General features: G+C 42.6%; 3 protein-coding genes across 6 annotated transcripts; 2 read left to right on the top strand and 1 right to left on the bottom strand.

Moving 5' to 3' along the window:
- Positions 1-19,366: 19,366 nt before the first annotated feature.
- FBXL3 (F-box and leucine rich repeat protein 3) lies at positions 19,367-45,920 on the top strand. 4 transcript variants are annotated; one of them, XM_089680392.1, is made up of 7 exons: positions 19,367-19,704; positions 25,296-25,369; positions 36,884-36,997; positions 38,152-38,518; positions 40,286-40,408; positions 42,667-42,838; positions 44,816-45,920. In XM_089680392.1, exons 3-7 carry the CDS (start codon positions 36,993-36,995, stop codon positions 45,457-45,459), a joined length of 1,311 nt encoding a protein of 436 aa, XP_089536518.1. In that variant the 5' UTR covers positions 19,367-19,704; positions 25,296-25,369; positions 36,884-36,992; the 3' UTR covers positions 45,460-45,920. The 4 variants fall into 4 exon arrangements, with proteins under 4 accessions (XP_089536518.1, XP_089536517.1, XP_089536516.1 ...); XM_089680391.1 differs by having other exon boundaries at positions 25,293-25,369; XM_089680390.1 differs by lacking the exon at positions 25,296-25,369.
- A 29,728-nt stretch (positions 45,921-75,648) lies between these two features.
- Positions 75,649-91,151, top strand: LHFPL5 (LHFPL tetraspan subfamily member 5). The gene is made up of 4 exons (XM_089680388.1): positions 75,649-75,855; positions 81,519-81,963; positions 86,229-86,465; positions 90,867-91,151. Exons 2-4 carry the CDS (start codon positions 81,552-81,554, stop codon positions 90,881-90,883), a joined length of 666 nt encoding a protein of 221 aa, XP_089536514.1. The 5' UTR covers positions 75,649-75,855; positions 81,519-81,551; the 3' UTR covers positions 90,884-91,151.
- Positions 91,152-96,403: 5,252 nt separating this feature from the next.
- CLN5 (CLN5 lysosomal BMP synthase) lies at positions 96,404-105,409 on the bottom strand. The gene is made up of 4 exons (XM_089680387.1): positions 105,075-105,409; positions 102,961-103,135; positions 101,180-101,405; positions 96,404-99,242 (listed from the first exon to the last, which is right to left on the bottom strand). Exons 1-4 carry the CDS (start codon positions 105,161-105,163, stop codon positions 98,749-98,751), a joined length of 984 nt encoding a protein of 327 aa, XP_089536513.1. The 5' UTR covers positions 105,164-105,409; the 3' UTR covers positions 96,404-98,748.
- Positions 105,410-118,137: the final 12,728 nt, after the last annotated feature.

Here is a 118,137-nt window from a genome sequence, read left to right as displayed (position 1 = left end):
GAGCTCAGTGATGCCCTGGTCCAGATCTGGGAGGAAATACCCCAGAACACCATCAGTCGTCTCATTAGGAACATGCCCCAACATTGTCAGGCATGCATACAAGCGCGTGGGGGCCATACAAACTACTGAGTACCATTCTGAGTTGTTGCAATGAAATTTCAGCAAAATGGACTAGCCTGCTGCTTATTTTTTTTCACTTTGATTTTCGGGGTGTCTTTGAATTCAGTCCTCTGTAGGTTGATAATTTTCATTTCCATCAAACGATGGAGCATCCTTACGTTCCTAACACATTACCCAGTCCATATCAGTATAGATATCCAGCATGATATTTTTCCCCATTAAGATCTGATATGTTTTCAAAGTGTTCATTTAAATTTTTTTTGAGCAGGAGAAGAGTACAGATAGTATGACAGAAGGCAGTATGTGCAGAAGAGCGTGCAAAAGGTATATGGTAGCCAGTATGTGCAGGGGAGGTGTGCAGAGGGTATAATAGAGGGTAGTATGTGCAGGAGAGGAGTGTGAATGATGTGACAGTGGGCATTATGTGCAGGACAGTAGTGTGGAGGCCATGACGGTAGCAGGGGTGGACTGACAACTCATGGAGCCCCCGGGCAATAGGGGATCATGGGGCCCCGTGTCCTTGCCCAAACTCAAAAAAGCCTATGAAAAAGGTACCAGGGGCATCTCCTGGGGCCCCCTACTGACCCTGGGCCATCGGGCAGTGCCTGAGTTTCCAAATGGTCAGTCCGCCCCTGGTGGGCAGTATGTTCAGGATTGGGAAGATGTTCCCTCTGTCAGGAATGGACTCAGCACTGGTGGTGGGACTCACCTGCCGTGTGGGCTGCAGTACCAGAGCTGACCAGCGGGTGCTCTCAGCAGCCAGAAGCTCACACGAGCAATCAGCTAAACCTGGGGCTGATTGCAAAAAGGTGTATTTAAGGCATGACCAGGCCTGTGCTCTGGGCCTTGGTGTATGTTTTCCCATGAGCCTCTGTACCTGGTATCCTGTGTTCCTGCTTTGTTGCTGACCCGGCTTGATTCTGACCTCTGCTGACCGTCTCCTGTTGAACCCCTGGCTTGCCTGACCATCCTTCTGCCTGATCCCCTGTACCGCGCTGTCCGTGAGTTACTGAACCCGGCTTGTGACCTTGACCATTCTCTGCCTGCTCCTTTTGGTACCTTGCTGCCCGCACGTTGCTGACTTGGCCCGTCTGACCACGCTAACTACTCTGCCATCCATCCATCCTGCACGGATCCAGCCGTACCTGCACATACCTCTGGCGGATCCCTCTACCACTAGCAGGTGTACTCAGGGGCCGCGACCTGGTTCCTGTCTGCTCCAAGTCCATCCCCACCATCAGGGGCCCTGGTGAATAAGCAGATTGGGACTTAGACTCTGCGTCCTGGGGAATCCTGCCCTGGGGACCACTAGAGGTACCACCAAACGGTCATTACAGAACCCTACGGCCGGCCTGACCGTTCCACCTCTCCAGCCCTGACTACGCCTGTGTTCCTGCACCTACTAAGATTAGTGGAAGGTTGGTTTGTTCACTGTGCGTTTATTTATATATATATATATATATATATATATATATATATATATATATATATATATCTGGGTGGCTAATAATAACCTGTATTATTATACTATACCTGAAACCTGCGTTTCCCTGTGTCAGTCCACACCTTTCTGGTCATTCCTAGATTCCTGACACCCTCACTTCCTTTTCTGTGTAAGCAAGAAGTACTTTATATGGTTACACAGCATTTAAATGTTTACAAATGTGTCTCTTATAGGCCTGTGAGATGGGGAAACAGCTCTCATTGTTTGAATACTGCTTGTGTGGAGTAAATTAAATGTTTTGACTGACATTCTGCAGTTTAGCCACAAGATGTCACTGTTTTTCTAACACAGACTCAGACTGCATAAAGATTTCTATATTCATGAAGAGGTGGAGTTTTCACAGAGAGGAGAGAGAGCAACCATGTTCTGGAGAATGGTGAATGAGGGGGGCTGTGTGAGCTGAGAATCTGATGACATCCAGGTGTGAGAGCACCCCTCAGTAACCAGAGATTGCTGCCAGGAAGCTGATGAGATTGCTGCCAGGAAGCTGATGAGATTGCTGCCAGGAAGGCTGAAGAAAGCAGAGGAACTAAGCAACATATACGGAAAGACTGCATGCTTGTTGGAGAGACATTTGTTCTGTTCAGAGTCACCAGCGGATGAAAAGCAGACCCGGGTCGGTAAGATCGTGCACACACCTCATTTCAGTGTTGGCGCCTTGAGACTGAGTCCAGGCCTATAGTTAGTTAGGGTCTCTGTGTCAGGCCACAAGTATTGTTACTGATTATTGGAAGGACTCCACAACTTAAAGTGACATTTCACATTGGAGAGCTGATAAAATCCTACAAACTCAAGCCAGTCTGGCGTTTTGCTCAGAAGGAATACTCAGGCACGTGCTACAGGACCAGTTATGGGAGGGGGAATACTGTAGATTTGTGTAAGATTGTAAGCTGTTGTGCTGCACCACAGGCTAGCCCATACCATACACCCATACACTGATTCCTGCTCTTTTAGGGTAATAACGGGTAAGGTGTGGCAGCTTAGTTGTGCCCGCCAGTAGGTAAATTACTTCACTTTCTACCTTCATCCATCAGAAGGCGCCGTGCTGTGCAGCACAAGGGTCTCAGCCTTTGGGCTGGGTGTATGTAAATTTATTGTATGTTTCCAGAATTTGTGGTTGTGCTTATTTGCCACATCTAAGTAAAATTCTGTTGTGGCAAAAGCTGGTGTTGGGGTTGCTTTCCTCGTTCGTGATTTCACTGTATCCTGGGGAGCCCACCCCGATACATGGCTTACAGGCCCATATCTCTACTTAATGTAGATGCTAAGGTCTTAGCCAAAATTCTTGCCAACTGGCTGTCTAAAGTCCTAGAGAGTGTAATTCAGGTGGATCAAACTGGCTTCATGCTTGGCAAGGGTACTGACATTAATCTTAGCCAACTTTTCCTTAATCTATTGACTACTCACTCCAATGGCAGTCGCAGGATTATTGTCTCTTTGGATACTGAGAAGGCATTCGATTCTGTAGAGTGGGGCTGCCGCTGGGAGGTACTGAAGAGATTTGGTTTTGGGCCTCGGTTTCTTAGGTGGCTGTGTTTGCTGTACCAGGCTTCGGTGGCCTGTATTCGGACCAACAGCTGGCTCTCTGAGCTTTTTTCTCTACAACAGTTCACTAGACAAGGGTGTCCCCTGTTCCCCTCCATCTTTGCCCTGCCGTTAGAACCCCTGGCCATAATAATAATAATAATAATAATAATACTCTAGCTGAGTTGAGGGCCTTAAAGTGGGCTCTCTCTCGAGATATCACTCTATGCCGACGATGTGCTTCTTTACCTTCATCATGCGGGATCCTCCTTGCAGGCAGCCCTGGCTATTTTTTGATGAGTTTAAACGTTACTCTGGTGTCCGTATAAACTGGATCTATTCCCTTTAGATGCCAGAGCACAGACATTGGCAGAGGCTACCCCACTGCAGTGGGTGGACCAGTTTAAATATTTGGGGATTCAAGTGAAATGGGATTCCCGGGACTTTTTTGAGCTTAACCTTCATCCTCTACTGACACAGCTGAGGGATAGGTGTGCCTCATGGAGAACGCTACCGCCGAACCTCCTGGGCCATATCAATATTCTCAAGATGAATCTATTACACAAGCTCACCTGTTTTTTGTAATTGCCCCACCTGGACACCTGGCTCCTTTTTTAAGGACGTAGACTCCTGTGTAGGCACCTTCCTATGGGGGGGGGGGGCATGTCACCTTGAATGGCTTGGTCCACACTCCAGCTCCTGGAGCACTGTGGTAGCTTGGCGTTGCAAAGTTTTCAGACTTACTACTGGGCAGCCGTGCTGGTGACTGTCCTGTGGTGGTTTGTCCACTCCCAGACTAATGCTGTGTTTTTTTCTTAAGGCAGTTCTCCTAGGCTCACTTCAGGAGCTGGGCAACCTGGTGTATCGGGGTCCTAAGGCTTATGACAACCTGCCACACCTTACCAAGATGACTCTTAGGGCTTGGACTGCCACTAGGAAACGTTTACTACAGCCAGGACACTGGTCCCCATACCATCCACTCTGGGGGAATGCCATACTTTCTCAATTTAGACTGTTGCCCGACCCCCAGCTTTGGGCCCGATTCACACACAAAAACACAGACCTAACAAACTTAGCATCTCCCAAAAAAATCAATAAATAATAAATATATATATATAACAATATATATAAAATAGGCAATATATATATATAAAGGTGGATCCCATAAGAGAAAAATACATAAAATATATATGGTTCTATTTTATGTATTTTTCTCTTATGGGATCCACCTTTATATATATATTGCCTATTTTATATATATATATATATATTGTTTTTATATATATTGCCTATTTATTGATTTTTGGGGGGGATGCTAAGTTTATGTTAGGTCTGTGTTTTTTATTCTATGTTCTCTTAATATGCCCCTTTTTATGAAATATATTTGGTTGATATCCCTTTAAAGATACTGTCCAGTATTATAGGATATTAGCATGTGCTATGTATTTTAGTATTAATGTATTATATGAATGTGCTAATTGCAGAAGCATAGGTTTACATTTAGGGATCGATCAGTACACAGTGTAGAGATTTATGATATCTTTTTCCTCCACAAGATGTCAGTAGTGGGTGTGGAAGATCGCCAATCCTGTTTAGCTGGTTTGGTCATCTTAAGGGAGGAGTAGATCTATCCACATGTAGAGAGGTGAGAAGGGCGTTATTCCCTTCCCTAAGATGGCGATGACTACCCAGGATGGGAGGAGCTGAAGGGTATATATGGCCAGCCGCAGTCTGCCGGACGCATCCTTTGATAAAATCGTGGTGACGAAACACATCAGACGCTACTGGAAGTATCACGGCGGCCATCTTGGATGAGGTCTGGACTGCCATAAGGAGATAGTGAGCTATTAGGCTGTTTTTAAAGCTGCATATACTCTGCAAATGATGTAAGAACTTTTAATAAAGATTCACAACACTTTTAAGAAGGTTTTCCACACTGATATTATACTTTCTTTCTGGGCATTCTCATCGCAGATTCGGAGTGCTGGTAGCAAGAACCTGGAGCTTGTATTTGGTCTGAGTCAAACCTGCATTACCTGCCTATCTGGTAAGGTATATGGGTTGACAGGTGCTTCATTATTCAGACCACGGAGGAAATTGACCACTTATTCAAACTTGGCGTGGCATGGGTTCACAATATAGGAAGGATATCTGACCTTATAGTGGCAGCAGAATCCTGGAGCACTTTATTTGTTGGTTTTCTTAGCCTGCACCACCTGTTGATTTGGTAAGGTGTATAGATTAACAGGTGGCACACTTAATTGATTGCACTGTATGACCACTGTTTGCAGTGTGCCGTGGCACATATTTACAGTGTTTAGAGGAGTGTGGAACATAAAGCAATTGTTCACGAATTCGGGCAAGGGGAGGAATCTTATCACTGGATATATAGGTGATCACAGCAGGGGCAGACTGACCATTCGGGCACTGCCCGAGGGCCTGGGGTCACTAGAGGGCCCCATTAGAGGCTCAGTCCATCCCCTGATAATCCGCTGCTGAAAGGAGGAAAAAAGGAAGTGTTGCAACGGGGCAGCGCTTCAGACACCTTTCCTCAGAGGGTCGGGTCCCACATCCCTGCTACAGGAAGGGCAGCCAGAGAAGAGAGCGGAGTCATCGTTGTGCTGACCTGCCCTGTATCCTGCAGCAGGTCAGTGTGTAATCCCCCGACCCCGGTGACACTGACAGCACTGCAGCTTAACCGCCTCCCACCCACCATATAAGGAAATGACAGGCGGGCGGCGGTTCTCTTGCTCTGGGAGGACATCATATGATGTCCTCCCACTCCAACGATCGGTGGTGTACTGTGTCCCTGGGACACAGCGGATCACTGATCAGCGGAAAGAGCCGAAGGCGTCGGCTCGGTCATGTGATCAGCTGTGTCCAATCACAGCTGATCGCATGTAAATAAGGAAATGTCGGTTATCGGCATTCCTCTCCTCACCAGCTGTCACGATGAGAGCTGGTGAGGAGAGGAGAGTTGGCAATCGGCACTGCTCAGAGGGGACATCTACACTGATCATCAGGGCACTGATCAGTGCCCTGATGATCAGTGCAGCCCCATCAGTGCCACCTGTCAGTGTCCGTCAATGCCATCTGTCAGTGCCAATCAATGCCACATATCATTGCTAATCAATGCCACATATCAGTGTCTGCCAATGCACATTAATGCCACATATCAGTGCCCATCTGAGCTGCCTATCAGTGCTAGTCAGTGCCACCTATGAGTGCTGCCAATCGGTGCCACCTAACAGTGCCAGTCAGTGCTGCCTATAAGTGCTATATATGTGTACTGCCTTTCAGTGCCCATCAGTGATGTCTGTCAATGCCCATCAGTGCCACCTACCAGTGCGTCCTCATCAGTGCCCATCAGTGCCGCCTATCAATGCCCATCAGTGCCCATCACTGCAGCCTCATTAGTGCACATCAGTGAAGGAGAAAAATTACTCATTTACAAAATTTTATAACAGAAACTAAGAAAAAAACTTTTTTTTTCAAAATGTTCAGTGGTTTTTTGGTTAGTTTAGCAAAAAATAAAAACCCTGAGGGGATTAATTACCACCAAAAAAAGCTCTACTGTCTCAAAAAAAATGCTAAAAATTTCATACGGGGACAGTGTTGCATGACCGCGCAATTGTCATTCAAAGTGTGACAGCGCTGAAAGCTGAAAATTGGCCTGGGCAGGAAGGGGGTATAAGTGCCCAGTAGGCAAGGGGTTAATAGCAGTGTTCTATTCTATATTCCCTATATAAAACAGTGATATCTGTACACTGAGTGTCACCCAGTGTATAGATATCAGTGTTATATATAAGGAATAGCATTCAGTGTACAGATATCAGTGATATATACAGTGGCTTGAAAGTCTTCCTCACGACTGAAATGTCCCCCATGTTGTCATGTTACAATGTATCCCCCCCCCCCCCGAAATGTCCCCCATGTTGTCATGTTACAATGTATTCCCCCCTCCCTGAAATGTCCCCCATGTTGCCATGTTACAATGTATTCCCCCCTGAAATGTCCTCCATGTATCTTTAGTATTAGGGGAAGGAATAGCATCCCACTGTTGGTGTCAATGGGAGGAATAATGCCCCATCATTGGTATCAGTGGGATGAATAGTGCCTTATCATTCATGTCAGTGAAAGGAATAATTTCCTATCATTGGTGTCAGTGGGAAGAATAGTGCCACATCATTGGTGTCAGTGGGAGGAATAGTGCCCCATCATTGGTGTCAGTGGGAGGAATAGTGCCCTATCGTTGGTGTCAGTGGGAGGAATAGTGCCCCATCATTGGTGTCAGTGGGAGGAATAGTGCCCTATCATTGGTGTCAGTGGGAGGAATAGTGCCCTATCATTGGTATCAGTGGAAGGAATAGTGCCCCATCATTGGTGTCAGTGGGAGGAATAGTGCCCTATCATTGGTGTCAGTGGGAGGAATAGTGCCCTATCATTGGTATCAGTGGAAGGAATAGTGCCCCATCATTGGTGTCAGTGGGAGGAATAGTGCCCTATCATTGGTATCAGTGGAAGGAATAGTGCCCCATCATTGGTGTCAGTGGAAGGAATAGTGCCCCATCATTGGTGTCAGTGGGAGGAATAGTGCCCCATCATTGGTGTCAGTGGGAGGAATAGTGCCCCATCATTGGTGTCAGTGGGAGGAATAGTGCCCCATCATTGGTGTCAGTGGGAGGAATAGTGCCCCATCATTGGTGTCAGTGGGAGGAATAGTGCCCCATCATTGGTGTCAGTGGGAGGAATAGTGCCCCATCATTGGTATCAGTGGGAGGAATAGTGCCACATCATTGGTGTCAGTGGGAGGAATAGTGCCCTATCATTGGTGTCAGTGGGAGGAATAGTGCCCTGTCATTGGTGTCAGTGGAAGGATAAGGAAAAATTCATTAAAACCTTCATTTTGAAATGTACCATTGTTGTGCTCTCTTTAATGTAAGTTTTTTTCTTTATTTTGTGTAATAACATTTATTTTGAGCATACTGTAGAGAAATTCTGTGACAAACGCATGTATTGCGGGCAGTGTAATATGTAGGTGGGGATTTGAGTGGATGCAGCTTGAGTGGGCAGGGACACAGAGGGCCCCATGATCTCCTATTGCCCGGGGGCTCCATGAGTTGTCAGTCCGCCCCTGGATCACAGTGATACTGATGGTGATACACATGCACCAATATAATTTGCATCTAAGGATAATGCACTATCTTTAGTTTATTTGCTTAGAGGTACTATGAATAGAAGAGGACATATTGGTTTGATGAACACAAAGAATTGATGGAGCACTAAGTACTGGTGGACTATATGAAGATTTATTAGGGTGCATGGATTGATATTGAAAAAGCAACATTTTATTGAACATTGGGGTATTTGGTTTATATTCAGGGTGACCGGAGACTATTTATATTTGTCTACTTCCAGGGTGGAAGGATATACTGTACGATCAAAGAGACTTTATCTTTTGTAGGTGGGTGTGGCTTATTCTATATAATTATGGAATATTGATCACAGCAGATTTTCTAGCATGCTGAAAAATCTAGTTGCATGATCCAGCACCCAGGATCGTCTGCGCAGTAGCCATTGCATGTAATTGTTACAGGCAAGTTAAAACTGGTCTCACAGCTTGCAAATATTAAATAATGTATGACCTGCCTTAATGAACATGCATGCACTTAGTAACTGTTTCATAAATTAAGATCTTGTAGCTCTTTAATTAGTACAATAAAATGAAGAAGGATGTGTTTCATATTAGCAGTTGTATAAAATATACTGACATCAGAAAGAAGCTTGTGAAATCTCTACTCAATAATGTACTGTATACTCAGTTTTATCTTGTTAGAGGTTGCAGAAGAGACACAGGCATGGGTGGTGCTTTAATAACTGTTGTGTTCATCGTCCCTTGAATACAAGAAACTATTTTACTTACATTTAAATCTATTAGTCGTCATTCCATACCTATATTTGCAGGGGTGTGGAAATTTAAAAAAAAATTACTTGTCCAGGGATTAAATCTTGGTCCCAATCTACTTGTCCCGCATGACAATCTACTTGTTCAGATTAAAAGAGAAAAAAAATGTTTTAACCAAAACCGTTTTTAAATCTGAGGTGGTGTTAGGAATGTCTGGGACTTTTAAGATCAAAATGAGCACCGATTGGCTGCTCCTCAGGAAAGGGGAGTGTCCAGCTTATCTTTTATCCATTTCGTTGCCAGTGCCATTTTTGCATTTTTTTTGCACCAGTTTAAAAAATCATTTTAGGCTTGATTAGACAAACCCCCAAACATTATATATTGTCTGAAGGCAAAGACCCTAGAGAATAAAATGTTTTGTCGCACAATATTACCACGAAGGTCTAGGAAACGCAAAATTTCAGTAAAACATAAATTTAAATTAGTTTTAGGGTACAAAAAAAGCAATAAATTACCCTATTTTTTTGTAAAATATAAAAGATGAGGTTCCACCGGGTAAATAGATATCCAACATGTCAAACCTTAAATTTGCATGCACTCATGAAATGGTGACAAACTTAGCACCCTGTATTCTATAGGCGACTCTTTTAAAGCCCCTTATAGGTCATCAGTATAGTGTTACGGATGAGATCTGGTGCTAGAATTATTGCTCTCGTTCTGGCATGCGCGACAATATGTACCGTGTATCACAATTAACATTTTCATGCGCAGGCCCTGGTGCATACTTTTAGTTTTGTACGTGCGTATATGTGGGGGTGGGGGGTCCTCAAATTTAGTTTTTTTGTGAGGGGATGTTATGTGCTTGGGTGCAACTTTGATTTTTTTACTATTAAAAAAATTTTTGTTTTACTTTTTTTTTCATCACATAGTGGACAAAAAGTTCCCTGTGTGATGATTTTTTAGTGAGACATCCAGTGTTTAAAAGATCCCCAATGTCTCCCCTGTGCTCCCCTGAATGTAATGCAGTGTACAACACATTGCATTACATTCTTTCCCGGCCTCAATGGTCAGGAAATCTGTGAATGGAGACCTGGAAGTGATGACATAACTTCACTTCCAGGTCAGAACAAGAAGGGGAGGGGAGCAGACATGTTCGCTCTCCTCCCTCCCATCTATCTGCTGGCGCAAAATGAGCCAGTCCTGGGCCCACAGATGGGCAAGCGGAACCTGGGAGACATAGCGGGCGGGGGGGAGGTTTATACATTAGGGGGGGCGGAGGCTGGCACCATGGTGGACTGTGCGAAAGCAATCGGGCTGTCTGAATGCTGTCACCTGAAAGGTGAGCCCGCTGCTTGCCCGCTGCAGGGCTAAAGGTTATAAAAAGCTACTTGCCTGGCCCCCAAAACATGTCCAGGGCATCAGGTGATACATAGCTGCTTCCAAGTTCCCCCCATTGAAAGGGTCTTTTCCTCCTTTGGAACCAAGTCCCTCAGTTTTAATTCCTTTCAGATGTCCCTCTTTTTGAGCCTATATATAGATCTGTATACTAAAAGTGTTATAGTAAACTGAACCTGTCATCAATGCTCTAAATTATGACATTTAATATTTTAAAGAATGTTTAGCTATATTTCAATGCCCTATGGTCAATGTAACTAGATGAATTGCAGGCAATTTTTACTTTGCCCAAATACTTTGAGCTAAAAGGTGCCCCTCTTTCTCATTTCATATTTTTGCCACAATTTTGTTTGGTTCATTTGGCAACATTTGTTTTTCATTAGGAGAGGGTGGTTACAGTAACATTTGCTTTACTTACAACCAGTGGTGACTCTAGGAACAATATATGGGGGGCACTAATAATTTTCACCACTAAATCATACCACTGGAAAAGAAAACTAAATAGGTATATATAAATAAGATTACAAAACATGAGAGTAGTGCAGTATGCAACGGTACATTTTTATTGCATCAACCTAACACTTAAAAGACAATTTCAGCAAACACCAGGGCTTTGTAAACAATCCCCTATGGTAAATTTGTCACTAATGAAGAACAATGAACAGAACCTGAGTGTTTGTGTGTGTTTAACTATCTAATACTAAAGCCCTGTACAGAGTTGTCTTTAAGGAGAAGCAAAAAAGGGCAGCTGCAGTGGGCCCAGTCATTGTTGTGGGGCCCAAAGCAGCTGCCCCATACTTGCCAACTGTCCCAGTTTACATTCCCTTGTCCCTTGAAGTTTTGTTGGGATATCTCATTGTGAAGTGGTGTTACTTATGCTGCCCAACTCATATGCAGTGTCATCAATCACATGGAAATAATTGCCATTCATATGTAAATAGTGACAGGCCAGTAACATTGATATGTAAATAGATGGGGCATTCATGTGTAAAAGTATGCTGCATTCATATGTATATTATGCCTCCATGAGGTTCCAGCCACCACCATAACCTCTTCTGAATGCTACCCACTGGGGAGGTAGGGTCATGCTTGAAAGTCCTGCCTGCAAGTGTGTGTTGTGTGTGTGTAATAATATGCAGTAACCTCGAGCAATTAGTGAGCGTTAATGATGTGCAGTAACCTCTAGCAACCAATCAGTTAACAGTAGTGATCTGCTGTAACCTCTAGCAACCAATCAGTGAGTGGTAAGGATGTGCCATAACCTCTAGCAACCAATCAGAAAACAGTAATAATGAGCAGTAACCTCTAGGAACCAATGGGTGAGCAGTAATCATGTGTAGTAACCTCTAACAGCCAATCAGTGACCAGTAATGATGTGCAGTAACCTCTAGCAACCCATCAGCAAGAAGAAATCATATGCTGTAACATCTAGCAACTAATCAGTGAGACATAATGTGTGCTATAACCTCTACCAAACAGTCAGTGAGCCTTAATGATATGCTGTAACATCCAGCAGCCAACTGCAGCTAAACTGATTTTGAGTCTAGCTGCTATTTATTGTATGTCTCAGACCAGGTGGAGAGTGAAATTGCATGGGGGGCCTAAGAAAATGTATGCACATGGTCAAATTAATATTAAAGACAGCCCTAGCCCTGTACACAAGATGACAATATTGGTCGAACGATCGGTCATTTTTTTTGCTCTGTGAGGTCCCTCAGTGAGGTCCCTTCACCCTGGCTTCTTCCAGATGCTGGTCTTCAGCCATTTTGATGACATAACTTTGTGGCACACATGCACTATGCCGGAATGTATCCTGAGCTTTGCAGCTCAGTGTACATTTTTAAAAAGACTGTACAAAGGCAGATAGGTTTATTTATTTCAGAAGAGACCTTGCATGTCTCTTCTGAAATAAATCTGTAAATGGGTACAGTCTGGTGCGGCAGCAATAACACACACAGTCCAGGTGCGATGTAAGCAAATTGTATTGAAGTGAGCAAAGACAGTACATAACAGACCCAGTGGGAAGACAGCCCAACTGGGAACACTCACAGATTCCAACAGCATGTAGAGAAGCAGGCTGCAGCCGAACTGACAGTGCCGAACTGACATTGACACGTATTTACTGTCATTTCAAAAAACGTGCCATCAGTACCACCTGCCCCCAACTCAATGGGATCGGTACCTGACACCAGGGCTACGAGGCCCTTGATGCGTTTGTTGAAATTCCAGAGGAGCAGGATGAATGACGATTATGAAGCTTTAAAAGATGCCATCATCCGAAAGAACCAGATGACCCCGGTAGTGTACTGCAAGCGGTTCAGGTCCATGCAAAAGGGACCATGGGACTCTTACACGGATGTGGCGAGTTGCTTACGTACCACATTCCGACAGTGGACTAAAGGACTGAAAGCTGACTCCTACGAGTCTTTAGAAGATCTCATGATACGAGATCAACTCCTGCATATCTGCCCGGCAGACGTCAGAAAGTTTGTCTTAGAAAGAAAACCAGCCTCTGCTAAAGCTGCAGCCCATTTGGCAGATACCTTTGTCCACACGCAGGTGTCTGACCCTCGCAAGGCTCCTCCAAATGGCTGGAAAGGAGGGAAATCGCCCATAGCAACCCCTCCTACGCCGGTGAGTCAAGATCCCCCTCAACCAGCACCTGGGGCCAAGCCATTCCTGACTTACAACCGCAGATGTTTCACCTGTGGGAATGCCGGACATCTCAGGACGCAGTGTCCTGAGCAGAAGCAGATGACATCATCTGGCCAGCCGGCCAGCAACTCTTCTTCCATGCTGTTTGTCCGCAGAAAGATGCGGGGAACCCCCGCCAACTTGCAGTCACTGTGGGCAACCGGTCTGTAACTGGTTTCCGGGACACCGGAGCAGAAGTCACCTTGATCTGGCTAGAGGTCATTAAGCCAAGGAACCTCATCCCAGGAAAGTTCCTTACCCTCACAGGAGTTGGGGGGACCCGTTCACGCATACCTTGTGCAAAGGTATTCGATTGGGGTGCGGGAAGGGGGATGAGGTAGATGGGGGTCTTGGATGAAATTCCCACACCTGTTTTGTTGGGTGCCGATTTGGGTACTCTTGTGTCCTATTATGCCCCTGCCGAGAATACCCGGAAGGCCCCCCCTGGAACTCTCTGGACATGCCAAGGTACTGTGTGCAGATGTTGGGGTAATGTCTGGGCAACCTGTGGATGGACAGAGGGAGGGGGCTGGGAATGGAGTGGGGTGGCAAGATTCTTAATTACCTGGAGAACGAGAAGAAATCCCCTTGCATGGGGAGATATCGAACTCATGTGTCATTGATATTATAAACGTAACTGTTGATAATGATAATGACGACAATGGTGCTGATATTGGTAATGTCGGTGATAATGTTGATATTGTCAATGATAATGATGCTAATGATGATGGTCATGATGATAAAAATGATGCATTTTCATTGTTGGGGGTCACCCACAGTGCTGTGAAGGGGGCAGAGGTACAATCTCTGGGGCTGAGCAAAGGGATGGTCTGGATGGCCTGTTCCTTGCCTAGGCCCCAAGGATTCTCCCTTGATAAGCGCTCAGCCATTGTCCGGGCATGGTACTGGACAGCCGGCTGGGACTTGTAGTTCCACGTGTAAGGCAACACTGGAAAGAAATTCACACATGGACCTCAGCAGCCAGATAGCTGTGAGCTTCCCTGCTGAGAAGGGTAAACAAAGGCCTGACAGGGAGACTGAAAGCATGTCATATGATCTGACCTATCCTGGTGTGTCACCAGGCAGGAAAACTTGTCCTAGGCAGTGACAGCACACCTGGATTGGAAGTGCGAGGGGCCTCATTGGAGATGATCAGCGGATCTCCGAGAGGGGGCTGCGGCCTTCAGCTCCAATCACTTCTCCTTTCCATTCAGGTACAGAAACTGCTGGCAAGGCCTATGAGAGATGGTGTCAGAGTTCAGGAAAACCCGGGGAGAGCTCACTGTGCTGTTCATGAGTTGGACGGTAGGGTGTATCTTTCCCCCATGCCTTCAGCCAACCTCATCTCACAGGAAGTGCAGACTGAACGGGCCAAAGAGACAGAGGGAATGGCGCCGTCAGGAATCCAGGGGTCAGCTAGAGTCTGGGCATCCCCAGTAGTCTCGGTCCCCAAACAGGATCAGATGACCAAACTTTGTGAGGACCTTGGAAAACTGAGCGCCAGCCCTGTGGTTGTGGCCTACCCCATGCCCAGGAGCCATGAAGTAATGAAGCATCCGAAAGGGGCCCGCTGTCTAACCATAATGGACCTGAGCAGAGGGTCTGGGCCACCATCTCTAACGCAGGAGGCTCAGGACGAGTCAGCCTTCACCACCCCATGTGGCTTGCCTGAATTCCCGGGAAAGCTATTTGGGGTTGAGAATGCACCAACCACCTCCCCAGGGGTCAGGAATGGCCTACAATGTGGAATGGGACTGGGTGCAGTTGCCCACTTTAGGGGCCTTGCGGTGTTCGGCCCTGTCTGGGAAGAGCAACTCGGGCCCCTGTCACTAGTCAGGAGCGAACTGCCCGTGCCTAGTCTGACAGTTGAGAATGGTTACTGTCAGAGGGGCATGTCAGTGGTTCAGTTTTGGGAACCACCGGTAGGAAGAGACCCCCAGAGGTTTGGGAATGGGGAGACTGAGGCAGTTATGGCCTGGCCTACTCCCCAAGCCAAGAAGCAGGATTCGTCAGTCTTGGATGCAGCTGGCTACGGTAAGACGCCTGGGTGCAACTATCATGGCTCAGCTGGACCTGTGACTGACCTAGCAGACAGGAAACTGACGGAACTGGTGTCCTGGGTGCTAGCAGGTAAAGAGGACAGTTCATCTTGGACGAAGGTACCTGTCGACCCATCCGGGCAGCGAGTTCCAGAATTCGCCTTTCCGGTTCCGTTGTACACAGGCGCCACTACCTTTGGGTCAGATGTAGTCCTAGGCCTGAGGAAGAAGATGGGAGAGGGAAATCTCCTTCTCTACCTCAACAAGAAGCTACATATTAATATGTTACAGGGGCGGACTGACCATTTGGAAACACGGTAATGCCCGTGGGCCCGGGGGTCAGTAGGGGCCCCATGAGATGCCCCTGGTACCTTTTTCATAGGCTTTTTTGAGTTTGGGCAAGGACACAGGGGCCCCATGATCCCCTATTTCCCGGGGGCCCCATAAGTTGTCAGTCCGCCCCTGATATGTTAGCAGGTGACACCCTTGAGCCGAAGTGTTTTGTGAACAGGTGGGCACCCCGGCAGTCGCCACGATATCCGGATAGTCACAGCCGACTGGTGCTCACCCGTGACCACTCATTTGGTCGGCACAACAGAAGGAACCTGGTTCTCCCGCAGTGCAATGTCACCATGTCAACCCAAGATGAACAGCTGGGCAGAGGTCGGTTGCGTCAGGAGGGAAATTGTAGTTCCCTCCCATGCAACCACCTGAGGGGGGAGGTGTCACAATCATGCACACGGAGAGGTGCGGTTCTCCATTTTGCTCCAAACTTCTGCATTTTGGTATTTCTTTTAAACTCCTATGCTATCACTTGAGGGGGGGAGGTGTAGCAGTCGTGGACACAAGAGCCAGGCACGGCTCTCACTGTGTGAAGAAGTCTTCATGTTATCCCCTCATTTCCCCCTCCCTCAGGAATGCAATCAGTGTATGATGCTGAGCCCCTGCCTAACAATTCTTTGCCAAATAAGGCAACTGGGCTCTGTTATAAGAGACACCCCGTTGATTTTGAGTAGAAAAAGAAGCTGTTATGCTTTGTGTGTAGACAGAGAAATGAGGACCGTCTGCGTTTTATCATCTAGCAGACAGAGAGAAAGCAAAGTCTTCTGTGATGAACCAACGAAACTAGCAGTCGAGACCAGAAATCCCTTTTAAGCTCATCAGACTTGAAACTGCTTAACCCCAGGCATCTTTGTGGGCAAGTACTTAATTACCTAAACTTCTTTCTGTTATCGGTTTGCTGTGTTGTGCTCTGTATGTCTATATATACAGTATATATATATATTGGTTACATCTTTTTTCTGTAAATATTTCTACTGCACCCTTTTGACCTTTTAGTAATAAATCTTACTTTCTGAAAGTGTAGAACTGTTTCTATAGTTCTTGAATGTAATTTATGAATCCCTGCCACTGAAAAGCGCTACTATGAGTGTTTAACCCTCTGTATAACCTGTCTGTGGAGATAGAGGGATACCGACAATTAACCAATCATCCTAGTGTATTGCTGGAGTTTCCTCTTTCTCTGTACAAAAAGGAGGTGGTGGCAGTGTGAAGGGTTAATTGCGTAATTAATCTGACCCAGTAACAAATGCTCCCAGGCTGCAGGTGCATCGATTGTGGTCCAATTAGCTGGAAAATCGGTGTTTAGGGTGCAGCTGGGTGTGGCATTGTTACGCACGTGACATCGCTGTGTTAGATTGGCTAGTCCTTCGGTCACGAGTTTGGTGAGAAGGTCAGGGGTCTGACGCCGCGTTCTTCACAGACATGTGTATCTGCAATCATCCACCCATAATCCCCATTTAGAAAGATAACTATTCTCATAAAATTATCAGAAAAAGGTCAAATATGGTCCTTGACATGTGTATCTGCAATCATCCAGCCATAATCCCCATGTAGAAAAATAATTATACCCATAATTTTTTCAGAAATAGATGAAAAAAGATCTTCGGCATGTGTATCCACAAAAATCCCCATGTAGAAAAATAATTATGTGCATTTCCTTATCTAAAATAGGTTAAGAGTTACCATGATATTGACCCCATAATCCTCATATATAAAAGTAATTGTACCCATAGTTTTATCCAAAAAGGTGAAATGTAATTGTATTGGATGTGTAACCATTATATTCCAGCCATTATCCCCATGCAGATCAATAATAACCACATTGTTATCAGAAATGCATTAATTTTTCCCTTGGCGTCTGTAATTTTTAATCTTCATTTTTTTACGGCTTAATTTTTTAAACATCATTTTCCAGGTTCCTAATAAAACAGTTCAAAATGTAGTGCTTTACACATACATGTACTGTATGAAATCAGTAAATCTATTCCTATTAATATATTGAGTAATGTTTCCATGATTTCTGTATCATTTACTATGATGCTATTTTACAGCTGCACATATATCAGTAAGTAAAGAGTTAAACATTGGCCACTACTACTTGCAACATAGTATCAAGCAGTACAGAAAAGAAAAACATATTTTGAGTAACAAGATCATTACCATTTGTGTGTAAACTATACTGCCACCTAATGAGAGTGGTGAGCATTGCAGCCAGTAATCCAATCATGCCATCATCCCAGTATGCAGTTTAGTAGGTCCCGGAGAAAAAGGACATACATTTCATTTATGTACAGCGTTGCATGGCCGCGCAATTGTCAAAGTAACGTAGCCCCGTATCGCAAAAAAAAAAAAAATATGGCCCGGTCAGGAAGGGGGGTGAATCCTCTGGAGGGATATCAATTATCTCAGTTTCTAATAACAGCTTCTGTCACATTTCAGATTGTCAGTATAACAATGTGCTGTCAGCATATATTCCATGTTTGGTCAAAGAAAAGTTGTGGTTATTTGGGGGATGGGGAGCTAACAACCCTGGGCCCACATTGCCTAAATTAAGGCTTGTTCACACTTGACTTCTTCCCAAACACCCCTATAGTGTCTGACAGGCATTTGGGGAGCATTTTTAATACTCCCCAAACACCCTATGAGCAGTTTTGAGGCATTTTATAAGCGTTAAAACCGCTCCACAAATGCCTATAATGAAGTTAATGGTATTAACGCCTCGCAAACGCCAAGCAGGTGTTTGAGGAGTGTCACCATAGACTGGAATGGGAGGCGTTGAAAGGCTTCAACTCCTCCTGACTTGACATGAGGCATCAATTTTGCTGTGACGCTAATGCTTTAATGTGAACAGCACTGGGTGCTGCCATGTGTAGAATTTTCATAGGCGTTTGAGCGTTAAAAACGCCCCCGCAAATGCCTGCTTACAGAGATAGTGTGAACCAAGTCTTAAGTCTTCTATAACTCCCCTCCAGGGGTGGACTGACAACTCATGGGGCCCCTGGGCAATAGGGGATCATGGGGCCCCGGTCTCCTTGTCCAAACTCAAAAAAGCCTATGAAAAAGGTACCAGGGCCATCTCATGGGGCCCCCTACTGACCCCGGGCCCTCAGGCAGTGCCTGGGTTTCCAAATAGTTTGCCCCTGCTCCCCTCCCTCTTAGATTGTAAGCTCCAAGGAGCAGGGCCCTCCTAACCAGGGGCGGACTGATAACTCCTGGGGCCCCCGGGCAACAGGGGATCATGGGGCCCCTGTGTCCTTGTCCAAACTCAAAAAAGCCTATGAAAAAGGTACCAGGGGCATCTCATGGGGCCCCCTACTGACCCCGGGCCCTCAGGCAGTGCCTGGGTTTCCAAGTAGTCTGCCCCTGCTCCCCTCCCTCTTAGATTGTAAGCTCCAAGGAGCAGGGTCCTCCTAACCAGGGGTGGACTGACAACTCATGGGGCCCCCAGGCAATAGGGGATCATGGGGCCCCTGTGTCCTTGCTCAAGCTCAAAAAAGCCTATGAGAAAGGTACCAGGGGCATCTCATGGGGCCCCCTACTGACCCCGGGCCCTCGGGCAGTGCCCGAGTTTCCAATTGGTCAGTCTGCCCCTGCTCCTACCCCTCTTGTATTGAACTATATTGTCTCCCTTCATATTGTAAAGCGCTGAGCAAACTGTTGGCACTATATAAATCCTGTATAATAAGCACCACAGCTCCCCTAACTACACAGGCAGCCTGAGAGGAGCTGTTCCCAGCACTGAATATTCCACACACACGGTGTAGCGAGGTTTCCAGTCACCTGGCACTCTCTTCCCTGTGCGCGCTCCCGCCTGCAAGGCTGGCACGAGCGCCCGCCTCCTCACTCGCAGCCATCTCGTGAGGGGAACGCGCACCAGCACCGCCATCTTAACAGACGGGACGACAACATCAATAAGACGAGACCGAGCACTACAGGAACTGGAGACACCGGAGGACGGCGCCCACAGGCTCGCGGCTACACTGAGCGCCGGGCACCCTCCGCTGTTGCCTGGTGGTCGTGTTGAGCGGCCAGGGCCTGGTTGTCTAATGAGTGCCGGGGGAAGGCTGCGCTGTGACGGGGAGCTGAGCTACAAGAGTGCGGTCCCGGGCTAATGCGACCAGGAGACGAGGGCATTGAACGACCACTCTTGTGCGAACCACCTCATCGTACCCACCATCCAGGTACTCTATACACACTAATACTGGGGCCGCCGTCACGTGATGCTTCTGACAGGCCAGCGGCGGTTGTATAGAGCGCAGTCACGTGACACCCCCTCCTGTGTGTATGGACAGACGGGCACGCGCCTTGGGCTGTACAGGAGTCTGGTCACGTCTGTTTGTATGTAAACACAGCTCACCCCAACTTTGCTGCCCACATGTTGTTGGCCTTCTGTAAACGAATATTTGTTTTTTTTGTTCAAGGATTAGGTCGGATCTGTTGAAATAACATTTGGTCTTTGAGGGTTTTTTTCACCAGTATCTGTTGTGTGTACTCACCATTGAACTTTGTATTCCTGGTGCATCAAAACAAAAGGTATCCAATATCTTAGTTTACTTTCTTTGTAAAGAAGCCACAGCCAAAGTAGAAGAAACTGTTTCCTGCATCTCTTCCTCTCCATGGGAACAGTGGTCTCTCTGCAGAGATCCCGCACATCCCTTTTGAGCCCAGGTTCACACTGATGTGGTGCAGAATTCGCACCAGATTCTCTGTGATTTCCGCATCGCATCATAATCGCATTCCGTTAACGACACCTCGAAATCAGTTTGCAATGTGAACACCGATGTGATCCAGTTCTGGTGCTGAAAAAAAAGGTTCTGCATTTTTTCCTTGCAGATGTGTTGCAATTTGAGCCATACAGAATGTATGGATCAAATTGCTCCGCACAGATATCGCATGTGATTTGCACAGGAATGCGGTGCGGTTCCCATGTGAATTGCACGCAATGTGCCACACCGCATCAATGTGAACGTGGGCTTAATCAAGCTAATATCTCCCCCCAGCCGTGCCCCCTTCCCTGATTCCTCCACAATCAATAATACAACTATCAGTCCCTCCCCGCAGGGTTGCAATCCTGGACTCTGACCTGTCCTTTCAACCACAAATCAAATCACTTCAAATTGTCAAGGCTTCACCTCCGTAACGTCTCCAAAATGTGTCCCTTTTTTTACCAGTGAAACCCCTAAGGTTCTCATTCACTCTCTTGTTATAATTCACCTTCCCTCTTACAATACCCTACTCGTTGGCCTGCCTCTACACAGGCAGTTCCCCTTTCAGCTAATCATTAAAGGGGTAGTTAAACCACGTCCAAAAAAAACCCCTGCAAGGTAAATACATAATGTGCTTTTATGCATCGCATACTAGCACAATATGTAAAACTTACCTTAAAAAGAAGCCCTCCAGAGGCGCGCTGTCATTGCTGTAGAGGCTTCCATCTTCACCCGGCCTTCCTTTTGGGTTCGCAAGCTCCGGCCATTTGGCTGGCTGAGCCACGATGATGTCACTCCCGCGCATGCGCACAGAATCTCAGGACAGGGCACAGTGCTCTGAAGGAGCGTCATCGGTATGCCATTCCTTCAGAGCACAAGCAGCAGTTGTAAAAGAAAAAACACAAAAAAACAAATATCTCCTAAGTGTTGCACATTTTAGGAGATATTCATTTTTCTTACAGGTAAGCTTTATTATAAGTTTATCTGTAGGTAAACATGAACAAAGTGGCTTTACTAGCACTTTAAAGCTGCTGCCAGACTCCACCCCCTTGCCAACCGATCGGTGCCTGCCACCCCGCTTCCTTCCACTGTCCTTCCTTCCACTGGCTACCAATTGCCCAGTGAATAAAATTCAAAATACTAACAACATTATACACCATCACATGAATCTCACCTCAAGGAACCTTTAGCAAACTCTGGAAGAACTCTAAGGTTGATAAAACCTGGATCATACAGTTGGAGTGTAACTTTTGTAGTGAACTTTAGACCTTTGCTCAAAAGAACCTTTGTTCAATTTGGTAATAAAACCTGGAAGCTGATTGGTTTCTGTGCAGAAGTGAGTCTGATTTTGCACTAGTCAGCTTTAGTAAATAAACCCCACTGTCTCTTAGGCATAACAGGAAGGCTAGTGCAGTCAACAGCAACCCAATATGTTGGATTGTTGAACCCACACAAATGCTATAAAATGTGCAAACTTGACAGTAAGAGTAACCTTTTTGGGAATTGAAAACAGATTATTTTAGTGTCCATCCTATATGACAAATAACCAGATGGTTTTTAAACTACTGACTTGATCTCTTCATGGACAGCAGAAATATTCTACATGTAGAGTAGGGTATTGCTAAAACACCCACAAAAGTCTGTGTCAACCAGCTTTTGTTCACTTCAGATGGGTTTTGCTTTCCCTTATTCCCTATGTGAATGAAGAACCTACCTGAAGAGGGTCAAATACAGGTTGCAAGGATGTCAACTGCAGGTCAGATGTACCTGTCAGTGAATTCTGAATTATATCAGAAGCTTCTCATACTGATGCTGTTGACACTAGACTCAGCAAATCAAGAGCACCCTCCCTCCTGTGATTATGTTGTTTTTTTTTTTTTTTGTGTTTTTTAAAGCCAATAATCTAAATTCTATTCTTACTTGCCTAAAGCGAAATCCTCTAAATGATCACTAGCATTAAAACAAGAAATATAAATGCCCCTTTTGCTTGCCTACAGCTACAGTAATGCAGTGTTCTGGTCCTGAGTCCTTTCTCCATTTCTGTCCTTTGGGTGTCTGTCGCTCCGGCATGATGTGGACACTTCCAGTTGAGGTCCTCTTTCATTGGCTTCAGAATCATAAGGACTACACAGGGTGGAGAGGAAACCAGTCCCCAAGAGGATAATGAGTGTGTAAAATGCCTGATCCTCAAGACCAGGTTTTCAGAGCAAGCAAGTTTAGATTGCAGTATGTGTTAGGAAGATGTGTTGGTGGAAACCACTGATGAGAGAGAGAATTTGTATAGAATGCCTAGCTAAAATGTGATATATGACCAAAGTTGAACTTTAATTCTCTCTTTTTTTTTTTTTTATCTCTGGAGTTATATCCCTTAATTTCCTTTCTTGGAGAAACAACAGGAAATTTAGCAAAGTAGGTGTTGGAGCAGACATCCCCATTGGGAGATTTCCCCTCTGCCACTCTCTTGCTGACAGCTGTATATTTATTTATACTATACTAAAAATATATTTATTTAGGCTTATATGTATTTTGTATTTTGCTGTATATTTTGGATTTCATATCCCTTTATGTCCTGTAGTCAGTAAACATTAGAATAACTAGAGAATAAATATCCCCAGTTGGGCTCACAGACAGCAATAAATACCTAAGAGGTTCTGACACTTCTACAGCGCATCCAGAAAGTATTCACAGCGCTTAACTTTTGTCACATTTTGTTATGTTACAGCCTTATTCCAAAATGGATTAAATTAATTTTATTCCTCAACATTCTACAAACAATACCCCATAATGACAACGTGAAAGAAGTTCATTTTGAAATCTTTGCAATTTATTAAAAAAAAAAAATGAAAAAAAAAAAACATGTACGTACATTGAGGAACTGAAGTATTTGAACACCCTGCAATTTTACAAGTTCTCCCACTTAGAAATCATGGAGGGGTCTGAAATTCACATTGTAGGTGCATTCCCACTCTGAGAGACAAAATTTAAAAAAAAAAAAAAATCAGGAAATCACATTTGTATGATTTTTAAAGAATGTATTTGTCTTGTACTGCTGAACATAAGTATTTGAACACCTGAGAAAATCAGTGCTAATATTTGGTACAGATGCATTTGTTTGCAATTACAGAGGTCAAACGTTTCCTGTAGTTCTTGACCAGGTTTGCACACACTGCAACAGGGATTTTGGCCCACTCCTCCACACAGATCTCCTCTAGATCTGTCAGGTTTGGGGGCTGTCACTGAGCAACACGGAGTTTCAGCTCCCTCCAAAGATGTTCTATTGGATTTAGGTCTGGAGACTGGCTAGGCCACTCCAGAACCTTGATATGCTTCTTACGGAGCCACTCCTTGGTTATCCTGGCTGTGTGCTTCGGGTCGTTGTCATGTTTGAAGACCCAGCCATGACCCATCTTCAATGCTCTGACTGAGGGAAGGAGGTTGTTGCTCAAAATCTCACAATAAATGGCCCCATTCATCCTCTCCTTAATACAGTGCAGTCGTGATTTCTAAGTGTTAGAACTTGCAAAATCGCAGGGTGTTCAAATACTTCTGTTCCTCACTGTAAGTATTCACAGCCTTTGCTCAATACTTTGTTGAAGCACCTTTAGCACCAATTACAGCCTCAAGTAGTTTTGAGTATGATGCTGCAAGCTTGGCACACCTATTTTTGGGTAATTTCTCCCATTCTTTGCCGTACCTCTCAAGCTCCATCAGGTTGGATGGGGAGCGTCACTGCACAGCCATTTTTAGATCTCTCCAGAGATGTTCAATCGGTTTCAAGTCTGGACTCTGGCTGGGCCACTCCAGGACATTCACAGAGTTGGCCTGTACTCCTTTGTTATATGGGCTGTGTGCATAGGGTTGTTGTCCTGATGAAAGATGAACCTTCGCCCCAGTCTAAGGTCCAGAGCGTTCTGGAACAGGTTTTCATCAAGGATGTCTCTGTACATTGCTGCATTCATCTTTCCTTCAATCCTGACTAGTCTCCCAGTTCCTGCCTCTGAAAAACATCCCCACAGCATGATGCTGCCACCACTATGCTTCACTGTAGGGATGGTATTGGCCAGGTGGTGAACGGTGCCTGCTTTCCTCCAGACATGATGCTTGGCTTTCAGGCCAAAGAGTTCAATCTTTGTTTCATCAGGCCAGAGAGTTTTGTTTCTCATCGTCTGAGAGTCCCTCAGGTGCCTTTTGGCAAATGCCAGGCGGGCGGGCTGCAGAGATGGTTGTTCTTCTGGAAGGTTCTCCTCTCTCCACAGAGAAATGCTGGAGCTCTTTCAGAGTGACCATTGAGTGCTTGGTCACCTCCCTGGCTAAGGCCCTTCTCCCTCAAAGGCTCATTTTGGCCGGGTGACCCGCTCTAGGAAGATTCCTGGTGGTTCCAAACTTCTTCCATTTACGGATGATGGATGCCACTGTGCTCATTGGGACCTTCAATGCTACAGAAATTGTTCTGTACCCTTCTCCAGATCTGTACCTTGATACAATCCTGTCTCAGAGGTCTATGGACAATTTCTTGCACTTCATGGCTTGGTTTGTGCTCTAACATGCACTGTTAACTGTGGGACCTTATCTAGATAGGTTTATGCCTTTCCTAATCATGTCCAATCAACTGAATTTCCCACAGGTAGACTCCAATCAAGTTGTGGAAACATCTCAAGGATGATCATTGGGAACAGGATGCACCAGAGCTCAATTTTGAGTGTCATAACAAAGGCTGTGAATACTTATGTACATGTGTTTTTTATTTTTTCGTTTTTTATTTTTAATAAATTGAAAAGATTTCAAAACTAACATCTTTTACGTTATCATTAGGGGTATTGTTTGTAGAATGTTGAGGGGAAAAAAATGGATTTAATCCATTTTGGAATAAGGCTGCAACATATCAAAATGTGATGAGCGTTAAGCGCTGTGAATACTTTCTGGATGCGCTGTACACTCTTTAAAACAAAAATGAAAAAAAAATAAATTTAATGGTAAATAGATACACTTTAGGATGCCCCTAAACATGAAACAGGCTGTAAGATCCAACCACTAATCAAAGCATAAACCTTGTTTTGTATCAGCAGGAGGAACCAGTGAGATCTTGGGGGAGCCAGGAGATCGACACTCCCAGAATTGTTGGTTTCCTAGTGGACTTCAGGTGACCATTTCTCAGGATGGGAGCAGCGTTGAGCTTTACAGACAGTAGGAAAGGGGAGTATGTACACTTTTCTTTTACAGGTATACTTTTACCTGGAAAAGTGTTCTATAATGTCAGGAGTCTCTTTAGGATCCCGATTTATTGCTTTCACATATAGGGATCTGTGTCCATGGACACACCCCTAAACAGCTTTCAGCTTGCATTCTTGATGCATACATTATTAAGCACAAGCAATACATGTAATTTATACATCCAGACTATCTTAATGGCTGACTTATCCAATAGCTTTTTTTGTGCTACACAAATGTCCTGTGACATTGCAGCTACTGTCTTTTTAATCTAAAAGTACATTTTTCTCGTAAAGGAAAAAAACGTGCATGAAAAATTAAAAATTGGTGCAGCATCAAAAGGGTCAAAGATACTCTGTCATGGGGAAACCATAGGCAGGCTGCACTTATTTTTTCCACAATCTCATGCGGATAAAGCCCCAAGACAAATCTGTCCCTCACTGGTTTGTAGGGACATTTTAACATTTGTTTTGGGGAGCTGTAAGTATGGTCTCTCTGTGCATTGCCCCCATATATTTTCTTTAAAAGCTGGTCTCCAGGACAAGCAAATGTTGTCTAAATCCAAGAGGCCTGTGTATTCTTAGCTTGGTGTGACTTCTTCAGGATCCATGACAGTAATCCAGCATGAAACTTTGCCTCTGTACCTGAACTTGCTGTAATAAAACTGTAGAAGAAGATGAAAGAAAGAGTGCACAAACCTTGCGCATTACCTTAATAAATAGTGACTAATTTATTATTACGGAAATATACTCACAAAGTGATGGTATAACAGGCATAATTAACCATAATCCAAATAGGGTTACAGGTAAGTCCAAAAGGGGGGGGGGGGGGAATGAAGGCTAACGTGTTTCGAAGGGTGCTCCCTTCTTCATCAGAGCTGATCAAAAAAAACCAAACAAATACATATACAAATTCCCCTCAAACTATTTACATGAATCATGAAGGTATAACAGGTGGTGATACTGTAGATGAGCATAGCAATACATTTTATAAATAATCATAGAAATGGCAATACGTATAATAATAATGTCAAATCTCTTGCTGTAATAAAGACAGAACAGTACTTCTCTCAGTCATTATGTAGGGTGACAGGTCTGCTATGAGGCCCCTCCTCTAGTTCTCTGCAGGCAGCCTGTACCTCTGTTTTTTACAGACTATGTGCAGCCCAGCAGGGATACTTTTACAAGGTAATATCTGGGTTTGGTGCACACATATTGGATTATCTTCCCTGTGGCGATTGAGGAATACATTTTAAATAAGTTTTTACGCTTGCAGTTGAGATAAAAAACTGACAATATGTCTTTCTTACCCTGAAAAGAAATTAGATTAATGGTTCTGGGGCCCATTCACACGTGTGTGTGTGTATTTTAACGCGCATTCTGTTGAGCCTGCCAGTTAATTTCCTGTGGACCCATGCCAAAGTTCAATGCACATAAGCACCTGACCCATTTTTGTCTAGCATAGCACGTGAAAATGCATGTAACTTTGTCTCTGTGTAGTGCTGCATTGTCAGGTTATAGGCATTGTTTACTGCAGGCCTCAAAATTTCCACTCGCCTGCGCGTATTTGGCGAGTGGAAATAATGAGGGGGTGAGTTTGTCCCAGAGAGCAGGGTCAGAATGTCAGTAGAGCTTGGTCCCGCCCCATCCTGGGTACATCAGAGGCAGTGCTGTATTTCCCAGTCAGCAGGAAGAGGGCGGGGTCAAAGCATCAGTGGAACTCCCAGTCTCTGACCATCTCCTCTAGTACGTCTGCAGTCTCTGATCATCTGTAGTACATCCCCAGTCTCTGACCACCTCCTGTAGTACATCCCCAGTCTGTGACCATCTTCTGTAGTATATCCGCAGTTACTGATCATCTCCTGTAGTATATCCGCAGTCACTGATCATCTCCTGTAGTATATCCGCAGTCACTGATCATCTCCTGTAGTATATCCGCAGTCACTGATCATCTCCTGTAGTATATCCGCAGTTACTGATCATCTCCTGTAGTATATCCGCAGTCACTGATCATCTCCTGTAGTATATCCGCAGTCACTGATCATCTCCTGTAGTACATCCGCAGTCTCTGATCATCTCCTGTAGTACATTTGCAGTCTCTGATCAGATGGGAATGGAGAAGGAGGAGGACATAGAATGGGAGAGATGGGACTGGAGAAGGAGGAGCACATGGGATGGAGGAGAGGTTTACATTGCTTTATGTTAATATTGTTAAAGTTGTTGATATTTATTTCTGTAACTTTACTCTGCATAAAACATTTAATAGTGTTATTTTATGAGATAATTTTTGTGGGCATGAATTAGGGGCAGGACTCGGTAGGTCAACTGGAGGTGAGTAACTCTTAAGGCCTGGCTAGTAGCTCAGGACTTGAAATTTTGAGCCCTGGTTTACTGCACTGACATGCATTGGGGACAACGAAAAATTAGTTTGCTGCACACCCCCCAGAACGCATGTATAATATGTGTGGCCAACACACACTACATTATTAAGTTATGTGTTGAATTAATTTGTTAGCATGGTTTATAGAAAAATGGGGTTCATCATAATTTTTTCACTAAAATTGCTTTAGAATCCCATTCTGCAAGTGTTTGGTGTTCAGGATCTTCAGTTGTGAAGATCCATTTAAATATACATTTTTAAATATGATTTCTGTTGTACATTTTTAGTTGTTTTTCTTGTTGGATATTGCTAATTTCAAAGTACTGTCCAAAAAAATCCACTTGTATAGCTTAACGCTTAACACCACATTTAATGTCTCTATAAATAGTTTGTTTAGGCCAAGTTGGCCCAAACAAACGATTTACTGCACTAACAAGTGCGCTTGCTGGGCATGCTGTATTATCGGATGTAGCCTCAGCTACATACAGTATACAGTGATTTGTTCTGGTAGTGGGACAGGGACTGTTCCTGGAACAAAATAGTCGGGCTTAGCGCTTCTCATGCATTCAAGTTTTGTATTCTATGAATGAATATAAAGCTTCCTCTGGCTGATGTTGAAATCATGACATCATCCACCCACCTCTTTGCCTCAGCCAATCAGAGGAAACTTTGTATTCATACATAGAATACAAAGCTTTCCATGAATGGCTAAACAGCACTCAGCCTGACTGGAAGTTCCCATCTCACTGTCGGAACACATCGTTGTATACTGTAAGTAGTTGAGGCTAAATACAAGAAGTACAGTGTGCCAAGCAAGCACACTAGTTAGTGCAGTAGATGGTTTGTTTGAGCCAGCTTGGCAATTCATTTTCCTAGTTGATTCTGTGATGTTAGTCAAGAGGATACGAAATAGTGGTGAAAATTGTGGATATTTGCTTATTCCAATAGAAAAATTGAACCACATGGTTCACTGAATGATTAAATGCTTGGCGGCACATGTTGCAAAGGAGATAGTAAGTTAAAGTGATACTAAAGGCTTAAATATGAAAAAGACAAACAAAAAAACAAATGTTATACTTGCCTGCTTTGTGCAGTGGTTTTGCACAGAGCAGTCTGGATCCTGCTCTTCTCCGGTCCCACACCGGCGCTCCTGACCCTTCCCTCCTTTCGGGTGCCCTCACAGCAAGCAGCTTGCTATGGGTGCACCTGAGTAGGCATGTTCCCACGCCGCTGCTCTATGTGTCCATTCACACATGGAGCCATGGCTTGGCCCCGCCCTCTCTCTTCTCAATGGCTGTGATTGACAATAGTGGGAGCCAATGGCTCCGACTGCTGTCTCAGCCAATGAAGAAAGGGAGTCCCAGGATAGCCGACCGAGACTCCAGTGCACATTGCTGGATTGAGAGGGGTATTGGGGGGATGCTGCACAGAAAAGGTTTTTTACCTTCATGCATAGAATGCATGAAGTTAAACCTTCTGCCTTTACAACCACTTTTAAGGTTGCAATTTTTGAATTAAGATGTTTTAGGCCCCTTGCACATGGAGCTGCAGTGCTTTCTTGGCGGCACATTAGTGCTCCCGGTAGGGACAGGTGTAGCTTTTAGACTTTGACATGCTGCCTGCAGTGGGGCTGGACGCTGCACTGTTTTCTCCAGAGCACACTGCAGCTGAATGGGCCTATGTGCAAGGAGTCTTAAAACAATTTAATACTTTTTCCAGCCTTTTTCAAATTGTAAATGCAGTTAGAGACCTAAGATGCTCCACAGTGGTTTTACACCCCGGTCACATCAAGCCCGACTTTGAAATCGTTAGACTTGCAGTGAAGTCGCACAATTTCAAAGTTGGAGGACATGCCTATTTCAGGTGAGATTTGCAAGACATCTGACACAGATGGCTAGGCAAATCACACCAGAAGTAGTGCATGCACTACTTTAGAAATCATATATCATCAGACATGACCGCTGTAATTGCGGACAATAGGTTGCGACTTGGCATGCAATTTGTAAGTCGCATGGCATGCAAATTGCATGCCAAGTTGCACCCAGTGCAACCGGGGTCTTACGGTAATAATACTGCAACCTACTGAGGACAAGGCAGTATTTACCTCTGATGGCATTCCTCTCATTATGTATTTATTAGACTCGGTAATAGAGACTAATGGCTGTCCTGCTAGCGGGCACAAAACAGGAGATGGACTCAGCTCTATCCTCTATGATCACAGCTGAAGCATGTGTGAGGTGTCAAAAGACACAAGTTCTGCAAGATGTAAACACTGTCTGGCCCTTGGGCAGACTGCTGCATTGGGAAGGTACATTGGTTTTGTTATTTCAGCCATTAAAGTGGGAAGTTGGAATTTTCAGCATTAGGAGCTATTTTGCCACTGAGTTGAAAAAGAGATGGATCTTAGTTGCTGAGCGACAAAGTCTCTGTTGGCTTTCCAGTGGAAAATCATTATGATTTTCTTTGTGATAAGTCACTGTAATAAAACGGGGATGATCACTGTGAGAAAACTCAGGAACTCTCCTGCTCCTTTTGTATTTGTTTACTACATGAATACAGGTACTCTGTAACAATATACCAAGATAGTTATTAGAGAGTCTTGGGTGTGGACCAAGAAAGGAAATTGCTTCCTTGCACAATTGTAAAATAAATTGTTGGGTGCTGATTTTTTTCTTTTGTGTCACGTTCCGAGTAAGTGTTGTGAAATGTTATGCATTTTCAGAAGAGCAGGTAAATGTAATTAAGGAAAATATATTGTTTTTCAGACTTCAAATGCAAATTTTGGACAGTATATTTTGTATTAGTTTGAGCAGAAATAGAAGTACATCTATGTTTTGTCAATGTCTGATTTTTGTTAGCATTGTTCTTTCAAAGTCAATTTGTTTGTTAGTGGTGGAGCCTGTATTCAATCCCCCATAAGGTCTTTACTGATTCCTATTATATGAAGCTGAGCTTGCCTTAAGATACGTGATGAATATATGAGAACTTGATTGGCCAGTGACAGCGGTAGTATAGATGAGATATTCAAAAAGTGTCTTTTGGTTTCTGGATTGATCTGCCTTCTCTGTGTCCTCCTCCAGTTCTCTGGATTTTGCATTTGAAATGGATCATGGATTGTATATTACAAACTCTGCTCATTTCTTTTTTTCAGCAAAATGTTAAAAAACAATAGCTTTACCCTCCAGGTTTTGCACATTTTCTGCCAACAAGTAACACAATTCTCAGATCCTTTTTTGGATGTAGTAAATTTGGCACAGTCTGTTGGCTTCGTGTGTTTTTTTTGCTTTGTTTAATATTTTATTTGTAGTGTCACTATTTTTTACCTTCTGATAGAATTAGGTGACTTTAATTTTTATGTGCTGTGTTTTTATTTTGGTTTAATTTGTGTTTGCATAGCGTTTTGTATTCTAATGAGAGATTGTCCTTTTTTGTTCTGTTTTTATAAAGTCTGAACTACACAGATTTTCTTGTTCTCTCACTAGCATGAGGTTAACCCTTTGCCAAAGGTTAGCCTCAAGCTCTGAAACAATGACAACGTGAAACATCTACTAACCTACATAGCAATAAGATGACAGCATAAACTCATCAGAGTTAATTTGCTTGAATGATCTGTTAATGCAGAGGTTCTGTGTCCTCCTGCACTGTATTGAAGCAGAACTACACTGCATCTGAGCACCACAAATCAAAAATGCTATTTTCAAATAATTTTTAATATTCAAACTCATCCATCCATGTCTTCATGCTTTATTTAACTGAGAAATCACTTTGAAAACCACCCCCAGCATTTCTGGCTGTGGCCATCTTAAAATGCTACTAAACCCACAACTGTAAAATCAGTCTGTATATGAAGTGAAGCGTGCTTGTTTTACTCCCTGATGAACCTAAGGGGTTAATCTTCTGCATTGTGTTAAAAGGCTGTTTGATCCTGTCTTCTCCTCCCTTTCTTCTACTGTCCCCAATCTATCTGCTGATAGCATGGCCAGCTTGCCCCAAAGGCTTTGTTCTAAGTTTGATGTGTACTGATAGAGAGTTTTTTTTTTCTTGGGACAGTGTATGTGATCAGCACAGGGCCAATCAGCGCTGTGCAGACAGAGGGTCAGGGGTTATGCAGCCTCATAGGACAATCAGGGGAGGAAGAAAACCCCTCCTACAAGCTGAAACCAGCGCTCTGCTGGACACTGATAGAAATCACAAGACTGCTCTAACTGCTGGTGAGAAAAGGTATTTAGCAGTTTATATTTACTAAAATAATTGTATTTCCATGTTCTGTGTATTGAGAGACCAGATATAGTAAATGCAGAGTCCTGGGTTTAGTAACACTTTAAGTAAGGGAAGATGATTCATGTAGCATTTACTTCCTGGAATCAATCTGCCCTTAGCTCAGGCATGCAGGCAGTAAGGTGTGCATAGTTGAGAAAAACCCTCCTGAAGACTCCTGGAATGTATGAGATCATTTGCCTAGGCATTGAAACCAGGAAGTAACTGAAGAAATGAAGAAAAAAAAAATTAAAAACAAGTAAATATGATATACTTTCCTATCTATTAACAATAGCCAATGTTGATTGAGAGAGTGAAGTTCCACTTGAACTTCCTGATTTTGGAAAATAGGGATTCCCTCTGCCCACATCCCACTGTGCAGACGTTTGCACTTGTGGGTGTGCAACTAGCCACCATGGGAACATACTTAGCGGGGCATACAAGATTATGCTGTCAGCTCTTGTATGTTTTATTTCATATAGTTTTCCTTTGCCACAGGTTCACTGTATTCTTCTTCTAGTGGGTAATTCAAATCTTTTGCAGTGTAGGACTAATATCCCTTATTTTTTTTGTTCAAAGATCTTTATTAGAAATAAACAAGTCAGTGATACATCCAGAATCATTCTGGAACGTAGACTGGTTTAAAACAATGTTTCCAAACAGAGAAATATAAGCGGGTAGCAGTAGAAGCAGAACTCCAGTACTAATGGGAACTAACAGTACCCAATTATTTGCTGATGGAGTCTAAAGGTAACAGTAATGGCAATGATGTTAATCGGGGGTGTAGTAGGTAGAGCAGAAGGAAGGAGGGTGGGGGAGGAGATACCACTAAAGAAAAAAAGAGGGACAGGATAGGCAAAAAAGAGGGGGGGGCTTGGTGTTGATATATCAGGCACAGGGCAAATAGGTATTCATGACAGGACTAAGGCAGCTGACCAGGGCATGCTCAGATAAAGTACAATTTAACTAAAACGCCATCTGGTAAAAGTTTGGAATGAATATCCATTGTTTTTAGGCTGGATCTTTATCCTCAAAAGTACAAGTCAGTGTTGCATGCAACTCTGCAAGGTGACATAATGGCATTAGGCATTTACTTACATTTCAGTAGATTGGGGCAGCACAGTGGCTAAATGGTTAGCACTTCCGCCTGGCAGTACTAGGGTCCTTGGTTTGAATCCCAGCCACCTGCCTGGAGTTTGCATGTTCTTCCTGTGCCTGCATGGGTTTCCTCCGGGTACTCCGGGTTCCTCCCACACTCCAAAGACATGCTGGTAGATTAATTGGATCCTGTCTAAATTGGTCCTAGTATGTGTATGTATGAATGTAAGTTAGGAACCTTAGATTGTACACCCCTTGAGGGTTAGGGACTGATGTGAATGTACAATATATATGTAAAGCGCTGCGTAAATTGACGGCGCTATATAAGTACCTGAAATAAATAAATTTCACTTCCTGGTCTTTATAGGCACTGGTGATGTAGCTGGGGCCTCGCAGCTGCCCCCGGGAGGGCTATGTCAACAGTGCCTTCCAAGGAAGTCTCCAGTATACATTGTAAGACCTTGCATGATTTCCTGAACAGCTCACAAGTTCTTCTATCACAGATTCATCTTTTCCCAGATGATATCTAGTGTCACGAGGGCAAGGAGGAAGCTACAGAACTTTACATACATCAATACAATCCTATGAGATTTCATTAATTTATTCATAAATTCTTCCAACTCATTATACACACTCCTGGAAATAAAGTCAAATAGAATCATCTGCTGTTTTTAAAAATAGCTGCATGAAAAGCTTTGGAGCACATAAAAGATAAAAAGGAGGCAGAGCACACCCTTTAATGTAGAGTAACTATGTACTTTTGTTTGGAATGTTGAAGGGGGAGGTCCACTTTACTTACCTTGGTTAAATAGGGGATGTATAAATCCTGTATCGACAAATCAGTAGATTTCAGGAGTCAAAAAACCCAGTCAAGGGACTTTTTTATGTCGGTTGACATGCATTTTAGCGTGTGTTAAATAAAGCGTACTGCATCTTCACAGGATATCTTGTGCATTGTGTTGACATCTGCTTACACCCATTTCATTATGTTAAAATGCATACATGTTGCTTTTTAGTGCAACACAGTGTTATGGTGTGACTAGGACATATTGGAAATTTTGTTTTTCAGATGCCCTTCTGTTGATCTGTGTTTTTACAGCTGCGCTAAAACGCAGATCAATGCATGGGGGGGTGGATTGGCCCTTAAGCTGGCCATACATTATACAAATTTCATCTGGTTCTTCATGGTTCTTAGTGGGTGGCCCTGTTGGCCCCCTTCTAACCGATGATCTTCAATTGAAAAATCAAAGGGGGCCTGGTGGAAAATTCTCAGAGGAGAATGGGCAGACCGATTACTGCAACATTCAGATGGTAGGGTCAGAATTTGGCGTAAAGAACATGAAAGCATGGATCCATCCTGCCTTGTATCAATGGTTCAGGCTGGTGGTGTAATGGTGTGGGGGATGTTTTCTTGGCAATAGCAAGGTGTACCTAATGAAGTGGCCGGTGAGTAGATATGGTAACTTGTCCTAAAAAAGGTAGTATTTGGATACTAAAACCAGTTTAGAAAATTGATGTGGTATGGGGATACAGATGTAAGTGTAACAAGTCTGTCTGTCCCTTAGTAACAGGTTTTTTTAAGTAGCCAAGGAACGTGCTCTTGCATTGAGAACAGAACAACATAAAGGCTAAAAATAAGTATGCTATTACAGGGGTGTGGAAATTTTTTAAAAAACTACTTGTCCAGGGACTAAATCAGGGTCCCAGTCTACTTGTCCCGCATGACAATCTACTTGTCCAGATAAAAGAGAAAAAAAAAATGTTTTTAACCAAAATTGTATTTAAATCTGAGGTGCTGTTAGGAATGTCTGGGACTTGTAAAATCAGAAGGGGCTCTGTGGTGACTTGAACGTTTAATTTTTTTTAACATTGCGCTGTATATCTCCTCCTCCCCTCCCTGCCCATCTCCAGCACTGCACTGGGACTAGTAGGGAGCAGAGAGACTTTGCAGTGCAATGAGCACCGATTGGGTGCTCGTCAGGAGAGGGGAGTGTCAGGCTTATCCTTTATCCCTTTTGCTGCCAGAGCCATTTTTGTGGGGTAGCCTGAAATTTCATACATTATCCATGAGCCCTATGAAGACCTTTTACACCTCTGAAGAGTAATCGAGGTTGAAGATAGCTCAAATCTCACTATGCAAATTGTAATCACCTCAAATATACATAAAGGTTAGTAAAAGTGTCAAAACAAGAAAAATGAAAAGTTCATATAGCTATAAGCCATAATCCATAAATATGAAAAGAAATTTCCACAATCGATGGTATTATTGTAGACCATGCTGTAGCTGCAAATGTGGATAGACTTGCTTCAACTGGTCACCAAGGTGCACACCACCACCGAAGTATCGAATGAAGGCTTACCAGAAATGGAGACCCCTTAATTACAGGGGGTCCCAACCAGCTTTATAGTGTAGAGCACCGGAAGGCTTTCCGTATCACGCCCCAAAGCATGGAACTTCCCAGGCTCCAATTCGAGTGTAAACTCAAAGTGTAGTGCTAGAGAAGGTCATGAAAGAAAAAACATGCCTCCTATAGTGCAATACGTATTAAAAAACATATTTATTTGTGCAAATAGGATCCTACTTACAAGCTGTAGAACAATTAAAAGCATTCACGTGAACCATATCCAAGATGGCCGACAGCGCGATGATGTCAGAGGGAGGCTCTGCCCCCTGACAAACTTCAGTTCCCTATATATTCTATAGGCGATGCTTTTAAAGCCCCTTTATAGGTCATCAGTATAGTGTTACAGAAGAGGCCTTAGTAGGTGCTATAATTATTGCTCTCAATCTGGCCTGATTGGCGATATGTAATGTGAATTGCAGTGAACATTTTCATGCGTAGGCACCCCAGCGCGTACTTTTACTTTTGTATGTTGGGGTGGGCGGGCCTCATATTTTTTTTTTTTTTTGGAGGGGATGTTGTATGCTTAGGTGCAACTTTGATTTTTTTTTTTTTTTACTTTTTTTAAATTGAATTTTTTTTTTTAATTTTTTTTTTTCATCACATAGGGGACAAAAAGTCCCCTATGCAATGATTTTTTGTTGACAGGTTCTCTTTAATGAGACATCCAAGGTCTAAAAGACCCTGCATGTCTCCCCGGAATGTAATGCAGTGTACATCACACTGCATTACATTCTTTCCCGGAGTCAGGAGCTGGGAAATTGAGAACGGGGACCCGGAAGTGACATCATAACTTCACTTCCGGGTCAGGACAAGAAGGGGCGGGGAGCGGACACATTCGCTCTCCTCCCTCCCCTCTAGCTGCCGGCGCATGCTGAGCCAGTCCTGGGCCTGCAGATGGGCAAGCGGAGCCTGGGAGACTTGGGAGAGTGGGGGGAGGTTCACATGTGGGGGAGCGGAGGCTGGCACCATGGTGGATTGTGTGAAAGCAATTGGGCGGCAGCGCTGCTGTCCGAATGCTTTCACTTGACAGGTGAGCACTGCTGCTTGCCTGCAGCAGGGCTAAAAGTTTAAAAAAGCTACCTGCCCAACACCCAGAACTACATGTCCCAGGCATCAGGCGGTACACATTCAACATCCCTGTATTCTGAAGGATTTTGGCTATGCCTTTTCTACAAAAATATTTATAGCAAATAACAGACATAATGCTCTGTCACACAGAGCAGGGTCCACTCCGATTTTGTCGATTTTACAATAAGGTTGCTGCTTGATTAATTCCAAAAGTGACATACTGATGCCTATTTTTTTAGGTGTACTTGTGTTTAAAGAAACCTCGTCGGGAGACAGATATGAAGCCTGAGATGTTCATAGGGGTCTATGAACTTATGCATTCAGTGACAACAGAAAAGACTCTACAAAATGAGGTGCAAACTGCAAAAATGCCTTCCAGATATTTGCAATTAGAGTAATGGCTGATTTAGAGTTTAGAAATTCTGCTTTGATCACTAAGATTCCCTGTTGATACTACTTGTCTCTTCTTTGCATTTCTTGCTTGTCTCTCAAATTGTATGCTGCATGCTTTTGAGAATTGCTTCCCTATGTAGGAGGGCCAAAGGTTTACTAAGTACTGCCACCTAAACCTCTTCTGCTTCACATTTCCAGGGTTAAGAGACACTTCTTTCTTACCTTTAACACAGAGTTTGGGGATTAAGGCGATAACATGCTCTAATTTTGCACAGGGGCCTTGGAATTTTTGGACAACCTTAGGGTGCCCTGCTATACCCCAGTTGTTTTATCCTTTTACACTGTTCTGTGAGTTTGTATCGAGGAAAATTCTGCAACTGCAAAATGAAAAGTGATGTACCTTTTTGATTAGAACAAGGATATAGGGACGGGTCCCTTCTAGTCCTGAAGTGTGCAAAAACCAGCATGTTATCACACTAATTGCCCCCCCTTAACAGTCCTGATGACAAGATTTGCAGCTCCTAGTTTAGAAAAAACAAAAGGCCTAGTAGCTGTGCCTTACTGTTGTTTTGCAAGTTAACAGCATGAAGAGCGATACCATGGGTTTCAGCTTGTACAGTATAAGAGCAGTGTGAACAGCAAGGTTTTATGAAACTTTCCACCAGCTTTTGCAAGTTTCAAGCAGCTTTTTGTAAAAAAGCTCTAGTCAGCTATTGTTTAAAAATGTTATCCACAGATCTTAATGGGAGTGCTGATTGCCACTTTACACAAGTTTCTAACTGGCTTCAGCAGCCTTTCAACAAGCTTCAAGAAGTGCTGAAGTTAGCAGCTTGTTTAAAGTGGCAATCAGCACTCCCATTAGGATCTGTGCTCAACATTTACAAACTGGAGTTTAATGGCACTTTAAAAGTTTCAACAAAGTGTTCTGAAAGGGCTGCAAATGCATTGTAAAAGCTTGCTGTTCACACTGCTGTTATAAAGGCTAAAGTCCATGTGGCAAATGCCTAATTATTTTCAAGCTCTGTTTTGTTTGTTGATCATGCTACAATTTTTCTTGTGATTCTAGATGTGTGACATATATATATGTGTATCTATATTATCTTTTTACATTCAGGATGAAGAGAGGAAGAATGGCCAGTGATACCAGCATTGGTTTATCAGTAGGAGAACTGGGAGAATTGTCAAAGAGACCCAAAAATTCAGGAGATGAAACCACAGAGATGTCAAAGTCACATGACTGGGGAAATCTGCTTCCAGATATAATACTACAGATTTTTCAGTATTTACCACTTTTGGATCGCGCACATGCTTCACAAGTGTGCAGGAACTGGAATTATGTTTTTCACATGCCTGATTTGTGGCGTTGCTTTGAATTTGAGCTTAATCAACCAGCTACTTCTTACCTAAAGGCAACACATCCCGATCTGATCAAACAGATTATAAAAAGACATTCAAATCACCTGCAGTATGTCAGCTTTAAGGTAGCTTACTGAAATATTGTCATTTTTAAGAATTACTAGGGTGTGCTTTTGCCTCTTCTATTTAGGAACTAACAAAAGTGTTAAAATTTGGAGGGGGTTGGGGAAAGAATTGTCAAAGAAGAGGTAGGTGGGTAGGCATGGTAGAGTAGCGAGGGGGCAGCAAGCAAGGGCAGCAGGTGCAGCACTGTAGTTTGAGTGAAATTATTATGTGTGTGAAAGTGGTTTTGACACTCGCACTCCTGAAAGGATCCCCATGTGCAATAAAATTGGGAGCGTGAGAGTTGCTTTTGCTCCAGAAAGGCTGCCATCAATATGGTGCATGCATAGTAGTGGTTGCTGTTAGGGATGCACCTAAATTTTGTTTTGGCCGAACACACCCCTTTCGGCCAAAATGAAAAAAGCACCGATACAGGTGCTGGAAAAACCCTGCCGCCGGCCGCTGCCACCACCGGCCACCGCTCGGTAGTTCAGCCTTACCTGAGAAACCATCGATCCCAGTGCTGGGCATAGAGATGAGTGAAGTAAAGATGGCTGTCACACATCTCTATGCCCTTTTGAGGATTGGAGCAATTTCTCTTCCAATTCCGGCCATTTTTTTTTTTTTTAAAGCATTAGATCAATGCTTTTTTTTTTTTTATCCAATGCTTTAAATTGCAGAGGAGAGATATGCGGTCTTATTGACCCCATATCTCTCCATAAAGAGGACCTGTCACTATTTCTATCAAAGGATGCATGCATTTCTTGTGATAAGAATAACAGTGCAAAAAAACAAAAAACATTAAATACATTTTTTTTTAAAAAGTTTAAAGTGCCCGCGTCACCCCGTGCTCGCACGTAGTGATGAACACATATGTAGGCCATGCCCACTTATGTAAATGGTGTTCAAACCACACATGTGAGGTATCGCCACGAACATCGGAGCAAGAGCAATAATTCTCGCACTAGACCTCCTGTAATTTTACACTGCTAACCTGTAGAAATTTTGAAAGCATCACCCATGGAGATTTTTAACTATCGCAGTTTCACGCCATTCCATGAGCGTGCGCAATTTTGAAGCGTGACATGTTGGGTATCTATTTACTCACCATAACATCCTCTTTCATATTTTACAAAAAAATTGGGGTATAGTTTTTTTATAATCAGTGTATTTTTTTCCAAAAAATATACATTTATTTTTAAAAAACTGCGCATTTTGGTTTTCGGCCAAGTGTGCATTTTGAATTTTTGGTTTTGGCATCAGAATTTTCATTTTGGTGCACCACTAGTTGCTGTGCACTGCTACTATCACACGTGCATGAGAACATGTTGTGATGGGCAGATGGATTCTCCAGCCATAGCCAGCAGAGAGGGTCAAACCTGTTACCAGTTCAGGATCGCAGGGATTGCCACTTGCTCGATCTGCAGAGCGCCTGTGTGCAGTGTTTCCAGGCAGAGGGGTGTATCAGCAGGTTTTGGAGGTGCAGATACATGCTCCTGCCATACAGATCTGTACCTCCGAGTCAGTGAAAGATGAAGTAGGTCCTTTTCTTTTTTAAGATTTTTTTCCTTTTATTACTTTACTTACTTTTATTTATTTACTTTTAGTGTAGTGGTGCAATAGCTATCTTCAGCCAGAACTTTGTTTACAAGCTGATAATCTGCTGAGTTTATCCCTTAAATCCAGATTTTTGGGAAAAGTGTTGAACCTAAACTGAATGATAAGCCTAGTTGTTCATTTTATTCTTTGCATTTTACTGTAGATACACTAGTATGCATCATTTATTTCAGGTGGATAGCAGCAAGGAATCTGCAGAAGCTGCATGTGATATTCTTTCGCAACTAGTAAATTGTTCCCTAAAAACTCTTGGACTTATTTCAACTGCAAGACCAAGCTTTATGGATTTACCAAAGGTAAATATTGGTGTTTGTTTTGTAAACTGGTGATTTTAATTTCCTTTTGCTAAACATTAAACAGATGCAGCCATCACTTCCTTTACAGGAAAAGAACCTTAGCCTAAACCAAAAACAAACCTTTAATATATAGTTTACCAGTGTTTGGATTAGGTTTCTTTTTTTAGGCTATTAACATTTTTAGCAGAAAAAGATCTTGATCTTGCCAGAAAAGAGATGTTTCGTAACTTCCTGTGCACTGAACTTTAATGTAGATAAAGAGAGGGGGATGTGTTTGTAGTCCAAATCAAAAGGGTAACTTGGGGTGAAAATGCTGCTTCCTTCATAGATATGGTGGAGTGGGTCATTGTGTGTTGTCACCATAGGATAGTGCTTTATTTGTAGGATTACTAAGTAAAAAAAAAAAGAACAAAACAAAACAAATGCTTCCACCACATCTAAGGACTGGTAAACTGCAATATCTTACATTTGTTTTTGGTTTCAGATTTGCTTTAATGTGGTGGTAAAATCTAATGTGTTTTTTTTTTTTTACCTTATGCATTCTCTGCATTAAAGGTAAAAAGCCTTCCAATACTAGTTTCACCCACCCCCCTTTCTAGCACTTACCTGAATCCTCTATCGATCCAGCGCTGTGCATGGCTGCAGGTCTTCTCTCCCTACTTCCTGCTCTCACAGGCTTGACTGAGAGCCATGGCAGCCATTGGCTTCCGCTGCCGTCAGTCAAATTCTGTGAGGAGAGAGCAGGGGGTGGGATAGAGCCGCACTGTGTGTGTTTATGGACACACACAGCCCGTACTGGGCCCGCACTTGTGCCCTCATAGCAAGCAGCTTGCTGTGCGGGCACACACAGAAGAGGAGGAGCGGAGAGTGCTCACGGGGGGCTGCAGAAGGACGCAAAAGACCGCTCTGTGCAATACCATTGCACACAGCAGGTAAGTATAAATCTCTTTGTAAACTCTTATTACTTTTTAAATAAAATAATCACTTTAACACTCCTTTCTGCACATTGTTTAGATTTTAAACAATTGACATAATATACTAATTGTATTGGTTGCCACCCATGTGTTAGATCTTTTAATGGGTTAGCGGCTTCCATTGTAATGACTGTAGAATAATGCAGACATTAACCACATGCCCTCCAGATGATTTACCCCCCTTTCCTGACCAGGCCATTTTTTGCGATATGGCGCTGCGTTACTTTGACAATTACGTGGTCATGCAACGCTGCACCCAAATTAAATTATGTCCTTTTTTCCCACAAATAGAGCTTTCTTTTGGTGGTATTTGATCGCCTGTGCAGGTTTTTTTTTTTAATTTTTTGCGCTATAAACAAAAACAACCTGACCCTTTTGTGAAAAAAAAATATATATATTTTTGACTTTTTGCTATAAAACTTATCCAGTAACGAAAACTTTAAAAAGTAAAATTTTGTCATAAATTTAAGCCAAAATGTGTTCTGCTACATGTCTCTGCTAAAAATAAAATCCCAATACATGTAAATTAATTGGTTTACGTGAAAGTTATAGTGTCTACAAATGGCGGTATATATACTGGGATTTTTTTTCTTTATACTAGTAATGGCGGCAATCAGCGACTTATAGCGGGTCTGTGGCAGGCATTCTGACATTGGGGGAGCAACTGATTAACTGCCACTGATATCCCAATAAAACTAACACAGTGATCAGTGCTAATAAAAAGCACTGATACTGTACTAATGACACTGGATAGACGGGGTTAACATCTGGTGCGATCAAAGGGTTAACTGTGTGCTGTGTGTGTGATTGACTAGGGAAACCTACTGCTATGCAGAGCAATACAAAGAAGCATGTCGGTGCTGACGGGAGAGTTCCTTGTTGTTTACACACAGACCTCTCACCTTTCCTCAGCAATCGCCGGGTGCCGGCAGGAAATCTCCAGTCGGGACCTGGCGATCGACATCTGTAGCCACCAATATATATGTGATTTTGCGCAGCCCTGTAGCAGTAGTTCTGCTTCAGGGTGCCCATACTGACCCTTGTCCACAGTGAAAAGTGCCTACAATGGGTGTGGGAGCATCAGAACTGGAACAAGGTGCAATGGAAGAAGGTGGCTGGTGTGATGAATCAAGTTTTCTTTTACATCATGATACCTTTCCTGTATAATGGGGTCGTGTTTACACAGTTGTGAGTTCTTGTCAGTAGGACCTTCTGCATGTTACTTGGTTAAAGGCACTGATATTTTACTGTAATAAACACTCTTGTTTTCTTTCTCTCTTATAGTCACACTTCATATCTGCACTTACGGTTGTGTTTGTCAATTCAAAATCACTCTCCTCACTTAAAATCGATGACACTCCAGTTGATGATCCATCTCTGAAAGTGCTAGTGGCAAATAACAGCGACACACTGAAGCTTCTGAAAATGAGCAGTTGCCCTCATGTCTCACCTGCAGGTATGTATGCAGATAATATTTAGCTTAAAGCTGATCTCTGTTTCATTTAACTTTAAATAGTTAGTTTGGACTAAGCTGGTTTAAACAAAGTATTTACTTCACTAACAGCTGAAGCTACTGTATGTGCTGTATAAACTGCATGTAGCCTCAGCTACATGTTCCCACTGCTGAAACAAATCAAGCCTGTTCAGAAGAAACTTTGTATTCTATGAATAAATACAAAGCTTCTTCTGATTGGCTAAGAGAGAGCTTTGTATTTAGATTTCACAGCTTCATTTGAATGGTTGAGCAGCACTCAGCCCAACTTGATTTTGTGCAAAAATGAGACAGGAACTTCTCACACAGCACTGTAAGTAGTATTTAGCTGAGGATACATACAGTTTATACAGTATGCCCACCAGACACATCTGTTCATGAAGGAAGCAGTTCATTTGGTCCAGCTTGGCCCAAACAAACTCTTGAAAGCACAGGAAGCTTGGAACTATCTTTTAAGATGATTTCAAGTGTTTGGAAACCCCCCAAAAAAAGAAATGTCACTTCCTGGTAGGTTACCCTCCTTGGTAGCTTACCCTCCTTTGCATGCAGGGGATTACTTTCCTGTGCAAGCTCTTTCTTTTTTTTTTTTTCATTTACCTGTTGATCCTGCCTGTAAGGAACTTTCTGTCTTAGGGTCCTTTCACGTGGGCATTCTGTTTTTTTGTTTTTTTTTTTTTTCTTCAGTTCAGTCACGTTTTTTTCAAAGAAAAAACGGATGAGTTTACATCTGTTTTTTATTTCATCCGTTTACATCTGTTTTTACATGTTTTTTCATCCATTTACAACCGTTCAGATCCATTTATATCCGTTTTGGTCCGTTTCTATCCGTTAACATCCATTTTTCATCCGTTCCAGTTTTTCTTTGTGGAAGAAAAATAGGGGTTTCTTTTGCTCAAAAAACGGATGTTAATGGATGCGGGCATTAACAGATGTAAAAAGATGTTCATCCGTTTACATCCTCAAGTCCATAGGATACATGAGGGCCTGTTTTTCATCCGTAAACAGACAGATGAAATACAGACATATGGATCGCCCGTGTGAAAGGGGCCTTAGGGTGACTATGCTGCTGTACATCAACAATTCTGAATTCTAAACTTTTTCACAGGACTCCACAAATTTTTGTATGAATTTTAGTTTCAGAATTTTTCTTTGACTGAAATTACATTTTCAAGTGGACCCGTTTTACAAGTCACATTTGTTTTTAAAGGTAAATATTATATATACAGTATATATAATATTTACCTTTTAAAAACAAATGTGACTTGTAAAACGGGTCCACTTGAAAATGTAATTTCAGTCAAAGAAAAATTCTGAAACTAAATTCATACAAAAATTTGTGGAGTCCTGTGAAAATCAACAGGGGATAATTATATATATGTATATGTGTGTGTGTATATGTGTGTATGTATGTGTATATATATATATATATATATATATATATATATATATATACATTTTTTTTTTTTTAGAGGTATAAAACAAATGTACAGCATGCACATATAATATAAGAAACAATAAACATCCAACACTAAACACTGGTCCAATTAATACAGCAGTGCAGTATAGTAGTAAAGTGTAAGCCAAACATATCCATATATCATGCAGTGCCAGTTTTTCATAGAATCCCAACTACCTTAGAGAATTCAATTAGTTCTTCTCTTTCACTGTTTTGGGAAATTATCATGTTGCATAGAAGGCAGTTCTTTAACTGCTACAAAACCTGAAAGACACCCACATAATTGTGGCAGTCTGACCAGATATGTTGAGAGGCAGCCTTTGAAGAATGTTGCAGTGTAGGAGGGAATTGCCTTAGATATCAAAGAGAGGTAGACGTACCATTTCTGTAGAATGTATGGTTCATACAGTCTTCTACTAAATTCTGTTTTTTATACCTGTAATAACCTATACAAATTGGCTAAAATATTCTAAATCTGATTACAGGAATCTTGTGCGTAGCTGACCAGTGTCATGGATTGCGAGAGTTGGCATTGAACTATTATTTACTGAGTGACGAGCTCCTCCTGGCACTGTCTTCAGAAAAGCATGTTCGTCTGGAGCACTTGCGTATTGATGTTGTCAGTGAAAACCCAGGACAAACACACTTTCATACCATTCAGAAAAGCAGCTGGGATGCTTTAATAAAGCACTCTCCTAAGGTGAACTTGGTCATGTACTTTTTCCTTTATGAAGAAGAGTTTGATCCCTTTTTCCGTTACGAAACACCAGTTACACATCTGTACTTTGGAAGATCGGTAAGCAAGGAGGTGCTTGGCCGTGTTGGCATGACATGTCCTCGATTGGTGGAGCTTGTCGTGTGCGCCAATGGACTTCGTCCGCTCGATGAAGAACTGATCCGCATTGCAGAGGGGTGCAAGAACCTGACAGCCATCGGACTTGGAGAGTGTGAAGTTTCTTGCTCTGCTTTTGTAGAGTTTGTAAAGATGTGTGGTGGGCGTTTGTCCCAACTTTCCATAATGGAGGAAGTATTAATCCCTGACCAGAAGTATAATCTGGAGCAAATTCATTGGGAAGTGTCCAAGCATCTTGGCAGAGTCTGGTTTCCAGACATGATGCCTACTTGGTAGGATGTGAACATGCTTCGCTTCCAGTGGGTTTATGGAAGAGCACCTTAAATCTTCAATATGTTGCATGGCAAGCTAATAATTCTTCTACCAGTTTTCTTTAATTTTTGCTTTATTTAAAAGAAGTGTGCAGGAATTAATTTATTCAGTTCACACTATTAATTTTGAATCTCTAGGGACCATTGCACAGCTTTTGTTTTTCTGTAAATTCTGTAGATTAAGTTAAAATATACTTGTGTAAAAGCTGGGCTGGAGACCTGTACTTTACTCAGCGTCCTTTTCAATGATTTTGTTTTAAAGTATTCAGCTTTGTGCAAAACCTAAAGCGTCCAAAAATGTGTACAATTAATTTATAGACCTCTTTTCTGGATGTGTATTTTGCCAAAGGCAAGGGGTATCTTTTGCACTTACATGATGCATCTGTCATTTGTATGTACTTAATAAATAGGCCCTACTTTCTTGTCTCACAGTTCCCATTTTCATAATAATCCCTGGTGGAATGAAAATCTCTTTGTTTCAGAGCATTGTATGCACACTTTTCATTTTGTTTACATAAGGATTAGTAGGTTTGAATGTGTAGGAATGCAGGAAGGTTTAGGAATGCTTTTATATGGTGTTGATATAAAAGTATATGTCTCTCTGAAGTGGGCATGTCATATCTCTAATTGAATTTTGTATCATATAGGCACAGTTCTCCTAGGCTTTTTCACTTTCTGCTATTTTTTAACATTTCTTTTACCTGACTTAGTGCAAGATCGTTCCCAAACGGCATCTTTGTCCATATATTTGTATTGTACTACATACAAATTGATGAAATTTGATTTTCCTACCTTACAACATCAGTTTCTGACTGACTGAAAGATTAAACTTAAGATCACAGAGAGACACAGGCTATCTTGTGATTGGGCCATAATATGAGTACCATCTGCCAAACATTGTGAGCGTCTGTATTGGTGGACCTCAACAGACTGAAATTGGTATTGCAAGGTAGCTGGCAAGTTAGAGTATTTTCAATCATTTTCTAGTCACCTTTTTGATAAGAGACATGGATATAGACTACATTAATCAAGTATCTCAAAGAGGGGCCAATTCTGACATCCCTCTCCTCCATGTAAAAAAAAAACATTTATTTTTGCTAGACAACTACTTAGAACCCCCCAAACATTATATATATATTTTAAGCAGAGGCGCTAGAGAATAAAATGGTGGGTGTTGCATATTTTATGTCATCCAATATTTGCGCAGAGGTTTTTCAAACCCAGTTTTTTTGGGGGAAAAATACACTTTAATGCATTTTAAAAGAGAATGTGGCTCCTCCTCCCTTTATACTTGCCTAGATGGATGCAGCATCGGTTCCCCGCCAGCTCTAAGGGTAAGAACTCGGCGATCACATGACCGCTGAGTTCTCTCTGCTCTGCACAGAGAGTGGGACTGTCAGTCATCGCTGTCTGTTCTGCACCCCCAGTCCTCACTGGAGCGCCAGGCTGTGGAGGAGGGAGCGGCTGGCTCAAGCTCTCAATGCTTAGATGAGAGGCTGAGCCAGGTGTCGCTTCAAACTCTGGAGTAGATCCCAACTTTGAAGTTGGGATCTTTCCTCAGCCTGCATCGGCTGAGTGATGTCAGCCAACAGTGGACTTCAGTCCTCTGTCAGCTGAAAACGGGTCACAGGAGTGCAGAATGAACTGCACTCCTGTGATCCAAAAAAAAGCTTTGGCTGTAATTCTCAATTGCACAAAAACATAATATAATACCCAATTTGTGGTAAAATATAAAAGATGATATGCTGAATAAGTACATACCAAACATGTCACACTTTAAAATTGCATCTGCCTGTAAAATGGGGTCAAGCTATGGTATCTAAAAAATCCCCATAGGTGACACTTTAAAAGCCTTTACAGGCTACTGGTTTAGGGTTACACTGGAGGTCTGGAGCTAGAATTATTGCTCTCGTTCTGACATTCATGGTGATACCTCACATGTGTGGAACAATCCCTGTTTATATGGCGGGCGGGGCGCTTTAAAAATATTTTTATTTATTTTATTTAAAAAAAAATAAATAAAATTTTAATCAGCTTCATTGCTATCACAGTAGATGAACAACATCTCTCATCTGGCTTCCAATGCAGCTGATCAGGCAGATAGTCTGATCGGCTGCTTCACTGGCTAGTAATGGCCAGGTAAAGAAGGAACTGGAAGTGATGAAATTCTTGTTGCTTCTGGTTTGTGATGTCACACAGTGGGAGGAACAACATAAATTCCTCTTACTATGTGCCTGGAGCCAGATGCCACCGGTCACATCTTTTAGTCTTTGTCATTAGGTAATGTAATGCTTTTAAGGGTGCACACATATACAAAAAAAAAGAAATGAGCACTTACCAATGCTACCCTTGCTATACTAGTTTGTTATACCATTTGTCAAGCAAACATCCCTGTAGTTTTCTTCACCCTCTGATACTTTTTAGGAGTGTCAAATGCCTTCTCTATTAATCCCTGATGTCACCAAGGAGTCTGGCTGCTGTCTGTGAGTGAGATCAGGGATTTCCAATGCTTATTACAGTTAGAGAAAACGCAGCCTGGTACATGCTGTCATTCAAAGAATACTACATCATTGTTAGGGCACATGCACAAATGCGGTCTGGGAGCAGTAAAAATAGACAGTTGAGCCACAGTTTTATCTGCCATAAAGCTTGCCCCTTAACACAGCAGCTGGAGGGGGATGTATACATGCTGTGGGTGCAGCAAAATTTCTAGCCCTGTTTAATTTTGTGGACAGTACCAGCAACGAGTGGAATCCATTAAAATTAATAGGACTATGCTGCAACCACATGCAGTGCACACAGTGGTGGTGTGGGCTTTTCATGGTTAAAACAGACAGTGAGGAGGCAGAATATCACTTTTCAGCTGCCTGTCAACCATCTCCTGAAAAAGGATCCAATGTGGATCACTTTACACAGGGGCAGCAAGGGCTGACACCAGTGTAAACAAGCCCCTATTAACATATAGGTTAACTGTAGGACTGTTTTAGGGAATACAAAATACAGAGCTATGGCAACTGTAATATTTTGTTGCATCTGTCAAAAATGTCCTGCTCAGTTATCTTGTCACAGTGATACATTTTTGTAAGTAGAGTTCGCGGATATTACCTTGTGCTTTCTGGAGTATGTGTGATATTAAAAAGAGTCTGCTGGTATTAATATGTGGATGAATCAGTCCACTACTTGAGACAACTAGAACTAAAACAAGGTTGTGTCTACAAATCAATAAAGGATGTCCCCATAGGGTTGACATTTTAACCTGTGATATTGCTTCCTTATCACACTGGAAAAGAATACAAGAAAAAAATCAGGTTGAAGTATGATGACCAAACTTGGTATACCCAGGGTATTACTAGGTCCAACCAGGGAGCTGTGAGAACACTGAGATTTAAAGGATTTTACAGAGTTTATTAAGGATCAGTGGAACGTATGTACTGACACCATATGATAATCATTTTTTGTGTACTAAGCATTGATCAGGGCTATTCAGTTCCAAAAACACACAATAGGCAGTAGTTCTGAAAAACATACTTGGTCAGCCTAAGGGCCTATTCCTGTCTGGTTTTGATACGCAAAAGTCATTTTGGTGCATGAAATCACGTCAAATATAAATCTAATGCTTTCCTATGTGGCTCATTCATATCTATGTGCTGCAGTGTAGTGTAAAAGAGAAAAGGAAACTCTATGGGCCCAGTCACACCTACATGTATGCGATACTATGCATGCTGCATGCACATAGAACAATGTAACTGCAGCCAAAGCGTTTAAGGGACAATTCACACTACATGCGTTTCAGTTGCTTTTTTTCTGCATCCAAAATGCACAGAAAGTAGGTTGTATGGTTGTTAATGTCATAGTCCACATCAGTGCTTGCATTCCAGTGCATTCCGGTTGCAAATAAAAAAAAAAGTAGAACAGGCTGCATTTTTCCTGCACAGAACTGTACTGGAACATGGAAAAACGCACTAGAATGGATGTCCCTATTTAAATTGAAGAAAAAGAGAAGGCAAAAAATTAACCGGAAAGCATAAAAAACACACTTGTGGAAACGCATCTGTACTGCGTTTTTATAGTGTGAACCGGCCCTAAAGTGTTACTAAACCCACAACAGTAAAACCAGTCTGTATATGCAGTAAAGCATGCTTGTTTATACTCACTTTGGTGCCTAAGGGGTTAATGCCCTGCATTGTGTAAAAATGCTGTTTGATCCCGACTTCTCTGATCCTCCTCTTCTTCTAGTGACCTCCTCTTAATCTCCCGATAAGACATATCGTGTGGAGTCACTCTGCACATGCTCAGTTTGGTGTGTATTGCTATAAAGAATTTCGTTTTTAACGTGGGAGTGCAAATAATCAGCACTGTCCAGACAAGAGGGCAGGAGTTCTGCATCCTCCTACAGCTGAATGAAAACTCCTCCTACAAGCTTTAACCACTGCTCTGCTGAACACTGATAGAAGTCACAAGACTGCTCTAGCTGCTGATGAGAAAAGGTATTTAGCAGTTTATATTTACTAAAATAATTGCATTTCCATGTTCTGTGTACTGGGGGAGACCAGACAGAGTGAATGCAGGGTCCAGGGTTTAGTAACACTTTAAGCACACCATAAAGCATACTTTGATAGGATCCAGTTTATTTGAGATGAATGGTGTCTTGGGACATCTTCCCTTGTAGATTTTTTTCCCCAACTCTCTTCAATGCTGTATATAAACAGAAATCTTTTTTTTCTTCTTTTTTTTTGGGGGGGGGGGGGTGAGGTAAACATAAGTGTGAGCACCATCTTTTAACTAGGGATGTAGCTGTGTTCAGAATTAAGCACCCACATTCAAAATCATGTTAAATAGGAGTCAGTACACACCTGACATAATTTAAAGTTCCTCTAAATAACCCCAAATAAAGTTTAGCTGTTTTAGTAGGTCTTTCCTGACATTTTCCTACAGCAAAAGCTAGGGTCCGCAGAGAACTTCCAAAGCATCAGAGTGATCTCATTGTTAAAAGGTATCAGGAGAAGGGTACAAAAGAATTTCCAAGACATTAGATATACCATGAAACACAGTGAAGACAATCATCATTAAGTGGATAAAATATGGCGGAACCGTGACATTATCAGGAACTGGACGTCCCTCCAAAATTGATGAAAAGATGAGAAGAAAACTGGTCTGGGAGGCTGCCAAGAGGCCTTACAGCAACATTAGAGGAGCTGTAGGAATATCTGGCAAGTACTGGCTGTGTGTTACATGTGACAATAATCTCCCGTATTCTTCATATGTCTGGGCTATGGGGTAGAGTGGCAAGATTGAAGCCTTTTCTTATTAAGAAAAACATCCAAGTCTGGCTAAATTTTGCAAAAATACATCTGAAGTCTCCCAAACGTATGTGGGAAAATGTGTTATGGTCTGATGAAACCAAGGTTGAACTTTTTGGCCACAATTCCAAAAGATATTTGGTGCGAAGACAACACTGCACATTACCAAAAGAACACCATACCCACAGTGAAGCATGGTGGTGGCAGCATTATGCTTTAGGGCTGCTTTTCTTCAGCTGGAACTGGGGCCTTAGTCAAGGTAGAGGGAATTATGAACAGTTCCAAATACCAGTCAATATTGGCACAAAACATTCAGGCTTCTGCTACAAAGCTGAACATGAAGAGGAACTTAATCTTTCAGCATGACAATGATCCAAAGCATACATCCACTGCACATCACCAAAAAAATACCATACCCACAGTGAAGCATGGTAGTGGCAGCATCATGCTTTGGGGCTGTTTTTCATCAACTGGAACTGGGGCCTTAGTCAAGGTAGAGGGAATTATGAACAGTTCCAAATACAAGTCAATAATGGCACAAACCTTCAGGCTTCATCTTTCAGCATCACAACGACCCAAAGCTGACAACCAAATCAACAAAGGAATGGCTTCACCAGAAGAAGATTAAAGTTTTGGAAGGGCCCAGACCTCACTCCGATGGAAAATCTGTGGGGTGATCTGAAGAGGGCTGTGCACAGGAGATATCCTCACAATCTGACAGATTTGGAGTGTTTTTGCAAGGAAGAGTGGGCAAATATTGTCAAGTCAAGATGTGCCATGCTGATAGACTCATACCCAAAAAGACTGAGTGCTGGAATAACATGAAAAGGTGCTTCAACAAAGTATTAGTTTAAGGGTGTGCACACTTATGCAACCATATTATTTTAGTTTTTTATTTTTACTTTCCTCCACCTAAAAGATTTCAGTTTGTTATTATTATTATAGAGTATATAGCGCCAAAGGGTTTGCTCAGCGCTGTACATTAGAATGGGGGACAAGACATGAGACAATACAGTAGCAAAACAATACACAAGGGTTAGAGGGCCCTGCCCTTTCGAGCTTACAGTCTAGGAGGGAGGGAATGGTGATACAGGAGGAGATGGCTGTGGGGGATGGAATGGAGTGAGGAGTGGAGGGGATCGGCTGTTAGGTGAGGGTGGGGTAGGCTTCCCTGAAGAGATGGGTTTTCAGGGTGCACCTAAAGGTGAGGAGGGTAGGGGAGAATCTGATGGATTGGGAAAGTGAGTTCTAGAGGATGGGGGAAGCTCTCGAGAAGTCCTGCAGTCGGGCTTGGGAGGTGGAGACCAGGGAGCTAGAGAGTAGGAGGTCTTGCGAGGAGCGAAGATTAGGGGTAGGGTGGTATTTGGGTATCAGGTCGGTGAGGTAGTTTGGGGCAGCGTTATGAATGGCTTTGTATGTCAGTGTTAGTAGTTTGAATTTGATGCGTTGGGCAATCGGGAGCCAGTGGAGGGAATGACAGAGGGGGGTGGCAGAAGTGGATCGGTTGGTAAGGTGGATGAGTCTGGCCGCTGAGTTCAGGATAGACTGGAGCGGGGATAGCTTGTTTTGGGGTAGGCCGGTGAGAAGGGAGTTGCAGTAGGCCAGGCGTGAGATAATAAGGGAGTGAACGAGTTGTTTAGTAGTGTCTGGGGTTAGGAACGAGCATATTTTGGAGATGTTGCGGAGGTGGAACCTGCATGCGGTAGTCATCGATTGGGCATGGGTTTGGAAGGACAGGTTAGAGTCTAGGATGACACCTAGGACCTTGGCTTGCGTGGTGGGACTGATGGTAGCGTTGTTGGTCGTGATGGAGAGGGTGGGGGGATGGTGCGGGCAGGGGGGAAAATTAGGAGCTCGGTTTTGGAAAGGTTCAGTTTGAGGAAGTGGAGCGACATCCAGTCCGATATGTCGTTCAGTAGGTGGGTGATACGGGCGGAGAATGAAGGGGTGAGGTGAGGGGTGGAGAGGTAAATTTGCGTGTCATCTGCGTAGAGGTGATAGTTGAAGCCATGGGAGTGTAACAGTTTGCCGAGGTAGGAGGTGTAGATGGAGAAGAGAAGGGGCCCGAGGACAGAGCTTTGGGGGACCCCAACAGAGAGGGGGAGGTGGCATTGTTATAGGTAACGCTGAAGGAGCGTTGGGATAGATAGGAGGAGAGCGCGGAGTCTCTGATGCTAAGGGAGTGTAATTTGTTAAGTAGGAGGGGGTAGTCAACTGTGTCAAAGGCCGCGGAGAGGTAAAGGAGTAAGAGGACAGAGTAGTGTCCATTAGCTTTGGCGGATAGCAGCTCGTTAGTGATTTTGAGTAGGGCGGTTTCGGTGGAATGTTGGGGGCGGAAGCCGGATTGTAGAGGATCGAGGAGGTTGTTGTCCGTGAGGTGGGCGCTTAGGCGATTGTAAACTAAGCGCTCGAGGAGCTTGGAAGGGAATGGCAGCAGTGAGATGGGTCTGAGTTTGTTCAAGTCAGTGGGGTCCAGGTAGGGTTTTTTGAGTATGGGGGTGATGTGGGCGAGCTTTAGGGGGGAGGGGAATGTGCCAGTAGAGATGGAGACATTGAAGATGTGGGTGAGGGAGCGCAGGATGGAGGAGGAGGGTGAGCGGAGGAGTTGCGAGGGGACGGGGTCAAAGGGGCAAGTGGTGAGACAGGCTTTTGAGAAGACCTTAGTGACCTCAAAGGTAGCAGGGCTGAAGGAGTGGAGTGTAGGGGAGGTGAAGCTGTGCGGGATGTTCGGTGTGGTGGGTGGGAGGGCGGTAGCGAGGTCAGAGGAAGGGAGAGTTGATGGGGCTATGGTGGGGGGGGAGGCCAGGTGGGGAGGTGGGTTGAGCATTGGTGATGTCCTTACGGATTGCATCGATTTTATTCTGGAAGTGTTCGGCAATCTCGTGGGCGGTGAGTGAGGTACTGGGTGGGGGTGGGGGGGGGGGAGAGTAGGGAGTTGAAGGTGGAGAAGAGCTGGGATTAGAGGAGAGGGTGTTAATGAGGGTTATGAAGTAGGCTTGTTTGGCTGCGTGGAGGGAGGAGGTGTAGGTGAGAAAAGCGGATTTGTAGGAGGAGAAAGCTTGGGGGATCTAGTTTTGCGCGATAGGCGTTCCAGCGCGCGACTGCGTTAAGATTTTTTGTGTGGTCATTCTGCCAGGGTTGGAGTGGTCGGGGTCTGGTGCTGCGTGTGGTTGGGGGTGCCAACGAGTCTAAGGCAGCTGATAGCAGGTTGTTGTACGCAGTAGTGGCCAGGTCAGGGCATGACAGTGGAAGGATGCTGTCGTAGAGACAATCAGCTGCAGAGTGGAGAGGGGCAGGGTCCAGGTTGTGGAGGTTGTGGCTGGTGATTTTTTGATGTGTGGGGGGGAGGTGTTAGAGGACCAGGAGATGGAGAACGTAATGAGGTTGTGGTCAGAGAGGGGGAAATGGGTGTTTGAGAGGTTACAGGGGGTGCAGCGATGGGAGAAGACGAGGTCTAGGGTGTTACCGTCAGTGTGGGTGGAGGACTGTGTGAGCTCAAAGGAGGAGGTTAAGCGGATGAGTTGGGAGGTGGTCGGATTGTTGACATTGAAGGGGATATTGAAGTCTCCAAGGATGAGGGTGGGTAGCTCAGAGGAGAGGAAGAAGGGTAGCCAGGCGGTGACTGAGTTGTACAATTTATAGGTCACATTAAAGGTGAAAAAACGTGACATTTTAACAGGAGTGTGTACACTTTGTATATCCACTGTATGTGAGAACATGTTCCATTTGAGTGCATTGTTTTGTGCATTATTCTTCAAATGCAGTGCAATGAGACCAGTGTCAACATGCCCTAGTGGATTTTCATATCTAATGGCTTTATTTCCCCCAAAATCAGTCTTGTGCCCAACTAATGTTATAAAACTCTTTTTGATATTTTGTTTTCTTGTTTAACAAGCAAAGGCTGTGTTTAACTTGCTTTGCCTGCAGTTGAAATGTAGGAAAACAATGCCCACCAATGTGCCCTTAAGCTGGGTGCACACTAGTTTTTTTTTTTTTTGTTTCTGTGCAACCCAGCAGGCTGAACGAAAAAAACTGACCGATCGTTGTACTAACACAGGCGATGCTAGTGTGGCAATCCCTCCCGCTGTGCCTCTGTGTTCCGACTATCCCCACCAGAACATGCTGCCTTTGCTGATCAGATGCTTTTCCAGCATGCCTCATTCGTCAGACTGCCTTCTGTCAAACAGACAGCTGTACACACGGGCAGAAGGTTGGCTGGTTCCTGCGGAACCGACTGATTTCGGCCTGTGTGTACAAGGCTTTATTCCCTTGTCTGAAATAAACAGAAACTTGATTGGCTACTGTTAGTTACTGAAGTTTGCCTACTATAGTTTGTTCTTTTGTCATATTTTTTAATAAACTGGTCTGTTAAAAAGGCAAAGTTAATTAGGATAAAAGACCTTCACTCATTACGTTCAGCCACTTCCAGATCCTGCAGCAACTAGCAGTAGATGTTGGAGAGCTGAAGCCTTTAAAGATTTCTTGGATCTTCTGGGGGGGATCTTTGTAGTTAAGGGATGTAATAATCGTGTAATTTTAACCAACCTGAATTTGACCTGGTATCAGCCTTTTGCAGTGCCTGCACATCACAGTTCAGCCTGGGAGAGGAAGAATCAGCACAAGGAGCCAATCAGTTGTGATGCAGTGCAAGGGGCAATGCTGATAGAAGAGAGAGCAGAGAGATGGGCTAATTAGTCTGCTTCTTCTCCCCTTACTGTCCAATCACATGAAGAGGGTGGAGAGGAGACCTGTAAGTTTTAATGAACTGCTGCATTGAAAAATTGTGTAAATCTCAAAACTGAATGGCCAGAAATGCCAACCATTTTTCAGGTAAAACTGCTTCCTAATGCTCTCCATCTTTGTGTGCTGTTTTTTGCCTGGAATTCACCTTTAACTAAGTCAAAGCATGCACATTTCAAAGACAGAGACAATGATTTGTAATAAAGTTGGAGGTGATGGATCTTTAAACTTTGACAAGACACACTTGTCTTGTTAAAACAAATAAATAAAACTTGACCCATACGTTTTCAAACAATTTTTGTTCTGACTGAAGATTTTCTTAAAGGAAATTTGTCATTAAAGTGGGACTTTAGTCAGAAAATTAAGTCCTGCCAGATCACTACTGGTCACGCCAGTCCTATTTGCAGGTATAGCTGTGTAAAACATTAAAAATAATAAAACTACTTTTTAAAATCCAGTAATACACTGTCTCACCCTGTTGTGCACATGCTCAGTTGCTCTCTAATTTTAGGCACTGTGCCGAATTTGTAGCAGTCGATCTGCTGCCCGTCTAAACATTTACTGCTGCTGAGGGGCTTTGGGCTTCAGCCTCCAGCAAGAAGAAAGAGGAGCAATGCTGGAGAAAATTTACAGCACACACTAGTTTTGGTAGCAGAATTATTAATGTGGAATGTATGTTCCTTACTAAAGAACATCATTTTTTATCAAGTTGTTATGGGTAAAGTTCCGCTTTAAAGAAATGTAGGATTTGATTTACTACAACTGGAGAGTGCAAAATCTGGTGCAGCTGTGCATGGTACTGTAGCCACTCAGCTTCTAACTTCAGCTTGTTCAATTACCGTATTTTTCGCTCCATCAGACGCACTTTTTTTTCCCCCAAAAAATGGGGGAAAATGTCTGTGCGTCTTATGGAGTGAATATGGAGCAGCCGGCCCGGAATTCCTGCCGCCGCCATGTTAGAATACTGGGATGGCTGATCGGCTCTTCTGTGCTCCTCGGTTCTACCTGTTCCTCGGTCCAGCGCTGTCCTCACCGTCTTCTCTCCCAGGGCCGGGATCTTTAGTGTGGGCACCCGGCTGTGACAGCTTGCAGGTTCACAGCCGGGTGCCCACTGCGCATGCGCGAGAAGTGCTGCGCTTTGTGAATGGTCCGGCAGTCTTCTGGGACCTGTCATGTGTCCCAGTAGACGGGGAGGGAGGACAATTCCGTGGGAGTGGGTACCTGTCAAATTTGGGTACCCGCTCCACCCCCATCCTCTGCTCCCCAAAGGTCTGCAGTGTTTGGTCATCTCCTGTAGTATGGCCGCAGTCTCTGGTCATCTCCTGTACTGTGTCCGCAGTCTCTGGTCATCTCCTGTACTATGTCCACAGTCTCTGGTCATCTCCTGTAGTATGGTCGCAGTCTCTGGTCATCTCCTGTACTGTGTCTGCGGTCTCTGGTCATCTCCTGTACTGTGTCCGCAGTCTCTGGTCATCTCCTGTAGTATGGCTGCAGTCTCTGGTCATCTCCTGTACTGTGTCCGCAGTCTCTGGTCATCTCCTGTAGTATGGCCGCAGTCTCTGGTCATCTCCTGTACTGTGTCCGCAGTCTCTGGTCATCTCCTGTACTGTGTCTGCAGTCTCTGGTCATCTCCTGTAGTATGGCTGCAGTCTCTGGTCATCTCCTGTACTGTGTCCGCAGTCTCTGGTCATCTCCTGTAGTATGGCTGCAGTCTCTGGTCATCTCCTGTACTGTGTCAGCAGTCTCTGGTCATCTCCTGTACTGTGTCTGCAGTCTCTGGTCATCTCCTGTAGTATGGCCGCAGTCTCTGGTCATCTCCTGTAATATGGCCGCAGTCTCTGGTCATCTCCTGTAGTATGGCCGCAGTCTCTGGTCATCTCCTGTACTATGTCCACAGTCTCTGGTCATCTCCTGTAGTATGGTCGCAGTCTCTGGTCATCTCCTGTACTGTGTCCGCAGTCTCTGGTCATCTCCTGTAGTATGGCTGCAATCTCTGGTCATCTCCTGTACTGTGTCCGCAGTCTCTGGTCATCTCCTGTACTGTGTCTGCAGTCTCTGGTCATCTCCTGTAGTATGGCCGCAGTCTCTGGTCATCTCCTGTAGTATGGCCGCAGTCTCTGGTCATCTCCTGTAGTATGGCCGCAGTCTCTGGTCATCTCCTGTAGTATGGCCGCAGTCTCTGGTCATCTCCTGTACTATGTCCACAGTCTCTGGTCATCTCCTGTAGTATGGTCGCAGTCTCTGGTCATCTCCTGTACTGTGTCTGCGGTCTCTGGTCATCTCCTGTACTGTGTCTGCGGTCTCTAGTCATCTCCTGTACTGTGTCCACAGTCTCTGGCCATCTCCTGTAGTATATCCGCAGTCTCTGGCCATCTCATGTGCTATGTCCACAGTCTCTGGTCATTTCCTGTAGTATGGCTGCAGTCTCTGGTCATCTCCTGTACTGTGTCCGCAGTCTCTGGTCATCTCCTGTACTGTGTCCGCAGTCTCTGGTCATCTCCTGTACTGTGTCCGCAGCCTCTGGTCATCTCCTGTACTGTGTCCGCAGCCTCTGGTCATCTCCTGTACTGTGTCCGCAGCCTCTGGTCATCTCCTGTACTGTGTCCGCAGCCTCTGGTCATCTCCTGTACTGTGTCCGCAGCCTCTGGTCATCTCCTGTACTGTGTCCACAGTCTCTGGTCATCTCCTGTAGTATATCCGCAGTCTCTGGCCATCTCATGTGCTATGTCCACAGTCTCTGGTCATTTCCTGTAGTATGGCTGCAGTCTCTGGTCATCTCCTGTACTGTGTCCGCAGTCTCTGGTCATCTCCTGTACTGTGTCCGCAGTCTCTGGTCATCTCCTGTACTGTGTCCGCAGTCTCTGGTCATCTCCTGTACTGTGTCCGCAGCCTCTGGTCATCTCCTGTACTGTGTCCGCAGCCTCTGGTCAGCTCCTGTACCGTGTCCGCAGTCTCTGGTCATCTCCTGTACCGTGTCCGCAGTCTCTGGTCATCTCCTGTACCGTGTCCGCAGTCTCTGGTCATCTCCTGTACCGTGTCCGCAGTCTCTGGTCATCTCCTGTACCGTGTCCGCAGTCTCCGGTCATCTCCTGTACCGTGTCCGCAGTCTCCGGTCATCTCCTGTACCGTGTCCGCAGTCTCCGGTCATCTCCTGTACCGTGTCCGCAGTCTCCGGTCATCTCATGTACCGTGTCCGCAGTCTCCGGTCATCTCCTGTACCGTGTCCGCAGCCTCCGGTCATCTCCTGTACCGTGTCCGCAGCCTCCGGTCATCTCCTGTACCGTGTCCGCAGCCTCCGGTCATCTCCTGTACCGTGTCCGCAGCCTCCGGTCATCTCCTGTACCATGTCCGCAGTCTCCGGTCATTTCCTGTATTATGTCTGCAGTCCATTGGTTCAGAATATTTTTTTCTTGTTTTCCTCATCCAAAACCTAGGTTCATCTTAAGGAGCAAAAAATACGGTAAGCTTTGACAAAAAAAAACAAAAAAACAAAAACAGGAAGCTGATTGGTTTCTATGCAGAGCTGGACCAGATTTTGCACTCTCCAGTTTTAGTAAAGCATCCCTATAGAGTCTACCATTACCAAGCTTTCTTTATGAAGATGCTAGTTGCCTGACTGCACCCTTGTGGGTTTCTGATCTGGTACAAGTATGCAGATAAGGACTTCTGACTTGATCTGTGCTAGTGACACAAGAAATAATGAAGCCGGTAGATCAAGATAACATCTAGGCAGCCAGCATTTTGAGACGTCAACAATGGTAACCACTATATTTCTGTAAGCGCTTTTTTCCAGGTTTGTATAACTGCAATAGTCTTTAGAGCAGCTTTCCTCAACCTCTGTTTTTTCAACGCAAAGGAACCCTTGAAATAGCTTTCCCGTTTCAGGGAACCCCTGACAATAATTACTATGTCTACAGCTTACTGTATATTAGTGTAATGATCAGTTGGAGGAATATCTTACATTTGTGGTCTGTGGCAAAACCCCTGCTCCCCTTTACAGATAGCTAAAAAGATTATTGGATCTCTTATCTAACAGGTAGACATTGCTTTTTGCCCAAGGAACCCTTAACAACCTCTGGAGACCCATGGAACCCTGGTTGAGAAAGGATGCTTTAGAGGCTGTCCCAGCCTCTTCACAGGACTTTAATTCTTAGAATGGGGATGCAACAAGAGATGCATGACAGCCAAAGACGGGCAAGAACAGAATTGAGAATTATAGTAGGGGTTTCTGAGATATCTACACAGCTAAGTATTCTTTTTGGATGGACTGTCTCTTTACGTCAAATTATGTCAGTTGTTGACACAGTTCAGACATTCTGCTACCACCATATTCAGTAGAGTACTGGGAATACTCTCCCAGAGCCCTGGTGTGAAGCAGAGCTTTTATAGAAACAGTGAATACAACAAAAAAAGTGACAGCTAGCTGTATGACATTTCCTTGCTGTGTATGGCAAAACAAAAGGAAGGGAAAATGTGAGGGATGCTGCTGTGCACAAGCCAGAATATTAAATTGCAGAACTCCAAAAATTGAAAACTCCATGCAACCCCAGCATCTTGTAATACATATTCAATATCAATCAATATTATTTACCAGTGTCTGTTTTTGATTTGGGGTACAATCACTTTGAAGCAAATATTTCAGATATTTTATTTCAGGCAGAAAACAAAATTGGTCTTGGACAACATCCTACAGCTATGAAAGTCTTAAATCAGCTTACATGCAAAATACAGTTAAATCCAACAGTGAATGCTATCCAGCAAACTTTTTAAAGTTATGCTTCTGTGCAAGAAGTGTATTTTTAAATTATAAAATATTATATCACAATAATACAGAATATGGGCAACACCTGCTATAAGGAATGTATGCTTCTTATAAGAACATAATAGCATTAAATTGGCACGCTCAGTGTTTAAATTGGGTTTAGGCACATGGTGTGAATCTAGGAATATGATGTGCATTTAAAAGTGAATACCCACCTAATATGTACGGTATATACACACACATTATCCCTTATTTGGATCAGTTTCTCAGTCATCTTTAATACCTGTATCTCTGTGTTCATGATGCATTTATTTAGTAGGGAGTAGGGAGACCCCCCTGTACAAGGATCATTGACCCACATGCTATCTCATTACCTCTGGATGTAAGTGCCAGTTCTCTTTTTTCCATTTTGTACCTGCTTACAATTGTAACTCTATTCTGTTATAATAAATACTACACTATTGGAGTTTTCTTTCTCTCTGGGCTCATTCCTTGAAAATCGTGAGCCCCCCTCCCTTAAGGTGCTCCATGGTAGGAGACTTACACAAAAGTACATGATCCCCCCGGTGGCTGAAATCCATACTGCAGGATGTATCCAATGTGATGATCATACATTATACTGGAATGAGGAAACCTGCGCTGGTCTGATGATATCTGGTGACTCAACCCCACCTGACGACTTCACCTGTTTGCAGAGTTCCGGTTCCCAGAGTACCGTTGGAGTAGGTCTTATTTACTCCAACGCACATAACCATGTACTATCTGGTTAGTACATTGTATACTCACTTCTCACGAACCACGGAAGTCACGATAATTTAACAGCCATCTAAGGAACCACGATTGCCACGTTGCACTTTTTAAGACTTTTACTCATCCTTTCGCCTATGTCATTTCTATTCGCAATATCAAGCGCTGCATTTTTATTGAGTATTGTACTTTAGTATTCTTCTCTGTGTATATTTTGCTTTCTTTTGGATCTTCATTTCTTACTGTGCATGTAATGACATGGTTTATATTAATTTTTGTAATATTTACCACTAGAACACCCACATCATCTTCACACTTACAAGTATGAGCATGGCTTTATGGGTTATTTTTGACAGTTTTACACTCCATGACTGTAAAGTAATTTGAGTAAAATATAGTGGCACAGTTGATGTTGGTTTAAAGTAGTATTAATCCCATTTTTTTAAAAGCATTTTTTACTTAACACATTGAGCACAATAATATAAACATTTCCCAGTAACTGTTACAATTCTTACCCAGCTTTTGCAGTTTACAATGCAAAATGCTGCTGACTCCTGCTCTCTCAGTGCTAATTTCCTGAAATTCCAGGAGTTACCAGTGGACAGTGCAGTCCAGAGCCAGTCTGCTTGGAGAAGGGAGGAGGAAGAAGCAGTGGAGTGCTTTGCTATCCTAGGCTAAGGACTGTGTTTTTCTATTGATGCACACAGCGCAGTGAAACATAATTCTAGTGCCTGCATGCAGGAGTGGATCAATAGGATGGTGCAAGAGAAAGGAGCCACCTTGAAACAGCAAACCTGGGGCAGCATTTATGGCACCAGCTTAAATTGAAACATAGGTGAGGTTTAATATACACTCACCGGTCACTTTATTGGGAACACCTGTTCAATTGCTTGGTAATACAAATTGATTATCAACCAATCATATGGCAGCAACTCAATGCATTTAGGCACGTAGACGTGGTGAAGACGACTTGCTGAAGTTCAAATTGAGCATCAGAATGGGGAAGAAAAGGAATTTAAGTGACTTTGAATGTGGCATGGTTGTTGGTGTCAGATGGGCTGTTCTGAGTATTTCAAAAACTGCTGATTTACTGGAATTTTCACGCACAACCATCTCTAGGGTTTACAGAGAATGGTCCGAAAAAGAGAAAATATCCAGTGAGTGGCAGCTGTGTGGATGAAAATGCCTTGTGGATGCCGGAGGAGAATGGGCAGATTGGTTGCTGTGACATTCACATGGTAGGGTCAGAATTTGGCATAAACAACAAGAAAGCACAGATCCATCCTGCCTTGTATCAACGGTTCAGACTGGTGGTGGTGGTGTAATGGTGTGGAGGACGTTTTCTTGGCACTAGCAAGGTGTACCTAATTAAGTGGCTGGTGAATGTATAAAGAAGCTGCATACTCAGTAAGCGATCAAATCAGGTGCTGAAAGTGCCTAAGAAAACAGAATTTAATATCACTTTGGTTTAATGAAAGTGCTGACTACCCTTTATGTCACATTTTCCATATACGTGCCTTACAGAAAGATGACCATAAAACACTTCTTATTTGTCATTGAGTATATTTATCCGCAACAGTGATCTTGTATATTGCCTGTTATTTTTCAGATTTCAACCTGCAGTTTTTCAGGTAACAGATCAGTGCAGTACAGGGGCTAGCTAAAAATGGTAACAATGTCAGTATACCTGACTAAAATGTAATTGATACATTTAATATTTGATAAAGCTCTTGCTGGAAAGATCTTTTTGCTAGGAAGAAGTTTGTAATGTTTGGGAAACACTAGAAATTGCCCTCTTAAATAGTTAGTGTTGATCTGCCCATTATTAGGGAGTTTTTAGGTTAACAGCCAACTATTCAACATTCCCCCCTCCCCCCCATTTCTAGAATGTAGAGTAGCCTTTCTCAATCGTTTTACCGCAGAGGAACCATTGCGATAAATTTCAGGTCTCAATGAACTTCTGCTAAAACCAATTTACTGGGTGGGGTAGTGGAAAAAAGTGCCCTTATATGGGTGGCCAGTGGGAAGAATGCCAACCTTACAGACAGCTAAAAAGATCAACGGGTTCATGCAGATGGCTCTGCCAAGTGGTGATGGCCCTGGAACTATGCAGGCACCCACAGATTGGAGGCCAATCAGCCACAGCTAAAGGATCCCCTAGCAAACTATAGAGGAAACCCAGTTGAGAATAGCTGCTTTACAGTGTAATGTTGTATATATATTACTTATGCTTAAAGCGGAGCTCCACCCAAAAGGGGACGTTCCGCTTTAAGGACTGCTCCCCAATAAGGATTGGCACCTTTGGGGGGCGGGGGGAGTGGGTACCCGAATTTGACAGGTACCCACTCCCACTTCCGGTCCGATCGACTAGGCAATAGGAAACAGAAGGTGTTCTCCCTCCCTCCCTTCCTATAGTCTTTTGGGACATGTGACAGGTGCCAGAAGACTACAGGACCATTCATGAAGTGCAGCACTACTCACGCATGCGCAGTGGGTACCTGGCTATGAAGTCGCAAGCTATCACAGCCGGGCACCCACACTGAAGATGCCGGCCTCCTGGAATACAGGACGGCCAGTGAAACGAGCTGCGGGGGACACACCATGGGACCAAGGGACAGGTAAGTGGCTGTTTTTTAAAAGTCAGCAGCTACAGGTTTTTTTTTGATAGTGTGAGTGGAACTCCGCATTTAAGGGGAACTTCACTCTCTCAATCAACATTGACTATTTTGAATCCTTATGCTGCTAGTATTAGTAAATAGATTGGAAGGTATATCATATTTACTTGTTTTAAACTGTTTTTTACATTTATTTAGTTACTTCCTAGTTTCTATGCCTAGGCAAATTATGTCATATATCTCAAGAGTCTTCAGGAGGGGGAGGAGGGGTTTTCTCAGCTAATCACACCCTCCTGCCTGTATGCCTGAGCTAAGGGCAGATGGAAGTAAATTCTACATGAATCATCTGCCCTTACTCAAGATGGCCATGGCCAGAAAAGCTAGGGGGGTGTCTTTTAAGTAATTTCTCAGCAAAATAAAGCATGGAGACATGGATGGATGGGGGAGATTGCTTTGCATATTAAAAATGAATTAAATTGTGCTTTTGTTTTGTGGTGTTCAGATACAGTGTAGCTCCACTTTAGTTACAAAACTGTCCATTTATTCTAAGAACATGTCATACAGTACAGCTTTCTTTATATATTGATCAGGTCAGCATGGTAATCTAACTTCATCTCTTCAGCTTTGAATAGAATGAGCATGGATGATAATCTCTGTCCTAACCTTCCCCATTTTCTTTCAGTTGTCTGTGTCTCCACTGGAAGGGTTTCCCCATTCCTCATAGCCTGGCATATCACTAGAATAGGATGTGAGAAGAAATCTAAACAGGGACACAGCATTACAAGCCTGATTGCAATTATATCCCTTCCCGAATTTGTAGTTGGTATTTCACTTTTATTTGTACATTTGTAGTGTTTTTGCTAGAAATCAATAACAATACTACTATTGTGTCTATGATGCATAACAAATTTTATTTATAGAAGGGAAAAAGTGAAAAAAATAGCCATTAATTTGAATGTCTGTGTTAGCAATAAATGCTAGGACAGGTGCCATCTCTGTGCTGTGTAGATCTTTGCTTTTGTGTAGGTAAATGCAGACATTCTTTGCTTTGTAACTATAAAAGCCACAACATGCACACAGGCACAAAAACGCCACGTTGTTAGGCATTCAGGTTTTTTTTTACTGATACGAATGTAGCTGTATTGATTTCAATGGACCTGTACACACACAGGTGCATAAATATCAGTAAACTAGTATCAAGTTTAGAGCAGAAAAAAATTATATAAAATCCTGATTTACTAGTTAGTATTTTACGCACATACGGGTGTATACATATCCCCTATATTATTTTGCATTTTGGGAGCAAAACATTTTTTATGTGAGTATACCAGATGGACCATGTGCCACTTTTCTTGCATTCATACATCAGTATCATGTGAAAGGACCCATAAGTAGCACAAGCTAAAAACATTTTTGTTTCTCTGACCAGTACGCCATTGTTCATATTAGAAAGTCATTTAAGATTATAACAAGTTTTACATGAACAAACTTCAGACCATATAGTTATGAGTGGCTATTATGCTTTTATGTCTCCTTTCTTGTGTAAACCTTGCTTATTCATGTCAATTTGCCCCTTAGTTTAGCTGTGTCTGTGGGTGCCCATGCCTGGTTCATCTCTCTCCTCTTCATCAAGGGTCTCCAAACTTTCTAAACAGAGAGCAAGTTTACTGTCCTTCAGACTTTAGGAGGGCCGAATTGTGGCCACTGGGAGTAGAAAATGTCTCAGCATCAGTGGAAGCAAGTAATTCCCCATCATTGATTTTGGTGGAAGTAATAGTGCCCATTTGTTGGTATCAGTGGGGGGAATAGTGCCCCATTGTCGATAACAGTATGACGAATGGTGCCCCATCAGTTGTGTCAGTTGTGGATGGAATAGTGCCCCATTGTCGATAACAGTATGACGAATGGTGCCCCATCAGTTGTGTCAGTTGTGGATGGAATAGTGCCCCATTGTCGATAACAGTATGACGAATGGTGCCCCATCAGTTGTGTCAGTTGTGGATGGAATAGTGCCCCATTGTTGATAACAGTATGATGAATGGTGCCCCATCAGTTGTGTCAGTTGTGGATGGAATAGTGCCCCAATGGCTGGATAGAAGCAAGCAAAGGGCCGCATCCAACCCCTTTCCAGCAGTTTGGAGACCACTGCTCTGCAGGTTACACACAAATGTGTGCGTCATGCTGGAAAATAACTGGGATAAAATAAAGGTGACTATATCAAAAGCCCAGTGCACAAAGCCCTATTAAAATGCTCGGTAGATAGACATTACAAACAGAACACCTGATCATTATTACTTTTGCCATTTACAGACAACTACCCCTTTCACAGCAACATATAGCTCTGTCTGCTGATATGAAATCATCTTACATTCATTAGTTAAACAAACATTTTTTGCTTGTACTTCCAATTACTGTGTTTCCACTTCCTGGTCGAGTGAGGCACTGATGATGTAACCCTGGCCTCACAGATGCATCCTGGGAAGTTCCTATCACGTCTTCCAGGAGGCAGACCCAGAGTTCCAGGAAGTAAATGGAGAGGAATTAATCTGCCCTTAGTAACAATGGTCACCATAGGAAGAATAGGGAGAACAAGAAAAAGAAGGTATTAAAATATTAAAAAGCCTGCAATTATCAATAAGTAGATTGCCATTATTAAATATTTCTAAAGGTGCCTTTGTTGTAAATTCTATGATGTTCTTCTTTAACACATTAACCTCCACTGCAAATCAATACAGCCAAATAAAGCCTAAAGCATAACTTTGGATGAAACAAGAATTGAAGCTCCCATATTTCTCTTAGCACGTTACCTTAAAAATTCAAATTGGCTATGGACATCTCCACTCGTTGGTCACTTTATTATTTACACCTGTTCAATTGCTTATCAGCCAATCACATATCAGCAACCCAATGCATTTAGGCATGTAGACATGATGAAGAGGACTTGCTGAAGTTCAAGCATCAGAATGGGGAAGAAAAGGGATTTAAGTAACTTTGAATATGGCATGGTTGTTGGTGCCAGTCAAGCTGGTCTGAGCATTTAAAAAACTACTGATCTACTGGGATTTTCACGCACAACCATCTCTAGGGTTTACAGAGAATGGTCCAAAAAAAGAAAAAATCCAGTGAGTGCTTGAATCTGGTTGCTATGGGCCACTACAAGCTTTCTTTCATTTTCCGATATTGAAAAGGGAGAAGATGGCAGCTTAATGTGGGATAACAGACTTTCTCTCTCACACTTTTAGAAAAATTAGGCTCAACAGAGGACACATCTGTTAACGAGCTGTGCTTTTTTATTTTATTAGCAGAAAAATTTCTGCTATAAACTGATAATGCTTAGAAATGGGTATATGTTTAAACATATGACAATTGTTTGTATTTAAACCCTCTAACACTTTCCATTTGATTACTTTTACCACTTTTGTAAAGTATAAATGCTTTGTTTCATGTCTATTTGCTTTTTTGCATTAAATTGTTTGACGTATATTTATAAAACAAAAAATGCGCAGTTAATTTTGGAGATGTATTGCATTTATTGCTCTTATACTTGGCCAGTCATTAAATGATATGTCCCTACTGAGCTGTGTAATTAGATCTTTTGTACTAGATTATGTTTGTCAATAATAATTAGCAATATTGTTTGCTTTAATTTGTACAAAAGTGATGCACTGAAATAGTTTCTAAAAAGTTAATGTGAGTCCGTCTCATGTCTCTTTTTATACTGTGTCCTCACATCAATTAATATCTAAGGCAACTCATACATTCCATTTTTTCCTTCAACTAGCAGGTTGAAAAAAAAGATTTGAATCCTTGAATCCTCCCTGCTGTATCTTTGTATTCTGACAGCGGGGAAACTTCCCTGACATTTGAATACACTGGTCAGCACTGCCAGCTATAGCCGGCACTGCTGATCGAACAGGGGAAAAACCAACAAGGTAGCTGTACAGAAGTCAATCACTAGATCGACTAATGAAAACCTTACTGCCCATACAAGGATCGAGATTTTGTTGGTCCCTGCTTAACCGGACAAATTTCAATCCATGTATGGCTGGCTTTAATGCTTCTGCAGGGGCAGACTGACCATTTGGAAACTCAGGCACTGCCCGAGGGCCTGGGGTTAGTAGAGGGCCCCATGAGATGCCCCTGGTACCTTTTTCATAGGCTTTTTTGAGTTTGGGCAAGGACACAGGGGCCCCATGATCCCCTATTGCCCAGGGGCCCCATGAGTTGTCAGTTCGCCCCTGTGCTTCTGCTATACAAGCTTGGAAGCAAACCATTATCTTATAATTTTGCTGCAAGTGGGAAATTCAGAGGGCTGGCTGGATAAAAGTACTGTATGTTGACCACTTGCCCTCCAGAGGATTTGCACCTTTCCAGACCAGGCCATTTTTTGCGTTATGGCACTGCGTTACTTTAACTGACAATTGCGTGGTCATGCAACGCTGCACCCAAATGAAATTTACATCTTTTTTCCCCCACAAATTGAGCTTTCTTTCAGTGGTATTTGATCACCTGTGTGTTTTTAATTTTTTGCGCTATAAAAAAAATTTTGAGAAAAAAACTATATTTTTGACTTTACTATTAAACATGTCCAGTAGAAAAATTTAAAAAATAAAATTTCGCTATAAATTTACCCCAAAATGTACTCTGCAACATGTCTTTGCTAAAAGAAAAATCCCAATACGTGTAAATTAATTGGTTTATGTGAAAGTTATAGCATTTACAAATCGCGGTACATATGCTGGGATTTTTTTGTTAATTTTTACTAGTAATGGTGGTGGTCAGCGACTTATAGCGGGACTGCGGCAGGTATTCTGACACTGGGGGGAACTGACTTGGTGTCATCCCCAGTGACACCAATACAGTGATCAATGCTAATAAAAAGCACTGACACTGTACTAATGGCACTGGGCAGGAAGGGGTTAACATCTGGGGCGATCAAAGGGTTAACTGTGTGCTGTGTTACATAGTGTGCTATGTACAGCCATGCAAAGCAGTGTGCAGGAGCTGACAGGGGAGAGAACTGTATTTTTTAGACACAGCCCCCCCCCCCCAAGATGCTTAGCAAGTAATCACCGGCTGGGACCTGGTGATTGGCAGCCGAGGCCGCGAGCCTCGTGTGCACCCCCTACCCGGAACTGCAAAATCACATATATATATATACGTGATTTTGCACACCCGTGTTGCCCTGTAGCAGTACTTCTGCTACATTTATTTCCTCCATCAGCTCATGTTTTACTGTTAACGCTTAATTGTACAAGCTGAAGTTACAATCTGATTAGCTACCACGCACAGCTCCACCAGATTTTGCACTCTAGTTTTAGTAAATCAATCCCATTGTGTTGCTATTATGTGATTGGCTGATTAGCAATTTGTATGTAAAGTGTTAAAAAGAAACTATTGTATAGCACTTGCTTTGTATTGCTATTTATGAAACACTTTACAATTCCACATTGAATAAAACCATTTCATGCATGTTAAATTGCAGTATTTTGCATGTTAACTTGTTTGGCATGAAGGTGTAATTAAACCAAAGAACAAAAATGTATTGAAGCAGACTTTAGATGTGGTGGCTGCATTAGTTTTGTTTTTTAAGCTTTTTAGGGATATTAATGGATAAGTTCACCTTTGGAACATGTAACATTTTCCCATAGCCGCGCCTGCCTCCCTGTGCAGATAGTATGGGGAGAAGTCTCCCCTACTATCTGTCAGATTTGAAAAAAGAATGGCTGTGCAGGGCTCCGCCCACATGGCCACGTCACTCATTCACAGAGTTTTGTGAATGAGTGCCTACAAGTCCAGGCAACCTTAGCGGCTGTGGCCTTGTAGTTTTCAATGAAGTAATCATGGTACTGTGGAGCGCCGTGGTAGTTCATTGAAGCTTCCTTTAAGTATATCTGCTTGAATGTACATCCTGTATGGCAAGCAGATATTCTGACAGGTCTGCAGGAGACCTGCATGGCATCAGTGATCTACTGATTGATGGTGCAATGCTTTATAGGCTACTTTGGACAAAGATAATAAATGCTAATTTTTTTACCTGCAAAAAAATGTGCATTTAATATTTTTGTCCAAAAGCTGAACTTATCCTTTAAGCAGCTGCATATGTCCACACCATTCTCAAATGGATAGGTTGGCAGAAAGGATAAAACCTTCAAAAGTATGTTAAAGGGCATGCCTGGACATGTATACAGTTGCAAGAAAAAGTATGTGAACCCCTTGGGATTACATGGAGTTTTGCATGAATTGGGCATAAAATGTGCTCTGAATGTCATCTAAGTCACAACAATAGAAGAACACAATCTGCTGAACATAATACTACACAAACATTAGATGTTGCCATGGTTTAATTGCACATAACATGTAAACATTCACAGTGCAGGGAGGAAAAAGTATGTGAACCTTTGGACTTAATAACTGGTTGACCCTCCTTTGGCAGCAATAACCTCAACCAAACGTTTCCTGTAGTTGCAGATCAGACCTGCACAACGATCTGGAGTAATTTTGGACCACTCCTCTTCACAAAACTGTTTCAGTGTAGCAATATTCTTGGGATGTCTGGTGTGAATCGCTCTCTTAAGGTCATGCCACAGCATTTCAATCGGGTTGAGGTCAGGACTCTGACTGGGCCACTCCAGAAGGCATATTCTGTGCTGTTGCAGCCATTGTTTTGTTGAATTACTTGTATGCTTTGGGTCATTGTCCTGTTGCATCACCCATCCTCTGCGGAGCTTCAGTTGGCGGACAGATGGTCGTACGTTTTCCTGCAAAATGTCTTGATAAACTCTGGAATTCATTTTCCCATCAATGACAACAATCCGTCCAGGCCCTGAGGCAGCAAAGCAGCCGCAAACCATGATGCTCCCTCCACCATGTTTTACAGTGGGGATGAGGTTTTGATGTTGCTGTGCTGCGCCTTTTTTTCTCCACACATAGTGTTGTGTGTTCTTCCCAAACAACTCAATCTTGGTTTCATCTGTCCACAGTATATTTTGCCAGTAGTGCTGTGGAACATCCAGGTGCTCTTTTGCAAACTTCAAACGTGCTGCAATATTCTTTTTGGACAGCAATGGCTTCCTCCGTGGTGTCCTCCGAATGTACTCCATTCTTGTTTAATGTTTTCCTTATTGTAGATGTGTCAACAAAAATGTTAGCATGTGCCAGAGATTTCTGTAGGTCTTTAGCTGACACTCTGGGATTCTTCTTTACCTCATGCAGCATTCTGCGCTGTGCTCTTGCAGTCATTTTTACAGGACGACCAAGCCTAGGGAGAGTAGCAACAGTGCTAAACTTTCTCCATTTGTAGACAGTCTGTCTTATTGTGGACACATGAACATCAAGGCTTTTGGAGATACTTTTGTAACCCTTTCCAGCTTCATGCAAGTCAACAATTCTTGATCGTAGGTCTTCTGAGAGCTCTTTTCTGCGAGACATGGTTCACATCAGACAGTGCTTCTTGAAACCAGTAAACCCAAAACCGGTGTGTGTTTTTTAAGGGCAGGACAGCTGTCAGCAACATATCCAATATCATCACACTGATTGGAGTCAAGGTTGGCTCACTCCTGGCTCCAATTAGCTTTGGGAGAAGTCATTAAACTAGGGCTTCACATACTTTTTCCTCCCTGCACTGTGAATGTTTACATGTTATGTGCAATTAAACCATGGCAACATCTAATGTTTGTGTAGTATTATGTTCAGCAGATTGTGCTCTTCTATTGTTGTGACTTAGATGACATTCAGAGCACATTTTATGCCCAATTCATGCAAAACTCCATGTAATCCCAAGGGGTTCACATACTTTTTCTTGCAACTGTAGGTTACACAGAGCATTTTATAATGCAAGTGAAAGCTATTAAACTTAAAATTTATATAAGAAGAAATTGAAAAATAAGAGTTCTATAAAACAGTATGTGATAGGTTAAATTACAGGTTATTTTTTTGTGGTTAGCAGACAAAAATCTAAAAGAAAAACTCCAAAATAAGTGTTCAGGAAGCAAAATGTTTGTTGTCCAGTATAATTAAACACTTCCCTTTTCCTGATTTCTGTAATGCCCTATGCCTCCCCCCGTTGTTGCCACTTACAACGATGACCCTATTTCCTATGCCCATTGTACCCCACATCCTTTTCTATTGCTGTCTCCATCTTGATCACTTACTGGCTATTTTACTCTATGACAGTTTATGTGATTTCTGATTGATCCCATCAGCTATGCAAAATCCACATCCACACACATAGAACACCCAGCGAGGTGATTTATTCTTCCAAAGCCAATACGCTTTTACACACTGGTACTGACTAGTATTCCAGTGTTTCTCTTCTTTCTCAGTTTTTCTCCAACACTGAGGAAATGTGACCCTAGTGCTGACAGAGAGGGGCAGGGGAGGGTCAAACAAGGATGCTGTGCTGGCAACATCCTCCTTATCAACTGATTATTATTATTTATTATTATACAGTATTTATAAAGCTCCAATGGTTCGCTCAGCGCTGTACATTATAAAGGGGGACAGAACATGTGACAGAACAATACCAATACAATGCAAAACATGAGGGGATCGAGGGCCCTGCTCTTTCGAGCTTACAATCTAGGAGGGAGGGGATGGTGGCACAGGAAGAGATAGCTGTGGGGGATGGAGTGGTAGGAAGAGTGGAGGAGGTCGGCAAGTTAGCAGGGGGTGGGGTAGGCTTCCCTGAAGAGATGGGTTTTCAGGGTGCGCCTAAAGGAGAGGAGAGTAGGTGACAATCTGATGGGTTGGGGCAGGGAGTTCCAGAGGATGGGTGACACCCTGCAGAAGTCCTGGAGGTGGGCATGGGAGGAGGAGACCAGGGAACTAGAGAGAAGGAGGTCTTGTGGGGAGCGGAGTGTGCGTGCTGGGCGGTACTTGGATATTAGGTCAGTGATGTAATTCGGGGCAGTATGGTGGACAGCTTTGTATGTCAGTGTTAGGATTTTGAATTTGATCCGTTGCACAATCGGAAGCCAGTGGAGGGATTGGCAGAGGGGGATGGCGGAAACGGAGCGGTTGTAAAGGTGAATGAGTCTGGCAGCCGTATTCAGGATCGACTGAAGCGGGGATAGCCAGCAGCGAGGCAGGCCAGTGAGGAGGGAGTTGCAGTAGTCGAGTCGTAATATGATGAGGGAGTGGATGAGCTGTTTAGTGGTTTCTGGGGTTAGGAACGTGCGTATTTTGGCGATGTTGCGGAGGTGGAGTCTGCACGAGTTTGTTAAAGATTGGACTTGGGGCTGGAAGGATAGGTTGGAGTCCAGAATGACACCAAGTACTCTGGCCCGCAGGACAGATGTGATGTTGGATGTGATGGAGAAGTCAATGGGGGGTGGTGTCCGGGCTGGGGGGAAGGCAAGAAACTCGGTTTTGGAGAGGTTCAGTTTAAGGAAGTGGAGTGACATCCAGTCTGATATGTCGCTCAGTAGGTATGTGATTCGGGCGGAGACCGAGGGGGTGAGGTGGGGGGTTGAGAGATAGATTTGTGTGTCGTCGGCATAGAGGTCGTAGTTGAACTGATGATGTCATTGGTTGTCAGGTTGCCAGATGCAAGAAGGTTGTAATGGTGCACAGTGAAAACCTGTGGCTTTTTGTACCTAAAAGGCAGTCTTGTTCCACCCACTGGCTTGTATACAGCTTTGGCCAATTTTTAGACATTTTTCCAAGGCACATCTGAAGAAACCTCAAGGCACCCCAGGGTTCCTGGACACCCTGGTTGAAAAAGGCTGTTAACAAAGAATGATGGCTGAGGTCTTTAGACCTTATCAGCACTTTGCAGTGGCCTACCTAAACAATGTAGTGATCTTTAGCACTGACTAGATGAGTCATCTCCCTAGGGTATAATCTGTCCTGAACCCCAAACAATAAAGAAAAGCACCATAGCTTTGAATTAGGCACATTTCTTTAGTTACTTCATTAGGTGAGCAGGTTAGAACTTTCCTGGAAACTGTAGGATACTTCTACACGTTGCTACTTTAGCAGCATCTTTGGCATACCTGTCCAAAGGACAAAATACTTTGTTGGGTAACCGGGGCCCTAATGCAGAAAATGTCTTTCAGAGTCTTAAACAGGCACTCTGTCAATAGCCTAAGCAGAATGAGTTTTAGTCCGATGCTTTTAGTGTAAGTCTAGGGACTGTTTTGTTACAAATGGTGAATGGAGAGGAGCATCCTGTAGTTTGAGTTTGAGTCATAAAGCCAATGTTGGCTGAAAGAAGTATAACATTTTAGAGCAAGGGTGGCTGGATATTAATTTAACTTTGTGATACTATCTGCTTTCCCTTTTGGCTAATTATGGACCATGGTCCTTTACAGTGGATGGCCTAGATTAGCGAGGGAAACCTGAGAGTCACCTGCTGGTTCCAAGACTTTTTGGGGTTGAGAATCAGGCTAGTTCTCATCAGAAAAATGAAGTTGCCCTCTGTAGAGCACACTGAGAGGGTTGGTATGTGACAAACAGCCCCATTGTTTCCAGGACAGTGTTGTGAATGGGGTTTATCTGTTGCCTAGTCAAAGGCATTTTATGAGATAAGCTGATGGCAGGCATGTTTAGCGGTTAAGTGTTGGTCAAACCCTTTCCCTTACCTTGGGTATAATTTAAATCTTCCCTGGAATTAGATAGTTTGGTGTGTTTTAGTGGAGAAACTGTATGCAGGCTGTACTGGAACAGCCTTCTAGGTCTAAGCAGATCAAAACATGTTATAATGTCACAGGAGGTTTGTGTACTATACTATGCTGATACAGACCAGCGAGGGAAACCTTTTTTATTTGTGTTTGATATGACATTGATAAATAAACATGGGCAGGAAGCCGATAAAAGGCACTCTGATATCTGGACTACATCTGTGAAAGCTCTATGTTTGAACCTACCCTTTACTATAGATATATATGATATAAAAAAATAAAACTATCCAAATGCCCATTTTGCTTATCTGAAGCCACAGTCATGTGACAATCCTTCTCTCTTCTTCTGTTTGCCTCCGTGGGCTCTTCTTTGGGTGTCCACATCACCATGTGGACATCTCCTATTGGTGGATGTGACATTTCCAGTGGCTGGCTCCTCTCTCATAGGCTTCGGGGGCAAGATAACTCTCAGGGGTGGTGAGGGGACCAGTGCCCAAGAAGAAAAGCAAGCAGGGAAAAATGCTTGGTCCTCAGGGCAGGAAATTAGATTGGCACATAAGGGAAATTGGGACTTTGATCCATTAGACTGATGGATGACTTAAGCCACCCATACATGATTTGAAATTCGGCTGGTTAAGCAGAGACCAGCTGATTTTGAGCCCTGTATAGGCACTACCAATCAACTTCTGTACAACAACCCTGTTGGATTTTCCCCACTTGATCAGCACTGCAGGCTACAGTTTGCAGCGCTGATCAGTGTACTCTGATGGTTGGGAAGTCTCCCCTCTGTCAGAACACAATAGCTCAGTGGGGAGGATTCCCCACTCAATGTAGACGGGGGTATCCAGTCAATTTCTTCGTCGTTCAACCCACTGGTTGGAAGATGTTTGGAATCAAGACTGAGAAATACAGTAATTGATGTACAAAATTTCATTAGTGCCTGGAGTTGGGCTTTAAGTCATTGGCATGGTCTTTTTAAGAGTTTTTTTTCAAAGGATACCATAATTACTTTAATAGTTTTTATGGATGGACTTTTTTGCAGATCCAAAGAAGATCAGCAACTTTTGACTTATCTTCATTCAGCATTTGGATACTTTTATACAATATTTTCCCACTTGCTATATCTTTATCACTTGCCACACTACAGCAACACTGGCATACAAACCTTCCCAAAAGAAAACAAAAATAAAGAATATAATACAATTACCTGTTGTTATAAACATGGTTTTAAATCCCTAGTAATCCTGTAGGCAGGAGCAAACTTAAATACAGAGAAATCATTTGTAAGGAGATTACCTTTATTCCCACAATGCCTTGGAGTGGTGGGGGATGCATGTAAACTCTCTTCTGATGCTAAAGGAAAGAACGTACAGATGACACAGTACACCAGCTCACCATGAATAATGGAGAAGGCATAAAATTACATCAGTATCATCTTATTAGGTTTCTTTGTTACCAGAGTCACATTTTGAACTCTGTTCCCAAGTGCAGTTGGACTTTTGGATCATCTCTTTATTTTACTATGAAATATCAAGTCAACAAAAGCATTTGATTGGATCGGGATTATAATCTAAGGTCAGTTTTACTGTACTACTTTTTTTTATTCAAGGCAGTAAACCAGTTTTTTAAACCAATGAGTAATATTAAACCAATGAGTAATATTAAAGTTTGTCGGATACAGGACTGAAATATTTGTAAATATATTCTTGGTAAAATGTTGACTCTATAATTTTTTAATACATGCATAAGGAATATTTGTTGGGATTAAATGATTTATTTGAATCAATGGGGTAAAAATTATAATGTAAATTACATTTATTTTATATATGTACTTCACTGCTTTGCCCTGTGTACAGATTAAAAAAAAAAGAAAAACAGTACAGTTGTGATAATTGTATATTGTAATTGCACTATTGAATGTAGCCTGTCACACAAAACAGAGATGATTCAAAGGCATCTCTCTCTCTCTCTCCCCTCCCTCTCTCTTCCCTCCCTCCCTCTTCCCAGTCTCTCTCTTCCTTCCCTCTCTCTTCCTTCCCTCTCTCTTCCCTCCCTCCCTCTTCTCTCCCTCTCTCTTCTCCCCTCTCCCATCCCTCCTTCTCTTTTCCCTCCCTCTCTCTTCCCTCTCTCTCTTCCCAGTCTCTCTCTTCCTTCCTTCTCTCTTCCCTCCCTCCCTCCATCTTCTCTCCCTCTCTCTTCCCCCCTCTCTCTTCCCTCCCTCTCTCTTTCCTCCCTCTCTCTTCCCCCTCTCTCTTCCCCAATCTCTCCCTCTCTCTCTCTTTATCGCTCTCTCTTCCCCCTTCTCTCCCCTCCCTCTCTCTTCCCCCCTCACTCCCCCCCCTCTCCCTTCCCTTCCTCTCTCCCCCCCATCTCTCTCTCTCTCTCTTCCTCTCTCTTCCCTCCCTCTCTCTTCCCCCACTCTCTCTTCCTTCCCTCTCTCTTCCCTCCCTCCCCTTCTCTCTCTCTGCCCTCCCTCCCTCCCCTTCTCTCTCTCTGCCCCTCCCTCCCCTCTATCTCTCCCTCCTCCCCCGCTCTCTCTCCTCTGCTCTCTCTCCCCCCTCTCTCTCTCTCCCTCTTCCTCCCCTCCCTCTCTCCTGCCCCCCGCTCTCCCCCCTCCACCCGCTCTCTCTCTCCCTCTCCCCCCGCTCTCTCTCTCCCTATCTCTCCCTCTCCCTTTTTATATCTATCTATCTATCTATCTCTCCACTGTATGCAGAGATAAACAAGTAAACTGTTACTAAAAAAAACCAAGAAGTTTAAAGACCTTATTTTATACGTGTGGTGATTGGCTCTTTGCTCAAGACCCCTCAGCAGACGGAGTGACCCCCCCATGGCAAGTGGGAATGACATAGTCAGCACTGAACCTGGTAGAGACTCTCTTCTCACCTTAAAGACCTTATTTTAATATTTAAACTGCATTATTAGTTTGAATCACTAGAAATTAGATATCACAGTGTTACCCAATTAAACGTAAAGGTAATCCTTTACCATGTAGTAGTAAGTGTTTAACAACCAAGTGGTTGGCACTATTAAAGTGATGTCACTGTCCCACCTCGCCACTTCATACAGTCAGAGAATGCTTTACATTCATTGAAAAAATGCAGAGTTCTCTGAATGGTGCATGTTCCAAGTGATCAACCTCCTGTGTTCACCAAGCAACAGGGCAGCCACTCAGCACAGGAAGCTAATGGTGATGATTGTAGTAGTAGTGCCTACTGCAGTTATTTTCAGCTTCCACAGAGATCCAACAAGTATGGCATATGCAGGGGTGGACTGACCATCTGTAAACTTGGGCACTGCCCGGGGTCAGTAGGGGGCCCCATGAGATGCCCCTGGTACCTTTTTCATAGGCTTTTTTGAGTTTGGGCAAGGACACAGGGGCCCCATGATCCCCTATTGCCCGGGGGCCCCATGAGTTGTCAGTCCGCCCCTGGGCATATGCATACTTACATTGGTCCAAGCTGGACCAATGCAACTATTTAAATAGCATCCACGTCTAAGATTTACAATTAACTTTTGAGAATAGAAATACAGTCAGGTCCATAAACATTGGGACATCGACACAATTCTAACATTTTGGCTCTATACACCACCACAATGGATTTGAAATGAAACGAACAAGATGTGCTTTAACTGCAGACTATCAGCTTTAATTTGAGGGTATTTACATCCAAATCAGGTGAATGGTGTAGGAATTACAACAGTTTGCATATGTGCCTCCCACTTGTTAAGGGACCAAAAGTAATGGGACAATTGACTTCTCAGCTGTTCCATGGCCAGGTGTGTGTTATTCCCTCATTATCCCAATTACAATGAGCCGATACAAGGTCCAGAGTTCATTTCAAGTGTGCTTTTTGCATTTGCAATCTGTTGCTGTCAACTCTCAAGATGAGATCCAAAGAGCTGTCACTATCAGTGAAGCAAGCCATCATTAGGCTGAAAAAACAAAACAAACCCATCAGAGAGATAGCAAAAACATTAGACGTGGCCAAAACAACTGTTTGGAACATTCTTAAAAAGAAGGAACGCACCGGTGAGCTCTGCAACACCAAAAGACCCGGAAGACCACGGAAAAACACTGTGGTGGGTGACCGAAGAATTCTTTCCCTGGTGAAGAAAACACCCTTCACAACAGTTGGTCAGATCAAGAACACTCTCCAGGAGGTAGGTGTATGTGTGTCAAAGTCAACAATCAAGAGAAGACTTCACCAAAGTGAATACAGAGGGTTCACCACAAGATGTAAATCATTGGTAAGCCTCAAAAACGGGAAGGCCAGATTAGAGTTTGCCAAACGACATCTAAAAAAGCCTTCACAGTTCTGGAACAACATCCTATGGACAGATGAGACCAAGATCAACTTGTACCAGAGTGATGGGAAGAGAAGAGTATGGAGAAGGAAAGGAACTGCTCATGATTCTAAGCATACCACCTCGTCAACGAAGCATGGTGGTGGTAGTGTCATGGCGTGGGCATGTATGGCTGTATATTTATTGATGATGTGACTGCTGAAAAAAGCAGCAGGATGAATTCTAAAGCGTTTCGGGCAATATTATCTGCTCATAATCAGTCAAATGCTTCAGAACTCATTGGACGCCGCTTCACAGTGCAGATGGACGATGACCCAAAGCATACTGCAAAAGCAACCAAAGAGTTTTTTAAGGGAAAGAAGTAGAATGTTATGCAATGGCCAAGTCAATCCTGACCTGAATCCGATTGAGCATGCATTTCACTTGCTGAAGACAAAACTAAAGGGAAAATGCCCCAAGAACAAGCAGGAACTGAAGACAGTTGCAGTAGAGGCCTGGCAGAGCATCACCAGGGATGAAACCCAGCGTCTGGTGATATCTATTCGTTCCAGACTTCAGGCTGTAATTGACTGCAAAGGATTTGCAACCAAGTATTAAAAAGTGAAAGTTTGATTTATGATTATCATTCTGTCCCATTACTTTTGGTCCCTTAACAAGTGGGAGGCACATATGCAAACTGTTGTAATTCCTACACCGTTCACCTGATTTGGATGTAAATACCCTCAAATTAAAGCTGACAGTCTGCAGTTAAAGCACTTCTTGTTCTTTCATTTCAAATCCATGGTGGTGGTTTATAGAGCCAAAAATGTTAGAATTGTGTCGATGTCCCAATATTTATGGACCTGACTGTAAGTCAGCTGCATTTACTGGCTTGTCTTTAAACATCCATATCTTGCCATTACTACAAAGTAAGTTGCTAACTAGATCAAGCATGCAGCCGGTAATGAAGGCTGTGTTCAATTTAACTGACCAATCATGAGCAAGGATAACATTTTTTTTTTAAATTCCCTTGCAAATAATTTGGTATTTAAAGTGGAACTTTGTGTTTAGCCTTTAAAATGGGTGGTCAGGCAGGATTTTTAATGCAGTAGAGATATGCTTTGTCTCTTCTGCATTAAAACTACTTGCCTGTCTGTTTGCCCTTGTACAGTAAACCACGCATACGCAACTCACTGTACAAATGTGGCAATGCAGAGTCTGATTGAACTCTGTCGCATGTGAAGGAGTGATGTCATCCCATCCGGCCAGTGACAGCGGCTGGCGATCATGCCCCAGGAAGCCGGCCATCCCAAGATGTCAGCCGCTGGGCAGAGAGCTCGAGGACGCCGCATCCCCGGAGTTGAGGTGAGTAATGTAAATTAAACACAACTTCACTTTACTTGCTAATATTCAATTTATGAATTGAACACTTTTCAAAATGAACATTCACTTTGCAGTGAAAAAGCTCTATTAGTCTGCTGTCACAATGATTCATTTTTCTTCTGTTTTGCACTAAAAAAGTAGTAGAAAAACGTGTGACCATTTATTCATATGGAACCCTTCACACTGGTCTGCTGCATTTTTTAAAATCCTGCTTCCTGCATTCTTGGTGCAGGTTTGGTTTGGTAAAAAAAACAGCCTCCCCATTAAAATCAATGGAAAATACGGCAAAAACGCATAAAAAATGCACCCTTGTTGCATTTATGGTGTGGATTTTTGACTCACATGTCCTGTAAAAAGCGTTCCGCAAATGTGGTAAAATGCAGTAAAAATGCATCAGCATAAAACTAGCTTTATAGTATATCAACTCCAATGAGTTAACAGAGCAATGACATCTGTTGGCTTAGCAGAGCAGTGACTCATCTGAAGGCTGAGTCTAAGGCAACCCATACATATTTAATTTTTTTTTGTTCAGCCAGGGGGTCCCCCATCCACTGCATGTGGATTGGGTAGTCCTTCCTGCTGAGTTATGATATTCTGACAGTGGGGAGATTTCCCCACCTTTAGAATACACTGATCAGTGCTGCCGGCTACAGCAGTAGGCACTGATCAATCAGGAAAAGACCGACAGGCTGGTTGTACAGAAGTCGATCAGTAGAATGACTTTTGTACATCCAGTCTGCCCATACATGGATGGAAATTTTGATGGAAAGCTTTATCCATGCATGGCTGGCTTTAGATTGTTTTTTTTTTTCAGATAAACTGAGCTACAAAACAAGTTGCTCAGCAGTGCTGGCTCATTAGACAACCCACAGTGCTTTGGGAATCCCTTATCATATAATAAATGTCAATTTTTAAACCAAAGATTGTATGTATTTATAATGTGCACTTAAAAACATAAATAAAAAAAAACATGAAATATAATTGACCCCAAATTATTGTTTCTTTTTACTAGGGGCTTATACACAGTGGGTGGTGTATATGTGCAAGTATAAGGTATGGGTGCACCATCCAGCCCTGCTGCAAACAGCCTGTAAAAGTCTATGAGAGGCTGACAGCTCCTGTGGCTTGATGGGGCTGGATAGTGCACCAAATGGCAATTATGTTTAGGGCTTTATGTGCTCAGGGACAAATGCGCAGAACTGAAGAAGTATGTGTTACAAGGCCTTTTTCTCTGGGCACATACTGCCCTAAATGTTAGTATCGCTAGGTGCACTATCCAGCCCCATCCAGCCACAGCAGCTTTTGACATTCTCGTAGAGCATGGCAGGCTGCAGGCAATGGAGTTGGATGGCGCATCTGTGCGCTCCACCCTCACCTGAATGTTAGAGTCTCATGCATCAGGGCTAAACACCCAGTGTGCATGAGGCCTAAGACAGCCGCCATGTTAAACATAAAAGTATTTGTAGCAGAGATAAGTCACTGCTGATGCTATCACAACCTGACATTGTTTTAATATTGTAATGTTAAATGTTATAATGTGTAAATGTTTTAATGTTATAATGTTTCAGATTCGGGAAGAATAACACTGAGCTATACTCATCATGCCCCGGTTGTTGCCTGCACAAGAAGCAGCTAAAATATACCACACCAACTATGTTCGCAATGCTCGTGCCATTGGTGTCTTGTGGGCAGTGTTCACTATATGCTTCTCCATTATCATGGTGGAAGTGTTCATCCAGCCATATTGGATCGGAGACAGCCTAAATACGCCTCAAGCTGGTTACTTTGGACTATTTAGCTACTGTATAGGCAATGCACTGACCTCAGAGCTTATCTGCAAAGGAGGCGCCTTGGACTTTGACACTGTACCTTCAGGAGCCTTCAAAACGGCCATGTTTTTTGTAGGGGTGTCAATGTTTTTGGTGGTGGGCTCCATGCTGGCATTCGGTCTTTTCTTCTTCTGCAATTCAGCAACAGTGTACAAGGTCTGTGCATGGATGCAGCTGGCTGCAGGTAAATGCTAACACTATTTATGTTAAGCTGGGTATACACACATAGATTATTTTTGTTCAACCTGTTGTCTGAATGAAAAGAATCTAACAGATCTCCCCATCCATGCTATACAGTGCAGATAGAGGAATCTCCCACTGTGGCTATTGTATTCTGACAACCACATCTGTCACCTGTCAGAATACCAGATCAGTGGCTGCATCTGATTGAATAATGCCATTGTATGGCCGACAGATTTCTTAATTTTTTTTCAATCAAAGGGTGTCGGGTTGGAGGCAAACAACAGGGCTACCCATGTAGTGAAATTAATTTAGTGTATACTCAGCCTTAGCATAATAAAAAAGGTAATATTTTCATTAGTTATATCAGTGTTTTACTGCAATTTTGTGCTGTCATCCTGTCTTGTAATTCTACATTAAAGTTGGCCATACATTTTCTTAGGGCTCCCTTACACTTGCTTTGACTTTAACATGCATTAACGCGCCTACCGCTTTAACATGCTTTTTTGATGTTTTTGATGCTTTTGTGATGCTTTGGTAATGCTTCAGTGATGCTTTTTTGAAGCTTTAATGAAGCTTTGATAATGCCCTGTGTGTGTAGATTTATTTTAAAGGGGTCTAATAGAACACTAGCTCATTTGTACCCTTGTTCAGTAGATGTTCAGCAGATCGCCAGCTCATTTGTACCCCTGTTCAGCAGATCCCTAGCTCATTTGTACCCTTGTTCAGCAGATCCCCAGCTTATTAGTACTCTTGTTCAAAAGATCCCCTGCTCTCTCTCTGGTCCTTGCTCACCTCCCAATATAATACTCCCACGCTGTGCACCATGTGTGACATCTGCTAGTTTCTCCTGCTCTGGTCCCCTAGCTCTGCTAATCCTATGCTGCCTAGTCATCTCTCTCCGATTCCCACTCTCCTTCCACTATAGCGCTCCCATGTTGCATCTCACTTGTGCCATCTGCTAGTTGCTCTTCTCCAGTCAGGACCCTGCTTACCTTCCTGATGCTCCATGGTGCACACCAGATGTGATGTATGCACCAGACACTTCCAAAATACACAGCCCTTGTCAAAAGTTTTGAGAATGAGACAAATATTAATTTTCACAGAGTCTGCTGCATATACTCCAGAATGTTATAAGGAGTGATCAGATGAATTTCAAATAATTGCAAAGACCCTCTTTGCCATGAAAATTAACTTAATCCCCCCAAAAAACATTTCCATTGCATTTCAGCCTTGCCACAAAAAAGACCAGCTGACATCATGTCTCTCGTTAACACAGGTGTCCGTGTTGACAAGAACAAAGCTGGAGATTGCTCTGTCATGCTGACTGAGTTAGAATAACAGAGTGGAAGCTTTAAAAGGAGGGTGGTGCTTGAAATCATTGTTTTTCCTCTGTTAACCATGGTTACCTGTAAGGAAACGTGCAGTCCTCATTGCTTTGCACAAAAAGAGATTCACAGGCAAGGATATTGCTGCTACCAAGATTGCACCTAAATCAACCATTTATCAGGCCATCAAGAACTTCAAGGAGAGAGGTTTAATTGTTGTGAAGAAGGCTTCAGGGTGCCCAAGAAAGTCCAGCAAGCAACAGGACCATCTTCTAAAGATGATTCAGCTGTGGGAGCGGGGCACCACCAGTGCAGGCAGGTGTGAATGCATCTACACACACAGTGAGGTGAAAACTTTTAGACGATGGCCTGGTGTCAAGAAGGGCAGAAAAGAAGCCACTTCTCTCCAGGAAAAACATCAGGGACAGACTGATATTCTGCAAAAGTACAGCGATCGGACTGCTGAGACTGGGGTAAAGTCATTTTCTCTGATTAACGCCCTTTCCGATTGGGGCATCTGGAAAAAACCTTGTCTTGAGAAGAAAAGGTGAGCGCTACCATCAGTCCTGTGTCATGCCAACAGTAAAGCATCCCGAGACCTTTCATGTGTGGGGTTGCTTCTCAGCCAAAGCAGTGAGCTCACTCACAATTTTGCCTAAGAACACAGCCATGAATATAGAATGATACAAAAACATCCTCCAAGAGCAACTTCTCCCAACCATCCAAGAACAGTGTGGTAATGAAAAATGCCTTTTCCAGCATGATGGAGCCCCTTGCCATAAGGCATAAGTGATAACTAAGTGGTTTGGGGAACAAAACATCAAAATTGGTCAATCCTCAAGAGGCAGGTGAACAAAAAACCCCCCACAAATTCTGACAAACTCCAAACATTGATTATGCAAGAATGAAGTTGACAGCATGTCATGGTGAATTGCAGAGATCTTGAAAACGAAGGGTGAACACTGCAAATATTGACTTTTTGCATAAACTTAATGTCATTGTCAATAAAAGCCTTTGACACAGGGGCGAACTGACCATTTGGAAACTCGGGCACTGCCCGAGGGCCCGAGGTCAGTAGGGGGCCCCATGAGATGCCCCTTGCACCTTTTTCATAGGCCTTTTTGAGTTTGGGCAAGGACACAGGGGCCCCATGATCCCCTATTCCCCGGGGGCACCATGAGTTGTCAGTCCGCCCCTGCTTTGACACTTATGAAATGCTTGTAATTATACTTCAGCATACCAGAGTGACATCTGACAAAAAGTTCTAAAAACACTGAAGCAGCAGACTTTCTGAGAATTAATATTTGTGAGATTCTCAAAATATTTGGGCATGGCTGTATACACATAAATCAGAAGTGACTGCTGATGATGTCTTTCCAGTTCACTTGCTGGTTTACCAGTGCATCCTGGGATATCTCATACCTACAGAAGCTAAGGTTCAATAAAAGCTTCTCAAAAGCTGCAGGTGCTGTAAGCGAGCTTTGTCATAGACTTCGATGGAGGCTTTGGAGATGCTTTGAAGCACCAAAAAAGCGACATGGGGTATAATTTTTTAAGCAAGGCAAAGCAATCATACAGTGTAAACAGGACTGTAAAGTAACTATGTAATTTAGGGACAGGTGCTTTGATTGGCATTCAGAGTACTAAAAAAGCACGTGTAAATGAGCCCTTATTCAATTTCCTTTGGATTTACCTTCCACTATGTAGTGCAAAGGCCTGCCTGATTGCATACAAATTGAAAGTGTTTAGGTCTAACTTCATATTATATGGTTTTGGTGAATCTAAAGGAAAAATTCTACATGAAAATTGTATGATGTATGGACAGCCTAAGGGTTGATTCACATGGATCGCCACATTTAGGTGCATTCCGCATAGTTTTGTATGCATCTAAATGCAGCACTATAGTAATCATTGAATCCATACACACAGCTGCATCTACAAGCGGAAATGTGTGCTACGTTTAGCTGTGTAAAAAGAAGTAGGAAACAGCTGTGTCCAGGGCAGCGCAGAGCTCCAGTTTTTTTGTGCGCACATGCATAAAAACATGCAAACACATGTAACTGCATGAACGCATGCAATCATAAGCCATAGTGGAATTGTACATTTCTAAAGTTGTATGCATCTAAACATGTCTTCACCAGACTACTTTAGGTGCGTATTTTATGCAGGATCTTCTGCTAGCTCTGCCAGCAAGAACCCGTATTCTGAAAATGACATATAGGGAACACAGCCTAATAGTTGATCCAGCACCACATCCCCCAAATCTGAGGTAGCAAAAGAAAAAAAAAAAGAAAAAACGGGGGATTTTAGAGGTGCCATAAATAAACCGAAGAAAATAAGATGCATAGCCTTGATTATAAAAAATGATACATAAAAACCTTTATTAACAGATGGCAAGAATAAAATCACTCAGTAAAATCAAATAGACTGTAGTTGCACCATCCTTGAAAGAGCGCTAATCCCTGCTCTCCGCTTACCCATCAATCAATAAATACATATGTACTTTACAAAATTACTGAAGGTAGAGCAATAGTAGACCATATGGGTGGACCAACAATGCAGGGAAGTATGCATGGGTTCAGATGCATTTCGCAATGTAATGCTTCCTCAGGAGACCCCAGTAAACAAGGAATGAATCACAATTAGGGTACCATATATTTGAATAAATAAGTACATACACTGAAAAGTAGAAAATAATACATTAAAGTCATGTACTCACATTACATACAAAAATTAAATTGTGTATGTGGCGCTGTATTCAGAGAGGGAACCACCCAGAATGCCCCCGGGGGATAAAACAAAACAAAATTGTGGATGGTACAAAGGAGCTCCCTCTGGCAGGTTCAGAATCTGCATTCCGTGCAGTAAATATGCATATGACCATGTGAATGAAGCCTCAAACTTTCAGTCCTGCCATTCTGATTTTTTGCTGTCCTTGCAGCTGCTGGCTTGATGATTGGCTGCCTTATTTACCCTGATGGGTGGGACTCTGCAGAAGTCAAGCGCATGTGTGGAGACAAGACTGATAAATATTCAATAGGAGCATGCACAATACGCTGGGCATATATCCTAGCTATCATTGCCATCCTGGATGCCCTCATTCTATCTTTTCTGGCATTTGTCCTTGGGAACAGACAGGACAGTTTGCTGCCTGAGGATTTCAAGATCCAGAGCAAAGGTTAGAATAATTCATTTTTTTTTTTTGCTAATGGTTGTAACAGTATAAAATTACAGTAACCAATTACTAAAATAACCTTACCAGAAATAGATTTAAAGAAGTAACACAACAAAAATCATATGTACAAAGTAAACAACAGAGCTGTTTAAATACACAACGCGAAAAAACCTAAAAGTCTCATATTTGTTAATCCACACTGACAGCATCAAACTATTTTTTTAAATTCAATATTTGAGCAGTACACAGCATAGAGCTTAGGAAGTGTTCTCAGCAATCAGTAATTATTTTTTTATATTTGGTAATGTTCTTGCTTTATTTTTGACAACAGTAACAACACTATTACCTCTGATTGAGCACTTTTGGATTCGATTTAACTGAATGAATAACTGTAATATTTAGCATAGTGTGATTAAAGTGAGCACCACCATTCAAATCCTGAATTTACCAATGAATATGTCCGTAGTTGATAATCTCTTATCAGATTTTTAAAAACCTGAATCTACAACTGTAATGCTACCCCCCCCCCCCCCACAGGAGCCGCTAGGTATGATGGGTCTTCTGTTCTCTGTTACGTCTCTGTAACTGCTTCTTCCCTTCTGACACACCTGGATATATCATAACGTGCTGCAAGGAGCCAGGATGGCTTAGGAAATAGTATAGTAACACAACTGTATTAGCACACAGGAAATAGACCACAAGCTGCTTGATGGTGAATAAAGTAATTACTGTATAATATTGCAGGGATAGCAAAATGCAATGCATAGAACAATAATCAAGGCAATAAATATGTTCAATTTACTGATGGGAATATTGGCCTCGCATTAACTTACACTGCAATAAGACTAAACCCCACTACATTAGTACATTCACTAGCCACTTTACTAGGTACACCTGTTCAATTGCTTAACACAAATTGCTAATCAGCCAATCACATGACAGCAACTCAATGGGATTGATTTACTAAAACTAGAGCGTTCAAAATGTGGTGCAGCTGTGCATGGAAGCCAAGCAGCTTCTAAATTCAGCTTGTTCAGTTAAGTTTAGCACACCCTTGGGTGATGCTTGGCTAGATATATAGGTTCAGCTCCCACCTGAATCTGGTGACACCTCCGATTATACCCAGAACACTTCGACACTCTGAGAATATTTTATATGGGTTTTATTGAAGAAGACAAACCCTGAAAAATAACTAGCTGATTTAACACAGGTAATGTAAATAAAACACAGATACCACTTTGCATAACACAGTTAGTAAGAAGTCACAATTCACTCGCCAAAGACTCCAAAAACTGACCGGTATCACACTGACTAGAGTGACATATGAGAGTGACATTGACACCGGAAATAATAACAGTTAATAAGGTTTAGCAGCTTATTGACATTTGCTATAGCAGTACTATCTAGAGCAGAAATGTCCTACCTAACCACTGGCCAGTGGGATGAAAGTCTCTCAACATTGGGGCCCTTTAATCAATGGAAGAGTGCTCACTCTCTGCATGGGCGAGTATTTGTAATCCAGGGGTAGCAGGATAGCACAGTCTCCTTTAAGCAGAATCTTCCAGTGAACATTGCAATAGAAACAACAACACTTCAACAAATCTTTACCATACAGGTGAAATCCTGATGTACTGACACTTGCTCAGTATATTCAAAGCAGCAAGCTTCTGTGGGGATTTGGAACTAACACACTCTTCAGCCACAGCACAAGTTTTGAGGAGACAATCACCAGTAATATATAGAGACAGAGTTCTCTCATCAATCAGCAGCAGGAATAGCTAATTCTGAGCAGCTTGGGCTTTCCAAGATCTGTGTCACTCTGAGAATTAGAGAACAGGCTTTCTCATGACCATTCTCCAGAGATGAACAGCAAATGCAGCAATATCAAAATCCCCTTTCATCACAGAATACTCAATGTTTCTGCATTGTCCTCTAGTTAGCATTAGACAGTAGTAGAAATCCTCTCTCTTTCAGCAGCTCCAGACTTTGAGAGACACGTGCACTTGAGTGGCTGTAATCCTGAGTGTCAGGCAGGACAATCCTTGGTTTGCACACTGTTCTCCTGCAACAATTCCTCGGCTACACACTCCCAGCCCAGCCCATGGGCTCTAGCAGCACAGAGAGTGAGACTTTACACCAAGAGCCCTTGCTCCATGCGGTCCCCTGAAAATGTCTGCCTCCTCACATGTGCTTCTTCCCTTTTTCCTCTCTCCTTTCCTCCACAGCCAATCATAAGTTCAGCTGCAACAGTGCTGCTATGGGTGGATCCTTTTCAGCTGTAGCAACAACCAATCAGAGCACAGTCCTGCTTTCCCTGTCTATCACTCACAAAGAGGGAAAAGAAAAAAAAAAGATTTGCAACTATTGTTTAAGATTTAAAGCAACCAGCACATCTCTACACTAGCTTTAACAGTAAAACATGGAAGCTGATTAGTTTATATGCAGAGCTTGGCCAGATTGTCACTGCTCCTGTTTTAGTAAATCAACCCCAATGCATTTAGGCATCTAGATGTGATGAAGACGACTTGCTGAAGTTCAAACTGAGCATCAGAATGGGGAAGAAATGAGATTTAAGTGACTTTGAATGTGACATGGTTGTTGGTGCCAGATGGGCTGGTCTGAGTATTTCAAAAACTGCTGATCTACTGGGATTTTCACGCACAACCATCTCTAGGATTTACAGAGAATGGTATGAAAAATATCCAGTGAGTGGCAGTTGTGTGGACTAAAATGCCTTGTTGATGTCAGAGGTCAAAGTGTAGTAGCAATTTCCGCAAAATCAGATAAAACTCCAGACTCGGACTTCTGAAGGAAACAACTAATTTATTAAAAACAGCGCTGTTTTGACTCAACAGATGGCTTGTGCCCTCATCTGCTAAGTGAGTTATAGAAAACGTCTTAGAAGCGTATATACGAAAGATTACTTCACAAGGCATACATTCCTTTTCTACTTTCTATACACTCAAAAGGCTTCCTAAACTCTGCAGAATAATCTTGGCCAGCAACTAGAGATAAGAAATACCAGCTACAGACCCATACAAAGGAAATAAGGGAGGGGGGAAGATGAGCCAAAAACCTTTCTTCTACAAACACAGGCTGCTAGAAGTGTTAGAGTTTAAAGGGGAACTCTACAACATCTGGGTGCTACCATAAAAGGAGAATGGGCAGACTGGTTCGAGATGATAGAAAGGCAACAGTAACTCATGTTCATATGGATTAAAATCTCTGAGGAATGTTTCCAACACCTTGTTGAATTTATGCCACAAAGAATTAAGGCAGTTCTGAAGGCAAAGAGGGTCCAACCGGGTACTAGCAAGATGTACCTAATAAAGTGGCTGGTGAGTCTATGCACAGCAAAGAATGACACCAACCATGAACGCATGAATGGCACAAAGAAAAGGCTCAATGGAACTCTTGGTAATAGCAATTAAAAAAAATTGTCTCTAAGTGCACTCTATCCATACACTAAGGGGGTGTACATGTTCCTGGAAGGGATACCCCTGGGAATGGTGATAAAATACCTGGCACCTTAAAGGATAAGTTGACCTTTTAGACAAAAATAATAAAGGCACATTTTTTTGCAGGTAAAAAAATGTGCATTTATTGTTTTTTGTCCAAAGAAGCCTGGAAAGCATTTCACCAGTGATCAGTAGATTGCTGATGCCATGCAGGTCTCCTGCAGACCTGTCACAATATCTGCTTGCTGTACGGGATGCACGAGCAAACAGATATTCTGACAGGAAGCTTCAGTGAACTACCACGACGCTCCACAGCACCATGGTAGTTCATTGAAAACTACAAGCCCACAGCCGCTAAGGCTGTCAGGACTTGCAGTTCATTAATTCACGGAATGATTGATGGGGCCGTGTGGGCAGAGCCTCTCGCTGCCTAGCTGTTTTCAAATCTGACAGATAGTACGGGAAACGTCTAAGGAGGGGAGGCAGTGGGCGCGGCTGCAGCTATGGGAACATGTTACATGTCCCACCCAAAAAATGGGTGGAACACGTACTGTAACGTGTTCCCAAAGGTGGATTTATTATTTAACATGTATATAATCCAGTGGATTGGGGCCCTCCGGCTGAAATAAAAAGGTTGCGGGCAGTCCTTAAATAGTTAAATTACCTTAAAGCCATAAAAACACAACCATACAAAATGCTTATCTTTTTTACCTATATCCTTTATAGCACTGTTTTCCCAAAGACTACAGGTCTTATCAAAGCATGATTCAGAGGACTGAAAAAAGTTCTGAAACTCATGGGTATTTTTAGTGTTATGAATCTGCTCTAAGTGCAGGCAACCAATAGGGTTTGGGTTGTGATTCATAATAGCAGACACACAATTCTGTGTGGTTGGGTTGGGTTTGGCTGTGTAATAAGACGCTGACTTTTTTTCTTGTGTTTACAGAAGATGAAAGTGGCTGAAAAGAACCACACTTCAAGAACATATCAAGCAGTGTGTTATATGTATGTACTGGACATGTACTCTACCTTGGAGATTACACATTCACCAATTGAGAAGTGAATACATGGAACAACATGAACTGAAATGTGTATATTGTCTCATCTGTTCATTCTCCTTATACATTAAACTTGACCAGTTACAACTGGAAAACGCTTTCATTTTTATACTTGAGTATGATATCTTTGTAAGAAACTGGAAGAAAATATTAAAGACCGGTGCAATATCTAATTATTGACTATGCCAATTCATGAACTCGTTGAAGGGCTTGTTCATACTAAGGACTCTTTCTTGCATTTTCCAGCACAGGCAGAATGTTAGCTTCAGATACTTGCTTTAATTTACTACCTAGCAGCTGTCAATGACCTATGAAATGTGATTAATTGTTATGAACAGTGCTTCCACTGGCATTATGTAAAGACTGGATTCTAAAAGAATCATTGGGATACCGGCATATTGGGGGAGAGGATCTAAGATTCCCAGGCTGATTGAGCTGCACTGACACCCACCAACACATTTTACTGCACCTCCATTCATCTCTGTGATGAATGGAGGTCATTATAGGGAACCTTGCATGTCCATGCAGGCCCATGCACACATCAGCAGACTAGAATTGCACAGAACTATATTTCTGGTCCAATGAGGTGTGCAAATGTGCTGACGTGATGTGCCCTTATGTATTACAATACACCTACCATCCAATTTATAGACTGATCATTTCTTTGTGAGTGGGCAAACATTACAAATCAGCAGGGGATCAAATACTTATTTCCTTCACTGTATATGTGTACCACAATGTAAACAATGTTGTGCCAAGAGCGCGCGCCCTGCACGCGTCCTGCACTGTTACAGATGGGTAATGGAAAGCACCCGATTGCTACTTGCAGTCGCCAACTTTCTTATGTGACTGCTGTGACAGGCAATCAAGGTGCCAATCAAAATGCCCTCCTCTGCCTCCTGCCATCTGATACCTCTTAAAGCCAGCACCAAGGGGTTACTATTAGCAAACTTCTTTGCTGAGCCTTACATTATCAGTTCTAAGTAGATTATGTTTGCCTTAGCCCTGGTTCACACTGATACGGTGCGGAATTTGCAGCGTTTTCTGTGCGAATTCCGCACTGCTTCAGAATCGCACCCCATTCATGTGAAACACTGCGAGTGTGTATGTTAACAACACCCTGAAAACAGTCCACAAAACGCAGTGCGATGTGCAGAATTGGATCGCATAGGTGTGAATACCTATGCAAACCGATTCTAGTGCGGACCCAAAAAAGGGTCCTGCACCTTTTTGGTGCGGTGCGGTGCAATTCGAGCCATACAAAATGTATGGCTCCGATCGCACCGCACACAAATCGCATGTGATTTACACAGGAATGCGGTGCGGTGAGGTTCCTGCGCGAATCACATGCAATATACCACACCGCATATATGTGAACCCAGGCTTAAGGTGATATTAAACCTTCAGTTTCAGCACCTGATTTAATCACTTACTGTGCATGCAGCTTCTATATCTATTCTTCTTGCCTATGTTCCAGTTTAAGCTGGTGCCATGACCACTATTCCAGGTTTCCTGTTTAAGGGTGGCTCCTTTCTCTTGCAGCATCCCGTGGACCCACCCTTGCATGCAGGTACTAGAGTTATGTCTCCCTACACTGTGTGCATCAAAAGAAACACACAACCCCATAGCCTAGGGTGGCAAGGCACTTCGCTGCTACTTACTTCTTCCTCCCACCAACCTTCTCCAAGTTAACAGCCTGACTATAAACTGCGCTGTTCACTGTTAACTCCTTCCTGTGAAGAACGGAAGTTCAGGGAAGCAGCACAGAGAGGGGAAGAGCATTGAAAATTTTAATTTGCAAGTGCTGAGATAAGAATTTTAACAAAGAGTTTATTGGGAAAAGTTTGTTTCATTGTGTTCAATGTATTAAGCTAAAAATTGCAAAGGATTTAATATTACTTTAACATGTCCATTCTTAAATTGTTAAAAGGTGTGTTTCCTGAGTTCTGTAATCCATGACATTTTATAACATGTACAACATGAGTTAAAACAAGTAGTCCCAGTTCTCTAAAAGCAGGCAGAGACAAATGTGTGAACATGATGCATGCCGTGCTGAGCTCAATCTTCCTACCCATCAACAAAATACACGACATACATTTATAGCATTGAAAAAAAAATGCTAGCAGAAATTGAGTTGTTTTTAAGAAAACTGCTTGGAAATAAGGGCAGCAGCTTCAAGTGTGTCACCTATTTCCTTTTCTTGAAAAAAATAAAAAAAGGGCTTGTTTGAGACAAGTGATATCATAAACTTCATAATCCTTTGGAAATAATGTTCAAAACCCTTTAAAAGAGGAAGAGAGTTTATAACGGATATTACTAAAGTCAAAATGTTCCAGTGGGTCTCTTTTACTTGGTTAAAGTGGCATTAAATAAAAAATGTAATATATTGCAGCTTACCAATCATTAGATGTGGTGGCTGAATTAATTTTATTTTCTTTGGCTTTTTTCTGTTTTCACCTGGTGATCTGGCCAGTGACACACCTCAAGTATTAGAGTGCCCCCACTATGGATGAAGGAGCACCGGGGGCACAATAGACATCAGCATTGCCAGTCTGGGGGGAGGGTAGTGTTAGATGTACTAGCAGTTTTAGATACACTAACAAGTTAATGCCAAATCCCAGCTCACACTGCAGTTACACAATTATAGCAAACTTTTTTTTTCTTTTTGAGGATAAATGTTTTACATGAATAAATAAAAGCTGATCATTTTAAGCACCCGTCAGTGGTAAATGGTTTGTCTCAACCCCCTTAGGCCCCATGTACACTGGACACTTCTGAACAATGGAAACTGACTGCTGGAAAACGTAGGTTCAAAAACGTCTGTTTAGCCGCGTTTGCATACCGCGTTTATGAGCGTTCGCGTTTAGAAGCATTTTTTAAAGATAACCTCAGACCTTCCAATATGCTCAGAATGCACCAAAAAACAGCAAAAAATTAACTATTTCAACCATTTTGAGAGGAATAGAGAGAGCAGAAGCAGAGAGAACAGTATTTGTTGACATTAGCTTTTTTTTTTTTTTTTTTTTGTGGTGTTTGGATGTGTTCCAGTTCATTTCTGTGCAGAAAGTATTGCAGCAGTGTCTAACATATATTTTCTTTCATGTGAAATCTAAAAGTATGGTGTACTAGGTCCATTTGCGTACCGGGTCCATTTCAGTACCGGGAAAATTCTTTGCATGCATTTTTCATGATGAAAAAAGACTCTGGACTGCATCTGGAAATGGAAGCGGTAAAAAAAAATGTCAAACGCAAACGCTTATAAACGCGTTTAGCCGTGTTTACAGGCTTTTGAAATGCTGATAAAAATCTACTGCTAAACGCAAGTTTTCTGCGTTCAAAAAAACGACTGTAAACTCAACTGCCTGTAAACGACTGTAAATGACATAGTGTACATGGACACATAGGAAAACAGGGAGAGTTTAGGGGCTGCTGAAAAAACTCTCCCTAATGAGAAAAACAACTAATAAATGTGAGTTTATCGGCTGCAGTGTACATGAGCCATTAACTTATGAATTTGCATGAGAGCTAGTTCTTTTAAAAAACAACAGACTTACTGGCTGAATCACCAGGTAAATATAAAAGAAAGAAGCCTAACAAAGAAAACTAATGCAGCCATCACATCTAAGAATTGGTAAGCTGCAATATGATGTTTGCTTTTAGTTTAATACAGCTTTAAATCAAGTATTGTTTTGTTTCATACATATATGGTCTGGTGTTCTAGATATAGAAACACTATAACACATACAGTATTTTCTGGCGTATAAGACTACTTTTTATACTTAAAAATATACCCTAAAAATTGGGGGTTGTCTTATACGCGGGGTATAAAATGTGAACCTTGAGTTTGTTTGGGTCAAGCTGGGTGGATGTGTGGTAATACTGTACATACAGTATACCGCGCTGAGCCAAGCTGGCTCAAAACAAATGTCCCTATGACAGATTAATCTGTCAGCCGCTGGATGTGCGGTATATACAGTATACTGCGCTGAGCCAAGCGGTTTCAAAACGTACCGGTACATCCCTACTGTATTCAGCCCGCTGGATGCATGTATGTACGGTAGCTGTGGCTACATACAGTATACACTGGGCCAATCACGGCGAGTGATGTATTCTACTAATGAATACAAAGCCTGCTCGGATTGGCTAAGTCAAAGAGGTGGGCTGATGATGTCACAACCTCAGCCAATCCGAGCAGGCTTTGTATTTATTAGTAGAATACATCGCTCGCCGTGATTGGCCCAGCGCAGGGGCGGACTGACAACTCATGGGGCCCCCGGGCAATACGAAACCATGGGGCCCCTGTGTCCTTGCCCACACTCAATGCACACCCAAAAAAGCCTATGAAAGGTACCAGGGGCATCTCATGGGGCCCCCTACTGACCCCGGGCCCTCGTGCAGTGCCCGAGTGCCTAAATGGTCACTCCGTCCCTGGCCCAGCGTATACTGTATGTAGCCTCAGCTACTGTACATACACACATCCAGCGGTCTGATTACCGTAGGGACGTACCGGTACGTTTTGAAACTGCTTGGCTCAGTATACTGTATATACCACACATCCAGTGGGCTGACACATTAATCTGTCATAGGGACATTTGAGCCAGCTTGGTATACTGTATGTACATTACTGCACATCCAGCGGGCTGTATATATACTGTATGTAGCCGAAGTTACCGTATTACCGCACATCCAGCGGTAACCATCTGATTTGGAATTTGATCCATATGATGACTGTCTTACAAATGTATCACAAGATGTCATTCATGAACTTATGATGTCAGAGGATGAACATGAGGATTTTGAATGATTTTGAGTACCGGTAAGTCATAACCATTTCAATTAAAAAAATCTGATGTTTTTAAATGGTGTTGCCTCGGAAAGGGGGTAGTCTTATACGGCGAGTATAGCCCAAAACCTATGTTTTAACTGGAAAATTAGGGGGTCGTCTTATACGCCCAGTCGCCTTATACGCCGGAAAATATGGTACATGTATATTTTTGTGAAAACATGTTTTTACCCATGGTTACAAGGAATTTTTCCTAAAATAGGGGAATTGAATTTAATTTTAGAAGCAACTGAACGATCATGTGTGCAACAATTATTCCCAAATTTAACAGAGATTTTAAATAGTCTTTTCTTGCTTAAATATCAAGTATGTAAGTTCTAGCGAGCAGAGCCCTGTTTCCTCTTGTACCAAGTTGTATTGTAACTGTAATGTCTACCTTTTTTTTTGTAAAGCGCTGTGCAAATTGTTGGCACTATATAAATCCTGTATAATAATAAATAATAATATATACACAGCACAGAACATATGAAGAAGGCCGATCATCATAAAGAAATCTCTTCTTCCTCAAATCACATCCAATGCAGAACACAATGCAAAATTTGTAAGAAGGCAAATCATCATAAAGAAAACAGCAGCACCATCTTGTGGAATATTGAGCTCTACACTCTGAAATGCAATTTATTTGTTTTACAAAGGCAAGCTTGAAACAAATATTATAAATGTCCATATAAAAAGTAAACATAAACAGACACAATACACCAAAATGGTTCTAAAAATGGAAACTCAATGGAATTCAATAAAATAATTTATTATTTTATTAAGACATCTCAGAAGTGTCACTCATTCAGTCTCCACTTGTCACCTACTAAGAATAGATGATTATAGGGGTGCAGCACAGGCCATAAAAACACTTGCAGACTATTTCAGAATGCTCCAATAGGGCAAATATCAAATTAGAAAGTGCAATAACCTACAACTAATCAGAATTCTTCTTTCAGGGGTCTGACTGAAATCTGGATGCTTTCTATTGGTTGCAGCACTTTGCATTCCAGCTTTGTTCTTTGCATTGCCCTACTGAAGAAGTCTGTTTGGGTACATGTACACAGGCATTGGAAAGAAAGGCATGGTAATTAAAACACTTGTGGATTACATAGAGCTTTGGCACTTTCGGCATGTTTGATATGTTTAGGAATAGTTTATAAAGTGATGTCTATAGTGAAGATTCACATTTATCCAGGTAATGTAGTAGTCAGACTCAAGAGAACTTATTCTGCAATGTTGAAGACGTTATGCAGTTAATTCAAGCCACTTCTAAAACTGGTGTCAGGAAAATGCCCCAGCATTTATAACCTTTCTGGGAACTCAGCCACCTTAATCCATTCACCATGGAATGTGTCAAGGCAGATGCTGATTGTACAGAAACAGCTGTCTAAAGCTTTCAGAAAACCTTGTTGAACAGAAGGAAATACAAGTAAAAGTTTCCTGAACACCTTCTGAGATTCCGAGGGCTTGCTTACACATGTAGCAGCCCTTACTGACCCTTAGAGTGATTCATGGTGGATCACTTTTCAGAGGACATTTGACAGGCGGCTGGAAGGTGTTATGTTGCCTCCTCACCATCTGTTTTAACCCCAAAAAGTGTGCAACACCACATTGCATGTGGTTGCAAGCCCCCATTCACCTGAACATCACTGAATGTGACTGGGGGTACAGGCAGGGGTGTATTTACAACAAGGCAAACAAGGCACTTGCCTAGGGCAGCATTTTTCAGGGGGGCAGCACCTCCCCCCAGAAGAAGGGATGAAAGAAGGGACATGCAAGCTATGGGAACCAGGAGGGATCTGAGAAAGGCTGCTTGATGGTGTATGTAGAGCCTGACTCTCGTTTTCGGGGGTGTCTGGAGCTGTGAAAATGAGTGTTTTTCTCTCTATCACCGGGGGGGGTAGTGGAAGGCTCTCCCAAGTGGGGGGCAGGGGTGTTGATCGGCGTCCACAGGGGCAGACGATTTTTGTGTTGCCTAGGGCAGCACAAAACCTAAATACAACACTGGGTACAAATTTTGCTGCACCATGTGTACATCCTGCTCCCAGCTGCTGCATAAGGGGTCAGTAACACCAGAACTCAACTGCTTATTTTTACCCCCCCCCCCCCCCCAACTGCCAGTGTAAATGAGGCCTAAGGGTTTCTTTAGACCGCAATCCTTATGTTTAGTGTGTAATTCCACACACATTTATATGCATTTGCAGTATATTTTTCAGGCAGTATTTTCTTTTCTACTGAGTTGCATTTACAGAGGTTTACAATAAGTACCGGTACAACTATATTAAAAGAATGCAGCCTACTGCATTTTTTCTAAATACATGTGAAAGCAGTGCAAAGGTGTAAACTAGCCTCATTTACATTTATTATTCTTTCATATGCGCTTTAATCTGGTATAAACTAACCCTAAGGCACATTCAGTGGGTTCATGAACACAAAAAAACAATTTGTAGAAGGAAAATGTTTTGCACCTAGGCAGTTAAAAGTGAGCAGTATGGTATGCCCTAGTAATCAATCTGTTTTATCTTCACATTTGCCAGAGGTATATGAAAAGGAGAATCTATTTGGTACTTTATTTAAAGATACTAGTATGGCCAGTGTTTTAACCATATCACCTAATAACATTCCAACTGTTGTTTTATTGGTTAGTAAATTAAAGTGTGATTGATTTCTATGGTTAGTAGTGGTTGGTTACTGTAACTATGGTTACTGAGCATGTTAATAAATATGATAGAAATAGGAGTTTTATTGGATCCACTGGTAGTGGATCAAGCTTTGTTGGATAAGATGCAATACAGTAACTGTCTTATTTCATTTGTACACCATCCTAATTACCAAACTCAACTTTGATCATGCCTCAGGGCCCTTCTGAAGCCAAACTGACATGTAATAGAGCCAGTCACTGGTAAAGACATATGGAATGTTTTATATGGCAGACCACTCAGAGTCTATCTGGACGGCAGAGGGATTTCTTCATATGTAATTGTAATGTAAGGCGGTTTCATAGGTAAATACCAATATTCAAAATTATAATATAAATAAAATGTCTTTTGTAACACAGATTTCCCATAAATTTCAAGGATGCTTAAAAGAAGGTCTTTAAATGATTGATGTGGTCTGTAAGGGAAATAAAACTTGTGAATCTCTGCTGCTAGTGACTTGTTCCCATGTGGGCCGAAAATGGAGCTTGCATTCCCCAGGTACACAGGCTCGCCACTATACAAGAACAAGCGAGTATACTTTGTCTCAATGCTCTTCTTGAAGGTGGCTCCGAGCTCTGATAACTTCTGGTACACTCGAAGCACAAATTTGCTGCAGTCATAAGAATCAAACCACAAAGTTGAATTAGGTGCCATTGAATCCTTCACGGTCCATGTCTCATAGTAAATGCCAGTGTTGTTATCTTCTTTTATCCATTTTGCCAGCTGATTAAACATGGAACCTATTATATTAACCAGAAATAAACTGAGGTATAATACATGAAACGTATGCTAAATCAGATCTTCATCTGCTAAACACGTAAAACAGTTAAAGACTTCTCTGGGCAAAAAACAAATGTTACCATGCAGTGGGGCTGTGCCTGCACTGGACAGGTTAACTGCTCATATAAAGTAGAGTTACTTACCTAATCCTCTGATCCTGCCAGCACAAGACCAGTCCAGCTCCCCTGCACTCCAGCAGTCTTGAATTTTGGACTGTTCCTGACATCATCAAGCCCACAGCATCTCTGGGCAAGAAAATAGTTTTACCATACAGTGGGGCTGTGCCAGCTCTGCACAGGTTAACTGCTCATTTAAAGTAGATTTACTTACCTAATCCTCTGATCCTGCCAGCACAAGACCATTCCAGCACCCCTGCACTCCAGCAGTCTTGAATTGTGGACTGTTCCTGACATCATCAAGCCCAGAGCATCTCTGGGCAAGAAAACAGTTTTACCATAGTGGGGCAGTGCCAGCTCTGCACAGGTTAACTGCTCATTTAAAATAGATTTACTTACCTAATCCTCCGATCCTGCCAGCACAAGACTGGTTCAGCACCCCTGTACTCCAGCAGTCTTGAGTTGTGGACTGTTCCTGACGTCATCAAGCCCAGAGCATCTCTGGGCAAAAAAACAGTTTTACCATGCAGTGGGGCTGTGCCCACACTGCACAGGTTAACTGTTCATTTCTGTCTAGGGGAAAGGATAAAGTAGATTTACTTACCTAATCCTCCGATCCTCCCAGCAAAAGACCGATAAAGCACCCCCGCAGTCTTGGGTTGCGGACTGTTCCTAATGTCATCAAGCTCAAAGCAGGCTGCATAGACCAAGAACAGTCCATCGCTGGACAATTGGGGAGCACTGTACTCCAGTGGAACGAAGGATTGGGTGAGTATAAGCTCTCTCCTCACCCCTAGAAAGAATGAGCAGTTGACCCGTGAAGAGCAGGCACAGACCCACTGCATGGGAAAACTTTTTTTGCCTGGAGAAGGGCTTTAATTCAGGCTTGGGAAGTGTAGGCATCTGCAAGTAACATTTGGCTGACCTGCTGGTTTCTAATGCTACATCTGGGAACTCTACAATTATTAGTTTTTTACTGATTTTATAGGACCCATTCAAATAGTCATGTTACAGCAACACATATTTGCCACATATTACCACAATGCATGCCTGTGGTGTGTAGTGTTGCAGTGTCTTTGATTATGAACAACCTGGGAGTGGGTGCCGGGAACTAAAATCCAGAGCACACCAGCACCTGGAATTGTAACAGGCACGGCGGACTGATATCCTTCCTGATGGTATATCCTTTGTATAGTCCGACCCTGACACTCCCAATGACCACAGACACTTGGGCACTATTCCTCCCTTTGACCCATGGGCATTATTACTCCCACTCACCCAGGGCCATTTATTACCCCCACTGACCACTGTCACTGGGGCATTTTGTTCTCCCACTAACCAATGACTGTTCAGAATGGCTGCAGTGTCAAGGTGTGTACAGGATTTTTGTGAATTGTATTGAAAAAAAAAAAAAGAGTGACGCACACTAGAAACACAGGAGGTTCTCCATGTGCCTACAAGTCACACATTACTAAAAAGGCAAGCAAAAACATACAGTATGCATCAGCTAGATAACATTTCTGCAATTGCACTGTAAACACTGCAAACTTATGGTGAAACACTAGAGACCGTGCTTTGAGTAACCTTGTCATGTGGTATAAAATGACTGCAGGAAATTAGAGCTAAACAAAGCAAACAATCAGATTTCAGTTATCGTTTTCCTTGACTAGTCTAGAACATGAAGGAGATGTCTGAATGATTGCTGTAATGACATCCTCAATCCTCTACCTGCAGTTTTTACATAGAAAGCTAGTGAGCCTTTGGTTAACATTTGTGTTTACCTGAGATTGTTGCTACTGGAACTAAAGTTCCATAGCTCCTCCAGTGTTCATCATCTATTCCTTCAAAGAAGCAGGCTGCTCCTTGATTACACCAGAATGGTTCCTCTACATCAGGCCGAAGGTGAGGGAATGTACAATTTCCAAGCTGAAAAAGCTCATACCATTCTGCAGTGTAATTTTTCCCAGTCAATGAGCTCTTGAATCCAATGGCATCATGCATAATTTTCTACAAAAAATGGATAGAAACGATAATGGCTTTGCATACGTAATTTGGACAAAAGAACAAATTTATAAACCCGGACTGTCTGCAGAAGCAATGTGTTGTGACAAACAGCCCCTTTGGGTGCAGGGATGGAGTTTACCTGCCGCCTAGACTGTGGCATTTTATAAGTTAGGCTAGAAGAATTGGTAGGTCTGTCTAGCAGGATGCTGGGGACTACCCTTGTGTTTTGAAGTACGTAATGTATAACTAGTCTATATTTAAAATTTACAGCAATCCATTTCCATGCTAAAATTTATTTCTGAGTGTCAACTGCTACAGTCAAAATGAAAGACTCTTGGCAGTGCTATAATGAGTGGAATCACTGGACCATGCACTAGAACACAGCACAGAGAGCTGGAACAACCATCCTGGCCACACTTTAGCTAGCCTACATAGACATCTCTAGCCTAGAATGAAGAATATATAGGTATCTTATAAGGATGGGTGTCCATTATGAATGAGTTCCTGTGCCATGTATAGACTCTGTACTACATTATTTGTTTATTACAGGTACTTATATAGTGACATCAATTTCCAAAGCGCTTTAACTCACAGTCACACATACTAGGGCCAATTTAGACAGGATCCAATAAACCTACCAGCATCTCTTTGGAGTGTGGGAGGAAACTAAAGTACCTGGAGGAAACCCATGCAGGCACAGGGAGAACATGCAAACTCCAGGCAGGTAGTGTCATGGTTGGGATTTGAACAGATGACCCTAATACTGCTAGGCAGAAGTGCTAACCACATAGCCACTGTGCTGTCCATTTGTTAAACCATCATGCCATGTTGACCCATAATTTACTGAGAAGCATTACACCATTGTGCACAAATAATCTCAAATAAGCATGACAACACTTATTCTTTAGTGATGACTACACTGGTCAAAGAGGCCAAATATTAACCACAGATTGCTGAAAGTTGTGACCACCTGCAGGTGAATTTAAGTACAGGGATTGCGTAACTGAAGATTGCCGCAGTGCCTAAAGCCTAAGTGCCTGTACACACTGGCACGTGGTTCAGAAACCTGTGTTCAGTGCACGTTTCCTGAACCGCATTCCAAACACATTGGGTGTGTGATCTGCTGCAAGTGTCAATGGATTCCTAACCACTCCCCAAACACAGACTGCAAATGCAGAGCGTTTGCATGCACCAGATCACAGGGTACTGCGGTACCATGAGTTCCAGTTGCAGTGCGTTTTTAAAAGTAGTGCATGCATTACCTTTGGTGCGATCCAATGCAAATTCAGCCCATCCAATTGAATGGGCTGAAAATTGCATCACACTGAATCGCACAGGAATGCCAATCAGGTTTCTGTGCGATTCGAGTATGATCCAGCACTAAAGGATTTGCCTCCACAGTCAGCAGAAGGAAAGCAGAAACTTTATTACATTACAAAATTCTTAATACATTTCTAGCAAAGAAAATGTAATTAACTGAATTTTGTTTACAAACACAAGTGTCTATTTTTGTCTCTGTGTCTCTAATGTTTAAAAAACAAAAACAAAGTACACCTACAAAATGACCGAGAAGATCTCCATACTTGAATTCCCAAACTGGTGCTTGTAGTCGAAAAATTTCAATGGTGTCTTCATCCTTCATCAAGGGAATAGAGCCATCTGCATATCCAGTAGGGCAAAATGTATATTGGGCTTGACAGTAGGGATCTGTCTTAGGACGATAGTCAAATCGCCTGCATATATAAAGGAAATGAAAAGATTACTGCAAAACAGGGGTCTTCAAAATTTCTAAACAAAGATCCAGTTTACTGTCCTACAGACTTAAGGGGGTCGGAATTTGGCCATTGGGAGTAGAAATTGTCTTGGAATATTTAGTATTAGCGGAAGGAATAGTGCCTCATCTTTGGTGTCAGTGGGAGGAATAGTGCCCCATTGTTGGTGTCAGTGGGAGGAATAGTGCCCCATCGTTGGTGTCAGTGGAAAGAATAGTGCCCCATCGTTGGTGACAGTGGGAGGAATAGTGCCCCATCATTGGTGACAGTGGGAGGAATAGTGCCCCATCATTGGTATCAGTGAGAGGAATAGTGCCCCATCATTGGTATCAATGGGAGGAATAGTGCCCCATCATTGGTGTCAGTGGGAGGAATAGTGCCCCATCATTGGTATCAGTGAGAGGAATAGTGCCCCATCGTTGGTATCAGTGGGAGGAATAGTGCCCCATCATTGGTGTCAGTGGAAGGAATGGTGTCCCATCGTTGGTATCAGTGGGAGGAATAGTCCCCTATCGTTGGTATCAGTGAGAGGAATAGTGCCCCATCGTTGGTATCAGTGAGAGGAATAGTGCCCCATCGTTGGTATCAGTGGGAGGAATAGTGCCCCATTATTAGTATCAGTGGGGGGAATAGTGTCCCATCATTGGTATCATTGGGGGGAATAGTGCCCCAACCTTTGTGGAATCAGTGGGAGGAATGGTGCCCCATCGTTGGTATCAGTGGGAGGAATAGTGCCCCATCATTGGTGTCAGTGGGAGGAATAGTGCCCCATCGTTGGTGACAGTGGGAGGAATAGTGCCCCATCATTGGGAGAAATAGTGCCCCAATCTTTGTGGAATCAGTGGGAGGAATGGTGCCCCATCGTTGTCAGCAAGAGGAATAGTGCCCCATCGTTGGTATCAGTAAGAGGAATAGTGCCCCATCGTTGGTATCAGTGGAATAGTGCCACACCGTTGGTATCAGTAAGAGGAATAGTGCCCCATCGTTGGTATCAGTGGGAGGAATAGTGCCTCAATGTTGGTATCAGTAGGAGGGATAGTGTCCCATTGTTGGTGTCAGAGGGAGGGATAGTGTCCCAATGTTGGTGTCAGTGGGAGGAATAGTGCCCCATCATTGGTGTCAGTGGGAGGAATAGTGCCCCATCGTTGGTGTCAGTGGGAGGAATAGTGCCCCATCGTTGGTATCAGTGGGAGGAATAGTGCCCCATCGTTGGTATCAGTGGGAGGAAAAGTGCCACACCGTTGGTATCAGTAAGAGGAATAGTGCCCCATCGTTGGTATCAGTGGGAGGGATAGTGTCCCATTGTTGGTATCAGTGGGAGGGATAGTGTCCCATTGTTGGTGTCAGAGGGAGGGATAGTGTCCCAATGTTGGTGTCAGAGGGAGGGATAGTGCCCCATCATTGGAGTCAGAAGGAGGGATAGTGCCCCATCGTTGGTATCAGTGGGAGGGATAGTGTCCCATTGTTGGTGTCAGAGGGAGGGATAGTGTCCCAATGTTGGTGTCAGAGGGAGGGATAGTGCCCCATCATTGGAGTCAGAAGGAGGGATAGTGCCCCATCGTTGGTATCAGTGGAAGGGATAGTGTCCCAATGTTGGTGTCAGTGGGAGGGATAGTGTCCCATTGTTGGTGTCAGAGGGAGGAATAGTGCCCCATCATTGGAGTCAGAAGGAGGGATAGTGCCCCATCGTTGGGAGTCAGAGGGAGGAATAGTGCCCTAAGGGCTGGATAAAGGCTAGCAAAGGGCCACAGTTTGGAGACCCCTGCTATACAGGTTCCTATTGATTCCAGTGTCTACTAGGCAATAAGAACCTATAGGTTGTTAGTGTGCTTCATTCTTCCTGTTTCCTGCCAGTCCATCATAGATGACAGAAGCCCACTCCACTATGTAGTTGACTTACCTGTATGGTACTGGCCACAGCTGAAGCCCGACCACACCACACACTGACACCCCGATCAGGGCCAAGGCTAGCGCCACCCGTGTCATCATGTCACATACACCTCCAGGAGAACCGATCACTACACTTCCCCAGGCACACAAGCCTCATGACACTTCTCTGCTTCTTCACATCAACAGGAAGTCAGTCAAATGACCGGGCAGGCTGTCATTTCTAACCCGTGTTTACAATCTGTTTTCATTTCGATATTCCTATGTCGGTTATGTATTAGTTTTATTATCACATTATCTCTAAAGTCATCTTCACGAGGTACGATCTTGCCAGGATTAGAGATGGCCGTCGGGGAATTAGGGTGGGAAGTGATGTCAGAGGCAATAGGGATGGAGGCAGAGTGTGTGGGCGGAAAAGGGAGGGGCTAAGGACGGACGTTTGCAGCATATAGTGACGCTGTCATTAGATTGCTATACTGAGTTAGCGAGGTGCTGTATTGTATGGAGGGCTTAGTGGCGGTGTGCTGTGATGATTTCTATGCTGAGTCAGTGGGATGCTGTATTATATGGAGGGTTTAGTGGCTGTGTCCTGTACAAACAACTGCCTGCAGGGAACACTGAGGGTTTAACCTTTTAGATGCTGGGGAAGAAGTGTATTATTTTTGATATGCATGATAAAATGGGCTAATAGAACTAATATTAACCTCTTGCCCTCTGGAAGATTTACCTCCCTTCATGACCCAGGTCAATGATGTGCTGTAGGGCGCTGCGCTACTTTGACAAATGCAAGCCCTGCAACACTGTACACAAATTAATTTTATTCAATCATTTTTTCACACAAATAGAGCTTTTGGTGGTATTTGATCATCACTGGGTTTTTACATTGTTTGCACTATAAATGAAAAAAGACCAAAAATTTTAAAAATTTTTTTTTTACATTTTGCTATAAAACATATTGAATAAAATAATTTTAAAAAATTAAATTTCTTAATAAATTTAGGTAAAAATGTATTCTGCTACATGTTTTTGGTAAAAAAAAATCCCAATAAGTGTATATTAATTGGTTTGCATGAAAGTTATGGCGGTATATATACTGGAATTTTTATTTTATTTTTATTTTATTTTTTACTAGTAATGGCGACAATCAGCAACGTATATAGGACTGCAATGTACAGTGGGCATTCTGACACTAACTGACACTAGGGGGAACTGACTAATTGCCACTGACATCTCCAGCGACACTAAAACAGTGATCAGTGCTAATAAAAAAACGGTAAAGAATGCAAAAAATATGTAAAAAACTTTTTGCGCTGCTACTAGAAAAGATGGACAGCAGCACACTCCTGGCTATACCACTAGCAAAAAAACAACAAACAGAAAATTGATGTTGAGCTAATTACAATAATGCCACATACATTCCAAAACAAATAATGAGATGAGAAGACAATAGATAGTACAGCATAACATATTCAGTAAATGGAAGGAATATGGGAGTGAAGGGAAAGGTGAAATAATAAAGGTCCAAAATGAGGACCAAAAGCTGTAACAGATAATAAATCGTGAACGTTGGCAAAACGCACGGAAATGATCAGGGAAAAATAAAATATTAACTAAATCACAGTACTAGTGGGACATATGAGTCCGTCATAACATAAATGAAATAACGTAAATACAACTGATGAGAAAGTGGAGCAAAATGTGAAAAAGACAAAATGAAGTGCTTAAGTGGACAAACCAGTTATCACTGAAGAATGACAATAACAACAGTGAAGGCAAAAAATGTGACCATATGACTAAAGGGTCATAACACAATGTGCATCAAAAGGCCATGTGACATAAAACGACTAATAAGTGACCATATAAATACCATAAATAAATGTGGCAAACATATATAGAGTGCAACTAGTCATTTACAATATTACACTGTGGAAGCACTTTTTCTTGTTTCCCTGGGATTGCTGTGAGCTGACTGTTTTTTCTGGTCCAATGAACCCCTGGCAGGAGTTCTGTGCGCTGGCTGATTTCAGTATACAAAGGTGAAAGATATATTACCACAGTATGGTCCACCGGTGAGGGGGATGTCATACCTACACCGCCATTTGGGATTCCACTTAAAGGGCCCCTGCACTGAGTTTCCTGAAAGCCTTTTGGCCCCTTGGGGTCTGAGCGCGGAGGTGAGGAGGCATTTTGGCTGGTGTGGGATTCACTAATAACTTACCTATCCACTTTTTTTTTTTGGATGCGTTTTTGTTGGACGTTTTTTGCACATGGAATTTATGTTGCATTTATGATATTTTTTTAGTCACATGTTATTTATTTCTTCATTGTGTTATTGTGTTCTATGGTGCACAGTTTCACTGTGCGTTTGTATCACCATTTTCTGTTTTATACTAGTTGCACTCTATATATGTTTGCCACATTTATTTATGGTATTTGTATGGTCACTTATCAGTTGTTTTATATCACACGGCCTTTTGATGCACATTGTGTTATGACCCCTTTAGTCGCCTGGTCACATTTTTTGGCCTCACTGTGCATTGTTATTGTCATTCTTCTGTGATAAGTGGTTTGTCCACTTTTAATATTTAAGCACTTCATTTTGTATTTTTCACATTTTGCTCCACTTTCTCATCAGTTGTATTCATGTTATTTCATTTATGTTATGACGGACTCATATGTCCCACTATTACTGTGATTTAGTTAATATTTTATTTTTCCCTGATCATTTCCGTGTGTCTTGCCCACAGTCATGGTTTATTATCTGTTAGACCTTTTGGTCCTCATTTTGAACCTTTATTATTTCATCTTTCCCTTCACTCCCATATTCCTTCCATTTACTGATTATGTTATGGTGTAATATCTATTGTCTTCTCATCTCATTATTTGTTTTGGAATGTTTGTGGCATTATTGTAATCAGTGCAACATCAATTTTCTGTTTGTAATAAAAAAACACTGACACTGTACTAATGACGTGGCAGGAAGGGGTTAACACCCGGGGCAATCAAAGGGTTAACCGTGTGTTAGGGAGTGATTAAACTGTGTACTGTGCAGTGTTTTAATAGGGGACAGGCTGGTTTTTATCTTCCTGCTTTGCAGCGATAAAAACCAACATGTCCCCACTGACTGGAGAGATTTCTGCTTTGTTCACACTTAGGCTCCATGTACACAGGACGTTTGGAAAACACTTCTGAATGATGGAAACTGACTGCTGGAAAACGTAGGTTAAAAAAACGTCTGTTTAGCCACGTTTATGCACGTTTATGAGCGTTTGCGTTTAGAAGCGTTTTTTAAGATAACCTCAGGAGACCTTCCAAAATGCCCAGAATGCACTGAAAAACAGTAAAAAATTAACTATTTCAGACATTTTGAGAGAAATAGAGAGAGCAGAAGCAGAGAGAGCAGTATTTGTTGAGATTAGCTGTCTTTTTTTTTTTGTGGTGTTTGGATGTGTTCCAGCTCATTTCTGTGCAGAAATTATTGCAGCAGTGTCTAACATATTTTCTTTCATGCGAAACCTCAAAGTATGATGTACAGTGGGGCAAAAAAGTATTTAGTCAGCCACCAATTGTGCAAGTTCTCCCACTTAAAAAGATGAGAGAGGCCTGTAAGTGGCATCATAGCTATGAGAGACAAAATGAGAAAAAAAATTCAGACAATCACATTGGCTGATTTGGAAAGAATTTATTTGCAAATTATGGTGGAAAATAAGTATTTGGTCAATATGAAAAGTTCATCTCAATACTTTGTTATATATCCTTTGTTGGCAATGACAGAGGTCAAATGTTTTCTGTAAGTCTTCACAAGGTTGGAACACACTATTGCTGGTATGTTGGCCCATTCCTCCATGCAGATCTCCTCTAGAGCAGTGATGTTTTGGGGCTGTCGCTGGGCAACACGGACTTTCAACTCCCTCCAAAGGTTTTTTTATGGGGTCTAGATCTGGAGACTGGCTAGGCCACTCCAGGACCTTGAAATGCTTCTTACGAAGCCACTCCTTCGTTGCCCGGGCGGTATGTTTGGGATCATTGTCATGTTGGAAGAACCAGCCACATTTCATCTTCAATGCCCTTGCTGATGGAAGGAGGTTTGCACTCAAAATCTCACGATACATGGCCCCATTCATTCTGTCCTGTACATGGATCAGTTGTCCTGGTCCCTTTGCTGAGAAACAGCCCCAAAGCATGATGTTGCCACCCCCATGCTTCACAGTAGGTATGGTGTTCTTTGGATGCAACTCAGCATTCTCTCTCCTCCAAACACAACTCAGCATTTTCTCTCCTCCAAACACGACGAGTTGTGTTTCTACCAAACAGTTCTATTTTGGTTTCATCTGACCATATGACATTCTCCTAATCCTCTTCTGGATCATCCAAATGCTCTCTAGCAAACTTCAGACGGGCCCGGACATGTACTGGCTTATGCAGGGGGACACGTCTGGCACTGCAGGATCTGAGTCCCTGGCGGCGTAGTGTGTTACTGATGGTAGCCTTTGTTACGTTGGTCTCAGCTCTCTGCAGGTCATTCACTAGGTCCCCCCGTGTGGTCCTGGGATTTTTGCTCACCGTTCTTGTGATCATTTTGACCCCACGGGGTGAGATCTTGCGTGGAGCCCCAGATCGAGGGAGATTATCAGTGGTCTTGTATGTCTTGCATTTTCTAATTATTGCTCCCACAGTTGATTTGTTCACACCAAGCTGCTTGCCTATTGCAGATTCAGTCTTCCCAGCCTGGTGCAGGTCTACAATTTTGTTTCTGGTGTCCTTTGACAGCTCTTTGGTCTTCGCCATAGTGGAGTTTGGAGTGTGACTGTTTGAGGTTGTGGACAGGTGTCTTTTATACTGATAACAAGTTCAAACAGGTGCCATTGATACAGGTAATGTGCAGGACAGAGGAGCCTCTTAAAGAAGAAGGTACAGGTCTGTGAGAGCCAGAAATCTTGCTTGTTTGTAGGTGACCAAATACTTATTTTCCACCATAATTTGCAAATAAATTCTTTCCAAATCAGCCAATGTGATTGTCTGGAATTTTTTTTCTCATTTTGTCTCTCATAGTTGAGGTCTACCTATGATGCCAATTACAGGCCTCTCTTATCATTTTAAGTGGGAGAACTTGCACAATTGGTGGCTGACTAAATACTTTTTTGCCCCACTGTACCAGGTCCATTTGAGTACCGGGAAAATGCTTTGCATGCATTTTTCATGATGAAAAAAGGCTCTGGACAGCATCTGGAAATGGAGTTAAAAAAAATTTCCAAATGCAAACGCTTATAAACGCGGCTAGCTGTGTTTACACGAGTTTACAAGCGTTTAACATTTGAAACGCTGATAAAATCTACTCCTGAACGCAAGTTTGGTGTGTTCTAAAAAACGACTGTAAACTCAAATGACTGTAAACAACCATGTGTACATGGACACATAGGAAAACATTTGGGAGAGTTCAGGGGCTGCTGAAAAAAAACGTCAAAAAGCTCCTGAACGTGAGTTTATCAGCTGCAGTGTACATGGAGCCTTACAGATCTGTCTCGTGTCAGATGTTCTGCCAACCACTGAGTCCCGGGCCATAAATCGCTGGTCGGGACCTGGTGATTGACACCTACCAGAGCCAATGACAGCCCGGGTAGGATGGTGCGCACCCAATACCCAGAAATGCTAAATTATATATATATATATATATATATATATATATATATATGATTTTGCACAGAGTGGTTAATTATGGAAAATCGACAGAAGCCTGCAAAATAAAGTGTGCAAGATAGTGAGGGTTTAACCTCTTCAAAACTGGGCCAGTTCTGACATTTCTCAAAAACATGTAAAAATCTGTATTTTTTTTCTACAAAATTACTTAGAACCCCCGTACAATAATATATTTTATGAAAGCAAAGTCCCTGGAGAATAAAATGATAAGTGTTGCAATTTTCTGGCACAGTGGCTTATCACACTCAAAATTGTCAGGAAAAAATACACTTAAATTTTAGTGCACAAAAACACAACATAATACCTAATTCCTGGTAAAATATATTTGATGATGTTACACTGAGTAAATAGATACCTAACATGTCATGCTTTAAAATTGCGTACACCATGGAACAACAACAAAATACAGTACCTAGCAATCTCCATAGGCGACACTTTACAGGATATCAGTTTAGAGTTACACAAGAGGCTGGGTGCTGGAATTATTGTTCTCGCTCTGAGGTTCATGATTATACCTCAAATGTGTCGTGCGATCACAGGGGGATGGGGTGATTTAAAATTTTTCCTACAATATCCCAGGATCTAGTCTGCGCTGTGATATAAAAAGACAGCAGGACAGCCCCTCCAATTTATTCTGCTCCTTCCTCTACCCGCATATCTTTTTTTTTCTCTTCTTTTCCCCTCTTTTTTCATCTCCCTCCCCCTTGGACACCCTAGGACAGGGGGTCTCCAATCTTTCTGAACAAAGGGACAGTTTTCTGAGGGGGCCGTACTGTGGCCAGTGTGAGAAGATAATGCCCCTGTGTAAATGGGAGTTAACAATGCCTCATTATTGGTATTAGTGGGAGGAATAGTGATCCATTGTTGGTAGTAGGGGAAAAAATAGTGCCCCATATTGGGATGAGGGAAAAGAATAGTGCTCCATTGTTGACATCAGGGAAAGGAATAGGGGCCCATCATTGGTGTCAGTGGGAAGAATAGTTCCATACTATTGGTGTCAGTGAGAGGAATAGTTCAATAACATTGGTGTCAGTAGTAGGAATAGTGCCCCATCATTGGTGTCAGTTGTAGGCATAGTGCCCTATTGTTGGTATCAGTAACAGTAATTATGCCCCATTGTTGCTGTCATTAGAAGTAATAGTGTCTTGTATCAGTGCTTGGAATAGTGACCCAAGGGCCTGATAAGGGCAAGCAAAAGGCCACAATTTGGAGACCACTGGCCTAGGATGTCACTCTTCCCACTAAAAATAGATTCATTTAATGATGTTATGTTAAAAGACACCAACAAGTTTCGGGGGTCAAAGGAACTCCCCTTTCATCAGGGCTTCAGTTAAAAATGAGAACTTTGAATGGACTCAAAGAAAGGCTTTCCTGATTGAATCTGTGCAGGGGAGCTGTTTGCTGGAGTAGGATTCCTGACCAACAGTGTCTGCATCAGCAGTCAACTAAGAAACTAAGTCAAACCGAGACGCATTGGCTGTCTTTTAACATAACATTATTAAATTAATTTGGACTCTCATCTTCTGGTCTGGAGCTCCTTCCATATGTGCACACTTTTCCCCCCCCAGTATGTGGTTGGCACATCTGCAACAAACAGTACTGTCTTTCCACTCTCACAAAGAGTACAGTTCATTCCTTTGCAACCCTGTTTTGTTCTGGGTTGTGTGGTACAGTAGTTTGAAATATTATGCCATGCTTTCTGAGAATCCTCTGTGTGTTATCTCCTGTATATTTAGTTCCATTGTCTGTGCACAATACACTCTGCATTTTGCCAAATATGTTGCTTATTTGAGCCAAATACTGTTCAACTTTCTCTGGTACTTCACTTTTGTTGTGTAACAGATAGAGTGTAGTATAGGTGGAGTAATCATCTATAAAAGTTAGAAATTACCTCTTCTTTCCTGGAGTCATTTTTTCCATTGGACCTCAAAGATCTGAATTAATTAAGTCCAGAGGATTTTTAGCTCTGCTGTTACTTTGCTTTGGAAAGTGTTTTCTTGTCATTTTCACTTTTATACAGCTGGTGCATTTCTATGATTTGTATTCCATTTGCATAGTCATTCTCAGTTATTTCTTTATTATGTCAGGAATTCTGTGCCCACGTCATGTGTGCCATGCGTGAATGCAATTTTAATGTTTTTCCTCCTTGGCAGTATTATCCACCTCATCGCAGTTCAGCTGATACCCAATCACCAGGACTGGAAGGCATGTACATCCCGCTCCCATGTTACTTTCCTCACCCTCCTTCTTCTCCTAACCTCTGGGGATATCTCCCCAAACCCTGGTCCTCCAGTATTTCACCCACACACCAGGCATCCTCCTTCTTCCGGGAATAGCCGCTATCCCCTCAATTTAATATCAGTCACCGTGCTAACAAAAACCACCCTCTCTTTTTCATGTGCGCTCTGGAATGCCCGCTCTGTCTGTAATAAGCTCACCTCTGTCCATGACCTTTTTGTCTCTCGCTCCCTTAACCTACCAGCAATTACAGAAACCTGGCTCCAAGCAGCAGATTCTGCTTCCCCCGCAGCACTTTCCTATGGAGGCCTCATCTGGACCCACTCACCCAGACCCAGTGGTCGGAAACGTGGTGGGGTTGGTTTGCGTCTATCCCCACTCAGCACCTTTCAAGTCCTCCCTAACCCTCCCTCTCTATCCTTCTCTTCTTTCGAGACTCACTGCATCTGGCTGTTTTCTCCCATTTCTCTGAGGATTGCAGTGATCTATCGGCCTCCTGGACCGGTGTCCCGCTTTCTTGATGATTTCTCCGCCTGTTTTCCCTACTTTATCTCCTCTGAACTACCCACTATCATTCTCGGAGATTTTAACATCCCTATCAATGTCAACAACTGGCTACATCCCAACTTGTCAACCTAACCTCATCTTTTGCATTACCACAATGTATACAGTCCTCCACTCGTTCTGATGGGAATACATTGCACCTTGTTTTCTCCCGTCTTTGCACTCCCTACAACCTCACAAACACCCCCTTTCCTCTCTCTGATCACAATCTCATCACCTTCACAGTGTCCTTATCTTCAAACACCTATCCCTCCAAGCGGCAAACAATTACCTGCAGAAACCTTCACAACTTGAACCCTGCTCCTTTCCACTCTGCAACTGACCAACTGTATGACAGAATCTCTCCCCTGTCCTGCCGTCACCTGGCTACTGTGACCAAATCCCAGCAAGCATTCACCCGATATAAATCTGCTTTCTTAACATACAATTCCTCCCTTCATGCTGCCAAACAAGCCTACTTTGTCACTCTTATTAATACCTTGTCATCCAGTCCTCGTCATCTCATCTCTACTTTTAACTCTCTACTTTCTCCACCTCCACCCCACCTCACTTACTGCTCACGAGATTGCAAATCATGTCAAAAACAAGATTGACGCAATTCATAGGGGCATCGCCACTGCACAGACATCCATCCCATTTATATCACAAAAATAGAACAAAAAAAGGGGCCACCTATATTGACACGAATATTAGTGTCATAATCATATCTCCAACTCACTTAACTTGTAAGTGTGGATCCATAAACCATACTTATTGAACAATATGGTAGTGTGACCAGAGCACCCCTACCAAAGAAAAGGAGGTTACTAAAGGATCCAAGCAGAGTAATATGGGTTCAAAAATTACAGACAATATTTTATTTGATCACATAGATCATAAGGAGGTTAAACATAAGCACGGTGAACATATCAAACAAATAAAATCATTTTAAAAGCACTTGGCGTCCTCATTTCTGGGTCATATTGGCAAATAGGGTACCATATAGGGCAATGTGGAATAGTGGTGTGGTTCTGATCCTAGGTTTCCATAAATTTCCAACTTGTATTAGAGTAAACCGTGTATTCAACAGGTATGTTCTTGGTATAAGCCAGGGTATGTAGAGTAACCTCCTGGTATGTGGAAACTGGAACATAAAGATGAGATAAATAAATATATGTGATAATCAAGGAGCTAAATCGCACCTAAGCCATACTAAGCCACCCTATACAGTAGTCAATAGACACTTTTATTACCTTCTCAGTAGTTAGACTGTCATACTAGCTTCTTAAGTGTGGAGACTTCCTGGGTAACCACCCCAAGTGAAACAAAGTCCACAGTACCAAATGATTCTGAGGATATATATAAAAATTATTGTATAGATCACGAGCATCAAGTAAAAACCCTGAAAACAAATGCAAAGTATGGGTATATTACCATCAATTATGATCAAGAAGACTCCTGTCGACTTGAAATAGGATCAGGTCCTTGATGCTTGTTCAAAGGTGCATATGGGGGTGGGAAGCCAGGTGGTCTCAATAGATGAATTCCAAGAACATGTATTATGTATATAGCAGGCAGTGGATACCTGAGTATATATACCCAATGAAGGGTTTCCAAAAATTACTCAATCTGAGAAAAATGAAGCGGTTCTTATAGGATATGGCTTTGTCACAGCATACAATGCCTATATGGGATAGCGTATATATATATATATATTCTCCTCTAGAGAGGATTTCCAAAAAATTCCCCAAAAAAGACGCAGGGTAAATCAGGCACATATAACATTCCCTCTTAACTCCATATATGCTCTATAAGTCTAAACAGCAGTAGGCTATAGTAACTTGCCACCGGTGGAAGATATATTCCCATAGAGGATTGCCGTTTGCGAACCGCTGTAATAGTAGCCTTATGGTAGTTTTCCGAGGGCCTCGTGCCTTCCTAGCAAGGAGCTGTGACACCGCCGTTCCTTCCCACCTCGTGGGCGCCGCACCCTATGAAGACGCCGAGCGCAGTGACGTCATTACGTTGACGCGTTTCGTCCGCCAATCACCGCAGACTTCGTCAGAACTGGGAGGGGACTTCTTTCCTTTGCCTTATATGGTGCACTAATTGCATACCAAGGAGTCTCCATGTCGCCCTCTTGTGTTGAAAAGATATCACTACATTCAGAAATCCAAAGTGACTTAAAAAACATGTATTTAAATTTAAAATTGACTGCTGGCAAATAGATAAGGGGGACCATACTGAAGTAAACCATATCATCCTTTAAGAGGGATAATGGAAAAGAATAATTATTATAATTCAGAAGGGGAAAACCATCAAGACCAAGTACAGAATTCAATTTTTAGTATTATTCTAATTGTTATAAAAATTCAATCTTCAGTGGAAAAAAGAGCCCCGGGGTTGAATTTATATTTTACCCAAGTAGATCCATGTTCATTTCAATTCAAAGTAACCCAATACAGTTTGTGGCTCAAGATAAGGTAAAAATTCCAGGGAACTCAATTTAGAAAGACTTTAAAATTGAGTTCTGTATTTAGTCCGTATGGGACCAGTGCACCCAGGGTATAGATCCAGAATTTTTCTTTTTGTAGGAGGACTTTGTCAAAGTCACCCCGTCGAGCTGAGATATTCAGCAGGAAAATCCCTTTAACTTTCAAGCCTTCTGTTTTACCTCCATGTACTTCTCTAAAATGTTGTGCCAGTGGATTCTCTTTATCTCCCTTCCCTACGTTCCTATTTTCATTTCTGATATCTCTCAAATGTTCACCAATCCTGGTTCTGAGGTTCCTTTTCATTTTACCTATATACATCTTCTTGCATGGACATTCTATCATATATATTATTCTACTGCTGGAGCAATTAATAAAGCTTCGTATCTGAAATACCTTAGATTTGTCATTATTAGAGAACTGGTTAGACTTATGTACAAAACGGACAAATTTGACAATGGCCACATGGGAACATACCATATAAGCCTGTCCTCCTAGTTAACCAGTTCCTTTGTGGTGCCCTCTGAAATTCTGATTGTACCAGGATGTCATTTAGATTCCGAGCTCTTTTTGCTACCATTTGAGGGCTCTCTCCTACCACTCTTGCTATCTGTGAATTTTGTGTTAGTAGGTGCCGATGAGAGCCCAAGGCCTTCTTGACTTCCCCCCATTGTTGTCCGAATTTAGTTATGAATCTTATCGGTTGATTTACCGAATTCGTCTCTGTCTTTGGTTTTGGTTTATTTATGAGCTCCTCTCTTGTTCTACCTAGGGCTCTTCTTTTTGCTCTTCTTAGGGTTCTATGTGAGTAGCCTCTTTCTCTAAATCTCTTATAAAGCTGAATAGATTCATTTCTGTATTCAGCTTCATCTGTACAGTTCCTTTTTATTCTCTGAAACTGACCAATAGGTATGCCCTGTTTTAAGCTCCTTGGATGATAGCTATTAGCATGCAGAAGTGTATTCGCCGCTGTTTCCTTTCTAAACGTTTTAGTAACTAATTTATTTCCTTGTATCGAAATTGATAGATCCAGAAATGTTATTACCTTTCTATCAACTATATAGGTAAGTTTGATGTTTCTATCATTCTCATTTAAAAATTCCATGAATTTTTCTAGCTGATCCATACCTCCATCCCAGACCATGAGGACATCATCAATATAACGCAGCCATTTTATTACATGTTGCCTATAGGGAGTGGAGGGATATACCAACTCCTCTTCCCATAAGCCTAAATGTAAACATGCAAATGCCGGGGCTCAAGGTGCTCCCATGGAGGTACCGCATATTTGCTGGTAAAAAGAACCTAAGAACTGAAAGCAGTTATGGGTCAACATAAATTCCAGCAGGTCCAATATAAATTCATTTTGGGCTTCCATTTCAGAGAAGTATGTCTCTAAAAAGTAAGCCACAGCTCTCCGTCCCCAAGTGTGTGGAATAGAGGTATATAGTGATTCCACATCAATACCCACCAGAAGTGCACCCTCAGGTACTTTCACGTTTGTAATCTTTTTCAATACATCTCCCGTGTCCCTAACATAGGATCTAAGTTCCAAGACCAAGTCCTTAATTAGATCATCCACATATCTACCTATTGGTTCCAGCGGGCCCTTAATAGCAGACACTATAGGGCGTCCCAGTGGTTGAGTAGGATTTTTATGTATTTTTGGGATTACATAGAAGGTGGGGATATTGTAGATATCAACTGTCAACATGTCGCATTCCTGTTTAGTTAGAAGGTTTGCTTCACGTGCTAATTCCACTTTTTTATTTAGGGCAACAACAATTTTGGGGAAAGGATTAGTATGTAATTTACAGTATGTATCGAGGCTCCTCAGTTGTCTAAGTACTTCCTTTTCATATTCCACACTCTCTAATAATACTACATTTCCCCCTTTATCACTTTTTTTAATCACAATATTTTTAGCATTCTTGAGTTCCCTAAGGGCTGTTCTTTCACCTTTAGTCAGGTTATCAGGGTTCCTCACTGTCCAGTCGATTTTACCAAGATCATCATGTACTAAGTCTAAAAAAGTACTTAGCCATTTATTTTCCCTAATATTGGGCATTCTTCTAGATGGGGTTTTAAGTCTAGTGTGTCTTTTCC

The sequence above is a fragment of the Staurois parvus genome, unplaced genomic scaffold, assembly GCF_062004578.1.
Source record: "Staurois parvus isolate SC_StPar_1 unplaced genomic scaffold, SC_StPar_1.0 ptg000243l, whole genome shotgun sequence".
NCBI lineage: Eukaryota > Metazoa > Chordata > Amphibia > Anura > Ranidae > Staurois > Staurois parvus.
The sequence above is the reverse complement of the archived record's forward strand: the minus strand, read 5'-3'. Positions and strand labels throughout refer to the sequence as shown.

Bases quoted from the DNA above. Each gene is read 5' to 3' on its own strand.
- FBXL3 (XM_089680390.1), top strand. The intron at 38,519-40,285 runs GTAGCTTACTGA...CATTTATTTCAG, and splicing joins TGCAGTATGTCAGCTTTAAG to GTGGATAGCAGCAAGGAATC. The intron at 42,839-44,815 runs GTATGTATGCAG...ATCTGATTACAG, and splicing joins CCCTCATGTCTCACCTGCAG to GAATCTTGTGCGTAGCTGAC.
- LHFPL5 (XM_089680388.1), top strand. From the start codon at position 81,552: ATGCCCCGGTTGTTGCCTGCACAAGAAGCAGCTAAAATATACCACACC. The intron at 81,964-86,228 runs GTAAATGCTAAC...CTGTCCTTGCAG, and splicing joins ATGGATGCAGCTGGCTGCAG to CTGCTGGCTTGATGATTGGC.
- CLN5 (XM_089680387.1), bottom strand. From the start codon at position 105,163: ATGATGACACGGGTGGCGCTAGCCTTGGCCCTGATCGGGGTGTCAGTG. The intron at 101,406-102,960 runs GTAGGTGTACTT...CATTTTTTGTAG, and splicing joins GAGATCTTCTCGGTCATTTT to AAAATTATGCATGATGCCAT. The intron at 99,243-101,179 runs GTAAACACAAAT...TTAATATAATAG, and splicing joins TCCAGTAGCAACAATCTCAG to GTTCCATGTTTAATCAGCTG.